Here is a 144,179-nt window from a genome sequence, read left to right as displayed (position 1 = left end):
AATTTGAAATAAAGACAATATAATTTTTCATTGTATCATTAAGAGCCCTGCACACTTCATGAACAATCAGAACAATCACTGAGATGCATTGCTTGGATATGTTGAAGCAATGAATTAAACTTACAAAATGAGTCAAAAAAACACAGTCTTATTGCCATTCTTTCTTTGGAACATACTGCATCTCTATAATTAGTGTCTTGTTTCTTTATTACTGATTCAAACATGGTTGTTTGCAGAAATGTATCTGGGTGGGGATGGGGGGTTGGGGGACCAAGGTGCATGAGAACTTTGTAATGATTAAAATCCCAGTACACCAGATTTCAGGAGGAGGCAAGTGTCCCCTCTCCCTCTTGTAGATGCCTATGGGACCAATCATACTTAATCAAACTAACCATATTTGTATATAATAGAGGGAAACATTCCACGTGGGAAAAATATATCTAAAAACAAAGATGATGTGACTAACAAATGAAAGTGCTGGCAGGTTGATAGACACACAAACAAACACAAACATACACACAAAATTCAAGCTTTCACAACCAACAGTTGCTTCATCAGGAAAGAGGGAAGGAGAGGGAAGGACAAAAGGATGTGGGTTTTAAGGGAGAGGGTAAGGAGTCATTCCAATCCTGGGAGCGGAAGGACTTACCTTAGGGGGAAAAAAGGACAGGTATACACTCGCACACACACACATATCCATCCACACATACACAGACACAAGTAGACATTTGAAAAGGCCAAATGTCTGCTTGTGTCAGTGTATGTGTGGATGGATGTGTGTGTGTGTGTGTGTGTGTGTGTGTGTGTGTGTGTGTGTGTGTGTGCGTGCGAGTGTATACCTGCCCTTTTTTCCCCCTAAGGTAAGTCTTTCCACTCCCGGGATTGGAATGACTCCTTACCCTCTCCCTTAAAACCCACATCCTTTTGTCTTTCCCTCTCCTTCCCTCTTTCCTGATGAAGCAACCCTTGGTTGCGAAAGCTTGAATTTTGTATGTATGTTTATGTTTGTTTGTGTGTCTATCAACCTGCCAGTGCTAACCATATTTGTAAACTGACAGAAGAGACTCTAGCAGACTTAAAGTTGTGTGTGTGGTTTATGACTTGGGCTTGCATAGCTCTGTCAGTAGAGCACTTGCCTGTGGAAGGTAAAGGTGCCAGGTTTGAGTTCCACTCCAGCTGTACCAAGTGGGGTAGCACAGTTGTTAGCACACTGGACTCCCATTTGGGGGACAATGGTTCAAACCTGCATCTGGCCATTGTGCTTTAGGTTTTCTGTGATTTCCCTAAATTGCTTGAGGCAAATGCCATGATGGTTCCTTCAAAAGGGCATGGCTGCTTGCTTCTCAGTCTTTTCCTCATCTGAGCTTGTGCTCTGTGTCTAATGACCTCATTGTCAACAGGACATTAAACACTAATCTCCTCCTCCACTCAAGCTCACAATTTCCATCTGTCAATAAGTTTCAAATTGACCAAGTGTTGCAAGTCTTCCAATGACATGTGATAAAAATGTTCAAAATTCCATCAGTTTTTTGTGAGCATCTGACTTCCAACTGGTTTGATGTGCCTCACCAGGAATTCCCCTCTTGTGCCAACCTCTTCATCTCAAGGTAACACTCCCACCCAACGTCCTCAATTATTTGTTAGGTATATCCCAATCGACCTTCCCCTACAGTTTTTACCCTCTACAGTTCCCTATAGTATAATGGAATTTATTCCCTCATCTCTTAACACATGTCCCAACACCCCTTTTTCATGTAAATGTTTTCCATCCATTTCTCTCATCACCAAGTCTGCTGAAAACCTTCTCATTTCTTCATCAGTCGACATAATTTTTAGTTTCCTTCTATAGCTTCATATTTCTCTTCTTTTCCAATTTTCCCATACTCCTTGACTTAATTCCATATAAAGCTGTGCTCCAAGCATACATCCTCAGAAATTTCTTCCTCGATTTAAGGCCTATTTCTGATGCCAGTAGACTTCTTTTAGTCAGGAATACCTTCTTGGTCTTTGTTTGCTTTTTATGTCCTCCTTGCTTTGTCTGTCATATTTTTTCTTTTTACAAGATGACAGAATTCCTTCACTTCTTCTACTTCATGGTCTCTAATTCTGATGGTGAAATTCTCACTAATCTCATTTATGCTGTTCTTCATTACTTTTGTCTTTCTAAGGTTTACTATCTATCCATACTTTGTGATCAGTAGACTGTTTATTCCATTCATTACATTTTGTAAGTCTTCCTCTCTTCCATTGAGGGTAGCAATTTTATCAGCACATCTTAATATTGATATCCTACTGATATGTAAATTACCTCAGAGATTATTTCTGCCATATATCTTTTGACTTTTCAGTACTGGTGTTACCCCACTGACAATATTTCCTGCTTATTTACTCTCTTCAGCTCATGACAAAAACTATGAAAGTAACACATGGGATTTTCAGAGTTTTGTCTTCCATTTTTACTGACGCAAGTGTACACAAGCTCTGTAACTATGCTACACATCTATGAACACACTGCTCTATTCTGTATAGTTCTGTGCCAGTCTGCACTGCTGTACACCATGCATTTATGCGCAGTGCTCCACACCACACTGATGTAGATGCAATTCTAGAACAGTATCAACAAGTACTACAATACAATAACCAAGGTTCTAACACTGTACAATTCCTAATTATGTACATAAGATAGAGCAACTCATAAAACTCTGATGTGCTCTAGAATATTTTTTTGACTAGCATATCCCATGAATTTTGCTGTCCACTAGTATCACTAAAAATGTCTGTGAAATCTAAGCAAGAGATCTTAATGTTGTCATTTATTCAGACAAGTTGAGTAGACTTCCAGTGATTTTAGTTGTTTAACTTTTTTTGCATTTTCCAATGATTTTATCTATGGTGAGATTGGAGAGGAATGGCAACAGTGAACAAGGGTTTTAATTTCAAAGGGCTCTGATATTACTTCATAAATTTTGCTTTGCACTTTGTATCCATGAGTGTCTGCTTGATGAGGATTACTGTTCTTGAGTTTAGTCTCTGCCCTTCTAGAACTGAGAGTCAGCCAAGTCATATGCTTTCCTCAAATTGGTAGAATCTCAGATGATTAGACTGTTTCTTGTTGCTTTATATTTCAGTATTGGTTTTGGGTTAAAGATTGTTCTATACATGAGGGCTCTAGTGGAAATTGTGCTTGGTATTTGCCAATTCTATGCTCAAGCTGTGCTTGTTTTATTTGAAGTAAATATTCTGAGAATACTTTGTATGTGACTTGAAGAAGAAAGACGTCTCTGTAGTTATTGATGTATGTCCTGCCATTTTTCATATGGAGTGGACCGATGAGTGTAGAGGTCCAGTCTTCTGGCTGCTTTTTTCGGTGCCAAATACCTATGATGATTTGTGAAGGTTCCTTGAGTGCGTCTATCTCTATGTCCTTTGATAATTCCCATGATGTCTTGTTGCTTTTGAGCCTAAGATTATGTTTGTAGGTTTCGTCTTTGGTATGTGGGTTGAGATTCTGATTGTCTGTATAGGAGTCACCCTGGGAATTCTTGAAGATGGTTCTGGCCATTGAATAGATCAGAGAAGTATTGAGCTATCTCCCTACACTTGTATTATTTCTCAGAGCCAGTTTAGGTTTTTTGTTTTGTATCTACTGATCTTTCCTGTGAATGTTCTGTAAAAGTCATGGGTTGTGTGGTGTTTTCGGTAGAGTTCATTTGTTCTTTCATGTGTATCCTCTTTGTATGTCTAATTAATTTTGTTGCCTGCTTTCTGATCTCAAAAAGTGTCTTTTAATCTCATGTAATTTTTGTTGTTGTTGTGGTGACACACCAAATCAAACATTGAAACACTCATTGAGGAGTTGAATATCTTTTGTTCTGTTGTGTCTGCCTCTCCACCTTTTTTGGGTTGTGGCATGCTTTTTACATAGTGTACTGTTCTATGTTTCACATATTCAAAAGTGAGTTATAATAAAGTGTGTAATCTCACTTTTAGTGAGTACATACTGAACGTATTGTGGGTTAACATTTACCACAAGTGGTGACCCAATGTGATTTGAACACACAACACGGCTCGCTCCTCTTTGTTCATACTTTGATCCATAATTAGTGTGGTGTCACTGCCAGACACCACACTTGCTAGGTGGTAGCTTTTAAATCGGCCGCGGTCCATTAGTATACGTGGGACCCGCGTGTCACCACTATCAGTGATTGCAGACCAAGCACCGCCACACGGCAGGTCTAGAGACACTTCCTAGCACTCGCCCCAGATGTACAGCCGACTTTGCTAGCGATGGTTCACTGACAAAATACACTCTCATTTGCCGAGACGATAGTTAGCATAGCCTTCAGCTACGTCATTTGCTACGACCTAGCAAGGCGCCATTACCAGTTACTATTGATGCTGTAAAACATGTACTGTCAAGAGCGATGTTCGCCATTTATGGATTAAAGTTAAGTATTCCACAGCTACGTCCTTTTTTGCTAGTCTAATTTCCTTGACCTGTTCCAGACCTCACGCCAGCCTGCGTGAGCTAAAACGCGTGCCTTTCGGCTTCCTCTCATAGTGGGTTGGCTCTCTTGCCACAACAATTAGCACTTCCAGGGTTCCAGACTTCAATACCCAGTTATTAATCATAGCTTGCACTGCTGGCAACTTTGATACCAAACTATTGACCATAGCCTGCACTACTGGAATGGCAGTCATTGCAAGAAATGATATGTCTAGGTACAGCTCTGGCAGCTGACATGTACAAAAGCATCCTGTCTGATCACCTGCTTCCATTCATATCCATTATGCATTCTGACAGACTTGGGTAATTTCAGAATTCCTACAGAGAGGTTCCAGGAACACTCTTCTGAGTTTAAACACTTCCATTGGCTACCAAACTCCCTAGACACAGGCATTACTGAACATATCTGGGATGCCTTGCAATGTACTGTCAGAAGAGATCTCCACCTCCATGTATTCTTACAGATTTATGGACAGCCCTGCAGGATTCATAGTGTCAATTTCCTCCAGCACTAATTCAGACATTAGTCAAGTCCATGTCACATCATGCTACAACACTTCTGCATGCTCATGGGGACCTACATAATATTAGGCAGGTTATTTTTAAGTTCGCAAGACAGTGTTGCCACTCAGGCAATAAAGTTTAATTGCACAACAGAGTGTGAAGGTGCTTTTAAGCAGCTGAAGTATTTGTTGACAATGGGCCCCATGTTTGCATTTCTGGACTTCCAGAAATAATTTATTCTGTCTTTCAGTTCATTTAATCACACATTAGGCTGCATATTAAGCAATGAGGCTGAACATCATGTGATGTATGCCTTGTGTCAGTTGAACAAAATAGAGGAAAATTACACCAACACATAAAGATATTCAGCCTTATTTACAGGATAATTTGTTTTGCTGCTATTGATATGGAGGGAGTTTTAAGGTCACAGTGGAATATGCCTGTGTTCAAGGTGTTAGTGTGTCTGGAAGGCCCATGGTGGGCACTTAAGATCAGCAAGTGGGTAAGATGTACAGTAATATGGATGCCTATAATCTAAATTGTATGCAGAAGAGCATATAGGTGTTCTGTCATCAGAACGGAGAAGGGTGCAAGCTGATGGGGAGTGCCAACAGATTGCATCATAATTGTAATCTGTTATTGACAATGATCTGTTATATAAGCAGTCTAGGCGTGAGCTGCAAATAGTTGTATCAACTGTTTTGCATGGTGCAGTAGTCAGTCAGTCATGCTGATGATTTTGTGTTGGCAAGTCATGGAGTACATAAGGACTCAAAGCAATAGGCTGCTGAAAATAACTGGTGGCAATAATATGGATCAGTACCTAAAGAACCATATCTCACACACTCAATGAAATTAGCTGAGCCACAAGTGAATACAACTGTACAAGTTTTCTGAGCTAAGAGTCAATTTCAAATGATTGAAGTGGACATTCTTGATCCTTTTGGGCAACTACCAACAGATAATTAACACATTTTGACAATTATACACTGAAGAGCCCTGGAAAGATTACAATTCTACCTCTGTACATGGTGCTGGGAAATTCTTTACAGCCTTCACCCTGCTGTCTGTCCACACACCTTTTCGGCTGATCAAATTTCCCAAATACAGTGCTCTTATAATATAAAATGACATTTCTTAAGACTCAGCATAAGATATGCTGAATACTTCCTGTACCCATGCTATCTGTTCCTGTAGGTCTTTCAAAAACATGATTATCTTGTCCAAATAAACCATGCACATTGTTTTGTTTTCCTCACAATAATCCATCTATGAAACACTAAAATGTGCCTAATATATTCTTTAACCCAAATGGCATATCCTGATATGGTAGTTACCTGATGCAACAGTAGATTCTGTTTTTAGATCATGTTCAGGTACTATTTCCACCAAATGATAGACATTCTGTAGATCCATTATCAATAAGTACCTGTGTAATCCCAAGTTTATCAAATGTTTATTCAGTGCTTGGGATAACTGTCCATTTATAAAGGTACCTGTAATTACATCACTGGTTGATAACCTCCTCCACCAGAGGTTAGACATGATGGGGCACCTGATAAGGTTTGTGATATACAGGCAACTCATTCAGAGCAGAGATTTTGTGCTGTGTTACTGGAGTTACCAGTTAAGCATCAGGTTAGTATACAAATCATCATATTTTATCAGAAATTTTTCCATATTTTTTTCTGCTCCCTCTAAATGAGGTACTTTTCCCCACAATGGGGAGAAATACAAGGCTTGCTTCGGCCTGGGGTCCAAATGTCCCCTGCCAATTTTTCTTTCTGTAAAACCTCTAAATTTGTGACCAACAATCCTTCAGATAACCTCACACCCATGGTTCCAAAATTAACTACTTTGATGGACAGTACCCAATTCCCATAAAACTCTTGCACACACTCTGGCACATGAAATGCTGCATCTCATCAAATTCATCACTTTTCTCTAGAGGCTGTGTTACACAGACTACCTTTCTGTGTGTCTGGATGTACACTATGCACATATCAACCTCCAGTGGCTGTACTCACAGTTCAAATGGCTCCCTTTAGCCTCTAGGTAAACCATATGGTGGCCCAGTACGTATGGCAGTTGTCCACCAAGTTGAACAAGTTTCTATTGAGCTCCACTATAGGCGAATCAAGGTCAATTTTGGCGTGGTGCTTAAGCAGGAAGTCTAGTCCCAGTATCACAATGTAGCTGTTACCTACATGAGGCAAGCCCAGAAGTGCCTCTCTGCTACCCAAATTTTCAAACTCATGTGTACATTATCCTTACCTACCCCTCTCAACCTGCAATGTGGTGGATTCAATTTTGTAGCTTCCCTAATGCCCACCCTAACCATGGACATCTGTAATCACATGTCTAATAAAAATTTATGCTTTCTTTCCTTGACCAGTCCAATTAAGTTAATTTCCACCATTGTTGTCACACTTTGTTTAATCATACTAATGTTTAAAAGGAGTGCCATGCAATGGCTGCAGAGCTCCCATTGCTGCTTGTTGGCAGTGTCATTACCATCTCATAGCCATAGCCACCTACTTCATCCTCTCATAGATCCTTTCCTTGGTGATTCGTTCCAAAAACTCTATCCTGCCACATTTCTCGTGCTGTGGTTCTCTGCATTGGCTCTGACCACTGTGGGACTTAACTTCTGAGGTCATCAGTTGGTTCCCTGCATTACCACTGTATATGGCACAGTCAACTACCCCAATTGCAAATGGTTTTCATGTGAAAAACCCTTCTAGTCCCTTGGCTGAGTTGTTGTATCTGATGAAAATGCAGTTGTCATCAGAACAATTATGAGTTCTTTACTTGTTCTGAGAGGAGAATGGGTGGAAACTAGGACACGTAAAATACTAGTTCACTTCATTAAAGAATGATAAAATAAATTAGTTTGCTTTATACAATCCATTGTTGCAGGAAAGAGCCAAATATTAAAGCATCACTTAATGCACATCTTTACAAAACACTTCCCTTGAAGTACAAAGTTCATAGTGATAGTTTAATCTAAAACATGAGTAACACATGTGTCCTAACTAGATGATGTCGTCTGCTTGGTTGGAAGTCAGGAGCTAAGCTGCGGCTTCATCTGCTCGTCCACACATCGACCTCTGTGTGGTGGTATTGTGGAGCTAGGAGAGAGGATGTGGCTTTGTCATGTCTCCCACTCCTTGTTGCAGTATGCAGTGAGACATCGCTATCTTCTGTGGTATTAATGTAAGTTGCTGATTTTGTTACTGCACTATGATATCACAGTTACCACATCAAGTTTTTTCTAATGCCACTATGGTTGCTATAGCTTCAGATATTATCTTTGGAAACTCATTTCTTACTTTCCTGGATGCTGTAATTGGCAATCCCTGTGGAACGACTTTAATGCCCTTTGCTGTACCTAATGTAAGAGGTCCTTATTACCACAATCATTGTCCATGAGCTCATCAGTGTTAACACTGAACTTCCTATTTCTGTCAACATAAGTCTCTATAACACTCATATGTTCACTACAGTATCTACAAGTATTATTTTTGCAGTAACATTCCAATATACCTTTGCTTAGGTTCTCAAATATCTTGTCATTCCTCAGCTTTTTGTGATACATAAGATAATCCGTAGCATCAACTGTAACCTTACATGGGAAATCTGGAGTGTTTTCTTCTCAAAACAGACCCATCTTTGTGGCTGTGCAGGCTGTCTCAAATACCAGAATGTCCTCTCCCAACTTACCAGAAAAAGAAGCCACTAGGGTTGTAGTTCTGGCATCCAGGATGGGCAAAGAAACAGTGGGTGTGGATTGCTCTGATCTTTCTTCCTTTAACACACTTAATTGCTTGTCTAACTCAATATTACTTGCATGCATCTGAACCATTTGATCTATCAAATACTGGATCGACATCTACGTGGTGGTGTCCAGCAATTGCATTCACTGAGTTGGCAGTGACTAGTAGGACACTGATTTGATCCTCAGTCTGACTGAATCTGACTGATGTTGATGGCAGCAACAGCAGACAGTCATTGAGTGACGATGCTTTTCTGCATGCCATGGTAGTAGCCTGCTCAACACTGGTGTTACAGAAATTATGAAAAGTGATTGAAAGATTGTGTAACCACAAGTTGTCGGCAAGGTATTGAATGCCCATGTGTCATCTCGGAATGTGGAAGTCAGAGGCTGACCCACTCTACGACATAGGATAGGCAATGTTCTGTGGCACATTTGATCATAAAAGTACAATAATCATGTAGCCACAAGCACTTCAGAGCACACTATTCATCACACAATGGTGACCACGAGGCTCCACAGTACCCCCATGTGTTCGCAAGTTGACCCAATTACATCACTATGTTAGGCATCACCAAGGTGATCAATGGAAGTATGTTGTCTGGTAAGATGACATATTTCATGCTACATCGGGTCAATGGTTATGTCCACATACACTGTCAGCCAGATGACTGGTTGCTGGAAATACGTACAACATCACAGATGCAAGCCATTGAGGACAGTATTATGGTATGGGTGACAGTCATCTGGGCTTCCATGGGACCTGTGGTAGTAACTGAAGGCATCATGACAGCTATGGACTGTGTTAACATTACTGTGAAGAACTTGCATCCCTCCATGCTTGATGTCTCTCCTGACCATGATGGTCACTGGTTTGATCCTCAGTCTGACTGAATCTGACTGATGTTGATGGCAGCAACAGCAGACAGTCATTGAGTGACGATGCTTTTCTGCATGCCATGTTAGTAGCCTGGATAAATGGTTGTGTCACAAACCCAGAATCATGCTGCAGTCATTTGAGGAGCATATTAGTCAACCTGTGCTGGTGTCTTTGCCATCAAATTTGACTAATCTGAACCCTGTGGAACTCACCTGGGATACTCTACACTGTCAAACCACTGGCCCATAATTTTCAGAAATTGTATGATGTCTGTGCAGACTACCACATACCTCTGGAAACCTACCAAGGAGTTGTTGAAGCCAGATCACACGAAATTGCTGCTGTATTGTATTTTGAAGGTGGACCAACACACTATTAAGCAGGTGATCATAATGTTTTGACTCATCAGTATATGTCTCCAATTATTGTTATTGATATGAATTCATTGTGTTGATTTTCTAGTACTACGCTGTACTACTTGGTCACTAATGTGGTTTTGTCTAGCAGTGTGCTGTTTTATGCATTTTTATTACATGTAGCTTATTTACATTAATATGTCAATAACATGGATGTCTTGTCATGCAAATGTGCATTGACATTAGTGTGCATATCATGACGGTATCTCTTACTGTGTACAAATATGGATGCCATCAATAACAAGCACAATAATGACAATGGGTAAATAAACAAAAATAACCAGAGTGTAAATGCCAGGCCATCTTCAGGTAATGTTCATAGTCAGTAATTATTATTATTCTACTTTTAAATTTCACCTTCAATTGTACTGAAAAGACAGTCAAAAGCATCCACCAAAATATGTGGAAAGCTTTAGAATAAAAAAGAAAGTCTGGGGCAACAATTTAGTATTATACCTGCATACAAATTCAGACTTCTACAATGTCCTCCTTTTCCTATGACAGTTTGCATGCTCTGTCAGAAATAGTATTCTCACCATGTCAAATAATCTTCTCTGAATATAGTAGCTTCAAATCACGGTTATAACTAGTATTTATCAAGTGAAACCTGAGTAGTGCCCAAAAAATAATAATGCAGCACATTATGCTTGTTCTTTCCTGTTCGCTTCCAATCTCTCCAGTGTAAAAGCTTGTTTACAGTTACAAGCCATCAGTAGTGAACACTGGAGAATTGTCTGTGAATGCTCATCCACTTCCATTTGCCCCTTAGTAAACAAGGCTTGACGTGCAAGCCACTACAGGTGATGAATCTGTAGTCCTCTGTTTTTGGGCATGCACAGTCTGTGTCACACTATGGATTTTAGAACTTTGCAATCAATTGATCATTGATGTCACTGACCCCCTTATGACATGGCTGGTAGCTGATGTACAAGCAGGCACATGATGCACACCCATCACAACTAGTCAATTTTGACCAGAAGGTTCATCGTGAAAGTGAGCAGAAATGACCTATCTTATTTGCTAATAATAATTCCTGATTGCTATTCAAATCCAAAAGTTTATCTTCACAATATTTAGGTACCAGTACCCAGTTTTGGCTATCTACAGTAAAGTTTGAGGCTAAACTTGTAAACTATAATTTTTTTGTCTAGGGTGTTCTATGTCATTGATTGAAGAGGTTCCCAAAATAGTTCATATCTTTCAAAAACATACTTGTAAACATGATAGATATTTCTAACAATAATTTTGAACTGATTCAGTCTCACAATTCACTCACTTTCCAATTTTTATAATTGCTGTTTTAGTGTAGTTGTTAAAAGTTTTTCGTATTTTCTGGCTTCTGATTTGTTCAGTGGTAATAAATGACTTTAGTTGCAGTTGCACTCACTTCTTCTATACTGAGAATGTTGGTGAAGACACTATCTAAGTGAATAATAAGAAGCTGGAGGATGATGAAGAACAGAGACAATTTTTTAAAAATCTTCAGACTGAGAGAGCATTCATGAAGGGACTGAAAATAAGAATCTGAAGCTTGAAAATCAGCAATGATTCTTTCAATTGCTGGTAAAAGATATAACAACTTGGTTTTACTATGATATAGTTATCTATCACACTCTTGTTTCATAAATTCACAAAATGATTTCAGTTTCTCAACACAGGCAGCATAAATATGGAAATTTCAGTAGATTTTGTGAATTATCAGTTGAATAACAATGGATAATCAGTTTTCAGGTTTCTGGACAAAGCTGTGCAGGAAGAGTAATGTATAGGGAAATTGGCCTTGGAGTAAAGGTTAGCTGAAACTGATGGAAACAACACTGATCATAACACCGAATGATATCCAATAAATTTTGTACTCAAGCTAGTATACATGACAACTACATTTGCAGATATGTCATCAGAGATGAGAATTTAATGATATTGCAGCAAACTGTGTTGCATGCAGTGTGGTGTGATGGTTAGTGGCATGAGATAGTGCGAACGCATCACCAGTTCAAACCCGATCAACAGCAATTATTTAGTATTTATCATTTATGCATATTTTGGAATATTTGTTGTTTGTATAAATAGCTGCATTCCCTTCCAGGAGGTCAGTTATGTGCGTGCCGTACATAAGTGTTCATAATAAATGCTTTCACTGTGCTAAGTGCTGTATTTCATTGATGACCTTGCTTTCAGGTTTGGACTTCCATGTTATTGTAATGTGACATTGTTTGATGGAGATGCCACTTACCTTCACTAGGGATACAATCAGATAACACAAAAACTGTTACATCCATAAACATGGTGACATGTTTAGTAAATGTATCCTTTACTAGGCTTGCACAACCCAGCAGTGGTTCGAGAGTGAAGAAGAGAAGCTCAATAGCTGGGATAAATTCCATACCAAATGGTAGAAACCATTTGGTGACAATCAACAGCAAATGTGCTTAACAGAGAATAATTGAAGAACAGAGACCACCATTATGAGGCCAGAACTGTCTTACTGAGTAAGTGAAATATAGCATCCCATCACATCAGAAGGTAAAAGAGAATGATGAAGAACAGGTGTATCAACCTTTAGCACCAATCTCTGCCATCAGGTTAATGTGTCAGGAAGAATGGGCTTGGCCAACTTCGACATAGAGTGCAACTGTCAAATCACAACCCAGCACTCAACCAATGCAGATACAACCAACTCCTATGCTAAGTATAATGTCTCGTAGAAGAAGAGGAAAACATGGTGGTGTTTTTCCATTGCAGATACCCATGACACATTGTCACAAATGGGAAATATGTCCAGCTGATAAGAACATTTACTGCAACAATGGCAGAACATAGCCCTTCAAATTTATCACTTTCGCAGAAGATGAGGTCATTTTATTCTCAGGTGGGACTTCTAGCAGGGATCATAATCAATAATAGACTGTGGAAGATCAGAACTCCAGATTGATGAAGCTATTCCAACAAGCACACATAATAAAGATTATTTTGGCAGGCTGTTTTCCACTGAAGACATCACCAGTGAGACAAGTTCCAGTCATCAATCAGGATACTCAGTAAAAATTGTGAACCTTTGGTAGATTGCAAAAAGCTATTCAGGCTCACAAAAGAAATCTACATGCCAGTGATGATCATAAACCTTATATGTGGTCAAGGAGAAATCTGGATCACTAACGGTCACCAGCAGCAACAACTCATCCCTAAATATGTGTGTGCAGGGAAGCTGAATCAGTCCAGGAAGGGCAGCTTAGTGTCATCAACAAGCAACTGCACTCCATTAACACAACAGACGACACAGGAGAGAAACCTGTTATCAAACAGCCAATAGGATCCGGCTTGACTAAGGAAAAGTTTTTAGATTCTTTTAAAACTGGAATGGAGAAAGACAGACCAATAATGGGTATCACCCATCAATTAGCCAAAATCATTTAGAGTTTCATTGGATGAACAACAAGTAATCTAAGAAGAAGTGGAAAAGATGCTGCAAAATGATGTCATTGAACGTTCAAAAATCCTTTGTTCTCTCCTGTGGCCCTTGTGAGGTAAAGCATGGCACATGGCAAGTCTGCATTGACTACTGGCAGCATAACAAACCCATGAAGTAAAATATCTATCCATTGTGACACACTGATGATACTATAGACTTCTTAAAAGGAGCAAAGTATTTCTCAACAGTTGACAAGCAGACAAGCTACGGGCAAATCACAGTTGATGAAGCTGATGGGGGACACACTCCTATATAACTCATGGCAGATTTTGTGGATTTAAAGTTATGCCATTTGGACCATGGAATGGTCCAGCCATCTTTGAATGCATGATAGATAACCTGCTTCAAGATCTTATGGGGACACTATGTCTTTGTTTCCTGAAACTGCCTGGAAACTGTGTTGAAGTGTATTCAGATTACAGACCTCTGCCTGAATCTGAAAAAGTGCCTCTTCACAGCCACAGAAATAAAAATCTTGGGGCATTTAGTGAATGGCAATAGAGTCCATCCTGAACCAGAGAAAATAAGAGCAGTCACAGATTTTCTGACTCCTCAGCTTGTTCTTGATGTGAAAAATTTTCTTCAAATGTGCTCATTCTACTGGCATTAAAGACTTCTGTACCAAGACATTTCCTTTGCAAGAACTACTGCAAAAAGATGTCAAATTTTTCTGGAAAGAAATGGAAGAAAGATTTCTCTTTAATTTTAAGGAGAGAGTAACATCTTGTATCCGGGTCTAGTAGTGTATGATGAGAAAGCTGAGACAGAACTTTAAATTGACACTAGCATTTATGGGAGAGGTATAGTTCTAGTTACCCATAACTTCCAGAGTACTCTAGAAGTCCAAGACAAATTACTCTACAACCGAGAAAGAATGCCTCACAATTGTTTGGGACTTCAGGAAGTTATGGCCATATGTACTTAGTAACCATTCGACATTGTGATGGACCATCATTTTCTTTGATGGGTGATTTGCATGAAGGATCTGTTGAGTTGACTAGTGAGATGGGGGCTGAGGCTTCAGGAGTGCAACATCACAGTGGAATACAAAATTGGGCGCAAACATGAGGATGCTGACTGCCTCGCAAGGAATCCTTTGGTGGAAACCAGCAGTGTAGATGAAATCTAAGTAATTCCTGCATTAGATGACATTGTTGCTTAACAGAGGGAAGATCCAACATTGCTGAAAATCACAGAAGACTTGAAGATGGAGAAACTGGCCAAATATGGATTCCAGTTAATAAATAGAATGTTTTTTAAGAGGAACTATGATCTATTGGGATGGAAATGGTCACTTGGCATCCCAGATAATCTACAACCAACTGCCTGAAGTGTGAATGCATGGTTTCATGGTGATATGAATTAATAAAATTTTCTCGGGCTTCTAGCTGTGTCAGGTCGTTAAAATCCCATGAGCTTTCGACCGAGCTCTCCACGGTCATTGTCAAGTGGTAAGACTGGCTGCTGTGTCGCCGTGGCCACGTCGTTATATAGCCACACTGCTGGCTGTGACATCACTGGTGCTCTCTTCCTCGCCATATATGGTAATGTTTACATTACGCATCCGTAGCGCCCATTTCAACATCGCGATAGCCAGATCCCAGGCTGTGCTGAACTGCAAACTGCTGTCCTTGTTGATGGTGTTTTCAGAGGTTTTTATTTCAATAGCTTCTTTTATGACACTATTCCAAAATCCCTTCTTCTTCATAATAACAGATGTTTCGTCGAATAGAATTCGGTGTCCATTTTCTAAGTCGTGTTCTGCCATGGCTGATTTTTCTGGATAGCGTAGACATAAGCACCTATTGTGTTCCATCCGCCATTGCTCCACAGTGCGTACTGTTTGGCCGACATAGTAACAGCCACACTGACATGGTATCTTATACACTCCATGCATTCTAAGCCCTAGATCGTCCTTCACAGGTCTCATGAGCTGACAATTATTTGCTGGGGGCCTGAACACCGATGAAATGTTATATCTCTTCAGGAGTCAGCTAACCTGTCCCGACACTGTACCACAGAAAGGCAAAAACACAAGTTTCTTGCTTTCTTCTTTGGTGGTGTTCTCTACTCTGTTGGTGTTTTTCTTGCATGTCACACCAGATATAGCCTGTGACACGTGTCCATGGCTGTACCTGTTTTACTGGAAGACTTTTTGGAGGTGGCTTAGTTCTAGTGGCCGACTTTCTGCGTGTAGGACGACTTTAGCATGATCGACAAGGGTATTCAGAAGGCCACGTTTTTGTGTCAGATGGTGGTGACTGAGAGTGTGCAGATAGCGATCTGTGTGTGTCGGTTTCCTGTAGACACTGTGGCTGAGGTGCCCATTGATTTTCCGTCAAACGAGGACGTCAGGGAGTGTTCACTCTGTCTGCTTGCCCGGGGGCCTCATCCGAGATGTGGAGGAGGCCCTACCGGCGGCGATAGAGAGCACTGGGTGCACCCGACTGCAAATTGTTGCTCATGTCGGCACCAATGACTCCTGCCGTCTGGGTTCAGAGGTCATCCTCAGTTCGTACAGGCGGTTGGCGGAATTGGTGAAGGCGGAAAGCCTCGCTCGCGGGGTGGAATCAGAGCTAACAATTTGTAGTATCGTTCCCAGAACCGATCGCGGTCCTCTGGTTTGGAGCCGAGTGGAAGGCTTAAACCAGAGGCTCAGACGATTCTGTGGAGATCTGGGGTGCAAATTTCTCGACCTCCGCTATCGGGTAGAGAAATGTAGGGTCCCCCTGAATAGGTCAGGCGTGCACTACACGCCGGAAGCGGCTACAAGGGTAGCGGAGTACGTGTGGAGTGCACATGGGGGTTTTTTAGGTTAGAGAATTCCCTCCCTAGGCCCGACAAGACGCCTCCTGAGACGCGGCAAGGTAGGAGTAGGCAAAATGCAACAGGGAATAACGATATTAATGTGCTAATAGTAAACTGCAGGAGCGTCTATAGGAAGGTCCCAGAACTGCTCTCATTAATAAACGGTCACAATTCCCATATAGTACTAGGGACAGAAAGTTGGCTGAAACCAGACGTAAACAGTAATGAAATCCTAAACTCAGATTGGAATGTATACCGTAGAGACAGGCTGAACAGTGAAGGGGGAGGCGTGTTTATAGCGATAAGAAGTGCAATAGTATCGAAGGAAATTGACGGAGATCCGAAATGTGAAATGATTTGGGTGAAGGTCACGGTTAAAGCAGGCTCAGACATGGTAATTGGATGTCTCTATAGGCCCCCTGGCTCAACAGCTGTTGTGGCTGAGCACCTGAAGGATAATTTGGAAAATATTTCGAGTAGATTTCCCCACCATGTTATAGTTCTGGGTGGAGATTTTAATTTGCCAGATATAGACTGGGAGACTCAAATGTTCATAACGGGTGGCAGGGACAAAGAATCCTGTGAAATTTTTTTAAGTGCTTTATCTGAAAACTTCCTTGAGCAGTTAAACAGAGAACCGACTCGTGGGGATAACATATTAGACCTTCTGGTGACAAACAGACCCGAACTATTTGAAAAAGTTAACGCAGAACAGGGAATCAGCGATCATAAAGCGGTTACGGCATCGATGATTTCAGCCGTAAATAGGAATATTAAAAAGGGTAGGAAGATTTTTCTGTTTAGAAAAAGTGACAAAAAGCAGATTTCAGAGTACCTGTTGGCTCAACACAAAAGTTTTGTCTCAAGTACAGATAGTGTTGAGGATCAGTGGACAAAGTTCAAAACCGTCGTACATTATGCGTTAGATGAGTATGTGCCAAGCAACATCGTAAGAGATGGAAAAGAGCCACAGTGGTACAACAACCGAGTTAGAAAACTGCTGCGGAAGCAAAGGGAACTTCACAGCAAACATAAACATAGCCAAAGCCTTGCAGACAAACAAAAATTACGCGAAGCGAAATGTAGTATGAGGAGGGCTATGCGAGAGGCGTTCAATGAATTCGAAAGTAAAGTTCTATGTACTGACTTGGCAGAAAATCCTAAGAAATTTTGGTCTTATGTCAAAGCGGTAGGTGGATCAAAACAAAATGTCCAGACACTCTGTGACCAAATGGGGCTGAAACAGAGGATGACAGACTAAAGGCCAAAATACTAAATGTCTTTTTCCAAAGTTGTTTCACAGAGGAAGATTGCACTGTAGTTCCTTCTCTAGATTGTCGCACAGATGACAAAATGGTAGATATCGAAATAGACGACAGAGGGATAGAGAAACAATTAAAATCGCTCAAAAGAGGAAAGGCCTCTGGACCTGATGGGATACCAGTTCAATTTTACACAGAGTACGCGAAGGAACTTGCCCCCCTTGTTGCAGTGGTGTACCGTAGGTCTCTAGAAGAGCGTAGCGTTCCAAAGGATTGGAAAAGGGCACAGGTCATCCCCGTTTTCAAGAAGGGACGTCGAACAGATGTGCAGAACTATAGACCTATATCTCTAACGTCGATCAGTTGCAGAATTTTGGAACACGTATTATGTTCGAGTATAATGACTTTTCTGGAGACTAGAAATCTACTCTGTAGGAATCAGCATGGGTTTCGAAAAAGACGGTCATGTGAAACCCAGCTCGCGCTATTTGTCCACGAGACTCAGAGGGCCATAGACACGGGTTCACAGGTAGATGCCGTGTTTCTTGACTTCCGCAAGGCGTTCGATACAGTTCCCCACAGTCGTTTAATGAACAAAGTAAGAGCATATGGACTATCAGACCAATTGTGTGATTGGATTGAGGAGTTCCTAGATAACAGGACGCAGCATGTTATTCTCAATGGAGAGAGGTCTTCCGAAGTAAGAGTGATTTCAGGTGTGCCGCAGGGGAGTGTCATAGGACCGTTGCTATTCACAATATACATAAATGACCTGGTGGATGACATCGGAAGTTCACTGAGGCTTTTTGCAGATGATGCTGTGGTGTACCGAGAGGTTGTAACAATGGAAAATTGTACTGAAATGCAGGAGGATCTGCAGCGAATTGACGCATGGTGCAAGGAATGGCAATTGAATCTCAATGTAGACAAGTGTAATGTGCTGCGAATATACAGAAAGACAGATCCTTTATCATTTAGCTACAAAATAGCAGGTCAGCAACTGGAAGCAGTTAATACCATAAATTATCTGGCAGTACGCATTAGGAGTGATTTAAAATGGAATGATCATATAATGTTGATCGTCGGTAAAGCAGATGCCAGACTGAGATTCATTGGAAGAATCCTAAGGAAATGCAATCCGAAAACAAAGGAAGTAGGTTACAGTACGCTTGTTCGCCCACTGCTTGAATATTGCTCAGCAATGTGGGATCCGTACCAGATAGGGTTGATAGAAGAGATAGAGAAGATCCAACGGAGAGCAGCGCGCTTCGTTACAGGATCATTTAGTAATCGCGAAAGCGTTACGGAGATGATAGATAAACTCCAGTGGAAGACTCTGCAGGAGAGACGCTCAGTAGCTCGGTACGGGCTTTTATTGAAGTTTTGAGAACATACCTTCACCGAAGAGTCAAGCAGTATATTGCTCCCTCCTACGTATATCTCGCGAAGAGACCATGAGGATAAAATCAGAGAGATTAGAGCCCACACAGAGGCATACCGACAATCCTTCTTTCCACGAACAATACGAGACTGGAATAGAAGGGAGAACCGATAGAGGTACGGAAGGTACCCTCCGCCACACACCGTCAGGTGGCTTGCGGAGTATGGATGTAGATGTAGATGTAGGGAAGAGCAATATACCATCTGTTTCGACTTCCATCATAAACTTGATGTCGCCATGAATGCTGTTCAGGTGTTCTAAAAATTCTCCAAGTTTTTCACGACCATGGGGCCAGATGATAAAAGTGTCATCGACATAATGATAAAAGCAACTTGGCTTAGCTGGAGCCGTGTCCAAGGCAATGTCTTCAAATTTTTCCATGAAAAGGTTGGCTATGGATGGAGCTAATGGGCTTCCCATAGCCACGCCATCCAACTGGTTGAAATACTGGCCGCCATGTAGGAAGTACAACGATGTCAATGTGTGTTTAAACAGTCCCACAGTTGTGCTATCAAGTAACTGGGAGAGGAGATCTATACAGTCTTAGACTGGAACATGCATAAACAGGGAGACCACATCAAAACTAACCATTATATCTCCTTGACTAATATGCAGTTGTTTAATTCTGTTGATAAAGTCATCGGTGTTCTTGATGTGATGCACACAACGACCCACATGTGATGCAAAGAGGCTGGCCAGGTGTTTTGCCAATCTGTAAGTGGTGACGCAATGGTGTTCACAATGGGATGGAGAGGAGAATCCGGTTTGTGGATTTTTGGTAGCCCATAAAGCGTAGGTGTTCTCGGTGCCTAGGGAGGAGATTCTTAATAATTCCCTCTTCCAGTGTTGACTGTTTTAGAAGCTCTGATGTCTTCCTTATTATTCTTGATGTCGGGTCCCGTGGCAGTTCCTGGTATGTATGCTCTTCAAGAATCAACTGAATTTTGGCGTAGTCAGCTTTATTCAGAATGACTGCTGCATTGCCCTTGTCAGCTGACTGAACCACGATGAGGGGATCATTGCTGAGTGCGTGAAGACCATTGTGTTCAGCCTTAGTCAAGTTAGACCTCGATGGTTTAGATTTTGAAATGATGTGACACGTTTGGCGATGAATTTTGTCAGCAGTGTCACTAGGCATCTTACGGATTGCTTGTTCACCCCCACATAATATCACAAATAGGGATGCTCCAAGGCACTGGTGCGAAGTTAAGACCTTTCTTAAGTGCCAAAATGGCATCCACATTAATCTCTTTTTCCGTCATGTTGATTTCCGTTCTGCACCGTGCTGTTGTTGATACAGCTGCGTGAACTTCCCTTTCTGTTTCTTTGTGGTCTTCTTTTGTGATGATGCCTGTTGTGCTGTGGTGGCTGCATCAATCCACTCCCAATCTACTTGCGAGAGTACCTGTGTTAATTGCAGGTGGAGAGCCAGCAGCTCGCAACCGTTTAAATGCAGCTGCCTCCTAGTGAAGTGTATCCTTTCCTGCAACAGTGCAGAGCTGCACGACGGTAGATTCTTCTGGCTGCCGAGGTTTTGATGTGATGGCTCACCATGGCAAATCGAGGAATCGTGTTCTCATCTCGACAGTGTAGCAGGAAGGATAGAGAGTTCAACAGGTTAGCCTTCTTAACACGTACCTCTATCGGGAGGAAACGTGGTGCAGCATTAAATGCCTAGGGAACCTGCATGTTAAGAAGGCTAACCTGTTAAGCTCTCTATATTTCCTGCTATGCTGTCGAGATGAGAACACGATTCCTCGATTTGCCATGGTGAGCCATCACATCAACACCTCGGCAGCCAGCAGAATCTACCGTCATGCCAGCTCTGCCCTGTTGCGGGAGAGGATACACTTCACTAGGAGGCAGCTGGATTTAAACGGTCGCGAGCTGCTGGCTCTCCACCTGCAATTGACAGAGGTACTCTTAGAAGTGGATTGGAAGTGGATTGATGCGGCCACCACAACACAACAGGTGTCATCACAAAATAAGACCACAGAGAAACAGAAAGAGAAGTTCACGCAGCTGTATCAACAACAGCATGGTGCAGAATGGAAATCAACACAACAAACTGTCATCAACATGACGGAAAAAGAGATCGATGTGGGTGCCATTTCGGACCTTAAGAAAGGTCTTAAATTCACACCAGCACTTTGGAGCATCCCTATCTGTGATATTATGTGGGGTTGAACAAGCAATCCGTAAGATGCCTAGTGAGAGTGCTAACGAAATTCATCATGAAACGTGTCACATCATTTCAAAATCCAAACCATCGAGGTCTAACCTGACTAGGGCTGAACACAATGGTCTTCATGCACTCCACAATGACCCCATCATTGTGGTTCTGCCAGCTGACAAGGGCAATGCAGCCGTATTTCTGAATAAAGCTGACTACGAAGCCAAAGTTCAGTTGATTCTTGAAGAGGATACATACCAGAAACTGCCACGGGACCTGACGACAAGAATAATAAGGAAGACATGAGAGCTTCTAAAACAGTCAACACTGGAAGAGGGCGTTATTAAGAATCTCCTCCCTCAGGCGCCGAGACGCTTTATGGACTACCAAAAGTCCACAAACTGGATTCTCCTCTTTGTCCCATTGTGAACACCATTGCTTCACCCACTTATAGATTGGCAAAACACCTAACCAGCCTCCTTGCACCACATGTGGATCATTGTGTGCATCACATCAAGAACACTGACACCTTTATCAACAGAATTAAACAACTGCGTCTTAGTCAAGGAGATATAATGGTTAGTTTTGATGTGGTCTCCCTGTTTACACATGTTCTCGTCAAAGACTGTATAGATCTCCTCTCCCAGTTATTTGATAGCCCAATTGTGGGACTGTGTAAGCACACGTTGACATTGTTGTACTTCCTACATGGCGGCCAGTATTTCGACCAGTTGGATGGCGTGGCTATGGGAAGCCCACTAGCTCCATCCATAGCCAACCTTTTTATGGAAAAATTTGAAGACATTGCCTTGGACACGGCTCCAGCTAAGCCAAGTTGCTTTTATCGTTATGTCGATGACACATTTATCACCTGGCCCCACGGTCGTCAAAAACTTGGAGAATTTTTAGAACATCTGAACAGCATTCATGGCCACATCAAATTTATGATGAAAGTCGAGACAGATGGTGCATTGCCCTTCCTTGATGTCCTCGTTTGATGGAAAACCAATGGGCACTTCAGCCACAGTGTCTACAGGAAACCGAAACACGCAGATCAGTATCTGCACGCTCTCAGGCACCACCATCTGGCACAAAAACGTGGCCTTCTGAATACCCTCATCCATCATGCTAAAGTTGTCCTACACGCAGAAAGTCGGCCACTAGAACTAAGCCACCTCCGAAAAGTCTTCCAGTAAAACGGGTACACCCATGGACACGTGTCACAGGCTATATCTGGTGTGACACGCAAGAAAAACACCAACAGAGTAGAGAACACCACCAAAGAATCTTTGTTGAAGGCTTTTACCCAATGTACCACTGTTCTGTATGGCAATGCCGATTCACCGCATGCCTCTTGAAGACCTTGATGACACTGTCATGCTGTATGACCTCTGGCACATTCAATCTTGATCCAACTGTGTTGTTCCTGTTTCAAAATCGTAGTGACACCGTTACATTAGACCGCTCACTCACAACTGACTGTGTTTCCCTTGACTGTGCACACGCTGGTGACTTGGGATGGGCAAGTCCAGTTGCTTAGAGGTAAGGTAGGTATGTCAAAAACGTGTGCTATCAATGACAATAGTAGATTGGGGACCAATTTTATACAGTAATTACTCACTACTCGGAATACAACAGTGTTCTATAATTGTTATACTTTATTAAATTTTACACTGAAATAAGTAACAGGCATCAAATGACAGTATAACAAATGTAATATAAAACATAAGACACATTCACAGTTACTGTACAATAACAATGCACCAAAATATTAAACGTTAATAAAAACATTTGCTAGACAACTATAGATAACTTTTACAAATTCAGTTGCTCATGCCCGCATATTTCTCTGATGAATGAATTTTATTTAACAAATGTTTGCTTTCTTTTAAGTTAAGAAACTCACAGAATTCTTAACAACTTCACTTCACATTAATTTTAACCGTCAGAATTGATTTTCATTTGAGTTTTCTCAGATGCTCCATATCTTATTCATCAAAGAAAAGACACACTCAACTGCTGCATCTATACTTGGAAGAAGCAATGCAAATTCCACAATCCTTAAAATATTCTCATAAGGAATTAGTTTTGATGTGAAGTGCTGAAACAATTGTACCCAACACTTATTAGTGTCAATTTTTTCTACGTTACATTTGTCTATCTTCTGAGGGGTAACTGCTGCATATTAAGATACTCTTGAAATAACTCATTGTCATTGATGTTACACTTTGGCAATGTGTTTATGAGAGATTTGTGGCATTTTTGGACGTTAGCCCATGTAGGTGCATCATTTAAAAGAACCCATCTGAAGTTCAGAAAGACATTAAAATAATTGTCGACTGCTTAATGTATTGTGCACTGCTATCATAAAATTTAAAGATGGTTGTGGTAAATTTATAATGTTTATGTCCCCTTCAGATTCAAATTTGCTTAAAGCACTTCTTATAATGTGTGACATGAATATGGTTTTTTGTTTTTCTGTCATATCCACTTTTAAATCATGAAGTGCTTCTCCGACCTCTGCATATGTAACATGCTGGCCTTCTATCTTCAATACTGCTACATGAAAAGTTGACGCTTCATTGTGTAAAAAACATAAGGAGGACTTCAGAGCATAGGTTTTCAAAAAATTTCCTTAGTATTGTTGGGCATTTTTCTTCACTCAAAAAATATGATTTTAGTGGTCCACAGAGCTGTAAAACTCTCTCAATGGCTGGCATCAAGGCCAGCCATCTGGTACTGCTGTATCCAAGTAATTGTTTGTACTCTGTATCTAAAAATGTACAACATATTTTTAGGCTTTCTAAACGCTCAGAATATATGTTGAAGTAATAATGACTCTTGTGAATGACACACTCTAGATCAGGGCTTCACAACATACGTGCTCGCAGAGCAAGCTGTGAGCAGCAAGGCACGAGCACGGAGCAGCGCGAGCACGCTACCCCCACTACCGGACCAGAGCGGAGAGTGGGGAGAGTCACGTGGGGCACACAACAGCTGCCGCCAGTCAATGAAAATCGGCGGCTACCTGCAGGGATATCACTCACGAATTATTACTGTTAGCTTAGTGTATGCCTCTACATTCGTATTAATTTGTGAACTGTTACACAATAAAAGGTGTCACTGAAGTGTGGGATTCTCTGTTATCTTGTACTTTTGGCCCTTTACAATTGCATCTATGTTCGGAGTAATTGTTCTTGTGCATCATAGGTGCAACGTGCAGTTTAAATTTCGATCAGACAATGCGTTTCTCTGGTGCGTCTTGTTACATTTCATTGCAGAGAACGGTTATTCACAAACATACATGGAACCGAACACTGATATTATTGTAGCCGCCAGTTTGTGCAAATGAGGAAATCTATCCTGAGGGAAGTGTCTGTAAAATTCCAAAATGTTTTTCTTATTCTGAAATTTGTCTCTGTATTCTCTGCCACACTGCAGGTCAATAATTTCTAGTTGCAGCTCAGGACGAATCTCTTCAATATTCGCTGAATATGGAGAGGAGAACAGATCAGAATCAATGTCTAGTGCTGTTAGATCTTGAAAGCGTTGATCAAATTCTTCCTTAAGGGCAACTAAACTATGTGAATAACATTCACAGTCTTTGTGAACATCTTGCATGGATGATAATTTAGGAAAATGAGCTAGATTTAGCTGGCCAGAGTGACCGTGCGGTTCTAGGCGCTACAGTCTGCAACCGCATGACTGCTACAGTCGCAGGTTCGAATCCTGCCTCGGGCATGGATGTGTGTGATGTCCTTAGGTTAGTTAGGTTTAAGTATTTCTAAGTTCTAGGGGACTGATGACCACAGCTGTTAAGTCCCATAGTGCTCAGAGCCATTTGAACCATTTTTGAGCTAGATTTCCTGTTTTCAGCTGACTCACCCAAAGTGTCAATTTCATTTTAAAAGCTCGTATTCGATCTATGAAATGAGTAATTAGCAGATCTTTACCTTGTAGTGAAATGTTCAAAGCATTCAGATGGCTAGTTAAATCTGCTAAGAACGCGAGATCACATTTCCATGAAGGCTCTTTCAATTCAGGAACACACGTTATTTATTTCCATGAACATATTTATCTCATCTAATAGGCAAAAATTCGATTTAATAATTCACCACGACTAAGCCAGCGGACCTCGCTGTAATAAGGCAGGCTACCATACTGGCTTTCTACATCCTCAAGAAAGCTTTTAAATTGTCTGTGTTGTAGCCCATGCTTCCTTATATAATTGGTTGTATGAACAACAACACTCATCACATTTTTTAGAGTGATACTCTTTGCACATAAGTTTTCCTGGTGGATCACACAGTGAACGCCCCTTATTTCATTCGGCACGGTCAGATTTTGCTTTTTCTCCTTCAACAGCACAACGAAACCTAATTTTTTCCCTGTCATCACTGGTGCACCGTCTGTAGACACTGAAACTAAAGAATTCCACGACAATCCTATATTTTTAACACTTTCTTCAACACTACTTAAAATATCACCTCCGGTTGTAGTGTTCTTCATGGCTACTACATCGAGGAGCTCCTTCCTTACGTGAAGATCTCTATTAACACCTCTAACAAATATGGAAAGCTGCGCTGTTCCAGTGATATCAACACTTTCGTCCAGAGCTAGAGAATACGCCATAAAATCTTTATAGATATTTGCAAGCTGGCTCTGGACGTCATCTGCCATGTCCTGTATGCGACGCATAATGGTCATGTCAGATAATGGCACAATCCGAAACTGTTCAACCTGAGATGGACACAAATGTTCCGCTGCAACTACCAAACATCTTTTATTAAATTGCCATCAGTGAAGGGGCACAGGGATTTTGCTAAAAACAAAGCAATTTTATAGCTCACTCTGAGAGCTGCCTCAGTTGATTTTTCTTCGTCATCCAGATCTTCTTCAGATAGCTCTGGTCCATCACATTTTCCACTTCCGTAGTCTTTCACGTGGTACGACATATAATGTCATTGCAAATTAAATTTCCTAAAAGAATTCAGCGTTTTGTGACATACTAAACATTTTGCAACACCATCTTTTTCTGTAAACAGTTACAATTCCTCCCAATGGGGGTTGAACAGCAAAAGCAGGGTTGGGGTTACACAACGGTGACTTGACATGATTCTTAACCAGCGAAGTGATTGTTAGAGCTGATCATAGTACTTTTAACGTTACACAGTCGGCGCGAATTCAATAGGCACGCTGCGGTCCTATTCATACGTGTGTGTGCATTTCCGCTCCCTCCCCTCCCTCCCTACTCCGCGACCTTGCACCTGCTCGCGAGCACGTGCCTGAGCAGACGCGAGTACTCGCGCTCATAACCGGCCAGTTGTTAAGCCCTGCTCTAGATTGACTGGTAAACAACCTGCAGATGTCTTTATAGTATTATCCTCTATGTATGCTGCACATCCTACACTGAAGATGTCACGACAAAGCTAACCCTTTAACCTGTGGAAAATACTGTTTGTCCCTCTTCGAGACCATCCATTGAAGTTTATGTTGGCATTGTCCTTGCAGAATGCTACAACCTTATCATTCAAATCTTATCACATAGATAGTTTCCAACAATACTTGCTGTTTCGCCATGGTGCTCTTTAAACTGGAGAATTTTCACATATATGCCTTCAAGAGGCAAGAAGTATCAAACAAGTACAGGGAAGAACTTTGTGATTCCATGATTAAATGCTTCAGAAAGAATAGTAACACAGTTTGCTTTGCACATTTCTCGCTGCAACTCATCACAACAATGTAGAGCAAGCATGTTAATAACAATGGCTTTGCATTTTGTATGGCCCCAAGTATACTTAGACTCGAAGCACTTCTGGATGAGTTGACACACACAATCACTTGAACGAAAGCTATGGTTCTCTTGTACTACGAAGTGCATTCAAGTTCTGAGGCCTCCGATTTTTTTTCTAATTAACTACTCACCCGAAATTGATGAAACTGGCGTTACTTCTCGACGTAATTGCCCTGCAGACGTACACATTTTTCACAACGCTGACGCCATGATTCCATGGCAGCGGCAAAGGCTTGTTTAGGAGTCTGTTTTGACCACTGGAAAATCGCTGAAGCAATAGCAGTATGGCTGGTGAATGTGCGGCCATGGAGAGTGTCTTTCATTGTTGTAAAAAGCCAAAAGTCACTAGGAGCCAGGTCAGGTGAGTAGGGAGCATGAGGAATCACTTCAAAGTTGTTATCATGAAGAAACTTGCATAGCGTTAGCTCGATGTGCGGGTGCGTTGTCTTGGTGAAACAGCACACGCGCAGCCCTTCCCGGACGTTTTTGTTGCAGTGCAGGAAGGAATTTGTTCTTCAAAAAATTTTCGTAGCATGCACCTGTTACCGTAGTGCCCTTTGGAATGCAATGGGTAAGGATTACACCCTCACTGTCCCAGAACATGGACACCATCATTTTTTCAGCACTGGCGGTTACCCAAAATTTTTTTGGTGGCGGTGAATCTGTGTGCTTCCATTGAGCTGACTGGCGCTTTGTTTCTGGATTGAAAAATGGCATCCACGTCTCATCCATTGTCACAACCGATGAAAAGAAAGTTCCATTCATGCTGTTGTTGCACATCAACATTGCTTGGCAACATGACACACAGGCAGCCATGTGGTCGTCCGTCAGCATTCGTGGCACCCACCTGGATGACACTTTTCGCATTTTCAGGTCGTCATGCAGGATTGTGTGCACAGAACCCACAGAAATGCCAACTCTGGAGGCGATCTGTTCAACAGTCATTCGGCGATCCCCCAATACAATTCTCTCCACTTTCTTGATCATGTCGTCAGACCGGCTTGTGCGAGCCCGAGGTTGTTTCGGTTTGTTGTCACACGATGTTCTGCCTTCATTAAACTGTCGCACCCATGAACGCACTTTCGACACATCCATAACTCCATCACCACATGTCTCCTTCAACTGTCGATGAATTTCAATTGGTTACACACCACGCAAATTCAGAAAACGAATGATTGCACGCTGTTCAAGTAAGGAAAACATCGCCATTTTAAGTATTTAAAACAGTTCTCATTCTCGCCGTTGGCGGTAAAATTCCATCTGCCGTACGGTGCTGCCATCTCTGGGACGTATTGACAATGAAAGCGGCCTCATTTTAAAACAATGCGCATGTTTCTCTCTCTTTCCAGCCCGGAGAAAAAAAATCGGAGGCCTTAGAACTTGAATGCACCTCGTACATAAAAGGCCCATGTGCCTTCCACTGCAACTAGTTTAAGTTCATGGTCACTTGGAACAACTTGCCGAAAGAAGTCTGTTAAACTTCTTGAAGATGCGGCACTGGTATTTGATGACTTGTGTTTGGACATTTTCAAGTGACACTCCACATCAGACTTCCCTCCATGAGAAACAGAAAACTCTCCTCCACATTTTGTGCAATGGATATCATGGTCTGTTCTCCCTCTTTTTATTATGAATGGATACTTGGGTTAAAAGTAAATAAATGGCAGTGTATGAGGGTTTGTTGGCTTAAATTTGATTTAACCCATCTACTATCTATGGACGTCTGCAGGAACACAATTACTACATAGGGGTCTAACAGACTTCATTTTTATTTATTTATTTTTTTAGGTAAAACAATTTTTCTGGTGAATATACATGTTTATGATTTCCTGTTTTTTTTTCTGCATTGTAAGTGCTGAAACAGGCAACTTCAAATGATAGAAATTATCCTCATTGGTCAGGCGTATAAGAAAGACATACATTCTCAAAGACTTTAATTTAGATCTTTTTAACACGTTGACAGCCATGGCCAAAATGAGTGAACTGCTCCCAGAATCCATATTAAACTGTTCATAAAGTTTGATTCATCATCTCAGTTGTAGTCCATCTGTCCCCAAAATTTTTTAAAAAGAATTATTGATGAGAAAATGAATTATCTCATAGAGAAAATGAATTATCTCATAGTTGGTGTAAAGAGTGGAAAGTTCAGCTTAGATGTGCGATAATATCATCTTACACCTTAAAGAAATGGAGCAGAAGGAGAAAATACATTATCTAGATGAGCTGTATATGTCTGTGTACTTATTAAATGTCCTACATGAAAATAAAATTACCAGGTCGCACTAAAATCTCCTTGTCATATTCGACAGTTTACAATTACATATGTTATCAAATAACTGCAGTTTAGTAATAGTAGGTCAGTTTAAAAAATTATTTTCTGAAGGGAATCACATGAAAGTTTTACGTTACACAGAAGTTGTACTCATTCTAGTAAATAATGAAATTCCGTGTCATCAAGATACTGCTTCAGTGATGAATCATCCTGCATTTGGCCTAACACTGAGGCTCACAAAGCTAAGAGAATTTCAAAGAGAGTACAACATAGGTTTATTCCTGCATGATACATTAACTCCTATCAAGGAGCATTTGCTGGGACTGGACAGTGGACACTAATCTGAAATAATATTTTACTTCAATCAACAGTAACCGGACATGGATAAGGAACCTATTTTCAGTCAATTTGGAACCCTGTAATTTGTCAGATTCAAATGCTGACTCATTAACTGTGCTGTCATGTGACAGATTTTTGGATATCTTGTAGTCAAGAGATCCCGCTGGATTCGATACACCAGGATTTTCAACACTGGTGTCCCTGACAAAATAAATAGACTTATATAAGAAGACTGGAAGTTGAACCAGTCCTAAGAATACAGATAGTGTCTTTTGAACCTAATTTGGAGTTCATAGTTAAAAATAAAGAGCTAGATGCTTCTCACCAATAGAGGACAGCTAACGTAAACTGTGGAACTGTAATTATCATTTTATTGTTAAAAGTTGATGCTTGCAATACATTGTATACTGTGTAGACTTTAGAAAGCATTTTAATTTGGTTCACTATCAGCCGCACGAGAATTTGAGCTTTTTTCCTCCAGAAGTGCTGCTGGGGTCTGGGTGGCATAATTAGAAATGTTAATCATGTCAGCTGTGCTCATTTTCTCATTGTTGCCAACATGATTAGATCTAACAATTTTTGCAATACAGCTGCGTGGCAAAGTGTTGTTACAATAACAGGTTGAATTTAATTTCATATTCTTTGCTTGTTACTGGTACTGTATATGAAAATAACAGTCTCTGAAATGCTAAATCACTTTTTTTAAAAGTTCATCTGCACAGGCTGTGAGGGAGAAGGGGCAATGCAGTAGGGCCGACAACATTTACTCATGCAAAGCTCACGCACTTCAGTAATGTATCTGCTCTGTGACAAAGATTGTACTCTCACAAGTGTTGGCATCAGTGTAGAAAGGCAGGAGAAGAACTAGCAGTGGGGGCAGTAGCTCTTTCAAATGTTCTGCTGTATAGTAAAAAAAAAAAATTCATTGGTTCAGAAATGGAAGGCAAAAAAAAGGGCCATACCAAAAAAATTGGGAACCTATGCTTTAATACATATTAACAATTTATTCCAAGTGTGAAAATAAAAATTCTGTTTCACCACATCCAGATGACTTACTATACCTGTTCCTGTTGCCCAAAATCTGTAACCCACACATATTTGCTATTAATGTTTTCGTATCTGGCTTTATGTAGAAACTTGTTTCCTATGAGTTAACTCGCAGTTGGCGCCTGTGGCCAGTTTGTTCATATGAGATAACTCATAGTTGGTAGGCAACATGTTAAGCTCTACAATCTGGCACTACTTGATGTAGTTCTTATGAATCATATTATATAGTGTATTGTCGGGGGAGCTAGCAAAAAACTTTTTTACTTGAAATTTACCTTGTGAAATTTGAACTGCTGTACAAACTTTCATGGAGCATAGCTAAGATCCATTTTAATTAAACCAGATGTCAAATAAAAAACTGCATTAAAATTAGACCTTTTGTTTGGAAGTTATGATGTCACTGACATACACAGGCAAGCACACTTTAAACATTTAACACCTCTCTGTTCGTGTCGCCAGTTAAGAAGGAAAAAAGTGCTGTAATAGTCTAAAGTTCTAACATCCATGCATCACATCCAATAGGAAGAGCCTACTTCCATTTGTGTGGGTGTGTCCTATATCCCAATAGAAAAATTTTTTTTGCATTCTGAGAGGTGATCCATAGTAGTTAATTCATAGTCATTAAAAGTAGAGTTACCACACTGTTTATGACACTGAATTATTAATATGTTACTTACCTCTTGTGAAGTTCGAAACTGAAAATGCAGAGTTGATTGGGCATTGCGAAGCTGGTTACAATCTGTACATGCTACAATACTCATGCCAACAAAACAATCACGAAAGGGCTACCACTAGGGAAATCCAGCTCAGTAATACCAACTTCATTGCAAGTGTTATTGAAGGTCTTGAACTTGAACGCGTCAGCAGACAGGTCGCATAAACACATTCTATAATGTGGTATGTTAGGTTCCGGATATGATATGGAAATAAAGTGTAAAACACTTTTACAATGCTAAAAATGTGAGAAGTTACATGTTGAAACATCCCATGACTGAGACTTGGACTTGATTTCTAAAAACTGGAACATTTAGGCAACCCAGCTGAACCCAGTCGGGACAGGGGGACAGAACTCCAAAAACCGGAACTGTCCCGGCCAAATCGGGATGTCTGGTCACTTTAAAGTTATTTTAGCCATGGTAAGGAATGCCAACAACAGAAGCACATGCTATGATTATCTAAGGGGCACCTAGTACCAATTCTGCTTGCAACAGCACTGTTCCACTGAATTGAAATTGACCACTTGAGGAGGTTCCCAAAGTTAATAAACTGAATCAATGGATAATAATCTGCACTGACTACCTCACACACTATGCTGTCACTAAAGCTATACTAACTGCTGAAGCTCTGGAAACAGTATGTTCCCTTGTAGAAGAAGTCATTTTGAAGCATGGAGCATCCTGTGTGATGATCTATGATTGTGGAAAAGTTTTTCAGATGCAACTAGTATCAGAGATAATTTCACACTGACTTTACCCACAGGATGACAACTGTCTACCATCCACAGACATTGACAGATATGTTCTTGTGTACACTGATGTCAAACAGAGAAATTGGGATACAGTACTGCCCATTGTGACATTTTCATACAACACAGCAAAGCAGAACACTACAAGCTCCACACTGTTCTTTCTGCTCCACAGTCATGAGCCCAGTATGGCAATGGATGCTCTGTTCCCATTTTAAGCAGATGATATTCAGAATGACTGTGAAACACTTCATCACCAGCACTAAAGAAGTAAGGCTGGCTCACATATGGACCCTGGACACCCAAGAGAAAGACTGAGAGCACTATAATGCAAGGCAGTGGCGAGTGAGATACACCTGGGAGACTTGCTATGAATTTTTATATCTGTGCAGAGAGCGGGACTATAGGAAAAGTTATTAAGGTGCTATTTTGGGCTGTATCACAGTCTTTGTTAATTGTCAGTGTGGTATCACATATTTATACCACCCCACAGGCATGATAGCAATGGAATTGCAAGTTTCCATGACACGCTGACAGCAGTTGCCCGGGATCTGACAGACCCAATGGTGCATGCCTACTGCGCCACACCAACAGTGGCTCTGTACTTCGAGCACCCTCTGCCACCTCAATATAGCGCAGCCGGTGGCAGCAACATGGCCCACACATGCTTGGAGCTGCTTTGCAGCATGGTGTTATGCAAACACTGCCTGGTTGCAGTTCTGTCTTTATCATTCGTGCTTTAGCACAGAAAGACTTTTCCTTGTGGACATTGTGATAGCTGGACTCTATTTCCTGTTGCATAAATTGTAATGAGTCTTTGTAAATTTGGAGAAATACAAGTTAAGCAAATCTTCTGTTTATTATGTTAACTTGTTCGCTATTCATTTTGGCTTCTGTCCAAATTTCCTATGATGACAGTTGTCATACTACTCTGTAGCCCACCTCTCCTTACCATTGTGTACAAAGCTGTACACAACAGTCATACTTCACATATGAAAATGAGGATTATACCCCTTCATCAAGAAGACAAAAGTGCAGAGACATTGTCCATGTCCTCTGTATAAAGCTCTAATACAATTCAGAATCACTGATTACTGATGAGATGTTCAAGGAAACTGAAGATCCATTCAATGATTGTGAAGCATCAACAGGAGAGCCTACCTTCATGTAGTTAATTATAGTGAAGAGGATGTAACAACATAAACAGAATGGTAGGATGCGCCAGCACTGCCATACATAGGACCATTGACAAGATCCATTCCAACATGCTGAAACACTAAAACAACAGGTTGTTGTTTCTCATGGAGAGGGGGCAACGCTGCAACTTGTGGTTCGTACATTGTGGAAAAGGGAGAGAAGGAAACTTAGTAGGTGAATATGGATTGGGGCTAAGAAATGAAAGAGGAAGCTGATGACCTGTAGATTAAAACTGAAGAAACTGCAAAAAGGTGGGAATTTAAGGAGATGGGACCTGGATAAACTGAAAGAACCAGAGGTTGTAGAGAGTTTCAGGGAGAGCATAAGGGAACAATTGACAGGAATGGGGGAAAGAAATACAGTAGAAGAAGAATGGGTAGCTTTGAGGGATGAAGTAGTGAAGGCAGCAGAGGATCAAGTAGGTAAAAAGAAGAGGGCTAGTAGAAATCCTTGGGTAACAGAAGAAATATTGAATTTAATTGCTGAAACACTAAAACAACAGGTTGTTGTTTCTCATGGAGAGGGGGCAACGCTGCAACTTGTGGTTCGTACATTGTGGAAAAGGGAGAGAAGGAAACGTAGTAGTTGAATATGAATTGGGGCTAAGAAATGAAAGAGGAAGCCGCCTGGTAGAATTTTGCACAGAGCACAACTTAATAATAGCTAACACTTGGTTTAAGAATCATGATAGAAGGTTGTATACATGGAAGAACCCTGGAGATACTAAAAGGTATCAGATAGATTATATAATGGTAAGACAGAGATTTAGGAACCAGGTTTTAAGTTGTAAGACATTTCCAGGGGCAGATGTGGACTCTGACCACAATTTATTGGTTATGACCTGTAGATTAAAACTGAAGAAACTGCAAAAAGGTGGGAATTTAAGGAGATGGGACCTGGATAAACTGAAAGAACCAGAGGTTGTAGAGAGTTTCAGGGAGAGCATAAGGGAACAATTGACAGTAATGGGGGAAAGAAATACAGTAGAAGAAGAATGGGTAGCTTTGAGGGATGAAGTAGTGAAGGCAGCAGAGGATCAAGTAGGTAAAAAGAAGAGGGCTAGTAGAAATCCTTGTGTAACAGAAGAAATATTGAATTTAATTGATGAAAGGAGAAAATATAAAAATGCAGTAAGTGAAGCAGGCAAAAAGGAATACAAACGTCTCAAAAATGAGATCGACAGGAAGTGCAAAATGGCTAAGCAGGCATGGCTAGAGGACAAATGTAATGATGTGGAGGCTTATCTCACTAGGGGTAAGATAGATACTGCCTACAGGAAAATTAAAGAGACCTTTGGAGATAAGAGAACCACTTGTATGAACATCAAGAGCTCAGATGGAAACCCAGTTCTAAGCAAAGAAGGGAAAGCAAAAAGGTGGAAGGAGTATATAGAGGGTCTATACAAGGGCGATGCACTTGAGGACAATATTATGGAAATGGAAGAGGATGTAGATGAAGATGAAATGGGAGATACGATACTGCGTGAAGAGTTTGACAGAGCACTGAAAGACCTGAGTCGAAACAAGGCCCCCGGAGTAGACAACATTCCATTGGAACTACTGACGGCCTTGGGAGAGCCAGTCCTGACAAAACTCTACCATCTGGTGAGCAAGATGTATGAAACAGGTGAAATACCCTCAGACTTCAAGAAGAATATAATAATTCCAATCCCAAAGAAAGCAGGTGTGGACAGATGTGAAAATTACCGAACAATCAGTTTAATAAGCCACAGCTGCAAAATACTAACATGAATTCTTTACAGACGAATGGAAAAACTAGTAGAAGCCGACCTCGGGGAAGACCAGTTTGGATTCCGTAGAAATACTGGAACACGTGAAGCAATACTGACCTTACGACTTATCTTAGAAGAAAGATTAAGGAAAGGCAAACCTACGTTCCTAGCATTTGTAGACTTAGAGAAAGCTTTTGACAATGTTGACTGGAATACTCTCTTTCAAATTCTAAAGGTGGTAGGGGTAAAATACAGGGAGCGAAAGGCTATTTAGAATTTGTACAGAAACCAGATGGCAGAGTTGAGGGGCATGAAAGAGAAGCAGTGGTTGGGAAGGGAGTGAGACAGGGTTGTAGCCTATCCCTGATGTTATTCAATCTGCATATTGAGCAAGCAGTAAAGGAAACAAAAGAAAAATTCGGAGTAGGTATTAAAATCCATGGAGAAGAAATAAAAATGTTGAGGTTCGCCAATGACATTGTAATTCTGTCAGAGACAGCAAAGGACTTGGAAGAGCAGTTGAATGGAATGGATAGTGTCTTGAAGGAGGGTTTTAGATGAACATCAACAAAAGCAAAACGAGGATAATGGAATGTAGTCGAATTAAGTCGGGTGATGTTGAGGGTATTAGATTAGGAAATGAGACACTTAAAGTAGTAAAGGAGTTTTGCTATTTGGGGAGCAAAATAACTGATGATGGTCGAAGTAGAGAGGATATAAAATGTAGACTGGCAATGGCAAGGAAAGCGTTTCTGAAGAAGAGAAATTTGTTAACATCGAGTATAGATTTAAGTGTCAGGAAGTCATTTCTGAAAGTATTTGTATGGAGTGTAGCCCTGTATGGAAGTGAAACATGGACGGTAAATGGTTTGGACAAGAAGAGAATAGAAGCTTTCGAAATGTGGTGCTACAGAAGAATGCTGAAGATTAGATGGGTAGATCACATAACTAATGAGGAAGTATTGAATAGGATTGGGGAGAAGAGAAGTTTGTGGCACAACTTGACCAGAAGAAGGGATCGGTTGGTAGGACATGTTCTGAGGCATCAAGGGATCACCAATTTAGTATTGGAGGGCAGCGTGGAGGGTAAAAATCGTAGGGGGAGACCAAGAGATGAATACACTAAGCAGATTCAGAAAGATGTAGGTAGCAGTAGGTACTGGGAGATGAAGAAGCTTGCACAGGATAGAGTAGCATGGAGAGCTGCATCAAACCAGTCTCAGGACTGAAGACCACCACAACAACAACAACAACAACAACATTGTGGCATAGTGGTCAGTGTCGGTGGCTGACATACTGTGGGTTGTCATTTCAAACCCAACCATCAGCGATTATTTGTTATTTAGTATTTATCATTTATCTAAGGTTCTTGAAATGAGTTGGTGCACAAAGCTTAAGGACAGAGTAACTTTCATATGATGTGTCATTACCAAGTAAAATAGCTTGATGAAACTTGGAACATACATAGAAAGAACTCTGATAGTATAGTACAAAAGGTAACTGAAAGAAATGCCAGTATGTCATGTGACAAACAAGAATGGCACTTTTGTTGAAAGACAATTATTACTCTTAAATCAACATGATTTAGTATGGTCCCCTGTATATTGCAAATGGAGGGATATGGTTCTTAACAGTATATATGATCAACGCAAACAGCACTGCATGCTCTGCAACATGTTCCCATGCTGGCCCCAAGTTTGGCGAGGAGTTTGTGCGGTAGGGAGTCCCATTCCTCCACCAGTGCAGTTGACAGCTGTTGGATGGTCATGGTGTGTGTGGATGTGTTGCAGTATGTCTCACCAATGCATCCCACATGTGCTCAATGGGATTTAAGTCAGTGGAATGGGCTGGCCAGTCCATTCACTGAATATCCTCTCATTCCAGTGAATCTTTCACCTGCATTCTTTGATGCATTCATGCATTATCATCTAGGAAAATGAAGTCAGGACTGAAATCATCCAGAAAATATCCACATGGGGAAGAAGTAAAGTGTCACAATAACATTGACCAGTGAATGTAATGTGTGCAACATTATACCTCCCAACATCATATCACATGTACCACCAAAACCATCACATTCGGCAGTGTTCCTGATAGCACTGTGTGTTCCCACCTCTCACCATGTGAGGGTATATTGAGACTCACCACTAAACCTGAATCTGGTTTCATCTGGGAAGAGCATGTGATACTACTTCTTGCTGGTCCAATCCCTCTGCTCTTGATGCCATTGCAACTGGTTGCTGCAGGTATCAATGGAACACAACATATGGTCACCACTGTGCTACTGTGGAGTGTGAGATTACATGTCGTGCAGTCCTGTTAAAAGTGTTTTGCAATTGCAGCTGCTCTTTGACGTGGGTCTCATTTGACCTCCTGCACAATGTAACGCTCATCTACTGCTGTAGTTGACCACGAATGACCACCTCCTCTCCTTCAGTCAGCAGTGCCTGTGGTTTTAAATGTTCCCCATTGACCTAGAACAATGCTATGAGCAAAGCAACATCAAACTCCAGGGCTACAGTTATGACACTTTGTCCTTCTTCCAGTTTCCCCATGATTCTTCCCCATGTGCAGGCATCCAAATGTTGTCTCCGGACCATATTATAAAGAAGAACATCACAGTGTGCCATAACTGCTTGCTGACTGACATACACTGTCTACATCTACATCTACATCTACATCTACATCTGTACTCCACCAGTCACCTTATGGTGGGTGGCAGAGGGTACTTTGTACACCGCTATACTTCCCACTCTTCCTGTTTCAGTCCTGTATGATTCATGGGAATCTATTAATTTTATAAAATACATTTTTACATATTTAAGTTGATATTGGGTATGTCTAAAAATTCTTCTAATGAATATAAAAGGTTAGTTAACAAGAAGTTGTGTAACTTTCCCTTAAATAATCTGACTGGCATGTTGAGGCATGTTTAGACAATTTGTTATGTATTTTAATCACTGTGTCTTATGACTATTGTTAGGTCTTGCTAATTTATTTTGTGGCAAGAACAGAAAAGTACAGATTCTTGTATTGTAGTCATGCTATTGATTCGTTACACCTAAATTGGAAGTTCAGCAAGTATATAGTTAACAGTATCAATAATATATAGATTAATAACTGTTAATATTCTATATTTAATGAGCAATGGTTTACAATGTGTGCTACTGTCTGCTTTTTGCCGTTATTCTGATTGCTTTCTTCTGAGTCACCAGAATTTCACTTATTTTTTTGCTGTTTTCCGAGAATGTTAAACCATACCTTAAAACAGACTGAAAAAAGCAAAGTACACTGTCCTAACATATACAAATGTCACACAGTACATCAGTCTCTTTGTCAGATATACAAGGTGAGTCAGGAGGAAAGGTACATGCTTTGAGGGGTGATAGTATTAGTGATTCTGAACAAAAATCTTCATATGGACGTATGCCATACCCCAAATCAATTCTGAAATAGAACACATTTAATACCACTTTTGTATACTTTTCTTGAATAACTCAAAAACTGCACCCTTCAGCAAAAACGTGTTGCAGTACAAAATTAAACTATATTATATCCTACAAAAAAGGTCCTATTCACATTTTTCTCTAGAACTAATGGTTTGTGTGAAAAGAGTGTGAGGATGTTGAAAAGCTCACTCGACATGCATGCATTGTAGCTTACATAGTTTTTGTAGGCAAATTTGAGTTAGCAAGTTGAGACGAACAGTTTGATATGGGACACTTGTGGTCTATCAAGTCGGGAAACTACCTCAAATTGGCCTACAAAAATTATGTAAGCTACAGCGTAGAGCAAGTTTTTCAATATTCTCATGCTCTCTGCGCACAAATAATTAATTCTAGAGAAAAAATGAATAGGAGCTTTTTTGTAGGAAATTTAATATAGTTTAATTTTGTACTGCAAGGGGCCACTCCCCTTCCCCAAACATCCAGTAGGCAAGCTCATTTTACATGTGTTAGTGTGGTGTGGTGGCTGCACTGGCTATTGGGTGACTTAACAAGTCACCAGCCAATATGAGTTGACTTGCCGAAAATGGGCAACATTCCCTCGATTATGAGTGAGCATATTCTTCAAGACTCAGTGTCTGAATTTAAAAGGTTGATTATTGATATTGTTGTTGAATACAGTACATCGGAAATACATGCAACAAGATAAGATTGAGTTATAAGGGACACAAGAAAAGGTTGTGACTGGGCCCTTTCATCATGTATTGGCTCGGTCTGGAACACTTAATGTCGTCTGTCTTGTTTTTCCATTATCACTGCAACCTAGCAGTAGTTGTATCATAACTGCATGGTGAAGCTAAAAAGCTAAATGTTGCAAGTTGTGCTGGCAACACCGATCATGGATTGTGTAAGCATTTCCTCTCTCACATTTCCTTTCCCCACAATGGCTAAAATATTCCCTTAGCTTCACCACCACTCATGGTGGCTTCACCATCACTCATGGTGCAAACCATCTGCCTTTTGTGGCACTTATAATTTGTTCAGTAACATTAGATTTCCATAGGAAGAAAATGGGATGTCGAATAAGGACTTAGAATCAAGGTAAACTTTACTAGGAAGAAATGTAAAATCAGGGAATTTTTAGCATTGATCTGATGAGTTTTTTACAGGGGCTATGAATTTATGGTGTAGAATCTCAAAAAATGTAAAATCAGAGAGCATAAAATCGAAGTTCCACTGTAGTATTGAAGAATACAGAAAAGAGGTGAGATACTGGAATTAATAAATAAATAACAAAAATGTGAGTACATTTAAACTGAATAGAACAATAAAGGCAAATCAGAAACAACATGAAAAGTAGAAAAGCAAAACAGTGAATGAAAGATAGATGTCATGGATGCATTTAATTTGGAAAGACTTCTCAAGATGCTGCACATAGACTATTTATTTATTTATTCATTCATTCATTCCTTCATCCAGGGATAATTTCAGTCCAATACATGATTTGTCATTATAATACATTGAAAATAAACAGGTCCAATGAACATATCCACAGAACATATAAGTCTAATTTCTGACCCACTTACACACTGTGTTCTGTAAATCTCATCATGAAGGAGGGCGTTATGTGATGTGGTACCTTAAAACGAAGGAAAAGTCACACCAAGCTTCTTCTACAAAGTATAACAACCATAAATTATGACTAGTTCTATTCCACTCATACTGATAATTATCGCAGCTCTGGTTTACTTTATATGTATAAATAGCCATCAGTTCCTCTCTTATATGACTTAGTTGCTGTTTCTATCTAATACTTCAAACAAAGCATTTACTATACACAGACCACTATCAGCTGCCCTTAAACTAACACTTTCTGTTCAATACAAGCATTAGAGTTATGTGAAATTTACATCCCTGAGTCCAAACATTCTGAAAAATTGGGGAAGGAGTGCCTAATGAGTTATTATTTTGTTTTTGATTATTGGGGAATTTCCTGCCAAATGTCTACTGGCATTTGGAGGCAGTTTATACACATAGAAGATGCTATAGGACCTGTGGCATCATGAGTCCCACACCAGACAGCCTATTTTTTCCCAGTAAAATTAAGTGTTAGTCACTTTGAACGCTACTTAGAATTATGTGTACTTGGCTGTTCAGTATTTTTAAACCACTGTAAATAATAGTTTAACAAAAACATATAAAAAAAAGATTTGAGGTAAGTACACTCCTGGAAATTGAAATAAGAACACCGTGAATTCATTGTCCCAGGAAGGGGAAACTTTATTGACACATTCCTGGGGTCAGATACATCACATGATCACACTGACAGAACCACAGGCACATAGACACAGGCAACAGAGCATGCACAATGTCGGCACTAGTACAGTCTATATCCACCTTTCGCAGCAATGCAGGCTGCTATTCTCCCATGGAGACGATCGTAGAGATGCTGGATGTAGTCCTGTGGAACGGTTTGCCATGCCATTTCCACCTGGCGCCTCAGTTGGACCAGCGTTCGTGCTGGACGTGCAGACCGCGTGAGACGACGCTTCATCCAGTCCCAAACATGCTCAATGGGGGACAGATCCGGAGATCTTGCTGGCCAGGGTAGTTGACTTACACCTTCTAGAGCACGTTGGGTGGCACGGGATACATGTTGACGTGCATTGTCCTGTTGGAACAGCAAGTTCCCTTGCCGGTCTAGGAATGGTAGAACGATGGGTTCGATGACGGTTTGGATGTACCGTGCACTATTCAGTGTCCCCTCGACGATCACCAGTGGTGTACGGCCAGTGTAGGAGATCGCTCCCCACACCATGATGCCGGGTGTTGGCCCTGTGTGCCTCGGTCGTATGCAGTCCTGATTGTGGCGCTCACCTGCACGGCGCCAAACACGCATACGACCATCATTGGCACCAAGGCAGAAGCGACTCTCATCGCTGAAGACGACACATCTCCATTCGTCCCTCCATTCACGCCTGTCGCGACACCACTGGAGGCGGGCTGCACGATGTTGGGGCGTGAGCGGAAGACGGCCTAACGGTGTGCGGGACCGTAGCCCAGCTTCATGGAGACGGTTGCGAATGGTCCTCGCCGATACCCCAGGAGCAACAGTGTCCCTAATTTGCTGGGAAGTGGCGGTGCGGTCCCCTACGGCACTGCGTAGGATCCTACGGTCTTGGCGTGCATCCGTGCGTCGCTGCGGTCCGGTCCCAGGTCGACGGGCACGTGCACCTTCCGCCGACCACTGGCGACAACATCGATGTACTGTGGAGACCTCATGCCCCACGTGTTGAGCAATTCGGCGGTACGTCCACCCGGCCTCCCGCATGCCCACTACACGCCCTCGCTCAAAGTCCGTCAACTGCACATACGGTTCACGTCCACGCTGTCGCGGCATGCTACCAGTGTTAAAGACTGCGATGGAGCTCCGTACGCCACGGCAAACTGGCTGACACTGACGGCGGCGGTGCACAAATGCTGCGCAGCTAGCGCCATTCGACGGCCAACACCGCGGTTCCTGGTGTGTCCGCTGTGCCGTGCGTGTGATCATTGCTTGTAGAGCCCTCTCGCAGTGTCCGGAGCAAGTATGGTGGGTCTGACTCACCGGTGTCAATGTGTTTCTTTTTTCCATTTCCAGGAGTGTATATTTTATTAAACTATTGTATATATATGGAATTTTAAATAGGCCATGAGTAGATTCACGTATCAGAATGCACAAATAAATTTTCTATTTGTACTTCCTCATAATGTTTATGCTTAATAATTAAAGCAAATAGTTATCTTTATTATAGTGAAACATCTTTACAATATTGCCTGTTCAGCAGAAATATGAACCTTAGCATGTCCATGCTCTAAGTTCAATACTTTTGGAATATACTGCATCACTTAAAATAAGGTTGTGTTACTTTATTCAAACAATGGAAAGCCCATGTTGGAATATCAGAAATATTACGAAAAGGATAGATTGCTACTCGTTGTAGAGATAACTCATTGAGTTACAGACAGGCACAATAAAAAGACTGTTAGATTGAGCTTTTGGCCAAAGCCTTCTACTGACAGGAGAACACCCATACGAGCAAGCACTCCTCATGCACACATGTCCACTACCTCTGACCAGAAAGCAAATGTGTGGAATCAGCAGAAGCAGCAATCCAGAGTGGGGCTGGGAAGTGGTAGGGATAAAAGGGTACAGCTGGCGGGAGAGAAGCCAGAGCAGCCTAGTGGAGCATACAGGGCTAAGGGACTAGATTGTCGCAAGATGAGGTTACCGAGCACATTATCAGGAGGGGAATGAGGAGTGGCAAAGGAGAGGAGTAGAGAAGGGGAAAAGGTTGGTGGGTGTATTGGCAGAAAGTGGCACACAATGAGGGTGGGGGAATGTGAATTGGGAGGAGTTAATGGGACAGAGGGGTGGGGACAGTAGACCATAAGTTGGGGCCAGGATGATTTTGGGAGCAGAGAATGTGTTGTAAGGATAATTCCCAACTGTGCAGTTCAGAAAAGCTGGTGATAGAGGGAAGGATCCATATGGCCTGGGGATGTGAAGCAGCCGCTGAAACCAAGGATGTTATGTTCAACTGCTTCTTGTGCCACAGGGTGGTCCACTCTGCTCTTGACCACAGTTTGGCAGTCATACCAGTATAAAGAGCTGTGTAGTGATTGCAGCAGAGCTAGTACATGACATGACTGCTTTCACAGGTAGCATGGCCTCTAATGTGGTAGGATAAGCATGTGATGGGAAAAAATGGGAAATACTGGGTGGGTGGATTGTACAGATCTCATATCTGGGTGTCTCACAGGGATATGATCCCTGTGTCAAGGGATGGGATTGGAAGTGGCATAAGCACTGACTACAACATTGTGGAGATTCAGTGGGCAACAGATCACCACTTTAGGTGGAGTGGGAAGGATCTTGGGTAGGATATACCACATTTCAGACCATCAGGCCATGATGACAGATAATCAAAGCCCTGACTTCCCTCCGCCCCCACCCCCCTTCTCGCTCGTACGCTGTCATCCCTCCCCCTTCCCAGCCCCACTCTGGATTACTGATTATGTTGATGCCACACACACAGTTGCATTCCGGCTGGAGACAGCAGTCATGCATGCATGAGGTGTGCTTGTTTGTGTGAATGTGTATGCATGTGTTCTCCTTTTAGAAGAAATCTTTGGCTGCAAGCTCAATATGTAACAGTATTTTCATTGTGCCTGTCTGAAATTCAACATGTCACCTTTACAGTGAGTAACAGTCTACCCTTTTTCATAACATTGTTCTGGTACATTATTGTAATAAGTGATTTTATGGAATTTCTGGTAGCTAGAATGAGATTCCTATCACAAGGTTTAAGAATACTTTGCTACTTTGCAAAGCATTTATTTAGTTAGTTGAGGACAAAGTCCATTTTTGCACATATGCTTGCTATTCATGTACACAAACAATTGAAGACATATGCTGTTCAGTGCATGAAAGCAGAACCATCTAGTGGTAGTTGCTGAAGCTTTTGAATTGTGTGAAAAAGGCTTTCAACTTCTCTGATTGTCAGCCCAAATGGTATGACAGTGAGCCAGAAGGGTGTTTCCACAGGCCAGTTGATTGGCTGAGTAGTGCTGAGTGGGCAGGAGGAGAGGGGGTGGGGGGGTGGGGGGGAGGATGCATATGGCATGTGCAAGTTTCCACTACTGCCTGTGGAAACAGGTCTTTACATTAGTAACAAAGCTCTCTTAAAATTATTCGCTGATATACACATGCACTAAACAATATAGACCATGCAGCAAAACAATACAACCAGAATAATCCTCAAGTCTTACACGTACTCATTTTAATTAATAGTAGTGATAATCTAGTTAACATAGTGCTGTTTCTCTGGATGTGTTTCGTGTTCCTATCACTATTTTTTAGCTCAGACCCAGTGCCTTTATATTTGCCCATGGCATTTTAACAAATTTTTGTAACTTCACATAGATGCTTTAATGTTTAACACCACTGCTCTCATTCTTCATGCCAACCACATTTGGCTCCAACACACCATTGGTGCAAAAAAAAGAATGTTCCAGAATTTTTTTTGAACAGACCTCATATAGTCTTCCCCTCCAGCTCCTTTGCAACCGCTCTGGTGATCCAAGTCAACCTATAATCGATCCTATAGTAGTAGCAGGACATGGACCACATCCAGCAAGGGAGTGCATCTTACAACATTCTCATTTTTTTAAAATAATTTTTTGTTTTGTCTTCTAGAATTACACTATTTAGCCTCCATTACTTTAAAAAATGACAATTATAGAAAGGTAATATTTAATCTTGATTAGAAATACATTCAAAGACAAGGAAACACCATGAAGGAATTATCCAAATGGGATGGAAATTGGTAGACGAGATGTACATGTGCAGACAAACACATGATTACAGTTTCAGAAAAATAGGATGATTTATTCAAGAGAAAGAGCTTCACAAATTGAGCAGTTTAATTACATGTTGGTCCACCATGAATGACAGAGGTAGCACCATGACACCAAAGCGACACCGAACAGTGAGACAACTGTGCTTTGCCAGCTGCAGCCATGAATTCAAGACCAGGCTGTACCTGCCACCTACACTAAGTCTTTCAAGCGAATTGGTGTCTCAGCCCAGCTGATCTCCTGTCCATGCCTGCTGACTCCAACTCTGAGCTCCTAGTGAAACTTGACAACACAACGCCAGCTACCAGCTGATTACAGCCCGAAGGCAATGAGATGTACCTCATGCACAGCCTCCTTTAAGTTCCGTGATGGAGATGCAATGGGTGGTGGGGCAGCCAGGCATACACAACACTGAGGGAAGTAGCACATGGCAGACTCCACATGCTGCCCCATGGCCATGTCCAGAGCTGAGGGGCCATATCTAAGTCAGGTGTCATTGCAGCATCACATGACACATCAATGTCTAGGGCCTGCAGAGGCTAATGGCTTCAGCAGCCTGTGTCAGCCCAGCAACACCAGGCAGAAGCTGCTGCCCTTCCATCAGCCAGAGTCAGCAAGGAGAACCATGCCTGCCTCTCTATATCATGTGCCAAGTTAAATACAGTTCTTTGTAGTTGTTAACAGCATCCTGTCATCATCAATCACCCATCCCCCAGTGTTCCCAGCACACTATTGTGTGGTGTCACTCTTCAGTGGTCTCAGGACGGCTGACATTGTCTTAATTAGCAGTGGAGGGGGACAGTGCATCAACCAAGCTACGGCCCCCAGTGTCGTCATTAGGATGAGAGAGATTACTTTTGCTGTTGTGTGGTGATAGTAATGGGATCAAAGTTAATGGGACATAATGATATGAGGATTAACTTTACAAGTTTTGAGGAGCAGGCTGACAGATAACAGTTTACAGGAAATTCCAGAGTTAGTCAGCTGATTGATAGAGTTGTTGTATGTCCTCCTGGAGGATATGATGGCAATTCTGTCCAATTGGTGTATTAGATTTTCACCATCCTGAGATGGTTGGAGGGCTCTGCACATAATGCTCCTAACATTCTCAGTTGGGGAGATATCAAGCAATCTTGCTGGCCAAGGTAGGATTTGGCAAGCATGAAGACAAGCAGTAGAAACTCTCTCTATGTGTGGCCAGGTGTTATATTGTGGAAATAAGCCCAGAATGGCTTGCCATGAAGAGCAACAAAATGGGCCGTAGAATATCATTGACATACTGCTGTGGTGTAAAGGTGCCGCAGATGAGAACCAAATGGGTCCTCCTATGAAAAGAACTGGCACACCAGACCATCACTCTCGGTAGCTGGGCCGTGTAGTGTGTGACAGCCAAGTTGGTGTCCCACTGCTGTGAAGGGCATCTCAAGAGATATCTTTGCTGGTCATCAGGGCATAATTCAAATCGGGACTCATCACTGAAGACAGTTCTACTCCGATCAATGTGATTCCAGGCCAAAGACATGTCTGGAGACTCCCCAGACAGTGGCGAGATACACACCTGACTGTCAAATGCCATACAGTCCAACAATCAGGCTTTTTATAGTAGGACCCCTTTGGTTGTCATTTTTGGCACCCTTAGAGCACAGTGGTATGTGGACAATATTCTATGCACCTTTTGTTACCCTTCATGGCAAGCCATCCTGGGATTACATTCCAGCAAGAAAATGCCTGCCCACACATGGCGAGAGTTTCTACTGCTGTCTTCTTACTTGCCAAACCCTACCTTGGCCAGCTAGATCACTGGATCTCCCCCCAACTGAGAACATTTGGAGCATTATGGGCAGGGCCTCCAGCCAGCTTGAGACTTTTTGATCTAATGTGGCAGTTACACAGAAATTGGCACAGCATCCTTCAGGGGGACACCCAAAAACTCTATCAATCAATGATGAACTGAATAACTGATTGCATAAGAACCAGAGGTGAACCAATGCATTATTGACTTGTTCAATCTGTGAAGTTCTTTCTCTTGCATAAATCATCCAGTTTTTCTGAAACTGTAATCATTTGTTTGTTTGTACATGGACATCACCTCTACCAATTTCCATAATGGTGACATGTAGTCAATGAGAGTACTAGATACAGTTGACAGCAAACCACCTTTTTGCATGGAAGCAGGGAATTCAGTTTTTGTAGTAAGACCAACAGTCATCATTCCTTTTAGATTTGTTTATCTTCTTGAGCTATAAACTGAGCTACAGCATCACATGTCATTCTGGTTGTATAGTCAAGAACTTGGGATGTTCAGAGGAGTTGGCAGTGAGTAAGTCTCATAACCTCCTGTAAAAATTTGCCACTGTCAGTTTAATAATACTTGCACTGAAACAGAACATGACTGATATCACAAATTGTGACATCACCTCATGGACAGTAGGTTGTCTCTGATATGCCGATTTGATGTATGTCGGCAGGAAAAGATCCATGATTGAGGCGCATTCACACAAACAAACAATATTATTTTTCTTGAGTATTTGGACTGCACAGACCACAGCTGTCTTGGTATGATGGACTGTATACCTGCATAGTTTTTACCCCTTATTTTATGACTGTTAATCCATTCTTGGTGCCACAAAAGCATGCAAAAGGTAGCCTGTGTATGGGAGTCTTATGTCCACAGACCTTCCGCTACTACTGTAATCACTTCTCTCACTAGTTGATCTGCTTTGTCATTTTATCCAAACTAATTATATAACGTGACCAGACTTTTTCGTTTCAGAATAGTGATCTACTCGGTTGAGGATGTATTTACAAGTTCCTTTGTTCTGATTCTGGTAGCTAATAGATTTCAGAATGCTTTGTGAGTCAGTGATTATTACTGCTTTGGAAATTTAGAGAGAGCTTAGGCTTCGTACCACCTGCAGAACAGCGAATGTTTCAGTGAGGAATATGGAATCATCATCTGGTAGCTGAAACTTTCATTCTTCCACAGCTTGTGGGCAAAAGAAAATGCATCCCTTATCCATTTTTGAGTCATCAGTATAAATTTCATTATAACATGCCTACTTCTCTGGAAGGTACGACATAGGTGAAAACTGGCCATATCCTTTTCTGTTGCTGGAACATTTAGCATATGTTACAGGAATGAAATGAGAAGAGCCAAGATAGTCATTTAGGAACATTGGAAAGACACTAGTTCAATGAATTTTAGGTTGCAGGTATTTCCAGTGTTCGTACCACTCATAGAGAAGAAACTATGCTTTCCATGGATGCCTATTATTCCCAGTGTGAAAGAGTATTTCACACTTTGTGATCAATGGATAAGAAGTATCTGCCATTCTTTGTAAAACATAGTGATCACACAGCATTGTCCTGCTGCTTACAGAAGCAGGGCATTATTAAGGACGGAAAGTATAGCTCCAAGACAGGTGCATAAGCTTTTGTCCTACAGTTTGTCCAGTAGTGCTAAATGCTATTTAGCAACATTGTGATAGACCATGCATCTGTGATCTATATGGGCACATATCAACCTGTGGTATAAATTCAGCAGAATATTGGGTTGAGCACCTCACCATACTCTCATCAACAACCTGGTAAGATTCAATGCAATTTAACATGTAGCCTAATGACAATGGTATAGATATGAGGTCCCCAACTCATTCTAAAATCAAAGAGAATGCCAAGAAATCTAGACTGGGATTTTATAAGTAATTTATGAACAGAGAGGTGGGTACTGTCCAAACAGCATGGTGTAGTATGTGAAAGGGACAATTAATGGTTTCTCTGGAGATATTTGCAATCCTCAGCTGTGGAAAGCTTGATTCAATATGCCCGTCACCTTTGACAATCCACACACTGTCTGATCCACACTGTTGGTTGACACATACATACAAATGCCTCTGCACAATGGAGAATTTTTACAGGAGGGAAAATGCTCTCCAGCATGGTAGTATAGAGTTAAAATACTATGGGACTGAGGATTGCTCCTTGTGGAAGAACTGTTGTAAGAAGATGCGCTTCAGTTAACATATTCCGGTAGTCAACCCACATGCATCTTTCAGCAATAAAAGTGTTTATTCCATAGACAACATTCTCTTTCCTTTTGGCTATAGACATCAGAGATTAAAATATTTAAATTATCAATTGCTTAAACCCCTACTGGCTCAATAGCAGAATCTGGTTTGATTCTGACCATCATTCCAAGTGACTTTTAATGTGGTGCTCTAAAGAGTTGCTGGTGCATGAAAAAAGACAAATCAATCAATATGACATGGCCTTCCCCTCATCTTTACAGTTTCAGAATAGTTATCACCATTACTATCACTGTGACAGTTTTCTGAGTGCTACCTCTGAGAGATTTTTTATCATCTTATAGTGGATGCTATTGTTGCCAGGTGAGGAATTTGCCACCTTTTTAATGCTGTTCATCAGTCCTTCATACAAAAATGGTGCCATGAGAGGATGATTGTGGTCCCTGTGTTCTGGGGATGAAACGGATGCTTGGCTGCAGAAGCTGGTGATATTGTGTTCACAAAGTCATCAAGACTGACATCATTTAATGGCTGATGATGAGTTGTGTTCTTGGTCTTAAAAAAGTTTTATTTTTCCCATAGATCAGCAAGACTAATATTATTATTTACAGATTTGCAACAGTTTTTCCACCTGTTATTTTTACAGTATTTTAACTGTCTTCCAAGTCTCTAAGCTATTTTCTGATATGCAATGAAGTTTTTGGCTGTCTGTTGTTTCCAAAAGATACTGTATATAATTTTTCACTCTGCTATTGCTCTAGAGTACTCCAGTGTCCAACAGACAGGGAGCCATTGCTTCTAAATGATGATTTCCTTGTTGCAGCTTCTTCAGTAACTGAGATGAGCTGTTGATAAGCAGCTTCCAGATCTAACAGATTGTTAAAGGAATGAAACTACTCCTGGACTGAAGCAGTGTACTGTGGCCAGAACTTGCTTGATATGCCAGCAACTGTTTGGATACATAAAATTGACTGGATTTAATTGGGGAATGTATCACACATTCTAGAGGGAGATGATCCAAGTCAAGAGAGTTAGGACTGACTATCCATTCTTTTACTCAGTGATAGCAGAGTAGTGTGTCAAACCAGGAGCTGAAAGTTGTCTGTTATGTGATACATCATAGCAGGGGAGCCATAGTTTAGAAGTACTAAATTGAGATTTTCAAGAAGTGTAAGCAAATCTCTACTGTGGTGCTGCAAACCCAGTCTTTGGTAGGAAAATTATTAGTCTTTAGCAAAAGCAAGGAAAAGCAGCACATGAAGTGCCACGGAGCATTGCATTATGTGGGTCAGTAGCTGCAAGTGTGATGACATGTTGTTACAATAACAGACATGTTAGGGGACTGCACAGTGAGCATATCTGAGCTCAGTGGTAAACAGCACTGCAGCAAGTGGGTTGGTGTCACCACACCAGTGCAAATCTTGTTTTGGTACTGAGCTTTAGTGAAACAAATGGGCACTGGAGGTGTTAATGTCTGGTTTTTAAGGCAGGGAGCACTTGTCATCACCGGAAGCCAGTGGCAGCAGCACGACAGCAGATCAACACTGGGCAGCGAGACAACTGTGCTCCACCAGTGGCAACCACGAATTTGAGAGCACACTGGACCTGCCACCCTTCACGGTACTCGGTGTCTCAGCCCAGCCAATCTGCCGTCCGTGCCTGCCGACTCCGACACCGAGTTCACAGTGGGACTCGACAACACGGCACCAGCCACCAGCCGATACTGACCGAGGGCAGCGAGATTTACCCCGTCTTTGAGTTCCGTCACGGTGATGTGAGGGGGGGTCAAGGGCAGCCGGGTATACACAATGCTGAGGGGAAGTAGCACAGAGCAGACTCCACATGCTGCCACCAAGGCTATGTGCAGAGCCGAGGGGCACCTCTAAGTCTGGTGTCGTACCACAGGCCAGTGTCATCAGTGCCCCTAGCCGACAGAGGCTGATGGCTTCAGCAGCACGAGGTGCCAGCCCAGCGGTACAGAGCATAAGCTGCCACCTCTCCGTCAGCCCCAGCCAGAGTCAGTGAGGAGAAGCATGCCTGCCTCTCTACTTCATGGCCCAGCTAATAAAGTTCTTTGTATTTGTTAACAGCGTTTGCCCTGTGCTCCACAACCTGTCACCACCGCTCGCCCACCCTGAGTGTGCCAAGCACACAACTGAGTGGTTTTATTCTTCAGTGGTCAGGAGGGCAGACATTGCTGCAGTCAACAGCGGAGGGATGGCGCCCCTGCAGTGCATCATTTGAGCTATGGCCCCCAGTATCATCATTAGGGGGGGGTGGGGAGAGGGGGAGGGAGAGAGAGAGAGAGAGAGAGAGAGAGAGAGAGAGAGAGAGAGAGAGAGTTGAATCGGTATCAGTAAATTGTGTAATGGAAATAAAAAAAGCTAAAAATTCCAGGAACTTAAAAATAGAGGTCTTGTGTGGAATGTGTTTGTAGGGGCCCTCACCAATGACAAGTTCCATCAAAATATCTAAATAGTTGCGTGGCAAGGAAGGGTTTTTCCTTCTCACAATATTGTTACATTCCTGGATTTTCCATTGTCTGATAAAGATTGTTCTTATAGAGAACCTAGTAGTTAATTTCTGTGTCTGAAGTACAATACTTTATACAAAAAAAAAAAAAAAAAAAAAAAAAAGTCAATAAAACTTGAAAAAATGGGTGTCAATGTTTATTTTCCTTCCCTTTTAATTTTTTTTGGCTTGTTTCCAAACAAGTTCTTTTCAAGCCATTCACTCACACTGAACATATAAAAAAAGTGTTGTGACTCACCGATCACTCAAAGCTCACAAACCAACAAGTAAAGTTGCATAAATTTTATTGAGAAATCTTTTATAAAAATCAAACTAAATAAAAAAATTAATAAACTTTGCAAAACTACTATGAACATTGATCATTTTAGTGTAACAAAGTTGGACATCCTGCTTTTTAATCACACTGAAATGGCAATTACAACATCCCTTAAGAAACAACAGGTGGCACTTTCAGCTTTTCCCATAGAATATCAAGTTATGTGTATATATGTATGTAAAAAACTATACTTTTTTAACATTGCACTATATAATGTACTGCTAACACTTTTTCAGAATTTTAAAATTTATAGTTACAGTTCAAATCAATTTTTCTTTATGTGCTGAAATTTTTTTTTTTTTTTCCTGGCACTTTCAACATTTCAGTTTCCAGTAAGCAACTGCGTTGCACATAATCATTTTGGGCACAAAAATTGACAGTGGGGAGTCCATGTAGACAGAAGAAGCACGCTGATAGAATACTCTGTGACTACCTCTTCTGTTTACATTAGTTTTGTTATTTCTCTGTATTTGTCTGAGTAACAAAAATAAGTATGGTAGAGGCAGAGGCCAAGTCAAAGACATAAAGAAGGTGTTGCCAGTTAGGAGGCTTTGCAATCATTAGTGAATAAGGTAGCTCAGTTGAGATCAGGTAATGTGGTTGTAAATAATGTATTGTCAGCGATGGATCATAAAATAGAATTGTTGAGGTCTCACGTTCTAAGAATGGATCTGGCTATTGCTAACCTTGTTCCCCCCTTCTGGCAGGGTGTCAGAGGATGTGATAGGATTTGTGGAAGATCTCAAGTCATCGTCTAACTTTTGGGGTAAATTGGATAAGCAGTTATTGCAGACTGCGAGGTTATGGTGGTGATGGGGAGTGAGGTTGTTCATGAGGTGCACAGAAGCAGTGTGTGATGCAGGGACTTTTGATCAACTGAGAAAAGGGTTGGAACAATGGTACAGGAAGCAGAATAGTGTGCAGTTGGTTTTTTTTTTCCTAAACAAAAAATTAAATTAAAAAACAGCTGTTGGGTACTGTGTACAGAAGGGATAACGAGCCAATGGATGATTTCATGGACAGGCTTAGGAAGTTAAGTGTCACACCCACGAGGTATTTTACAATGATGAAGTGAACAAAGTGATGCTGCAGGATGCTGAACAGTGAATACCCAATGCTTTTCTGAGGGATTTGGTACCAGAGATGTCTTGGAGGGTACATATGGGAGCACCTAAAGAGCTTCATGCTGAGGTTAGCTTAGTGCTGGAATAAAAGGAAACTGATAGATCGAAAGGGGGTGAGGAATCAACGACATCCATTTGCATTGAATGTAAACTGTTTTAGTTGGGGACGAACAGGTCATATGCAGAGAGACAATGCTAACAATAATCAAGGAGAGATGAGTCTAATAGAGGTGGCCAACAGTACCATGGGAATGGTAGTAGGGGAGGTGTATGTCATGAAAAAGAATATGGTGGTGGGAATACAGCTGGTCCAGATAGAAAAAAAGTTAAACTTAGGATGGAACCCTATGGCCACTGGCAGGAGTTCAAAATGGTTCAAATGGCTCTGAGCACTATGGGACTTAACTTCTGAGGTCATCAGTCCCCTAGAACTTAGAACTACTTAAACTTAACTAACCTAAGGACATCACACACATCCATGCCCAGAGCAAGATTCGAACCTGCAACTTTAGCGGATCCAGACTGTAGTGCCTAAAACCGCTTGGCCACTGGCAGGAGTTCCCAGTAAAAATAAACGCAGTGAAAACAAATGCAGAGGCGAAATGCGCCACATGGGTGTGATACAAACAAACACCATCTGAACAGGCCTTGAAGTCCCAACAGTACTGACCAGCCACCACATCATCCTCAACCCTTAGGCATCACTGGATGCAGATATGTAGGCACATATGGTCAGCACACCGCTTGCCCGGTCGTTGTCAGCTTTCGTAACCCGTGTCACAGCTCCTCAATTGGTCTCACAAGGGCCAAGTGCACCCTGCTTGCCAACAGCACTTGGCAGACCCAGAGGATGACCTATTCCAAGAGAGCTGCTGGTAAGAAGGTGCTGGGACCCCCACATTATAATTTATGTGGGGTAGCAGATAGTGATATACTACCATTGAAGTTTTAAGCAATTTGTAGAAGTCGTGTCTCTTGTAAGTGAGAGCTACAGCATGATCCTGGGGTTGGAGTTTCTGCATCAGTATCATGCCATAATTAACCTTCAACAATGTGTAGTAGAACTTAGCGGAAAGATATTCCGACTAGGAGAAACTGTTGTCAGTGTTGATCTGCCACAAGGAATGTCTAAGGTACAAAAGAATCCAGTTAAACTGTGAGCAATGACATTAACACTCGATTTGTATGATTGTGTGTCAGAAGGCATCAGGAAGTCACTATAGTTGAATGTGGAGTGTGGATTATCAGTTGATATGTTATGTGTAATAGAACCACTAGAGGGTAATGAAATATTGGATTCAGCATGTTGTTCGGTGAGAGGTATTATTGTGCATGTACAAGAGAGGGGCAGAGGCAAAGTAGTACCAGTCAATGTGGATAATTTTGGTGGCAAATAAGTTAAGTTGTTAAAGAGAATATTACTGGGTACATTAGAGATTCCAGATGTGGGACCAAGGAAGGCGGCGCGATGGTTAGCATATTGGACTTGCATTTGGGGGAACAACAGTTCAAATCCACATCTGGCCATCCTGATTTAGGTTTTCCATGGTTTCCCTAAAGCACTTCAGGAAAATGCTGGGATGGTTCCGTTGAAAGGGCACGGCTGACTTCCTTCCCCAACTTGACAGGACCAATGACCTCGCTGTTTGGTCCCTTCCCCCAAATCAACCATCCAGTCAGATGTGGATGATTGCCAAGCAGGGGGCATTGAGGCACAGGATGCTGCTAGGATTGCATTTCAAGAGAAATTGACACATTTAAGGGAAAAGGATAGGACACAGATGGATGACCTGTTGCTAGAATTTCAAGATTTGTTTTTCCCACAAGGGAAACACAACACAGGATTCTGACAGGAACTGAAGTACAACTGTAATTGGAAGCCCTACAGAATCCCATGATCACTGCAAGCAGTTTTGGAGGAATTGTGGAAGAGACCCTGGGGGGCAGGAGTTGTGATGGTGCTACAGATACCTCAAATAAATCTCAGTTTTGTTGCAATTACAGCTGTTTGAGTAGTATGACTATGACAGATGCTTACCCATTTTCAAACATTACAGATATGATAAATAACCTAATGCCAAGTCAGTACTTCTTGACAATGGACTTAAGGGGTGGTTATCATCAGTTGGAAGTTGCTGCTGGAGACCGGACTGAAAACGGCATTTTCAGCATCAAAGTATGTGGATGCCTTATGGGATGAAGAATGCACAGTTGCTGGACAGACTCCTGAAGGGATTGAAATCGTGTCAATGTCTCACACATTTTGATGATATGATCATCTTTTCAAGGGATATGCAAGAGCACAGACAATGTCTGAGGGAAGTGTTTCAGAAGATTACGAACAGCCCACCTGACACTCAGCACAGAAAGATGTAACTTTGTGCTGGACGAGGTTAACTATATGGGCCATATCATTAGTAGGGACAGTGTAAGGACTGATCTCAGGTTAACAAAGGTGGTACAAGAGTTTCTAATACCACAAACAACCAGGGAATTAAAATCTTTTATCGGTCTCTCAAATTATTATAGAAAATTCATGAAGGGCTTTGCTGATATTCCCAGACTGCTTATACAGTTTCTAAAGAAGGGGAAGTATTTGTCGAGTTGAAGAGAGTATTTGGGAGGGGGGGGGGGGGGGTTGCCCCAGGGATCAATGTTGGGGCCACTCCTGTTCCTTATTTATATAGACGATATGTCCTCTTAGTATTATGGATAACTCTAAAACATTTGTTTGCTCATGACACTACGTTGGTAGTAAAGGATGTTGTGTGCAACAATGGCTCGGTTTCAAATAGTGCAGCTCTAGACCTAGTTCATAGCTTGTAGAAAATAAAATAACGCTAAATCACAGTAAGACTCAGTTTTTACAGTTTCTAACACACATTTCAATAAAACTTGATGTTTTAATTTCACTATTTAAGAAAGACAATAGGCATAATCCACAAAATTACAGGCTCATGTCATTAATGTTGATATGGAACATGATTTTGGAACATATATTGTGTTCAAACATTATGAACTACCTCAAAGAGAATGGTCCATTGACACATAGTCAACACAGATTTAGAAAACACTGTTCTTGTGAAACAAAACTATCTCTTTACTCACATGAAGTGTTCAGGGCTATTGACAAGAGATTTCAAATTGGCTTGATACTTCTAGATTTCCAGAACGCTGTTGACACCATACCTCACAAGCAGCTTGAAATCAAATTGGGTGCTTATGTAATATCATCTCAGTTATGCGCCTAGATTCATGATTTCCTGTCAGAGAGGTCACAGTTCATAGTAATTGATAGAAAGTCATCAAGTAAAACAGAAGTGATTTCTGGAGTTCCCCAAGGCAGTATTATAGGCTGTCTGCTGTTCCTTTTCTATATGATTTAGGAGAAAATCTTAGCAGCTGTCTTAAGCTGTTTGCAGATGATACTGTCATTTATTGTCTACTAATATCAACAGAAGATCAAAACCAATTGCAAAACTGGCAACTGACCCTAAATAATGAAAAGTGTGAGGTCATCCACATGAGTGCTAAAAATAATTACACAATAAATACGTCAAATCTAAAGGCCACAAATTCAGCTAAATACATAGGGTTACAATTACAAACAACTTAAATTGGAAAGAACACAAAAAAAAAAAAAAATATTGTAGGGGAAGATGAACCAAAGATCGTGTTTTATTGGCAGAACACTTACAAGATGCTGCAGATCTAGTGAAGAAATTGCCTACATACACTTGCCCATCCTCTTTTGGAGTACTGCTGCACAGCGTGGGATACTTACCATGGAGGATTAACAGAGTACACTGAGAAAGTTCAAAGGACAGCACGTTTTGTATTATTGAGAAATAGGAGAGTGAGTGTAACAGGCATGATACAGGATTTGGGGTGGAAATCATTAAAACAAAAGCGTTTTTCATTTCAGCGGGATCTCACGAAATTTCAGTCAGCAACTGTCTCCTCCAAATGTGAAAATGTTTTGTTAATGCTGACCTGCGCAGAGAGAAATGATCATCACAATAAAATAAGGAAAATCAGAGCACACACGGAAAGACACAAGTGTGTGTCATTTCTGTGCACTGTTAGAGAGTGGAATAATAAAGAATTATTGTGAAAGTGGTTCAATGAACCCTCTGGCAGGCACTTACGTGTGATTTGCAGAGTAGCCATGTAGATGTAGATGTAGAAGTACTTCCAGAGTTACCCATATGGAAGGAATTCAAAGTAGTGACAGACCATGCCACCGTGATGTAGTCACTTGTCTGGAGGACCCATCCAGTGGATTGACAAGGTGGGCATTAAAACTCAGTCAATTTGAGTGCAAAGTAATCCACAAACCAGAAAATAAACAGATGTGCTAAGCACAAAAACAGCTGTTATACAGGCACAAGGTCACAACCTTGGGGAATGGTTGGTTGGAGAAGGGACCAAACTACGCAGTCATCAGTCCCTCTGATCTTAGATTAACTAAAACCAATAACATCCCACATTAAAAAGAGGGAACTACAATACCCATAAAATGATAAACTATTGACAGGAAAGGAAGGAAAAGGACAGAAGAAGAGGTGAGGGAAAGAAAGTGACTAATGACAGGGGCGTGAAGGAAGAATCACAGGAGACAAGAGAGATGCTCAAGACATAACAGACCCCAATAAGGAAAGGAGTGGGAAGGCAGAGGGTCGGGGTGAACCACCAAGCCCAGTTGATGCCAATTCAGTCGTGGCGAAGGGGGGGAGCAAGAGCAAGAGCAAGAGGCCCTCCACTCACCGATAAGGTGGAAGGTCCCTCCTTTAAATAAAGCGATAGAAACCTCCATCACGAATAAAACATAAACAAAATCTGCCGTTGAGGCATTGTCAGCCAACACCAGGGGTAGCGAGTCTGGAAAGCTAAAAGTCCATCACAGGATGGCTAAGATGGTGCAGTCCAATAAGATGTGAGACACAGTCAACATCGATCCACAATGAGAGAGAGTGGGGTCCTCACGACGGAGGAGATAACTGTGAGCCAGCCAAGTATGGCCGATGCAGAGTCAGCATAGGACAACAGAGGCCTTAAGAGAGGCACATGAGGAGGACCACCACAGAGTTGTAGAATCCTTAATCACCCTGAGCTTTATCGGCAAAGAAAGAATGTGCCATTCTGCACCCCAAAGGCCCAAAACCTGACGACGTAATGCCGAGCAAAGGTCTATTTCTGGAATGCCAGTAGCAAGAGATGGCCTGGTAGTAGCTAACTTAGCCAGTCGATCAGCAAGTTAATTGCTAGGAATCCCAACATGGCCTGGGGTCCAAATGAAAACCAAAAAGGATCCATGATGAGCAAGGAGAGAAAGGGAGTCCTGAATAGCAATGACCAATGGGTGGTGAGGGAAGCACTGGCTGATAGCGTGCAAACTGCTCAATGAGTCATTACAAATAGTGAAGGATGGTCCTGAGCAGGAGCGGATATTATCCAGTGCACACAAGATGGCTACCAATTCTGCAGTAAAAACACTACAGCCATCTGGCAAGGAACGAAGTTCTGTGCATCATGCATAAGTGTAAGCAAAACCAGTGTGTCCAGAAACCATGGAGTCATCTATATAAATCACTTCTGAAACCTGGAATGTACTGAGGAGACAGTAGAATTGGTGTCGAAGAGCCATCGGAGGGACAAAATCCTTTGAATCAATTGAGAGATCAAGACAGAGCTATGGCCAAGAGACACACCAAGGAGGGGTATGTGCATGTACAGAGAAGAGAGGCGGTAAAGGGAATTGCTGGAGTGCAGAAAAGAGCGACTGAATGCGGACAGCCATGGTAAGCCCACATAGTGGCCGCTGCTACGGCAGGGTGATCTCCATGTCTGGATAAAGGAGACCTTAATTAGGGTGCTTTGGGGTGCAGTGAATGCGGAGCACATAAGATATCAGCTGTTAATGGTGCAAAACACGCAGTGGTGGAATCCCTGACTCTGCGAGAAGGCTAAGTACGGGGCTAGTCTGGAAGGTACCAGTCGCAAGTCAGACCCCACAGTGGTGGATGGGGTCTAGGGCGCTGGCAAATTCCCACTCGCAGAATGGAGCATTATATGGCTCCGAGCAGCAAGAAATGAAAGACAAAGGCAGTCGTTCTGAGTGCTCTTTCAGGAGGAGGAACGTGGGTGGATACTGAGCCGATGCCAAAGCTTGAGCAAAGTGTTGAGCGAAATTTTCTGTTACAAAGTCCAGATTGGTAAGTACAACACTATGCACAGAAATTCCTGCAACCCTGGTGGGAGGACGGTGACCAAAAATTCGCCTGAGTTTCATCCAGACTTGTGAAGAGGAGGTGTGTGGTTCTATGGCAGATGCATATTCCCAGTAAATCCGTTTCTGAAATTTGATTAGGTAGTGGGCCCGGGCGCGGAGTCGCTTAAAGACCACAAGAACAGCAGTAGAAAGGTGCCACTTGAAGTGTTGAAGAGCACGGCGGAGGTCTTTTATGGATGCAACAATTTCCGGAGTCCACCAAGGGACCATCTTCTGGCAAGGGGAACCTGAGGAAGAAGGGATTGCTAAAACAGCTGCTGAAAGGATGGCAGCAGTCGAAGTCTGAGTAGATTCATCAACACTGTCATGTGGCAATACAAGGGGGGATGGGAGCAGAGGAGAAGGCACCCCAATCAGCCTTAGATGTGGCCCACCTGGGTGGGGATGGAGTGAGAGAAACTGAAGGAAGGTCAAAACAATCAGATAATGGTCGTTGTCACATAAGTCATCATGGACTCCCACTGAATGGAGGGAGGAAGGCCAGGACTGGAGATGGTGAGGTCAATGGTAGAGAACGTGCCGTGCACCACACTGAAATGTGTGGGAGTGCCTGTGTTTAGTAAACAGAGGTCAAGCCCTGCCAGAACAACTTCAACTGTCCTGCCCAGGCCAGTAGTCATATGACTACCCCAAAGAGTGCTGTGGGCATTAAAGTCCCCCAATAACAGGAAAGGAGAAGGGAGTTGTTGAAGAAGGGTGGTGAGGACATGGGATGTGGGCGGCCTGTCAGGTGGGAGGTAGAGATTACAGATTGTGAGTGGAGTGGCCAGATGGACCCTGACAGCAATGGCTTCCAGAGTGGTATGGAGGGGAACCCCTTTACTAACAATGTCCTTGCAGGTCAAGGTGCAAATACCACCAGAAGCCCGCAAAGGGCCAATTCAGTTCTGACAGAAAGCGTGGAACGCACAAAGGGCAGGTGTGTAAGAATTGACAAAATGGGTCTCCTGGAGCGCAATACAAGCGACCGAGTAGAAGGAAAGAAGGGGCTGCAACTCCAGGAGGTGACGCAAATACCCATTACAACTCCACTGGAGGATTCTCAAGCTGGAGTCCAAAGGGGAAGCGAAGGGACCAGAGTTGGTCACGCTGCCGAGTTGCCATCCATCACCAATAAGGATGGGGTAATATCCATATAGGAGGTGTCAGACTCTGTTGGTTCATTGACTGGAGGAGGGGAAGGCTGCACCTCAGGGGGTACCAGAGGGGCCTCACCCTTGTTCTTGTGTTTCTGCTTCTTCTCTTGGGAAGGAACAGAAGGGCAGATTTCAGCCAGGGTGGGCACGGAATTACACCAGGCAATCTTGGCACCAGCTGGCCACAGATCGTGCTGCCAATGTGGAGCCGTAGATTGCCTTTCAGGGGGGGATGCCGGGAAGAGGAATCCCCAGAGGGAGCTCCAGTACCGGCGGCCACCGAAGGAGTGGAGCACTTCTCCAGCGGGGGAGGGGGAGCAGCACCCGAAGGGGTGGGTATGGGTACTGACAGGGAGGGGGAATGGGAGAGGGAGGAGGAGGATAAAGGCATGGGGTGGGGCTGGGAAGAGGAGAGGGTAGGGGGGGGGGGGGGATGGACGTAACAGAAGCAAAAGTAGAAGACACAGACACAGCATGGAGCAGGTCATACTTTTGTCGAGCCTCAGTGCAGGTGAGGCGATCTAAGGTTTTGCACTCTTGAATCCAGTGTGTGGACAATGCTGTCCATGACAATTTACACACACTGGTTGGGGAGCACAGGCACACCCCTCATGGCGGGGGCGCCCACAATCGCCGCAGAGGGCATCAGTGCTGCTACGGGAAGACGTGTCCAAACCGTAAGCATTTAAAGCATCTCATTGGTGGTGGACTATAAGGTTTCACATCACACCTATACACCATTACCTTGACCTTCGCTCAGAGGACATCCTCCTCGAAGGCCAGGACAAAGGCGCCCATAGCAGTGCGATTGTTTGGAAGGCCTCGTTGCACACAGCGGATAAAAAGAACCCCTCGCCGCTTGAGGTTAGCATGGAGTTCCTCGTCAGTTTGGAGAAGACTATCTTGGTGGAAAATAATGCCCTGTACTGAGTTCAAACATTGGTGGGGTGTGACAGAGACTGGGACGTCACCGAGACGGTCACAAGCACACAGGTTGTCAGATTGGGCAGCAGAATATGTCTTTATGAGCAAAGCAGCAGACCACGTTTTACTCATTGATTCCACTTCGCCATACTTATCTTCAATCGTCTCCACAAAAAACAAAGGCTTGGTCGCGCAAAACTTCCGTCATCCGTTCTGGTACAAACCAGGTACCGAGGGAAAGGTTTCAAACCAAGCCAGAAAGCTTGACCCTCCTCCCAGAGGGTGGCCAGGGAGGGGAAGGCCGAAGGATCAGAAGAAGGAGTGTCACGTCTGCTACCACTCTTAGAGACGGCCACAGAATGGCCAGGATGGTGAAGCTTTTGTCGCTTCATGCACAAGGCGTCCACCCTAGTACCACCCACTCCAATCAGAGGCTCACCCCGTGGGCGCCACCCAGCCACAGCAAGGACCGTCTGGCATGGCGGCCATTGCCGGGAGTTCTGGTGCCCCAAAGTGATGAGCATCGGCTCCTGGGCATACACGAGGCATTAACAGCTCATGTACTAGCAGTGTGACCCCTGTGGTTTCTGGTGGCTCAGCCAAGTGGGTACTTAACAGCCCCACCACATGGACTGGCTACTGTGCTGGTGACCTAGCAGGAGGGGGGCCAGGGTGCAAAGGTAAACGGGAGGGGGGGGGGGGGGGGTAGAGGAACCTGCACCATGGAAGCTAGGTAGGGAGTTCATCCCCAAATGGCTCACACTGAACAGAAAATTTTGGGAATGGAGGTCAAACCCCGGGTTCAAAAATGCTGAAAAGGAGATGGGAACAACAATCTAAACAATAGCACAGACCAAAAAAAGCCAGTACGATAGCCAGGCCAACATAATGAAGTCCACTAAGAGGGAAATGAGGGGGCAGGGACAAAGGAGTACGGATAGGGAGGGAGAGGAACAGGGGTGGTAATGCAGCCTGGAAAGGAAAGGAGACTGCAATAGCTCGTGACCCCGTGCGCGCCACACACGTACCCACGAAAGGATTGTGGCTCCCCTGGGGCGCCTTGTGGAATGGCAAGTGGCACTAAGTGCAGACGAAGAATGTAAGCAGTATGGTAAGCAACAGTGGTTTAGCATGAACTTTCGGCTTATTATGTAGAGACGAAACTGGGACCACAAGTGGTGGTGGTGGCCAAGCTAGAAATGGAGTGTAAGATGCATGGTCACATTTTATCGGGCCATGGAGATGCAGGGCGATGAACTGAGAAAATATTGGTGGAAGGGAAGGAAAGACGAGTTTGACTGACATTTCAGGAATTGCGTGGACTGTGCACAGTGAGCAGATTTGAATCTCAAGCAGGTAGTGTTACAGAGGCTGCCAGAAGCAATGAAACCATTCAGTTTAATTCAACCAAACACCAGCAGTTAATTGTTTTGAGCTGACCATCCAGACCATTTTTCTTGTTACACTGAGGTGATGTTGATACTGGATCAACAGGCAGTCACAGTGCACAAGCGTTGGTAAATACGTGGCTATTGAAGTTCAGGATGCTGGAGATGATAATTACAGACCAGGGGCAAACTTCTTGTCAGACCTGATGTAAGAGATGTGTCAGTTACTAAAGGTGAAAAATCTGAGAAACAGTCCACTTCACCCACAAGCTAATGGGAGAACTGAAAGAGTTCACTGAACAGTTGGAAAGATGCTTAGTTATTATGTGAACACTCACCATTTGGACTGAGATATGCATCTATTCCACTTGATGAGTGCGTACAACTCCGAAGTACACACTAGTACAGGGTTGTCAACATTTGAAGTGATTTACAGGAAGAAGGTGGCAGGAAAGGAGAGGCAGTATGCGAGTTTGCTGCAACGGTAAAGGAAGTATGGAGATAAGTCCACTGAGCAAATAGTGAGGCATTGGAGAAAGAGGAAGAGTCAGTGAAATGGGTGGAAACATCACTTCAATATAAAGTTGTCGAGCCTATATACCCTGAAGGGAAAGATGAAGAAATTTGTAACCTGGTACAAGGGCCCATACCAAGAAATTGAATCTACATCACCAGTAAATGTGAAGCTGCAGCTGCCAACAAGGACAACAATTGTGCATGTTGGGTGCCTATGACCATTCAAATGTGCATGGTAGGCAATTTCACGAGAGGTATTGATGAAGGCGAGGAGAGAAATCAAAAAGCAGCAGCACAAGGGTGAGTGACAGGAGAGAGGGATCCAGAAACATCAGGCTCATTTGCCTTAAGGCCAAAAAATTAACTGATATGGGGTGTGACTTTTGCAATTACTGAACATTTTTCTTTAGTATAGCTAGGGTATTACTGTTGTTTCGTATAACATTATATGTTTGTGAACAGTCGGTTTTATCATAAGTGTAATGAGACTTGCTGTTCAGAGACATCAGGCTTCTGGGTGAGCAGAGATGATACTGGGCCCTGTCCGCAGTTTGCCGTACAGGAGAGAGAGTGAAGGACAAGGATGCTAGCTACATTTTCCAGGTAACCAGACACAGTGTTATACAGCCACAGCAGTCATTAGGTTTTGTGTTTAATGTGTGGTAGTTGCAGAATGAAATTTAGAGGTTGAAAGAAGGGTTTAGTGGTCAGCAGTGGGAGGCTGTGAGAGGTCTCGAAGGAGCAAGGGAATTTGAGACATTTGGATGATAAAAGGTGCAGGTGGTGATAGGAGTGGTTCTGCACAAATCCAGCAGAGTAAAAGTGGGACAGATAGATGCTGGGAATAGAATATTAAAGACCATCTTCAGGATGGCAGATGCAAGTGACATAAGCAAGTTGAGCAAAACGGCAGAGACCGCAAGGAGATTAGCAGAGGCAAATAAAGCAACTGTGGAGTGGCACTCTATGCATATCACAAACTCAAGCGAGTTGCATGCTTAACAACACACACACATTCTGCCATAAACTAAGGAAGTTGTGGACCGTGCCAGGGCCTCAAATATCACTCTTAACCCAGATCTGGAAGCAGTACAAGCTTGACTGTGGGTACTGGATGCAAGACTAACATTAATAGGACTACTGCAATCCCTGGGGGTAGTGTCAGGGACACCAGGGTGGAGTTAATGAGTCTGCGTGAAATAATCCATCAAGTGACCAGTTAAGTCCTGTTTTGCAGTCACCTGAATAGTATTTGAGAGGATTGAGGAAGGTGTATGGAGAATTGCCACTGAACTTATGGCTAGTGGTAGAGCTGGGCAGCCAGAATTTTCCATTTTACCACCATAGTGCAATTGCCCTTATTGGTGAAGGTACTGGTAGCATGCTGGCACACGGTATTCACAGGTTACACAGTGCACACTTATCCAATGAAGTCAGTGGAATGTGGGAAATTCATGCAAGTAAGAGAGGAAGGGGATCAACACATGGTAATGATTGAGGGGAACTCCAGCAATGCCAGAGCAGGGTAGTCACCATATGCCTGATGTGTGAAATTGTGACAAGCAGGAGTACAGGTATCATTCAACTCTTCAGGGGTAAAACAGAGGAATGTCCTTGCCTTAAAGGTGTGATTAAAATGAAACCATATTTTCGGAAACAGGTTTGCATTGGAGTACTTGGTTTACGACGACATAGTGACAGTTGTTATGAACAAGGGAAATTAATGGGAATGAGACATGTGGAATTATGAGGCACTGGATTACTGATCAACAGCACTATGTTTGATGTTTCAGGACTCAGGGTTTCATTTGCCAGCCACTATGATAGGGATTACTCTACTAAATGTGACACATTTAGCTGTACTGGCTACACAAACCCTTAGAGATGCTGTGCAAACAAAACCTTACCTTCCTTAACAACACCTAGGAACCTAGTCTAGACCATTCACTAAGCAGCCCACGAGGAGCAGATCACTGCGGAGCAATTGTTGCAGCATGTGCAACAGTATGGGAATGGTAGGTGTCGAGAAACTGTGACTTTGAGTGTTGAAATTCCAAGGGCTGTGGCGACTCTGAATTTATTCTGTCCAGCTCTCATGTATTTGAAACAAAGAACCATGCAGAAGACCAACACAGGTTTCTGTAAACTGGATACCACAAGCGGGAGAGGAAAGGTAGATTTATGGGGTCAGGAATGAACACACTAATTTGCATAGTAGTTAAGAATAGCTTGTTTAGCATTAGGTACTTGTTTTAGAGATTAAAGAGTAGAAGTACTTAAAATTGAGTTCTGGGCCAGGGTAAGACCAGAGGGACTGGGTCTCCACAGCAGAGGACAGTGTAGTGTTGCGACTCAATATTTGGTTGCAAATTTAATTCTCTTTAACAAAAATAAGGAAAAGTAGCATGGAACTGCCACAGAATGTTGCTTTAACAGCTGCAGATCAGTAGCCGCTTGTGTGATAACATGTGAGTTACAACAACAGACATGCCAGTGGATTGCGCAATGAGGATAGCTGAGCTCAATGGTAAACAGTGTTGTACAGCTCTAACTGGGTAGCAAGAGGGATTGTGTCACCACACTGGGACAAGTCTCGTTTTAGCAATGTGACTGGATACCAGACTTAACTGAAACATGCAGGTACCAGAGGCACAGAAACAAGTCTGGATTTAAGGTAGGGATCACTTGTCATTGCCAAAAGCCAGCAACACCACCACAATGCCATGCAGTGAGACGACTGGGCTCCGCCATCTGCAGCCACGACTGGGCTGTGCCCGTTGTCTGCACTCACTGGACTTGATATGTCAACCCTGCTGATCTACCGGCTCTGACACTGAGTTCCTAGTGGGACTCAGTGCCACAACACCGGCTGACTACTGCCCCCGAGGACTGAGAGTTGTACCCCACACACAAGTGTCTTCGCGTTTCATTGCGACAACCCAAGTGGGATGAGGAGCTGCCGGCCCTACATGATACTGAGAGAAGTAGCACAGAGCAGATTCCACATGCTGCCATCATGGCCACATGTGGAGCCATCTCCTGAGTGTGGCACCGTCACAGCACCAGAAAACATGACACTGATGTTAGCACCCATAGCCTACAGAGGCTGCTGGCCTCTGCACCATGAGGTGCCAGTTCAGCATGGGTTGACCAGGTTTCAAAGAGTAAAACCTGGGAAACTTGTGTTTATACTTTATACCTAACTACATTACTACACTTTCACTTACCTTTCTTGACAATTATTCTGATACTTTTGAGATCAATAACAGGCCTATGACAATGCAGCAGCTGAAAATGACACAGCAATAATGTAACTTCATTTTGTGAACTGGAAAGGTACATGTAGGAACATACAAACAAATAAAACTATTTTCTCCATACATAAAAAGACTATTATATACCTCTTTTACTCTAATAGCCTGGATTATTTTCTACAATGTTTAGTTACTTACTAGGTACTTGGCTAAAATTTGTTAATCCTAAAATCTTTGTAATATTACTGATCAGATATAAATTATAAATTTCACACTAAAATTTAATATTTTGTTTGGTTGCATACTGTTAGGGCAAGTGTGCATACATGCTAAATAATATTTTACGAGCACTGCCAACACACATCGCACTGCTCATATTCTTCACACAGTTAACTTCCATATGGTTGCAGTCCTATTAGAAGAAATAGTCTAAGTGATGTTCCTTTAGAAGCTATGGTTTTGATTTCACTTGTCTCGAGGGCCATAAAGTGGAAAGTTGGCAAACTGTAGGCTGGGATACAGCTCTAACTCTTTCTTAAGGCACAAGACAAGTTAGACCAAATGCGGTAGACATTATTTTCTCGGGACAGCTGGATATTTATGTGAAAACTGGGACTGTCCTGGCAAAACTGGGACATCTGGTCACTCCAGCTCACCAGCACCAGGTGGAAGCTGCTGCCCATCCATCCTAGGGTCAGCGAGGGAGCTTGCCTATCTCACTATTATATGTACCAAGATCAATAAGGTTCTTTGTAACTGTTAACAGTGTTTTCCCTGGACCTGTCACCATCTCAGTCATCCTCAGTGAGCCCAGCACATTAAAATAATGGTGTACTCCTCACTGTCATCTAGGTTGTCTGTCTCACAACCCTATACAGAGTGGTATGCATTGAAGTCTGCACAAAGGAGAAATAAAGTTTCAAGCTGGCCAATAATCTGATCCAGAGCAATGTTTCTGAATTTTCACTAATGAGGTTTGTAAATGGTGATAATGGTAAATTACAGTGGCCACTGCTTGGCAGTCTGTTGTCCTAAGGTTGATGTCATATTTTTTAAAGTGAACTGTGCCCCTAATTAAAATGGCTACACTTCCTTTTCCACCCTCTCAGTCACATCTTAGCAGTGCATAACCTTTGAATTATATTCAATGGGATGGCTTAAATCAAGTTCCACAAATACAAGATATGGATATGCGGTTGCTGCTAAGTTCCCTATAAAAACTTTCTCAGTCTGAGATAGCCAATTGTACATTAAAGTGGAGGACTTTAAAAGCCCCTGTCAGATTTGCAGAAGTGTTCAACAGCATTATGTTTACGGGCCTGTGATGCTACCATATCCGTTTCGTTTTTTAATGAAAAAGATCTGCAGCATTAAAAGCACAAAAGCTGTTAATAACAGCTTCTCGGTCTGGCTGAAATTTGGCCAGAGGGATGGGAAGATATGGATAGTTTCGTATGGGACTCAGTGTACCCTGGAATTCATCTAACATGTCAGAACAGCCATGCTGGTATGGAATATGAGTGATGTTTATATTTGTAAGACATGGAAGCTGGAATTGACATAACTGCTTGCTTACACCCCTGCAGTAGCCTTTTTTCCATCATATTCACACCACCTGGTTTCTCACATACTGAAGGCCAGTCACTAGGGAGAGCATTCGAGTTGTGGAAACATTGGCAGTAACCTGCACAAATGATGGACACTGGGATGGAACATCAAATGAGTAAGAAGTGCTGTAAAATTCACTGTACATGGCTTCCATGTGCTGCTAATACATAGGGAAAGAGGGGTTGGTGGGAGTAGGGTTTCACTGCAATGCAAACACCTGACTGCTCTATTACACGAGCACTCAAGTTTCATAGGCTCCTGTGCACTTGGCAAAGTGGGCACCACTATGACATTGTATACTAAAATGGAAATATGTAAGGCCATTATGGCATTGCTAAACTGATTGAACATATAGTGCAACTGGACAGCGTATATTGCGCGCGCGTGCACGCGCACACACACATATTTATTGGGAAAGTGGTTGAAATTTCAATGTTACAATGTGTTTAGGTGTGAAAACGTATTTCATCTATCTGTCTTCAAATCACTTTCTTTGGGAATCTTCTCACTTTGGTACCTAAAAATTCACACTTTATTTTGGCAAGAATGTCCCATTATCAACATCTCAAATAACACCCCACCTCTATATGAGAAAATTAGCAATGCAAGCCTTCACACTCATCTGCACAAAGGTATCACACAACTGCAACTTGTTTGCCGAGTGCCCAGTTTTAGTTTCAATATTGTACCTGCTTCTGTCAACAGCTTAGATATTAAGAATTTCATGTTGTAAATTGATACTTTCTTTAAACAACATTCTTCCCAGGGATATAACTTTTCCACTTTATAACTTTCTCCCTCTACAAATACAACATATGGACCCACGTCTTAACTGCTGTGTATTATTCCTGCTAGCATATTTCCTGTTGCTAAGGAACACGTTACTTCCCTTAAGAGCTGCTTACGATCCAGCTGTTGAAATATGCTGGCCACTAGGTGTTGTGTTATCACCACCACCAACACCAACACCAACACCAACATGCGAATTGCCCAACGTGGCGCCGAGTGAAAGACTTGAAACTTGGCGGCTGAACTTTGCCAGGTGAGGACTTCCGGCTATCAATGCCACACAATCATCATCATCATCATCAACTTGTTGTGATGACTGTGATCTGCGTCTCGAGTTTTGTTGCTGGTGGTTGTGTATTGGAGATCATACAATGGTATGCGATGAACGACATTCTACTTCCTCTGACAATTCTATGGACAGTGATCTTCAAAGCACATTTCAACAGTATCACCTTACACTGGGCTGTAATTTGCACTGTTGATGAAAATCTTAGTCACAACTGGCTTGATAGTATGGCCATGATGCAATGCCACAGATGACCCCTAGTTTCCATCTCAACTACAGTCACTGAGAACAATCTCCCAGCAACTTAAACACTTGTTATGAGCAATTTGTTAGCTGCAAGTAAGAACAAGAAACAAACAAACAGATGAACCTAAATACACTATTGATACAACAGTAAAAGTGTACTGCCACGTCTTAAGCTTGCTGGGATGTTAACTCTTGTGTGTCTCAGCAATGAATGGGATTCTCATGTGTATAGTCAGATGTCAACACTACAAACAAGAACATTATAAGCAGATGTTCCTCTGGTCAAGTGCTTTATCGGTCCCTACTTCTTTTGGAAGTTTTCAAATAGTCACTGTACTAATAAATCCAAATTCAGGACACATTTTGCAACCAGCATGCAATGCTGCCATTTCTCCTGTCTGCCGGAATGCAATCTGACAGATTTTCTGAAGCACTTCTTTGCTTGTAGAAGCTTCCAAATTTCCTACAAAGATTTGTCAGACCTCTTGGTGATTTATTTCTCATCCTGATGACATGAAACCCCTGGAGTTTAAAAATTTCCCTCCCTCAGTTATTCTCTACACTCTAGTTTCCTTCTACAATGCTTGTTTACACACACACACACACACACACACACACACACACACACACACACACACACACACACACACACACACACATATTTTTGTGGAATAGAAACACTCTCCTTCAACTTAATAGAAATTCCACTTTCTCCGAACATATATACACACTCAACTTGAAGTTTTCTTGGCAAAATTCTGAAATATATTATTTCCCTTCTGCAGAAATTTCAAAAACATTAGAACCCAAGTGACAGAACATAAATCTAGAGCATGAAGCTCAATTGAGGATGCATGAATTAGAGCAACAGCTTCATTACTAACAACATTTGTTAGTTTAGATAGAACTAATGTAGTCTATAAAAATGTTTCTTAATTATTCAAATTGGAATAAAACATTCAGCTTTTTCTAATAATTATCTTTGACAAAGCAACAATACCAAGAATATTCTTGAAATGTCATCTTCCATACCGTGGTACTTGGACCAATCTTCTACATTGACACGAATGGCATTCCAAAATGCAGCAGCACTCATTCTGCAGATGATTCAACTATGTATTCCAGTAATCCTAATCTTCATAATACTGCTAATCTCTGAACAACCTGGCAATATTAGTGGAATAATAAAATTAGAAATTTGACATTCAGTGACTGAAAAGTGTCACTTGAGGATTTTCCAGACTAGTATCTTCAGATATGAAGAGCTAGGTTTTTTGATGTCTACTACTTACCTTCCAGTAGGTCTTCATTGTCTTTTCTTATATCTTTGTGTCCAGCAAATAATTCCGTTGCTATCAGTTGCTTGAAATTCCCACCTTTTTAACACACTGACTGCCACAAGCCCGCAGTGAAGCCTCATGCCGTATCCCCACTGCTGGCCACATCAGAGCTCATTTATACCCGACACAGTGTGCCCACCAGGGAAAAAAGCAATCACTAAGCGTGCAGCAGCTAATATCTTAACAGCTGTTTCGTTCTTTTTTCGGTTGGTTGATTTGCAGGAGGGGATCAAACAAATCTTCACACTGCCAATTTCTGCCTCCTTCCGATCAGCACTCGGAACTCACTGCAAATTCTTCGAATGGGCAGCAGTGAGTTGAATACATATTACGAGCAACAAAAAGACAACTATCACATCATCAGGCTGTGATGTAAGACAATTTGATATAACCTAATATTTTTCCCTGTCATTGTTTTAAAACAACTGCAAAGTTAAAAAGAAACGTAAATCCAGTATACAGTAAAAGCCTCATAATCCAGCATCACTTCATATCTATTGAATAGTTCAGATGCATTTGACAGAACACATTCATGCTTGGCAGTAGTCAACAATTTTGTGACTTGTAGTGCCAACAGTTGTTTCAGTCACCTGTCAGACAGCTTCTATAATGCATCAGTTGTCTAATGATTAAAAAATGATGTTTTCCAGTGGAAGAACGATTAGTGCTGTTCCATATTACAATTACAATGGTGCTGTGTATTGTGGGAGAGTCTTCTCAACCAAGCACTTCTCAAAAGAAAGGGAAAGTCAAATGCACACACATTACACTCACAATATGACAAAAGCCTGACATCAGTTACTCGGTGAGAATAGATATAAGATTATGAAACAATATGAAGTTGGTTCTTCAACAATCTATGACATTAAAAAGAAATAAATGCTAACTTCAAAAGTCTGCCTCACAATCACATTAAAAGACACTGAATCATGAGAAACTTTGAAAAAGCCCAAACTAGAACAGTTGCATATAATTTTGTTCAAGCAGTTCTGTCCAAAAGTTCTGAAGGAAAATCTTCAACTGGGCCTATGATAATGGAAAAATGTAAATAGTTCCATGATTATTTGGGCTTATCAGAAACTAAAAGTGTGTTTTTCTTGCAGTCGGCTCTGCAGATTCAAAACTCTTCGTGGAATTCGGAAGCTTGGTGTACATGGGGAGTTTAATCATCAGATAAAAATGCAGCTGAAAAATACAAAAACTTTTTGCAATTTAGTTAAAATACCATACCTAGTCAGATCTACAATGCCGGAGAAATGGGTCATGGGTCTACTTTATTGTTTGCATAGTTCTACTTTGGCAAAGAAAGGGGGGGGGGGAGGAGGAGAGGTGTGTTGGTTGACAGTTTTATTGTTCCAGTGCTTCAGGTTATCACATGTTATTGGCAAGTACAAAAACCCAAGAACGTTTAAAGGCATTTTAAATTTTCCTGCAATTTATGGAGCTATTTCAAATGCAGGTATGGCATCAGAATAGTGTAAGGGCTGATTTTTCTGTAACTTTGCATCTGTAGGAGACACTATAAACGAACATAGGATACATAATCAAATGCCTGTGCCCTTTGTTTACCTTGCATTTCACACTCTATTGTGCTCGACTTAATGCTACTTGTGTGAAGCAGGGGTGGGTAACTTGTGTGTGTGTGTGTGTGTGTGTGTGTGTGTGTGTGTGTGTGTGTGTGTGTGTGTGTGTGTGTGTATTTTTTGCCATCACACTCAGCATGGTGCGAGATAGAAACAACAAATGCCACAGGGTGGTGTGCGGTTTTGGATCAGTACTCATTTTTCAGACTGCCAACCAACCATAGCCCAGCAGACAGTGCAATTGCACTAGCATTGTTGTGGCAATTGTGCTTAGTTTACTTCAATTGTGATTCTCACTTTTTGTATACATAATCAGATTGCCAATCTCAGTGCCACCTGCTAATAAAATTGGACTAGTTTCATAATGAAGGAAAGCTGGTTAAATACCTTTGAACTTTATTGCATGAGCTAGCACCAATCGCCCACAGTGGCCCGTGTCTTCAAGGAGTGAACAAATAGTTTATGTACTCACAGCTCTGAATGAAGATTGGTATGAAAGCTAACAATGTTCTTAGTCTTTTTCATGTTCATACTGATGACTTGGTACCTGAATTATTTGGTGAATTGTTACCTTTATTCCTTCCTTTCTCTGAAAGTGGGCAATGTTTCGCACACGTGTAATATGGACAGACTAAGTCTTCTTCCTTTCTATAGTTACTGGCATGAATTTGCTGGGAATCAAGTGCTACTTGTTTTATTTAATTGTAGAACACTTTGTAAACAACAGCCTACATAAATTTTGGTTTTTAACTTCAAATTAATCTCCATAATACCATCCAATAGAGCTTCCACATATACCAAACTATGGTTTTTTAAATCTGCCTTGAATCATCAGTATCTGCTTTCACATAACAGCGTAACTGGGAAACATCTTTTTTTGATGTTGCAGGTACAGCCGAAAGATTTTTTCGAATTATAACTGATTTTGTCTCAGCATCTTCAAAGTGGATGTAGTGTCGTCTTTCCAGTGGAGGAATAAAAATCAAGGGTAGGGTGGGAGGGTTGGGGTGCTGGAGGTGGTGGTGATGGTAACAACATGTATATCAGCACTATTTATGAGTGTTTTATAACATCAGGAATCTTTTGTGGCTACTAGCATTTTACGATAGTACCACTTTGTTCCCAACACAGTAACATCAAAAGAGAATTTTCACCACCGCTTCTGTTAACTGTCAATGCAATTCATTTCTTCAACAAATATTACCACAAAAAATTGTCATTCGAATGAAATCCCAGTATACCACAAATAGCATTCAAAAAATGAACAAGTATTTGATGCAAAGTGATTTTTTCATAGTTAACTTACTTTGACTCTTCACAACAGCATTTCAAAGATCAAATGACTGTTCACAAATTAAAACAAGATCACGATACATGGCATGAACACAAATAATTACAAAATTGGCAAAAGAAACGTGCAGTATACTGAGTAACTGGAAGCCTGTTTCACAAACACACTTTATTTCATCCACCACATGTTTCTCTAACACTTGCCAGAAAGTACGGAACTAAAACAAATAATTTAAGATGAAAAACGCTTGCAGTATTTTATAAACACAGCCACAGTGTCAAGAATGACATCAAATAAATGGCAAAGGGGAGTACAAAAGCTGATAATGTTCCTAGCAATCACAATGCATGTGTTCTCACTTAACCAAGGCTGGGAAAAGGACAAATTTAATGAAGAAAAATATTAAAAGCAAGAAATTATATCAAATACAAGTAATTTCATCAGAGAGGGAAAGTAAACATAGCCTATTAAAGAACAATACGACAAGTTTTTAACTAAAACTGATTTCATGAATTTAACACTTTATTCTGAATTACTTAAAAAGTTCCAGTCTACAGACAGACAATACCCTGCTAGAAAAGTAAAAAAAAGTACTGAAAACACAAAGGCTAATGGTTCCAGTTGGCTAAGTTCTATACCACAGTGACATTGTTTATTCATTCTCCAAACTTACAGGATACTCTTAATTAAAAGTATGCAATTAATTTTAAAATACGAAAACTGGGAAAAATCACAGAAATAATAAATTATTTTAGTGTTTCCATCACATATTTACAACAACCACCAGTCATTGTACTGTCATGATGAAAAACACTTGACATTCAAAATACTAGTTTACAAAAGGACAATTACAGCCACAAAGCAAAATCAGTAGTATCAATATTTTGCATGAATTTCGAAAATAGTGCATTACATTAACATCTGCTTCTTCATTAACCACTAATGCAATATAAGATGTTTGATAGTGTCAAACCAAGTTCAGAGAATGCTGCAAGAATAAATGTGAAACCTATTGTTGTTCTGCATTTAATTTTATCATTCACATTAGGCACAATTCGCATTTCCATACACAGAATCTCTTACACATACACACAGTTTTAAAACCATGAGTTTATGGAAGCAACCACAATGATCTCAAGCAATGTACACAAATGCAAACATTTCCAGATATCACACGTTTTTCACAGTATGCTGTGAAAACTGGCCTTATTACTGAACAATCAGACATTGTGTATCGATTTTTCTTCACAATTATAACTGAACTTCATTGCTTTTATTCAGTCTTCATTTAACTGTTACAGGTCATCATCACCATCTTCTTGGAAAGTTCCTGGCTGGCTTCCACTATTCCCTCCTTGTGATGGATTACCTGGGTTAGAACTCGGGAATCTGAAAAACGAAATGGCTTTTCAAAACAGTTCACAGAGGTATCTCTATCTTTAGAATCATTTCATTTACCAAATCACTAAGTCAGCCCAACACTTCAAACATCTTGTGTAAAACCCTCTCCCCTGTAAATGGCCCGACCACTGCAATTCCACATAAAAATTACGCAACAATACAATTAAAGTGCTTCCTATTTAACATGCTTGTTACTCATATGACAGTAGCACGTTTTCAAAAAGATTTGACAGACACACAAAACCTAGTTATAACAGGTAACAACTTAATAGGTAACACCACATAAAGACACTATTGGCTATTGTTAATAACCAAACAAAGGAAAACACCTATTTAGAACTGAACACTAATACTGCCACAAACCCAATGTAATGCAAAAACTAACTCCAACACAGATTGTCTGGCAGTAGCATACTTCACGTCCCATTGGTAATTTTATCTTTCTCTGCCGATTACCTACCATGCATATATTAATAATACCTACAACTAAACACACAAACACGCAAATAAGTTCTTATCTCTGGTGCGTGTTCAATTCGAATAACTATGGAGAAAGGAGCTTAAGAGGGCAGCAATAAGGATGAGCTGGAGCTTGGTGGAAAAATAATAATAGTATTTCAACTGCAATATAATCCCAGACAGCAACACTAAACCTTTAACATTAAATTAAGCTATTACAGCTACCCCCCCCCCCCCCTTCAATACCAAACATTCCCTTCTCTGCACCCTAGACTACTACTGCTCCCATTTACAAAAAATTCAAATTCAGAAGCATCCCTCGCCACCCAGCCACAAATGTGTCAATACTTTTGCTAACTTCTTGAATTAGCAGCCAGAACTTCAAGTTGTCACACTATTTCAAACATTCCACCTGGCTGTCATCCTCAATACTTTGCTCTGCCAAAGCTATGAATTTCTCTAGTGAAGCACTAAAGATTCTCTCTACTGATATCTTCCCCCACACCACCTATGCAGCCTTTCATTGCCCTCCTGACCACTATTACAGCCTCATAAATACCATGACATTCCCCACTGGCCAGCCATTCTCTCTCTCTGATCTTGTTAAGCATTGTGACATCTCACTTCAACATAGACCTAAAGGACAGAACACAGCCACAGGAAACCTAAATAAGGATAGCCAGCATGACAGTCTAATGCCTGAACTACTCAATATGTATGGTGAGGTCTGTGCAAGAAATCAGTCTCATATTCCAGATTTCATCCAATCCTTTTTTCCTTGCGTTCAACAAACAGTTTTGTTCCTAAAAACACAAATACATTTATTTCACTTATGGTTGACAGTGTTTGAAGCTTTTGTGTGGTACATAACTCATTGCCATCCTTTTGTACTGATACTTTTCAGTATCTTTTTTGTACCCTTTACGATGACGGCAATTTTTTAATATTAAAAATACATCATAAAACAGGTTGAGGACAAATTAGCAATATTTATACAAGGTGTACAACTTTGCTTCTGCCGTTTTTCCCCCCCAACATTTGAGGCTTTAATGAAACAAATTGGTCACACATGTATCATTCAAAGTATTTTCCATCACTGGCCACTACTTTCTCCCCTCTTTTGGGCAGTGTACGAATTCCGCGCCGAAAAAATTGTTCATCTTTTAAAGCGATCCACAAATCGATCCAATTTGTGATTTCTTCATGAGATCGGAAGTGTTGGCCAGCCAGGCCATGCGCCATTGATCTAAACAGGTGATAGAAGGAGCAATGTCTGGAGAATACGGCGGGTGGGGTAGGGCTTCCCATTTTAATGTTTCCAAATACGTTTTGACCTCTTTTGGATTGTGGGGTTGAGCATTGTCGTGCTGGAAAATCACTATCATGCCTCTCACTGTATTGCAGCCATTTGTCTTTTAATGCTCTGCTCAAATGCATTAATTGTGTCTGGTAATGAACACCTGTGATTGTTTCACTTGGTTTTAACACCTCATAGTACTTTACACCGAGCTGGTCACACCAAATGCAGAGCATGATCTCTGAGCCGTGAATATTCGGTTTGGCCGTCGACGTGGAAGCATGACTGGGATATCCCCATGATTTTTTGCGTTTAGGGTTATCGTGAAGAACCCATTTTTCATCCGCGGTCACAATGTGATGCAGAAATCCCTTCTGTTTTTGCCTCTGAAGCTACTGATCACAAACACACAAACACTGTTCAATGTGTCTTGGTTTCAGCTCACATGGGACTAAGTTCCTTCTTTCTGAATCATGCCCATAGCCTTGAGATATTTTGAAATGGCTTGCTGTGTAGCTCCCATTAATCGTGCCAATTCTTCTTGAGTTTGATGCAAGTCTTCACTCAGCAATCTCTGCTATTCTGCATCTTCGAAAACATTCTCTCTTCCACCACTATGCTGGTCTATGACGTTAAAATCACCGTTCCTGAAGCACTGAAACCACTCACGACACGTTTCTTTACTAATAGCGTCTTTACCATACGCACTTGTGAGCATTTGATGAGACGCAGCTGCTGTTTTCTTCATATTGAAACAAAACAGTAACACCTCCCGTAAATGACGAGAATTAGGGTCATAAACTGACATTTTCAACCTAGAACAACTTTATGATGCAGACACAAATAGACTAATGTTTTGATGAGGTTATGTTGACCGATGTCCAACTAACTGCCCGACATCTGTGATCTGTTTCTTTTGACTGCTACTTACCGTTGTTGCCACCTATCAGCAAATGGCGGAAGCCAAGTTGTACACCTTGTAAGTGTAAAAATCTCTTCATTCTAGTGCCTGTTCCCATGTGTTTGCAATAAAATGTACACCCGTGAGAGGATTTACATCATCTGCTAATAAAATGCTTTTTCTTGTTTAGTTTTTCACGTTTTCACATACAATGACAACACATGTATATGTTCTGACACCAATGTAGTAACATACTGAAGCTGAATTGGCACTAACGACTGAAGAGTGTGTTATATGCTGCATTCCACAATCTCTGCTATTAAAATGTGTCAAAGTCTTGTTTTGTTTAAGGCATGGGAGAATAGTGATGAAAAGTTATGTTAATTAAACTAAAGGAAAGATTATAGTTTAATACAAGTAGCTTAAGTTATATACCATCTTTTGAATATGTAATGAAAGTCTTATTTAGACCTAAGTACGACTTTTCTTACAATTGCACAAGCTGTGTACAGCCTATATTACTTGTATAACTGTGAATGCAGAAACAAAATATATGGCACATTTAATGTCCCCTCAATGAGTTCATCAGAGACAGAACACACACAAGAATTTTGGGGTGGGTTGAAAGGGACTTAACATTTGAATCATGATCCTTTTTGTCCATTTAATAATCAAAGACTTACATATTTTCAGGAGAAGATAAATGATGGACTGCCAAATTTATCTTTGTGGCATCATCTGAGACAGAGAAATAGGAAAAAAACAGAGATAAGGAAAAAACCTCTAAAGGTAATGAAATGTTACAAGGTAGAAGAGGTATGCTAGTCTGAAGCAATCTGAGTCCATCTCCTCTCGAGTCTAGACTGCGAAGGGTGGTCAGTTTCTACACCGGACTAGCAGTCAGTATAGAAAACAGGCTTGATGTTTCAGCCACAGTAGGTGAAAAAGGTAACATACTGGGGTAGGGAGAGCAGGGGGGGGGGGGGGGGGGTAAAAGCACTGAACGATTGAAAATACCATGGTGATGAACTTCAAATAAAAATATACGAACCACTCTCTGCTTCAGTGTTTACCACAAATAAGTGAAGTTGGGACACCAAAAGGATGTAGGCCACTAACAGAGCTATCCTGATGACAGCAGAGCATTCCTTTCACCTGAAGATACGACCATACCAAACATGTATGGTTGATACATAGATGGCAAAGGATATTAGATTCCCTTAGAGGAAGGCTAAGGGAAGATCACCATGCAGTCCTGGACACCTTTATTGTAAGTAGGACAATAATGGAAATTCCTGGATGGAATAATATGTAATATATAGGAAAAGCAATCCCTCAGCTTTAGCAGACTGATACATGGCATACAGACATGTAATGTAAGACAGTACTAACTGGCTTTCGAGCTCCAGATCATCTGTCAGGAGTTTACACATTCACAAAGGATGGGGAAGCAAGATAGTGTGAAGCACATGTTGCAAAGAGAGATTTAAGACAAGAGGGAGGTGTGTGTGTGTGTGGAGAGAGAGAGAGAGAGAGAGAGAGAGAGAGAGAGAGAGAGGTGTGGGGGAAGTAGGAAGGAAGGGACAGACTGAGTGAAACAGACAAAACTATGAGATAACTTATCCCTTGATCCTTTGTGTGTGAATACAGAACTAGCCCCCAGAGAGGAAGGACAAAAAAAATCCCAATGGATTCTATTGTTTCTAAGAATCAGGAAAACAAAGAGACAGGAGAGGTAGACATGAGAGAGGGGTAAATGGTAAAGGAAGGAGAACTGCCCCATCCACAAAGCAGCTGGAGGCACCCAGGACACGTTATGCAATCAGATACACCACAAGGGGGGGCAAAAAAAAAGAAGGGAAAAAAAAGGGGGGGGGGGATGAGAACAATGGCAACGTGTCTGCCGGCCAATGACAGATGTAAAAGAATAAGAAGAATTAAAATCTGAGAAGGAAGAGAGTTGTGATACGGCAGTAGACAATCTGTTCAGGGCAAGAGGCAGTGGGAAATAGGTTAGCAGAGGTTTAGGGCAGAGGGTTTGCAAATGTACAGTACATGCTGGGGACTCAATTCACCCTTGGTGTAGTTCAGAGACACTTGTACTAGAAGGGAGTATCCAAATGACATTCATACTAAAGCAGCTGTTGAAGTAATTTGTGGCATGGTGTGCTGCATTTTTAACAAGTTCAAATGGCTCTGAGCACTATGGGACTTAACATTTGAGGTCATCAGTCCCCTAGAACTTAGAACTACTTAAACCTAACTAACCTAAGGACATCACACACCTCCATGCCCGAGGCAGGATGCGAACCTGCGACCGTAGCGGTCGCGCGGTTCCAGACTGAAGCACCTAGAACCGCTCGGCTTCTAACAAGTGGACAGCACACTCTGCAGTTGCAAATAGAAAGTTTGGTACTTAGTCATGCTCACGTATGATACTGCACAGTAATTGCGGCTGACTGTATGTAGGTGGTTCATATTGGCCACAGTGAGCCATTCCTTGTTCCAAGCCTCCAGAAGCTGAAACTGTAGGGTTGACCGTAAGTAGGAACCTGGTATACTTATCTTCTGAGTTTCCATCAACATAGCTTCCTTTACTTACTGGTCTACAAGATCATACCCAAGAATCGCTACATGACCTATGTCGAAAGGTATCCAATTAAAATCCCATTATCATGGGGACGAGAAACAAGGAGTGTGTATGGTCAAAATCTAATTCTGTGGAGAGCATCGGCTTCAAACTGGCTGCTTAGAGTATCATTCCAGATTTGAAACTGTTCAGGAATGCAAGTGCAAGTATAATGAAGGCCTAATAGCAACTAATTCTGCTGAAAAATTAACTACAACCAGAGTGTATCGTCTGATTAAATTACTTGACAACTGACACTTCATGTGTTGGAGATGTCTTCCTCCAAACAGAGCACTCAATGCTGTGCCCGAACTGTTTGCCATTGCCAAACTGTCACAACAAACTGTCAGCTCACTTACAATTCCTTGTCTGGCATTTTTTTCTTCTTGGGCTTGAATTCCAAATACTGGATCCAGCTCTTATTTGGCATTTCATCACACATGATAAACACACTCGGAACACCACACACAAAACAATGGCAACTAAATCACACACATTTCGTACACAACACTAAACAAAGACTACTGGATTCTTTTGTACAAGATGTGATTCAACTCGACATATTCAAATATTATCATCACAGAGATTGGCTTGCAGAAGGTAAACTTGGATAGGACAAGTGCTTCTAAGAGAGGGTCAGATGTTTTCTGCATTACTGGAGAAATGACTGAGGAAGCAGAATGCATTCAGTTTCAACTGGTAATTCTTTTTAATATGGCAAATATGTGGTAACCATGTCAACTAAGCATCAAATGAAAGTAAAAAAGAAAAATAATCAGACTCTTACCAAAATGAGCCATCCATTACAAAGGTGAAATTCAGGATGTAGATGAACAGGTGTGTGTAAATAGTAGATGCACAGTTGTGTGTAAACGGAAGTGCATACCACATCTTTGTAGTGGAAAACTGAAACCGATGACAGCCCAGGACTGTGCTTTCCTGATGGCACTTTGCAGCTGGCTTTCAACAACATCCATGGATGAAGAATTGTAGTAAATACAAAAGTTGTCTACATATTGGGACAGTGAGACCATAGGCCCCACAGCCTCTACAAGCCATTAATTACAATCAGAAAAAGGGCCACACTCAGTATGGACTCAGTGGGTCTCCATTCTCCTGTATATGGAGAGTGCTAAAGATCATTACAACACTGGCTTTAACCACGCAGAGAGATAGAAAACTCAAAAAATAATCTGGAGGGGAGGGGACTTATAAATTCCACTCACACAGTGAGGTAAAGCCACATAATTTCACAGTACTTCCTTAAGTCAAGAAAACAGTAAGTGAGGTGTTGGCAACATGCAAAGGCTGTCCTTACAGCAGACTCCAGTCAACTTTTTAAGTCAGTTGGCCCCTCTAAATCTACACTGAATGTTGTACAAAGAACCCCTAATCTCAAGAGTCACACATAACTATCAGTGCACCACACAGTCGAGCAACTTACACAGAACATTAATGAGGTTGCTGGGTCTATGGCCATCCATTTCACAAACACAGTTTCAAAACTGGGACAATCGTACTTTTCCTCCACTAGGATGGGAACACACCCATACATCAGATATGACTGAAGTCCCAAGTATGTGGTGTCAGTAATCCACAGATTCCACCAGGATAAAACACCCCATTGTAACCAAGGACCAAAGCACTGAGGAGCTCCCATTCACTGAAAGTAACATTATATGGTTCCAGACATTGAGCAGTGAAAGACAGGTTCTTATCTTCTACCCTAGATAGAAAGCTGAGTAGTAGTCATTGGATGCAGATGCTTGAGCAATGTACACCACAAAGCTTTCTGTGGTAATAGTACATTCAGAATCAATATTGCTAAATTCGAGGATACCCCAGAAATACTGATTACTAGTCAGTGACAACAGATAAAATGAAACTTGGCCAATAATTGTGAACGAGAGGTATGGGTTCCTACAGTAGCAACACATTTCCCTATGTTCGTTCTTCTGGTGTTTTGTAAAGTAGTGTGGGCAGGTTGAGAGCCTTTTACAGGCAATGAGGTTTTCCACTAAAGAGGCAAAGTTTATATTGTTGGAGCATCCACAGGCTATCTTTAATTGTCTTAGTGATTTCCTATGTCCAAAACGAGCCTGGTTTCTGACAATATGTCGCTGAAGAAAGGGGACTTGCCAATACTGCTGCTTTTAGTATTGAAGTAGTTGTCTCTCATGTGTTGAAAGAATGCTAATTGGCTCCATCGTCGGGAGTGCTCAGTTGGGTAACTGTGGGTGGGTCATGACAATCGGGGAATCACTGCTCTCTGAGAGCAGTCATGTACCGTCCACTGGAATTATGGGAGAAAGCTGGGACTACAATCGAGGGATTGATGGCTGTATACTTTTCAAGTGCCACTCTAAAATGAGTTTTTGTGATTACTTGTTTCGTCAGAGTACCTATGTTAGTTGTTCTAACACCACCACAATGCACTGTGCATTTTGAAATCGCCCAAGAAATAGGGAACGGTAGCTGATGGATCAAGTCGGATATCTTCTGATATGTCAGCACTCTGTCTGGACAGAGAGCAGCATTACACTGAATAAAACCCACAGATGCCACACCCAAACAGCCATATATTAGCATACACTAGCTAATGCCATTGCAGAGCAACCCTTATTTTTGAAACAGGCATGGCAATTACTAAGGTTAGAGGTATATGTTCTTGCACAGTTTTAACTCTGGTTGGGGACTATCTGGTCGTGTATCAAGAAGCTATCCTGCAGCCTGTAACTCTTGCCTCCAATGAGCCCATGTCGAGCCAAGAGGCAACATTGATCTGTTGAGAAGGTTCAGAGGAAGGTAACCCTCTGCTGGGCATGGATGCCAGATGAGCAAGACTTTCTACATGTTGGCGTAGTGGGAACAGAGGTACTGGGAGTCCTCGACCACCTCACACGCACGTCCATCTGGGTCTTACATTGAGGAAAAAGCAGATGACTTCTCCTTTATCATAGATGGAGGATTAGTAACCATGTTTGCGAAGTTTGTGGTCATTTGAATTGGATGGAGGCATACATATTCTTTCTTCAACTCAGAACAGGAACAAGGTCCGCCACATATAGAGGTACTGGTGTTGTGTGCTGATGTGCCAAAAAACATTTGAAACACTGCTTGGGTGGTGGAAAGTGAGGCTTTAAATCACAAAGTAGACCATTACTTTGATCTTTTCAGATAATCCATCCCTTTGAAAGCCTAAGTGAAGGCTGCAGTGCCCACTTTTATTCTTTTGCTCCCACTAGACATAGCAAACGAACCATTTTGTTTTTCATCTGCATATGTGAAATCTCAATGAAAAATATATCCTTGATCATGTTGGGGCTGTTTGGTTGGTGACGGTGACAGATGTCACCGAGCTTCTTGCAGGAGAGCAATATCTGCAACTGAGCAGGTACCGCTGTTATAATAGGAACTCAGTCATTGAGTATTTTGCTAATGAGCGCTACTTCCCAGAATTTTTCTTAAATATGTTCAACAACGAACAATCTTTTTACTCAAAAAGGCTCACCACCAACTCGGGTGCCAGCTAGGTGTTGATAGAAGTATTTCTTGACATTTCTATTACATTTACTTTCTTCCCATTGCGTGGTAAGTGGAGGGAAAGCTACTGGAGTGCACCTTTCTGCACTGAACTGACTTGTTTTGCCTGGTGAGGCTGCTGGGCCTTGTGATTACCAGCACACCGAAATCTGGTGTACCATGGTGCCAACTCACTCTGACCAAACTCATCTTGTCGCAACAATGGCTGCCTGGCACACGATACTGTTGCTCAGAACTGATGTGTCCCAGACACAAGACGCACATATGTCTTGGCATGTATGGTGAGTTTGCAGCTCTAGTACCAACAGTGTATTTCTTACACTGTTGACCACAAGCAAAAAGTGGAAAAGGCAGCAGAAAGCTCATGTACTCTTCTACATGATCACACTGGACCAAAAATTCTTACCCAGGATACATCACACTAGTATTTTGTAACTCTGCCTATAAGACTCAATTTGATACAGAAGAAATTCCATAACTTTCTTCAGGTAGAGTGAAACCTCACTTTTACAATTTTCAAGGTACTTAAAAAAAATTGTGTAAAATGGGGGAAATGTAAAATGTGGTAAATAACGTTTTAAGCCGTAGAAGTTTTGTATAGGATTCCCCCCTTGCATTTTTGCACTGTAAGTGCACAATAGGCATCAAAATACTTGTAAAGGACTTTATTATCGGATAAAAGTTTATTATCTAATGAAAACTGCTGATGTAACGGGAGCTGATAACTGTCTGGGAAATAGAAATGTCTGACTAAATTTCGCAAGTCATAATCGATGTTTTTGGCAAGCTGGCAGCTGCCATTTATTCATTAAATAATGAAACACTGCACGAGGTATGTATTTTTTCACACTAAGCACAATGTGGTTCGAGAATTTTTCCTCCTTGTTAAATGGAAATATTTACGTTAAGTATTTTTGTGGCATTTGCATGTATGTTGTTCTGCGTCTCTTGCACTGTATTCGTCTTTTTGAGGTTATCACGTACTGTGCCTCCTCAGTTATGCAGATAAATCTCTCTCTCTCTCACACACACACACACACACACACACACACACACACACACACACACAAACACACACACACACACACACACAAAAATCACGTACATTGTTTAAGTAACATCACAAAAAATACGTATGTAAATACTGCATCTGACAACAAGAATAATTTCTCGAAACACGTTTTGTCCTGCATGAAAAAGTACACAATTTGGTGCTGTGTTTAAACCAGACAGGTGTAAACTTGTGCTACAAGTGGCTAATCAACTAAACACGCTAAATATGATTCAATAAAGGTGTAGCAATGATCACCACAGTTACGAATTTGCATATGTGGAGTAGAGAGGGTTTGGAAATGGTTGCGATTGGTCAGGATATATTTATTCCAATGAATCTTTACCACCCAGAAGTGGTATTGGGAACTCTGAAATCCGATTTTGGGAGCACCACGTAAACGGTGAGCTAGTTACTCTCAGCCACTACGCCAAGTGGAGCTTGGCAGCGGCAAGAGATACTGCACGAATTGCTCCAACTTTTACACATTCTCCACTCCAAGTCAGAGCAGCGGAGCACCCTGGTGTAAAGAAACTTAACCACGTAATGTTTGTAAGCACCACTTGACGGCCGACTTCATGCCAACGTCATTTTACGTCAAGTTTTTTCTCCATGAACATTTTTTCATAAAGCATAAACTGCAGGAAAATTATAAATATGTTACCGCAAATTTAGGTACGAGTTAAGATTGTGGACATGAGAAATTTGATGGGAGCGATAAAAAATGTCGTAAATTGTGGGAAAACGTTAATTCCAGGAATGTGAAAGGGGGGTTATACTGTATGTCTACCCAGCTGAAGCCACTCATTGATGATTCCATTACAAAGATCTAGAAGTTGCAGCCATGTTGACTGATATGTTTCATCAGCTGTTTCAAATAGTCACTTTCTATGGGATTAAGATGGGCGATTAAGTGAGCCTGTCCGGTTGCGACAAGGTACCAGTATGTTCATAAAATGAGCATTTGTGCATACCTGTGAACACAGATATTGTCTACAAGTATCAGAATGTCCACAGCATACCCACCATGAAGATGTAGAGAAAGGGCAACCCTGTCACTGAGAATATTCACACAAATATCCCAGTTACGTTCATGGTAACCTCACTGCAGAGCCCAAAGACACCACACAAAAAACACCTCTGAACATCACTGACCCACCTTCAGCATGAATGACACTGCACTATGGGTTAACACCACACTGGGACATCAGTGCATGCCTTGTATCATTTGGAAAATGGCAAAAATCACAAATCATCATCTCCAGAGAGCAGCTGTCCAGTTTCTGTAAATTTTGGTCTACTGAAGGTGTGTAGCTTTATGTGGTGCTGAGAGCAATGGCCTATTGCAAGGTACCCGACTGAAATATTCACAGTACGCAGTGTCCTTTACAATGTTCATTTGGAATTTGAGGACAAGGACCTGCATGCACTGACAGCAGAAATTCCTGTCAGGTTTGAGACAGATTGTCATCAATGAGAAATGAAACAACTGTCCGTCTCTGCTCCCTGTTGATTAGGATCTTTTTGTCCTCTGTTATTAATATGTATGTAACACAGCCTACCGGTCCTTTTCGAAAGGAACCATTTGACAATAATTGTCTTAAATGATTTATGAAAACCCTAGAAAGCTAAGTCTGGACAGATGGACAGAGATTTGAACTAAACAGATGTAAATTCACTAATACTATTTTCACTAGAAAATGTTCATCTTTATGAATTTCCCCTTGATGGAAGGAGAAACTACACACAAATTTAGTATCCTTTTACCAATGATAAGATTTTGCTAGAGATCGAACAACTTTTGCAAACAATGCAAAATTTGGACAGACAGTAAGTTCAGTCTTCCTAAGTTCCAATAACAAAGAAGATTTCAGGAGACACACAGACAAATTTCAAATTTCACTTGCTTACAAATATTTTGGTTAGTTTATCGTTTTCTCCAGAACTTTAATTATCCCACGTAGATCCAAAGTACTAATGATTGTGTATATTGTTACACAAGTATGAGCAGCTCAGGAAATATTTTACGTACCTGAAATTCGTTCCAAATCCTCTGGACTGTTGCAAGGTCTGTGCAAACATTTCATACTTGCGGATATCATTGTCCGATACAGATCTTCTTGCAAATCTCATGGCTTCTTCAAAATGAGCACGTGTAATTTCAGGAACTGGATCTTCTTCATCCATCTGCAGTAACAAACATTTGCATAACATGAACGTAATATGAGAAATGACTGGATAGCTTTGGCAATAAATTGCTCAGTTATGTATACAATTATGTACAGATTGTTTTGCTCTCTTCATTTCAGTTCAGCCTGCATCTTCTTGCTAATATATTTCTATTTAAAGTTGTAAATACCACAAGTCAATTATATATGTAACATTCTATTTAACAAGTAAAACATAAGACATTTAAAGAATAAGATACAGAGCAATTTCAAAGTTAATACAATTACACAACAAATGTACTAAATAAACTTTAGTGCAAGACTACTGAATCAGTCCAATATAAAATATACTCACATACGCAATTTTTGATTAATTTCTGAATTTCTCTGGCAGGAATAATTCTTTTCCTCTCAAACATTTTAAACTACCTTTCTAAAGAATTTTTTGGGTGAAGCAATCACATTAGAATTAGAATACCATCACTTTCACAAGAGTATCCATAAACAATGGAGACTGTTTAACACACTGGCAGTGAACGAGGTACTAGAAGTGTGGGTTACATTTTAACATTGAACCCTAAGAACAAGTGACATGTGCTTATTGACAGTCTGTAGTAATTACAATGTTCAAAGGTTGGGAAAACAGCAAATTTTTATTCAAAGCATTTGTTTCACACCCAGGTTGAAGTGTCTCTGACGAAGTTTGTTAAATCATATAAACAGTACAATTCATGCAGTGTGGTTCACAGAAATCAATTATCAAATTTTTTAAAATGATGAAATTTTTGAATAATAGTTTGGAACTAGATCACCTTTCGGGGGTGGTGGGTAGGGAGGAACGAATTTTCAGAACTTGGTTACACAAATGTGAGTTGGAAGGTGGAAACTAAGTTGCAGCTAAAGAAGGCGGAAATGATCATCAAGAACATAATTTTACAAGTTTCAAATGTTGAGGTTTATCTTTCAATTCAGTAACCTGTCCTTTGTAACAGTTATTTCAATACACACACTGAGTACTTTGATGAAACCAATGGAATTCAGGATCCTGTTAATAGATTATTCTCTCTCCAAGCTTTTTGATCCAAGAACTTCCTTAAAAATAAAATCAGAAAAACAGATGTGCTATGACACTATTCCAGAACTTAAGCAGAAAAAAAAAAAAAATCAAACCTAATTCATTACAGAAATAAAGGAGGGGATTGAGAACACTCCTGCACTTGCATCATTATTTGCTTTTCACTTGACACATTGAGAGATTTGTCACATTCAGGATGCTGCATGTAACCATAACCACCTCATGGGTACTTCAACAACCAGCAGGCTATGATGTGGAACAAACAGGAACAACTCTTACTCAAAAACAACAGGGCCACTTTTGTGTCATTCATTTTAATGCACTGCCAACATGCAAATATGTTCGACAAGGAAATGGCTTTTGGGGAAGAGTTAAAGTTATTTCTCGTTGAGAAGTAATCCTAAAACAGGGTGTATACGGGGACAAGGAAAAAAAATTCCCGGATTATTCCCGGATTTCTCCCGGATATCCCATTTAAAAAATATGCTCTTTCCCGGGCGAAAATACACTTTCTCTGTGCTAAGTGACAGTAGGTTTTCCGTAGATTTTCCCTCGGAACTGTAAAACTTATCAATCCATTGAATGGTTAACGTTTTATATAATCGCGTAGAACTTCGCGGAAAAAAAAAGACGGAGCAGAGAAGTTTTGGAGAGACTTTTAATTAAAAAAAAGGAGAGAAGTTTTGGAAAGACCTTTGATTTGCAGCAACATATACGCTGCATAATTTCGTATTACAAAAGTATTAATTCGAATTGCACCAAACACAGCGCGTTAGTTTCCGGAGCGTTGCAACCGAGGTTGCGATGTCCTTTTGTAAGCGAGTCATATCTCAAGCCACGAGATCTCGCCAGCCGATGACAGCAGCTATTCAGAGCATAGGACACGTGTTATAGTCAGTCAATAGCAAGATTACTGGTTACATAGCGCGAACACACAAGAGGAAAAGTTAACGGTTTACATTAATGTACACAGTACCGTATATCTACAAGAAAAGCTAAGCTTTCACATATAATATTGATCTCTAAGATTAACACGCTACAATAGAAGCTACGCTTTCACATGTATTATTGATATTTTTTTGCGTGTGTTATACTTTAAGATACATCACACAAATGTGCCAGTAAATTTAAAATTATGACATAAATGCCTCGGCTCGAAATTCTTGTAAGTGCCTGGTCCTCAAACTATTCAGTTTCGAACGATCTGTGATTTAGATATCCATTCCACTTTCTCACACGTAACATAATTCATCTTGCGTAAAAAGAAATTTGCTTTGAAAGTAACGCTTTTCTAACGACCGTTCGCAATATTGTTAGAAATAGGTTCGATTTACCAGTTGCCAGAGAGCGCCAGAAAACGCATTATTGTGCGTGTGCAACTGCAGTGGTGTAGGAAGCCCGCATGTTCGTGTGTATAAAGCACTAAGAGAGCTCACATTACACCAAAAAAGAAACAGGGCATCAGAGGATACTCCAAAGAGCATCGAAATTTCCTAAACCGTACTAAAATGCATAATTCGGCTTGAAGTGCAAATTGGCTTTTTCCAGATTCACAATGAAGTAGGTTCCATCTGATATTAAGCTTTTCAGTGTGGTTTTTGGGATGTAAATTTTCTTGGAGTACCAGTACTCTACGATCCCATGTTTGGTTCTTTATCGTGGCATAATGCCATACATGGCAGATGATGATAACGTGCACTTGAAATTCACACAATACTGTAGAATGAAACACTTCGTTTCAAATAAAATGATTGCCTCAGCGGAATTCCTTTAGCAAACTTGCAAAAATAATTTCATTCTTCTACAAGGCAATTAATATGCTTGACTGCTACTAACTCTGAAAAAAATCAGAAAACTGAAATTAATAATATATTTTTGCCCTCCGTAATTATGTGAATGTATTTTAATTCACTTGACAGCTCCCGGCCATAGATATCCGTTTTGTTTTCATTTGACGTGGGAGCTGTACACGAAGAGAAGCAGCGAAATCACGTAAACACGGGTCACGTGGAGGCTAACCCCCTCCCCACTACAACTCAGACAACTCTGTGCAAGCGCGAATCTCGCATCTATGGCGCGCGGGAAAAATTTTTCTCGTTTGCATCTGGCTGCTTGCAGCTACTACCGATACAGCTAACAGCCAAACTACAAGTAGCGCCGTAGCGAGAAGCGGGAGAAGGTACTGCTTATACGCGAGTCAAACGGGCATGCGCAACAGACCGCTAGCAACTGGTCAAACGAACCTAATGTGAAAAGTTGTGGGAAAAAAAAAATGGTTCAAATGGCTCTGAGCACTATGGAACTTAACAGCTGTGGTCATCAGTCCCCTAGAACTTAGAACTACTTAAACCTAACTAACCTAAGGGCATCACACACATCCACGCCCGAGGCAGGATTCGAACTTGCGACCGTAGCAGTCGTGCGGTTCCGGACTGCGCGCCTAGAACCACGAGACCACCGCGGCCGGCAACAGTTGTGACGCCATGCTCATAGCAAGCAGTTTATTGTTACGAAGAATTAAGAATTATAGTCTGCGCCCTACGGCCTTTGCCATACTTTTGCTATCTGCAGACGCTTGTGCGTGCACGGTGTTTTGTTGTAAATTGCACATTTCCTTTGCCACTAAAGTTTTATTTTTTCCCTCTCATTTATATTTTATTGCTGCAGTATCCTTCTCCAGTAGCACGATACAATAACATTCTTTGCTAGAGAATCAATTCTGCAGTCAAAATTACAAAAATTTAACTGAAAGCTAAAACAATGAAAAATTCCCGGAATTCCGAAAAATTCCCGGGTTTTTCCCGGTTTTCTCCCGGATGAAAAAATTCCCGGGTTTTTCCCGGATTTCCCGGTTGTCCCGGGTCGTATACACCCTGTAAAATGTAAGTGAATATGTTAGCATATAGAGTTACCAGTCCCCCATTTATTGCTGAGTACTTGCTAATTTGCTAACTGATGTACAATCTATGCAGTGTTTGCCTCTGCAAAATAATGTTTTTGCTGTTAGTTTTCTGTTTTCTCTGTTCGGGATGCAGTGCAATATACCTCTCTAGCCATCCTGACTGGAGTTTTCCTAAGTTGTTAAGGTGAATGCTAAGATAGTTCCTATGATTAGGCCATGGTCACCTTCCTGCCTTATCTTTGCCTAATCCTGTCCTACTTTATGTTTTGACCTAGTGAATCAGTAACTAATGAAAAGAGAAATGTCATTTTTGCAAAAAGGACACGTTCTCTGTCTGAAAAGCAAAGCCAGGAGTGATATACATGTGATAATGTGGCTTAATGTAACTGTCTCATATGCTAGTATGAAATCCAGGCACAGATGTAATGAAACAGTAAACCCAGATGATGTAATAGACAGTGTAGACTGAAACAGGTGCTGACACACGAGCCAGTTAACAATGTAATATTTGGGACACGAAAAAAAAATTATGTTATTTTATGACTGATTTTTGTATTATTTTCTGCTCCAAAAGCTGTTTCCTTCTCTAACATATTTCTGTAAGTTGGCAGTGCGCTATAAATAATGACACAAAATTGGTGCATTCATTTATGATTAAGAGTGTTTCTATTTGTTGTTTTATGTCAACAATAAAAATTTGTCTCTCAATTATATTGTATTTATTGGACATTACACCTCACATATATTTGGTACACTTGCTCAAGGATAATAAGTTTCTAAACCATCTGAATATACAGAACATTCAGCTATAACTTCAAACAACATTTGTGTATCTGTATATTTTGTAACATCACTATTTAAACTACTAGTACTTAAAGCATATGTAGGATTTATGCCTACATGAAGACTTAGCTGAAAATTTGTATCATCGAGTCTAATACTGTACCCAGCAGAAGCAATATCAGCCTTTTCTATTAAATTATTATATCCAGATGAATCTCCATTGGTTACAGGAGTAACAGCTGCTGTTAATTGTTCCTGAATTTGGAAATAAAAAGAAACCCTTATGCCAATTAATTAAATCCACTCAATTAGAGAAAATAAACTGCACACTAATAAGTAAAAAAAGCTATTGCTATAATTTGCGAGTTTTTCTCCACACTTCACTGTAGTGCGAGAATAGCCACTCTGAACCTATACTGGACCAGAGAAGCCAAACTGCTTCAGCATGACATCAGCAAACTGTGGATGCTAATGTTTCAGTGCCTGTGAGCATCTGATAATGTCTACGTTTCCTTCGGGCATGAAAGTTTCTTTTTCACTAATTCAAGGGGGATCTGCAACCCTTAATAATACACTGCCTGGCAAAAAAAGCAAAACATCCAGATGGGGAAGATGGCACAAAATAAAACTTCACAATTTGAGAGAGTATGTAATGTTACTGCAATGATTACCAAGTCAAGTCAAATTTACAAAGAATTTGGCAGTATGAGCCCATTTATCACTATGACATTACCAACCCCCCTAACCCTTGCCTGGATGCATCCACTGGTTCAGTTGGGAAGGATATCAAAGGTGTGTATCCTCTACTGAGGCAACCTCCCAAAACTGTTGCAAATGGACCTTGATATCCAAATATCCTAGGTACTGGTACCAGGAAAAGAGTATATACGAGTTGGTCCGTTACATGTTCTATGGGTGACAGATCCGGGGGCTCTCACTGTTAGCGGGAATGCAACATGACACACAGTTCATGGACAAAACTGCCATGTGTAGACAAGAACTGTCCTGTTGAAATATGGTAGCAGTCATGGCACCACTCTCAAGTGCAGCCATCTGTGTTATGTTAATGGCAGCCTATGCACGTGACAGTAATCCCTTAGTCCAGCTGCTGTTAAGTCTCTGATCAAAGGTGTGGGACAACAGAACACTGCAGGGAGTCTAACTTTTTCTTAGGTGGCAGAAACAGATGTGACAGGGTTACAGTGATCTGGCGCACAATACAGCAGTCGTCCCTTTTGGTGCTCAGACATGTCCAACTAGAACCTGGAAGACAAGTATGCTTGCCCTAACATTATCACGCAGTCCAACATCGAGCCACTGTAATGTCCGAATGCCCCACGAATCTGGATTGTCACAGTTAACTGCAACTACCAATCATCTATGTATCTGCCAATTGTTTGTACGAAGATACACTGACATCCTACCATGTCTTCTGTGTACTTTACTTTTTTCAGTCAGGCAATGCATTTATAATGCTGAGGCCTGCATTTCAAGATACACATGACAGAACTTCTGCAATCTCAGGATTGATGACATCATCACCATCATCCTACAGCTGAAACAAGAACCTAGGACTTAACACTGCCAGATTTTCATGGATCTTTGTTATAACAGTTGTCAGTCTCGTTGGAAGCTATAGCTCACTTTCAATTAATTCACATATCTACTATCGATATCTTAGTTTGTGGAGTGGAATGTTTGCTTTCAAAATTGAAAAATTCAAGAATGAAATTCACCATTTTTCTTTTTCTTTACCACTTCAAGAGCACTATTAATCACAGACTGATGTTTCATTGCCACATTAGCATGCTTCCATGTATTTCCCTTCAGCTCGTCACTCTGCACATGTATGTTTCCATCCCAAAAACTCTGCTGTTTCATTATCCCAACATACCACTGATTTATCCATGAGCATATAATAATCAACTGATAATTCTCATGCCCTGTAGTTGGCAGCAACTGCACACTTCAAAATTTTCACATCTGAATGTACTACCACTGAGTGAATCAAAGAGTGATAGTTTGACTAGAGGTGCATGCTTCCCACGAGAACTGGATGAAGAGAAGGATACGCACTGTCATGTACTATTTCACGAGAACTGGATGAAGAGAAGGATACGCACTGTCATGTACTATTTAATCTCATGTATTACAGATATTGCACAGGCACCATTCGTGGTCAACCAACACAGCACAACCTGCAGGCTTGACTAGCGTCTGCATTTATATTCAAAGGGTATTAACATTTGTCCACCTCCAAAGTGACAAAATGTATGTCAGTTCCTCATTACCATCACAATTAGATAAGAGTTTTTCACAGTAGTATGATCTTTCTATTTAGGGACAAAGTCCAACCAACCCCTCCCACTGATCTTGTGTCACATCTAGGATAACAGTTCTTCACATGGAAAATGAACAATCATCCCCAGACTTGAGGGAAAATCTAGCCATATTTTCAACAATAGGTAAGTATGAATTAACAATATTAGTAAGCTGCTACCATCAGATTTACAATGTTTATACATGGGAACTGTGGAAAGCCATATTTTAAATGTTATTTTAAAAACTTACGTAATTTTTGTTTCACTTGCTGTTATCCCTTCCACTGAAAGACTTAATATGGGACAACAACCATTATCTGCCAAATGACTGTTGAAAATTAAATTCAATAAACTCTTTTGAAGATTTTATATTTGTATCTTAGCAATGCAAATGGTTGAAAACATAGTGGTAATGAATGAAGGCATTTCCAGCTTTTGGCACTGCTAATGCAGTGCTCAGCATACCATTTTCTAGAAAAACTGCAACCAACAGAGAAGACGATGAACCCTGCTTGAAGATCCTAGAACTGTTGGAAACAAGGGAAAACTGGCAGAAAGGCAGCAACAACAGAATCAAGGTACTACTCTGGGCCATGTAACAATTGCATTACTGACTGCTTCAAAAACTTTCACATCAGAATGACTTATTTCGAAGAGAGAAACAAACACATAGTAAAAACATTATTCATAAGTGGAATGTTTAGTAGTGTGTGGTAAGTGATCCCAATCATACAGCTTAACTTTGATAGTGAATTATGAAAATTTTCATTTAAGAGAAAGATAATGTTGAAAATCCCCACCCCCCTCATGAACCATGGACTTTGCCGTTGGTGGGGAGGCTTGTGTGCCTCAGCGATACAGATAGCAGTACCGTAAGTGCAACTACAACGGAGGGGTATCTGTTGAGAGGCCAGACAAACACATGGTTCCTGAAGAGGGGCAGCAGCCTTTTCAGTAGTTGCAGGGGCAACAGTCTGGATGATTGACTGATCTGGCCTTGTAACAATAACCAAAACAGCCTTGCTGTGCTACTACTGTGAACGGTTGAAAGCAAGGGGAAACTACAGCCGTAATTTTTCCTGAGGGCATGCAGCTTTACTGTATGGTTAATGATGATGGCGTCCTCTTGGGTAAAATATTCCGGAGGTAAAATAGTCCCCCATTTGGATCTCCAGGCGGGGACTACTGAAGAGGACATAGTTATCAGGAGAAACAAAACTGGCGTTCTAAGGATCGGAGCGTGGAATGTCAGATCCCTTAATCGGGCAGGTAGGTCAGAAAATTTAAAAAGGCAAATGGATAAGTTAGATACAGTGGGAATTAATGAAGTTCGGTGGCAGGAGGAACAAGACTTTTTGGTCAGGTGAATACAGGGTTATAAATACAAAATCAAATAGGGGTAATGCAGGAGTAGGTTTAATAATGAATAAAAAAAAAATAGGAATGTGGGTAAGCTACTACAAACAGCATAGTGAACGCATTATTGTGGCCAAGATAGACACGAAGCTCATGCCTACTACAGTAGTACAAGTTTATATGCCAATTAGCTCTGCAGATGACAAAGAAATTGAAGATGTGCGATGAGATAAAAGAAATTATTCAGGTAGTGAAAGGAGAAGAAAATTTAATAGTCATGGGTGACTGGAATTCGGTAGTAGGAAAAGGGAGAGAAGCAAACGTAGTAGGATTGGGGCTAAGAAACGAAAGAGGCAGCCGCCTGGTAGAATTTTGCACAGAGCATAACTTAATCATAGCTAACACTTGGTTCAAGAATCATAAAAGAAGGTTGTATACATGGAAGAAGCCTGGAGATACTGACATATCAGATAGGATGAAGTAGTGAAGGCAGCAGAGGATCAAGTAGGTAAAAAGACGAAGGCTAGTAGAAATCCTTGGGTAACAGAAGAAATATTGAATTTAATTGATGACAGGTGAAAATATAAAAATGCAGTAAATGAAGCAGGCAAAAAGGAATACAAACGTCTCAAAAATGAGATCGACAGGAAGTGCAAAATGGCTAAGCAGGGATGGCTAGAGGATAAATGTAAGGACGTAGAGGCTTATCTCACTAGGGGTAAGATAGATACTGCCTACAGGAAAATTAAAGAGACCTTTGGAGAAAAGAGAACCACTTGTATGAATATCAAGAGCTCAGATGGAAACCCAGTTCTAAGCAAAGAAGGGAAAGCAGAAAGATGGAAGGAGTATATAGAGGGTCTATACAAGGGCGATGTACTTGAGGACAATATTATGGAAATGGAAGAGGATGTAGATGAAGATGAAATGGGAGATATGATACTGCGTGAAGAGTTTGAGAGAGCACTGAAAGACCTAAGTTGAAACAAGGCCCCAGGAGTAGACAACATTCCATTAGAACTACTGACGGCCTTGGGAGAGCCACTCCTGACAAAACTCTACCATCTAGTGAGCAAGATGTATGAGACAGGCGAAATTAACCTCAGACTTCAAGAAGAATATAATAATTCCAATCCCAAAGAAAGCAGGTGTTGACAGATGTGAAAATTACCAAACTATCAGTTTAATACGTCACGACTGCAAAATACTAATGCGAATTCTTTACAGACGAATGGAAAATCTAGAAGAAGACGACCTTGGGGAAGATCAGTTAGGATTCCGTATAAATATTAGAACACATGAGGCCATACTGACCCTACGGCTTATCTTAGAAGCTAGATTAAGGAAAGGCAAACCTACATGTCTAGCATTTGTAGACTTGGAGAAAGTTTTTGACAATGTTGACTGGAACACTCTTTCAAATTCTGTAGGTGGCAGGGGTCTTTCAAATTCTGTAGGTGGCAGGGGTAAAATACAAGGAGCGAAAGGCTATTTACAATTTGCATAGAAATCAAATGGCAGTTATAAGAGTTGAGGGGCATGAAAGGGAAGCAGTGGTTGGGAAGGGAGTGAGACAGGGTTGTAGCCTCTACCCGATGTTATTCAATCTGTATATCGAGCAAGCAGTGAAGGAAACAAAAGAAAAATTTGGAGTAGGTATTAAAATCTATGGAGAAGAAATAAAAACTTTGAGGTTCGCCGATGACATTGCAATTCTGTCAGAGACAGCAAAGGACTTGGAAGAGCAGTTGAACGGAATGGTTAGTTTCTTGAAGGGAGGATGTAAGATGAACATCAACAAAAGCAAAACGAGGATAATAGAATGTAGTCGAATTAAGTTGGGTGATATTGAGGGTATTAGATTAGGAAATGAGACACTTAAAGTAGTGAAGGAGTTCTGCTATTTGGGGAGCAAAATAACTGCTGATGGTCAAAGTAGAGAGGATATAAAATGTAGACTGGCAATGGCAAGGAAAGCGTTTCTGAAGAAGAGAAATTTGTTAACATCGAGTATAGATTTAAGTGTCAGGAAGTCGTTTCTGAAAGTATTTGTATGGAGTGTAGCCATGTATGGAAGTGAAACATGAACGATAAATTGTTTGGACAAGAAGAGAACAGAAGCTTTTGAAATGTGGTGCTACAGAAGAAAGCTAAAGATTAGATGGGTAGATCACATAACTAATGAGGAGGTGTGGAATATGATTGGGGAGAGGAGAAGTTTATGGCACAACTTGACTAGAAGAAGGGATCGGTTGGTAGGACATGTGTTGAGGCATCAAGGGATCACCAGTTTACTATTGGAGGGCAGCGTGGAGGGTAAAAATCGTAGAGGGAGACCAAGAGATGAATACACCAAGCAGAGTCAGAAGGACGTAGGTTGCAGTAGGTACTGGGAGATGATGAAGCTTGCGCAGGATAGAGTAGCATGGAGAGCTGCATCAAACCAGTCTCAGGACTGAAGACAACAACAACAACAATGTTGAAAATGGTAATCCACAAATACCTTCCCCATTGTTGATGTGGTAAAGATACATAGAAAAGTTAATACATAAGAATTTGCTAACAAGGGAACCTCCCCATCACACCCCCCTCAGATTTAGTTATAAGTTGGCACAGTGGGTAGGCCTTGAAAAACTGAACAAAGATCAATCGAGAAAACAGGAAGAAGTTGTGTGAGACTACGAAAAAAATAAGCAAAATATAAAAACTCAGTAGTTCATGTGCAAGATATGCAACATCAAGGACAGTGTGAGCTCAGGAGCACCGTGGTCTCGTGGTTAGCATGAGCAGCTGCGGAACAACAGGTCCTTGGTTCAAGTCTTCCCTCGAGTGAAAAAGTTTAATTTTTTATTTTCAGACAATTATTATCTGTCCGTCTGTCTGTCCGTCCGATGCGAGGTAACTGCGCCATAGTATGGGGACGCTACACCTAAACACTTCTTTGGGAGTGACTATCACATCATCATCATAATCATCATCATCGTCATCGTCATTTAAGACTGATTATGCCTTTCAGCGTTCAGTCTGGAGCATAGCCCCCCTTATACAGTTCCTCCATGATCCCCTATTCAGTGCTAACATTGGTGCCTCTTCTGATGTTAAACCTATTACTTCAAAATCATTCTTAACCGAATCCAGGTACCTTCTCCTCGGTCTGCCCCGACTCCTACCCTCTACTGCTGAATCCATGAGTCTCTTGGGTAACCTTGTTTCTCCCATGCGTGTAACATGACCCCACCATCTAAGCCTGTTCGCCCTGCCTGCTACATCTATAGGTTTCATTCCCAGTTTTTCTTTGATTTCCTCATTGTGGACACCCTCCTGCCATTGTTCCCATCTACTAGTACCAGCAATCATCCTAGCTACTTTCATATCTGTAACCTCAACCTTGTTGATAAGGTAACCTGAATCCACCCAGCTTTCGCTCCCATACAACAAAATTGGTCAAAAGATTGAACGGTGCACAGATAACTTAGTCTTGGTACTGACTTCCTTCTTGCAGAAGAGAGTAGATCGTAGCTGAGCACTCACTGCATTAGCTTTGCTACACCTCGCTTCCAGTTCTTTCACTATGTTGCCATCCTGTGAGAAAATGCATCCTAAGTACTTGAAACTGTCCACCTGTTCTAACTTTGTTCCTCCTATTTGACACTCAATCCGTTTATATTTCTTTCCCACTGACATTACTTTCGTTTTGGAGATGCTAATCTTCATACCATAGTCCTTACATTTCTGATCTAGCTCTGAAATATTACTTTGCAAACTTTCAATCGAATCTGCCATTACAACTAAGTCATCCGCATATGCAAGAATGCTTATTTTGTGTTCACATATCTTAATCTCACCCAGCCAGTCTATTGTTTTCAACATATGATCCATGAATAATATGAACAACAGTGGAGACAGGTTGCAGCCTTGTCTTACCCCTGAAACTACTCTGAACCATGAACTCAATTTACCGTCAACTAACTGCTGCCCGACTATCCATGTAAAGACCTTTAATTGCTTGCAAAAGTTTGCCTCCTATTCCATAATCTTGTAGAACAGACAATAACTTCCTCCTAGGAACCCGGTCATATGCCTTTTCTAGATCTATAAAGCATAGATACAATTCCCTGTTCCACTCACAACACTTCTCCATTATTTGCCGTAAGCTAAAGATCTGGTCCTGACAACCTCTAAGAGGCCTAAACCCACACTGATTTTCATCCAATTGGTCCTCAACTAATACTCGCACTTTCCTTTCAACAATACCTGAGAAGATTTTACCCACAACGATGATTAGAGAGATACCTCTGTAGTTGTTACAATCTTTTCTGTTTCCATATTTAAAGATTGGTGTGATTACTGCTTTTGTCCAGTCTGATGGAACCTGTCCCGACTCCCAGGCCATTTCAATTATCCTGTGTAGCCATTTAAGACCTGACATTCCACTGTATTTGATGAGTTCCAACTAATTTCATCCACCCCAGCCGCTTTATTGCACTGCAATCTATTGACCATTTTTTCCACTTCCTCAAATGTGATCCTATTTACATCATCATTCCTATCCCATTCTACCTCGAAATCTGAAACATTACTGATCGCATTTTCACCTACATTGAGCAACTCTTCAAAATATTCCCTCCATCTGCCCAAGGCATCCACAGGATTCACCAGCAGTTTTCCTGACCTGTCCAAAATACTTGTCATTTCCTTCTTACCTCCCTTTCGAAGACTGTTAATTACACTCCAGAATGGTTTTCCAGCAGCTTGACCCATAGTCTCCAACCTGTTTCCAAAGTCTTCCCACAATTTCTTCTTGGATGCTGCAATTATCTGTTTGGCTTTGTTTCTTTCTTCAACATAACTTTCTCTGTCTACCTGGGTTCTGGTATGTAGCCATTTTTGATACGCCTTCTTTTTCCTTTTACAGGCTGCCTTGACTGTATCATTCCACCAAGCTGTTTGCTTCTTCCTACTTTTACACACTACTGTTCCAAGACATTGTTTAGCCACTTCTAGTACTGTGTCCCTGTACCTTGTCCATTCCTTTTCCAATGACTGTAATTGGCTACATTCAACTAACTGGTACCTTTCTGAGATCGCTGTTATGTACTTGTGCCTGATTTCCTTATCCTGAAGTTTCTCCACTCTTATCCTCCTACATATGAACTTGACCTCCTGCACTTTCAGCCTCACAATCCCAATTTCACTGCAGATTAAATAATTATCAGTGTCATCAAAGAATCCCCTGAATACACGTGTGTCCCTCACAGCCTTCCTGAATTCCTGATCTGTTATTATATAGTCAATGACAGATCTGGTTCCCTGCCTTCCCAAGTATACCGGTGAATTTTCTTATGTTTAAAAAAGGAGTTTGTGATTACTAAGCCCATACTGGCACAGAAATCCAAGAGTTGTTTCCCGTTCCCGTTGGCCTCCATATCCTCTCCAAATTTACTCATAACCTTTTCATACCCTTCTGTTCGATTTCCAATCCTGGCGTTAAAATCACCCGTGAGCAGAACACTGTCCTTGTCCTTTACTCTAACAACTACATCACTGAGTGCCTCATAAAAACTATCCATCTTATCTTGACCTGTCCCTTCACAATGCGAATATACTGACAATCCTAATTTTCTTGCTAGACACTGTCAAATCTATCCACATCAGTCGTTCATTTACATACCTTATTGCAACTACGCTGGGTTCCATTTCTTTCCTGATGTAAAGCCCTACACCCCATTGTGCTATTCCTGCTTTGAGTCCTGACAGGTAGACCTTGTATTCTCCCACTTCCTCTTCTTTCTCACCCCTTACCCGAATGTCACTAACAGCTAAAACGTCCAGCCCCATCTTACTTGCAGCCTCTGCCAGCTCTACCTTCTTCCCAGCGTAGCCCCCATTGATATTAATAGCTCCCCATCTCATTACCATTTGTTTGCCAAGTCGTATCTTAGGAGTCCCTGGTTTGTCAGTTAGAGGTGCGACTCCATCACCTCCAAAGGTCCGAGGCATTTTGCTCTGATTGTTGCCAGAATCATAATTAAAGTACCAGGGAAGCAGGTTGCTCGCCTTACTTGCCCCGAGTCCCATTGGGTTTTACCCCTAACGGCTGAGGGACTAACCGGTGGATTTGGTAGTCTTTGCCGTATCAGCACAAAGGTGACCACGACTCAGAATATGTCCGAGATGCCCAGCCTTATTCCAAAGTAACTGGTATCCCGACTGTCGGTATCACTTACTTGGCCACTCATACGTTGCCCCGTGGTTCATGAACTAGGACATGACTACAGGAACCCACACCATGAACCACACACCATGTGACTATCACATCCACACAAAAACCTAAATCAGGCAAGGTAGAAGAATCTTTTTACCCATTCGCCAAGTGTACAAGTTAGGTGGGTCGACAACATATTCCTGTTGTGTGACACACATGCCATCACCAGTGTCGTATAGAATATATCAAACGTGTTTTCCTGTGGAGGAATCGGTCGACCTATGACCTTGCGATCAAATGTTTTCGGTTCCCATTGGAGAGGCACGTCCTTTCGTCTACTAATCGCAAGGTTTTGCGGTGCGGTTGCAAAACACAGACACTAGACTTATTACAGTGAACAGAGACTTCAATGAACGACCAGACAGATAATAAATTTGCGAAAATAAAGAAAGTAAACTTTTCACTCCACGGAAGACTTGAACCAAGGACCTGTCATTCTGCAGCTGCTCACGCTAACCACGGGACCACGGCGCTCCTGAGTTCACACTGCCCTTGATGTTGCCTATCTTGCGCATGGATTACTCAGTTTGTATATTTTGCTTATTTTTTCATAGTTCCACACAACTTCTTCCTGTTTTCTCAATTGATCTGTGTTCAGTTTTTGAAGGCCTATCCTCTGTGCCAACTTATAACTTAATCTGGGGGGGGAGGGGGGGGGGAGGTTCCTTGTTAGGATCCTGACATTTATTAGACAGCCAATTTGCCAGGCTCCATTGTATGAACTTTTGTGTAACCTTAAAAAATGCACGCCTTTTCAGTCATAATTTTGTAGTGTGACTGATGTACATTTCTGCTCACAAAACAGAGTTCTATCCTGATTGTACTGACAACAGTTTGTGTACATGCATACAAAAGTCACAAATGTAAAGGAGAGTCTTTGTATGCACACCGAAGAATATACCAAAATTAAGTACTTACATCCATTGCAAGATTTGGATTGTTAGCTCGCTCCCTTTCTCTTCGCACTTCAGCTTCGATACTTTGTCGAATTGCCAATTTACAGGCTCGCTGACATATCTCAGTTAAGTCTGCACCTGAATAGCCGTGAGTGACCTTAGCTATGTACGTCAGATCGACATCCTAAAACAAAATTATTCACACTGTATAGCTACACTACGATATTTACACCGAAAAATTTTACAAGCCTGTTCACTTCTATAATACATACCTTTGCAACAGGCGACTTGCGTAAGTTGGCTCTGAAAATAGCTTCCCTCGATTTCTCATCTGGCAAAGGAATGTAAATGAGCTGGTCAAGCCTACCAGGCCTTAGTATAGCAGGATCAATTATGTCAGGACGATTTGTGGCACCAATTATAAATACATTTTTCTTTGCACCCATTCCATCCATTTCAGTCAAGATCTGATTTATTACTCTATCAGCAGCTCCACCAGCATCACCGACATTACCACCTCTGGATTTTGCAATTGAATCAAGTTCATCAAAAAATAACACACATGGTGCTGCAGCTCTTGCCTATACAACGAGACAAAAATCAGCAGTTAGCAATCACAATAAGACCCAATAAGCACATATTTTACTAACTGTCAGAATACATACCTTATCAAAGACATCTCTAACATTGGCTTCAGACTCTCCAAACCACATTGTTAGCAATTCAGGTCCCTTCACAGAAATAAAATTAGCTTGACATTCATTCGCTATGGCTTTTGCAAGTAGTGTCTTTCCACAACCTGGTGGCCCATAGAAAAGCACCCCTCTTGATGGTTGCATACCAAATTTCAAGAACTTGTCTGGGTGTTCTACAGGATACTACACGAGAGAAAACAAACTTCAATTTTCAATGTAACCGCTATCACCAAGCTGCATTCAGTAATTTTATTATTATAATAAAAATAAAAATGTTTTGTCTTCAAAAACTAACCTGTACAAGCTCTTGCAGCTCTCTCTTCACGTTTTCCAAACCACCTATGTCTTCCCAAGTGACATTCGGCACCTCAACAACTGTTTCCCTTAGAGCACTTGGGCTACTCTTACTCATGGCATACTGGAATACGACAAGTAAAAGATATGCATATTAAAATATTTAAGGTATCTTAAAATTCATTACATATGCAAATGTAAGAAATATTAACACATGAGAAGACTGTAGTAACAAAGTACCAACTACAAAAAAGTAACATATTTACCCTGAAATCCTCCATAGTAACTGCCAGAGAGCTCAGCACTTCAGCATCTATCTGATCATCCTCTAGATCGATAAGATCCATTTTCTCCCTAATCTGCTGCAAAGCTGCCTCTGAACACAGAGAAGCTAAATCAGCACCAACATGACCGTGTGTTTCTGCTGCAATCTGGAAATAAAAAATATGAGTCAAGCAGTATGTTTATAAAAGGAAGGAAAAAGAGGACCAAGAATCTGACTTACCTGTTCCAAATCTACATCATCTGCAAGCTTCATATTCTTTGTATGAATACGTAATATTTCAAGACGACCAGTTGCATCAGGAATACCAATATCTATTTCCCGATCAAAACGACCAAAGCGCCTCAGGGCACCATCTATGGAATTTGGTCGGTTTGTAGCAGCCATTACAATAACATGTGAACTCTGTTTTAAGCCATCCATGAGGGTCAGGAGCTGTGAAACTATGCGGCGCTCAACTTCTCCATGTGTCTAAGGAAAACAAGAAGGGTTTAATTATGTACTCTTTACATACAACGACTTAGTACCTAATTTTCAGAGGCTTGTTTTTAAATGTGTGTGCCTGCCCTGATCCAAGTTTCCATTTCTGGAGCTTTTACAACTGGGCTTTTTATTTTGTTGCAAATATTGTTAACATTTATTATTTATATTTTCAATAATTTTTTTCATAAAACACTTTTGAAGAGAAGAAGAAGAAGAAGAAGAAGAAGAAAGGGGAGCAGACATAATATGGAGTACATGCAGCCGAAAGGAAATGCAGTAATGTTCAACAGAAGTGACAATGTCTGAGGCATGTGAGATTGCAGGGAAGGGAGGATGCTACATTAAAAGTAAAGCATTAAGTAACACTGATATTAACTTACAAGAAACCATCAGCTCCTACAAATGAAAGAGGGGGGGGGGGGGGGGGGGGTGGAGGAGGAGGAAGAGTTGTGTGTCACAGAGCTGCATTATGGTCCCTCCCAATTGTCAATATGCAGAACAGAAGTAAAGATCAACCAAAGATATCTTCATACCCAAGACACATTTTAAATTGTGATTGGTTTCAACTATGCCTTGTCTTCAGAATCAACACATAGGGGGCATATGTAAATCAACATATCTACGACAAGCATTGTCACATGGTCAAATCCAGTCACAATTTACAATGTGCTCTGTGATAATGTATGGAGTAGGTAAAAATGTGCAATATACCCATCAAATCACTTTTTTCCATAGAGTGTCTTTTTTCCAAAGATATATCTTTTTTATGACTGACATTGTTTTTCCCTTAACAGTTCCACTCGTAGAAGAAGGTAAAAGGAATTCAGACACACAACATTATAAGCAACCACAAAAGCATGTGCTGATTCTAACACACCTTTTCTCTTTTTGGAGCAATTGCATCAAGTTCATCAATAAAGATAATCGCAGGAGCATTCTTGTCAGCTTCTTCAAAAGCCTTTCGCAGGTTGCTTTCAGATTCCCCAGCAAGTTTGCTCATAATCTCAGGCCCTGTAAACAGTTTCATGGTACAGTAATCCATTTCACATTAAATGGAACAAAAATTTTGCTGAAAATATATTCAACAGCTTATGACAGGCTTATTTCTATTTCTGTATAAATTTTGAATATAATAGAAGGAAACATTCCACGTGGGTAAAAATATATCTAAAAACAAAGATTATTTGACTTACCAAACGAAAGCGCTGGCACGTCGATAGACACACAAACAAACACAAACATACACACAAAATTCAAGCTTTCGCAACCAATGGTTGCCTCGTCAGGAAAGAGGGAAGGAGAGGGAAAGACGAAAGGATTTGGGTTTTAAGGGAGAGGGTAAGGAGTCATTCCAATCCCGGGAGCGGAAAGACTTACCTTACCTAAGAGGGAAAAAAGGACGGGTATACACTCGCACACACACACATATCCATCCACACATATACAGACACAAGCAGACATATAGAGAGGCAAAGAGTTTTGGCATTTTCATTGACTTATGTTTCTGTAGCTACCACCACCACAAAGTATTTTAGTTTCCATATTTCTCTTCAGTTTTTCAAACTTATATTCATACTAGTAATGTCCTGATTCTGTAAATAATATAATTACCACTTATAAAATAGCATCAGACATCTGATTACTTCACAAATAAGTTATGTGATAAATATCTGATGTTAAGCATGTAAATAAGAAAAAGTTATGTTTGAAATTATGCTTAAAGTTTTGCTGTAAGTTGCTACGTGCTCTCATTACGAGACATTGACTCTATATAGTCCACCCAATTTGCGTTCCACTTTCAGTGAAATTATGGTTTTCGTGTACCTCAATGTTTAAGGTATCATATTTTCAGTGAAATTATGGTTTTTCATGTACCTCAATGTTTATGGTATCATATATTCTGAACTACGTGTCACACAATGACATAATTCTGCAGGTACATTCAGTGATATATGTAAAGAGACTGTCTGCAAGCATGTTGTGAATACTTAGTAGTATAGAAATAAATTAAAATGCCATGCCCTGATACTCAAGTTTTACTGCGTGCCTTTTAAGCAGAAGTTTATTATTCACAAATCTAAATCTTTGATATTATATCTCCTGAACTGTGTGTTGTATGATATTCTTTTTGCATTTACATACACCTTGCAAACCATGGTGAGAGTAGAGTTGGTAGTAAAGAAATAATATATTAAAATAATCATATCTGATGCTGAAGTTTTCTGCACAAACAAAGTCACAAGCAATAAACTATTCTCTTTCTATCATTTTGTGGGCATGTCCACAAGAAAAAGTTTCATAAAGGTCTGAAAGTATATGTAAAATTTGCTGCAGGTCACCAAGTGCTCTCATTCCAAATACAGGATGAAAAAGTCTAGTTATACTATGCGATCAAAAGTATCCGGACACCGCCAAAACATACATTGTTCATATTAGGTGCAGTGTGCTGCCACCTACTGCCAGGTACTCCATATTAGCGACCACAGTAAACATCATGAGAGCAGAGTGGGGCACTCCGCAGAACTTAACAGTCTTCGAACGCGGTCAGGTGACTGGGTGCCACTTGTGTCATACGTCTGTACACTAGATTTCCACACTCCTAAACATCCCTAGGTCCACTGTTTCCGATGTGATAGTGAAGTGAAAACGTGAAGGGACATGTACAGCACAAAAGTGTACAGGCCAACCTTGTCTGTTGACTGACAGACCGCCAACAGTTGAAGAGGGTCATAATGCATCAGGATCCACTGCAAGTACTATGACAGATAGGCAGGAGGTGAGAAAATTTTTCATGGTCATGTGGCTGCTCATAAGCCACACATCACACCGGTAAATGCCAAACGACACCTTGCCTGGTGTAAGGAGCATAAACGTTGGGAAAACGTTATGTGGAGTGATGAATCACAGTACACAATGTGGCGATCCAATGGCAGGGTGTAGGTACGGCAAATGCCCGGTGAACGTCATCTACCAGCGTGTGTAGTACCAACAGTAAAATTCGGAGGCGGTGGTGTTATGGTGCGCTCGTGTTTTTCACGGAGGGGGATTGCATCCCCTGTTTTGCATGGCACTATCACAGCACAGGCCTACATTGATGTTTTAAGAACCACACTGCTTCCCACCGTTGAAGATCAATTCGGGAATGGCAACTGCACCTTTCAACACGATCCAACACCTGTTCATAATGCATGGTTTGTGGCGGAGTGGTTACACAACTATAACATCCCTGTAATGGATTGGCCTGCACAGAGTCCTGACCTGAATCCTCTAGAATACCTGTGGGATGTTTTAGAATGTCGACTTCGTGCCAGGCCTCACCGAAAAACATCCATACCTCTCTTCAGTTCAGCACTCTGTGAATAATGGGCTGCCATTCCCCAAGAAACCCTGCAGCATCTGATTGAATGTATGGCTGTGAGAGTAGAAGCTGTCATCAAGGCTAAGGGTGGACCAACACCACACTAAATACCAGCATTACCAATGGAGGGCACCACAAACTTTTAAGTTATTTTCAGCCAAGTGTCCAGATACTTTTGATAACATAGTGTACCTCACGTGGAGATTGACAGCATTTTAAATTCAGTCAATAATTATATGAAATATTGAAAATCAAATTTTTGTTGCCTCTGAAAGCAGTCAGATAGGCAACCTGGAACTGGGTTCTGGGGTAGATGCTTAGTAATATAGATTCCTGCTGGTCTTGCTAGCATTCAGTTTTTCACCTTTCACAGCTTCTTGTATAGTTTTAATTTTTTCTGTCAAGTTTTTTCCCAATTTCAACAAGTTCTGTCATAAAATCACATAGGGAGGTAGAGGAAAAGGAATACTGGAGATTGCTAGCACATGGTTGTGGAACTAATGGTTATATTTTAAGAACTATTCAGATATACAAAATACAAAGAAATTAGAATATGGAGGGGATTAAAAAGACCCTTTGGACATAAGCCATAATGCAACTCTTTATCAAAATCTCCCAAACAGAATTTTCTACAACTGGGCTTGCCAAAAACCACAGTATGACAAAGTCCATTCAGACAGATGAGTTGGTAGTTATACCACCATATGGCACGACTGGTTCCTTCATATGTGGCTGTGTCCATGCAAAAATATGCGCTCACGACATGACTAAAACAAAGGTGATTGGAGCACACTTGACATTATCTTGCACCTAGGGCTTTTACTTACTACTAGAGTACAGGTTTGGCATCAGGAGTTGTAAAACAACAAATATTCTTTAAAGGTAGTACCAGTAACAAAACAATTTCCAATATATAAGTTGTGAGATAGGACACAGCAAAACATTTTCAAGTCCTAAGTCCAGGTGTGGCTGTATGTTTCAGAAGCATTGTTAGCCTCATCTATAATCTGCACCTACCACAAGCACTGGCACACAGAAACAGGTAACTTCCATTTACTAGTGACAAAGTGGTACAATGCAAATCCATGACACTCAGGATTAAAAGGGTTAGAAGAACTAGGAACACAGGCAAATCCATGACACTCAGCATTAAAAGGGTTAGAAGAACTAGGAACACAGAAGTCATCAGAGGGAAGTATGCTTGTTAGCCAGCTATGGACTACTGTGTCAATCCAAATGCCTTAGCAAAAGGTTAATCTCATTAGAAAATGAACTGCGTATCACAGCAGACCCAACAAATGTGACAAGGTTGTAGCCGAGATGCTTATGTTTAATTCTGCAGCTGATATGGCTATATCACTTGTCATATGCAGTCTCCTTTTTCGTTATTTTTGAACAAATGCCTGTAGTCAAAAGAGGACGTCTAACAGAGTGCATTCCATATACAGTATTACATAACTAGTCTGGGCATAAATAAGCAAACTGATCATCATTGTCACATTTAGTACAATAATCAACCAAGAGGTCAGCACTTTCCTAAGTAGGCATGGTCCTATTGGAATTATTTGTCCTTGCCTTCCTCAGACCTTTGAACAGATTTCCCCAGTCAGTTCTGGAGGGGGATAGCATAGGGGCAGCAATGGTTAAGGTTTAATACGAACTGGAAACCATGATGAAGCACTGACATACGTAAGTCATTGCCAGAGATGAAAGAAGCAATAAGTAACTTGGGATTGAATCCCAAAACTCCTGCTACCGTATCTGAAATAATTATGGAAGAAATTTACAGCAATCCTCTGACAAATCCTTAATGCCACATTGGCCACTTCAACCACATACAACTGTAAATGTCATAGCAAGACATTTTTTAATTTCAAAAAGATAATTCTGATAACTGATTCAGCAATAAATTACTGCAGCCAAGGATTTTATTCATTGGCAAGCTTAATTCATATATCAGTTTGCAACAGTTATTATTGCGTAGGCTTCTCCAAAGTAGAACCCAAGGCAAATTCATAACTTTTCTTTTCATACTAAAGTCACTCAGAACCAATTTCCTCAGAAATTAAAATCTGATCCCTAAGTATCAGGGGTACAACTATTATGACCAAATTAGAGAGAAAAAAAGTCACTCATTCCCAGGAGACGTCACACTGTTTGTACTGTGCAGCACCACTACCATACCAATAACGACCTCATTCATAATTTGACAAGAAAAAGAGAGCTGCTTCAATTGTGTCATATCCAACAGAAACAGCTCACTGATGATTAGACCCTCCACAGAGCTACATCATATGTCCATCATTATATTTCACCTGCTGTGCCAAATAGCACCAGACGATTTCTATGGAATTAAGATTGGATGAATTAGTGAGTCTGGTGAGGTGCTACAGAATGCCTGAGTGTTTGTCCAACCAGAAACACATGGGCTGCACTTTTAACATGCTGTTATCTTTGAAGACAGGAGTGTACAAATACCATACTCGTCACGAATATACCTTTTTTCGTAACACTGTGAAAGAACTGTGGAATCAATTGACCTCGTCTATATTCACGGTAACTGGAATGAGTTGGTCGAAGTCTTAGAACAGGAAAAAAAAAAAAAAAAACACAAAAAAAAAAACACAAAAAAAAACAACAACAACACACAAAACCACCTTCAGTCTGAGCTGCATCCTCCATGCACTGAGGGTTAAGTGCTTCATCTTGCTGTCTGTACACTCAACAACTGTATCATTTGAAGAGAGGAAACATCACAACTCCTCAGAGCTGGATGACACAACAGACGTACACCACCACATTAGGCAACTTTGTAAGTCAGTGTTACACAACATATCTAAAGTGAACAAGCCATGTTTAGACAGCCTTCCACCTAATGGCAGAAAAGGTGAAGCTATGATTTTAACAAACTGTTTATCTGCCTTGGAGAAATAGGAGCCTTTCTATCTGTCATGGATCCACACATGCGCAGTAGAGGAGATGCATACACGCACATGCGGCATATCAGGCAGGCTTTCTGATTGTTACCATTTTCATCTGTGGCCAGCAGACAAGATACTCTACACATTTTTCAGCGAGTAATTTTTTTTATAAATACAGTAATAAAACAAATGAAAATTCTCTTTTTTGTATTGTCGTTGAGAAAAGCTGTATATCTAATGATAGCTTTTTATTGTAGAAAAGGACACTAACAAAGAAAGTGTAAGCTTGACTATTGAAGCACACAACAAGGAAAGGTGTCAGATTCCTTAAGATATAATGTATCATAGTATGGTATGGCAACAAATGTTTAATGTTGACTTTATATATTTACACAAATGTGCATATAATTTTACATTCCACGTGTGGACATATCACAAGATGTGTGGGTTCTTATTGCATGTTTTGCGTTATTTGAGTATGCCAGGAAGCAAAATGTTGTGAGGATAGCCACAAGAGTTGGAGCGGTTGTGCTGACCACAAATATCGAGGACTGTAAAAGCCCTTTTCCATCCTTGAGGTCACACTACTGTGCCAAGCTGAAGAGTGACAGGTGTGCGCGCACACACACGCACACACGATAAAATTACAGAAACAGAGTATGTGATGGTTCCCTCATTACTGTGTCAGTTGCAGGAACCCCTCATGTAAATCAATACCAGCTTGTCAAACCAAGACAAATCCATTCTGACAAAGTTCCTAAATTTCTGTGGATCTTTCATTAAGAGGGAGTATACGTCTCTGCCTTCACCACACTTCCCAGCCAACCTAATTGCTACTCCTGGCATTAAGCTGTCATTCTACCCTTCTAATGACTACAGCAGCCACTGTCACATAAGTGCTGCATGGATAATTGTGTCCTCCACAAACAAATGCTGTGAAATGTAGACAATCATTTGCTTGTACTTGAACGGCATCAACTAACACTTTAGTTCATAATTCTGTATAACAGTAATGTAATTTCTTTCTAACTGCACAAGACAACAGTAATTGCTTAATAAATATGAACATACACCACACAGAAAATTTCACTATTTAGTAAATAGTAGCTTCATAAAAATATTAAATTACATGTTCAACTATATAAACAAGCCTGCAGGTACGACTGTGTATCCCTGGGGTGCTGGGTGCAGACTTACAAGTTAGGTATATTGTGTACTAGAGCTACCAAAAAGAAGCTGGCAGTTCTAGACTTGTGTGCTTGGGGTGTTGATGCAGACTTTTATATGACAGGTGGATCACGTAATATTGGCTTTACTCATGGTTTGGTCAAGGGCATAGCCAAAGACGATAACTCCTTTCTGCCATTTTGTCACATCATCATGCCAATGTGCCTTACTGCACTGCACTGAATCCATATAGCCAATTAGTAGGTATGCACCAAAATGACTTCACTTACATAAGCTGTGGAAAATCACATTACCAGTTCTACACTATCTACTGTGCTGCTTATCTTATTTAAAGGTAAGTTACCCCACAAAATTATTCTATATGACATTAAATGAAAATATGTCAACTTACTCATTCCCAAAATTTGCAATGATCCTAAATGCAAATGTGGCTGAACTAAGCTGCTTTACGAGTTCCAAAATGTTTTTTTTTTCCAATTTAAATTCTCATAAATATGGACACCTACAAATTTTGAAGTTGCCACCTTATTTATTATTTCCTTGCCATGTGTTACACTGATAATACTACTAAATGTGCAGAATTGAATATGTTGCTCTTTTTTTATTTTATTTTTTTTTTAAACCAAGGGCGAGACCATTCCAAGAAAACTAGTCAACGACACATGAATTTTGTTTGCCCCTTCTGTTTCTGTATATATGCTTGGATTGACTGAAGTACTCTAGAGTCATCTAAAAAAAATCCGCTAACTGTACAGTAGACAGAAGATTGTTTACACTGAAGAATAAAAGAGGTACTAGACTGAGCTTTGGGGACCTCACATGTGATTTCTTTGTGCTCAGCATTGTCTCCCCAGATACACTCCTTGAATTACTAAGTACAACTTTCTGCAATATTTTGGTTAGATATAACATTGGTTGGCTATACCAACAATTCCATAAAACTTCAATTTATCTCTGAGAATACTGTGATTCACATAAAAAACCTTAGATAGGTCACAGAAAATACCAACTGACACTATTTTATTATCCAACACTCTTAATATCTGATGAATAAATATGTAAATGACATTCTTAGTAAATGAAATACAAACTGACTTGCTGAGGATATTACTGTAAATAATAATGACAGTCTTTTTGTTGTGCCTATCTGCGACTCAGCATCTCAGTTGTATGGTGAGTGGCATCGTTCGTTTTCATAATATTATTAATAAGATGAGATATTCTATAATACACTCCTGGAAATTGAAATAAGAACACCGTGAATTCATTGTCCCAGGAAGGGGAAACTTTATTGACACATTCCTGGGGTCAGATACATCACATGATCACACTGACAGAACCACAGGCACATAGACACAGGCAACAGAGCATGCACAATGTCGGCATTAGTACAGTGTATATCCACCTTTCGCAGAAATGCAGGCTGCTATTCTCCCATGGAGATGATCGTACAGATGCTGGATGTAGTCCTGTGGAACGGCTTGCCATGCCATTTCCACCTGGCGCCTCAGTTGGACCAGCGTTCGTGCTGGACGTGCAGACCGCGTGAGACGATGCTTCATCCAGTCCCAAACATGCTCAATGGGGGACAGATCCGGAGATCTTGCTGGCCAGGGTAGTTGACTTACACCTTCTAGAGCACGTTGGGTGGCACGGGATACATGCGGACGTGCACTGTCCTGTTGGAACAGCAAGTTCCCTTGCCGGTCTAGGAATGGTAGAACGATGGGTTCGATGACGGTTTGGATGTACCGTGCACTATTCAGTGTCCCCTCGATGACCACCAGTGGTGTACGGCCAGTGTAGGAGATCGCTCCCCACACCATGATGCCGGGTGTTGGCCCTGTGTGCCTCGGTCGTATGCAGTCCTGATTGTGGCGCTCACCTGCACGGCGCCAAACACGCATACGACCATCATTGGCACCAAGGCAGAAGCAACTCTCATCGCTGAAGACGACACGTCTCCATTCGTCCCTCCATTCACGCCTGTCGCGACACCACTGGAGGCGGGCTGCACGATGTTGGGGCGTGAGTGGAAGACGGCCTAACGGTGTGCGGGACCATAGCCCAGCTTCATGGAGACGGCTGCGAATGGTCCTCGCCGATACCCCAGGAGCAACAGTGTCCCTAATTTGCTGGGAAGTGGCGGTGCGGTCCCCTACGGCACTGCGTAGGTTCCTACGGTCTTGGCGTGCATCCGTGCGTCGCTGCGGTCCGGTCCCAGGTCGACGGGCACGTGCACCTTCCGCCGACCACTGACGACAACATCGATGTACTGTGGAAACCTCACGCCCCACGTGTTGAGCGATTCGGCGGTACATCCACCCGGCCTCCCGCATGCCCACTATACGCCCTCGTTCAAAGTCCGTCAACTGCACATACGGTTCACGTCCACGCTGTCGCGGCATGCTACCAGTGTTAAAGACTGCGATGGAGCTCCGTATGCCACGGAAAACTGGCTGACACTGACGGCGGCGGTGCACAAATGCTGCGCAGCTAGCGCCATTCAACGGCCAACACCACGGTTCCTGGTGTGTCCGCTGTGCCGTGCGTGTGATCATTGCTTGTACAGCCATCTCGCAGTGTCCGGAGCAAGTATGGTGGGTCTGACACACCGGTGTCAATGTGTTCTTTTTTCCATTTCCAGGAGTGTACATCATCTCAAAAATTTTGAAAAGTGGTGTCAGCAGTGAAACAGGTCACTAGTTATATTTTTAGAGGGATTTAAGAATGGCAGTACCTCTGGAAAAATGCTTTGAGTTAGTGATGCTTTATGTTTTTCAGATTAGAAAAGACTTATTATATGGGAATAAATCTTTAGTACTCTTGTTAGAAACACCATCAAATCCAGATGAGCTTTTATTTTTCAGATACCATACAATTTTCCTAATTTCAGAAGACTAAGAAGAAGTTGGTTATACATTCATTTGATTGGATTTTATGAGAATTTTTTCAACACACATGATTTTTCTGTAACTGTTTGTCCCTACACTTTCTATTATATTTAAGAACTGGTTATTAAATACATTTGCTACCCATCACTCATTATTTATAACCCTTCTATTCAGTTCAATAGTGATGTCTTTATGAGGCTGGTTGTCCTTCCTCTGTTTCACTACATTACATATAGGCGTAAGTCTATTATTGAAATTACTAATTTCTCACATTATGTGCATGTTCCTTGATTTTTAACAACTCTCTTTAGCAATTTTGAGTACTTTTTGTAGTGTGCAACTACTGCAGGATCCCTACTTCTTATAGCCAAAAGACATTTCCCTTCTCCTTTCACAAGATACTTTAATCCCTCTAGTGACCCACAGTTTTTTTAACATTGCTGTTTAGTATCCTTTCTGATAAGCTTATGTGGAGAGCTATTTTAAAATAATGACAATTTTGTCATGGAACAGATTAAATTTTATGTTGTCATTTGGTTCGATACAAATTTCACCCTAGGTCATCTCCTGTAAACTATTCTTAAAAACATTTGTCATGGAGTCAATCATTTAAACTGATTTCCACTAAGGAGTATTCGTGTTGTAAGGCAATATCTTATTCATCATAACTAACTGTGCATCATAATTAGAGAAAGCATTTGTTACTTGGTAAACAGTTATTTCCTCGCTTTGAGCTTCACCAAAGGAAACATTATCAATCAGTGTCTTACTGTCTTTATCCACCCGTGTTGGAAAGTTAATTACTGAGATCAAATTGTAGGATCCAAATAGTTAGACCAAACATTAAGAGACCCCCACACAATTTGTGATCCAAGCAACCTGCCCTTCTTTCCAACCTTTCCTAATCTATCGTTCTTCTCTTCCCCAAGGAAAAAACTAACAATTAAGAAAGCTGGGACAGGTTTTTTTCAAAATGTGTGTATCAGTAGTAGTTACAATTTCACTTTATACAAAAAAAAAAAAAACATGAAACAGTGGTGTACCAGAAAAACTTTACAGTTGATATCCGCAAAACAGAAATAAGTGTAAAATTTATATAGCAATTTTTATTAATGCAATAAGCTCAAAAGATGTCACCAACCATTTATGAGAAAGAAAAATGCCCCTGTTTCATTGGCTACTGCACGAGCAATTAGTGTCTTTCCTGTACCAGGAGGCCCATAAAGCAGTATGCCTCGAGGTGGTTTGACACCTATGGCTTTGAAGAGACTCGGGTGACGTAATGGCAATTCAACCATCTCTTTTATCTGTGCAAGCTGTTTCCTGCAACCACCTATATCATCATAGCCGACAGCATTCAATGCCTCCTCTTCTTCCTAAGCACACAAAAATTCTTTTATAAACATCTGCAATTGTTTGGATGTATAAATATGCAAAGAAAAGTATTGCTTATTAGGTGAAATTAAACAATAGTACAAATTTGATACCTCACGTTTTATAGGATCTCCCTCACAATGAATGACTGTGTCTGGAGCAACAATGCAATATGGCGAAGGATCAGTTTCAACTACTTTGAATTCCACAGCCCTCATGCCGCCTCGTACAATGAAAGTATCATCCTTGTGTATGGGTCGGTATGCTTCAAGGAAATATGGTTTGAGATATACCTCAAACAAATTCCTAAAAATACATATGAAAAACTAAATTACTGTATTTGAAAGGCACAAAGTTCATGCAATAGTATACACAAAAAAATAGACCCCTGAAAGCAAAAACATTATGAACCAAATCAGATTTCTGTGTATATTTCTTCAGAAGCTGACAAAATTTAGAAGATACAATGCCATTAAACATGAAAATCTTGAATTGTCATTTTCTTACCCAGTTAAGCCTTCAACTGTGTCATCAATTGGGAGAACATGTATCCTTTTGCCATATTTAACATCAGGACATGACTGGACTGAGACAATATCTGATAATCGGACTCTCAAATTATTCCTAACAACACGGTTCATCCGTATTTTTTCATCTGGGCAGCTGTCATCCGACAGAACAATGCATACAGTTTCTTTTCGCCGTTTTCCTTTCAGAAGAACAGAGTCTCCCCTGAACAGTTGCAGTTCATCCATTTTGGCCTGAAAGAACAAAGCACACCATAAACATTATCTGTCAATTTACAATATATCTTCTCCATATAATATCTGAATTATTACATATCTTAAAACAATTGCCAGAACTCCAATAGAGGACATCATCCAGTAATAACATTTTCAGGTTGACCAAGCAAAGTATGTTGATAATGGACATGGCTCACGTGTGTACAATCTATGACTCTAGCTTTAGCCATGGATGTACAGGCTATAGCATCACTTAATAATGTATGATACATGGAAATGGCAAAATTTTTCCACTCTGTCTTTAGCATACACAAGTTCACTCACACACAGGTTTTATTCACTCGAGTGGCTGACAATATGGCACAAGTTTCATACAAGTGGTTGAGTAGTGTGAAAGGCTTATATTGTTTTAAGCTGTCATTTATGAAAGAGGATAAAATCCAGTGCTGGAATGTAACTTAATACTTTTTAATAACATACTTCACATCCCCACCTGACAAACAGATCACCCAGTAACAATATCACATACTCTTACTCCAAGGTACTGGTTTCAAATTTACTACAGAACATTAGTACAAGGAATGGTGAACAGAAAATTTAGGCCACTACCTTTTCCCCCTTGCCAGTCACATCTTGATCATGGAATATCTTCCCCACTGTGATACAAAGCAGTGTATGCATTAGCTATCCTGATCAAGGCATTCAGTTTAAGTGATGGTGATGCTTTTTCAATGCATATATTAATCTTCTGACATACCGCACAAATGAAAACACACACACACACACACACACACACACACACACACACACACACACCACACACACACACACACACACACACACACACGAAAGCTTTCTTCTACTCTAATCTGGCACACTCAACAACAACAAATTCATACACACTTGGATGCAAGACACAGAAACAATGTTCCCAAACTAGATAAAGTGGTAAATATGCAATACTGAAATTTTATATAGCCTAAATTGTTTCAGATTATGCCTTCAAGGCACACATGTACTAACCTGTGACAATGCAACAACAGAGTTGTCATCACTCACAGCTTCTTCAACAATTAGCCTATTTGGACGATCCTTTTTGCGAAGAATTGCAGTGGCCAAGTCATCAGGACTGCAAACAAAATACTTTTATTGGGTTTTGAAACAATAAAACTGTAATTATCACTTACGGAGCATTTTCCATGTGATTTACATGTGACAAAGAAGAAACACATTAAATCACCCTAATTCTTTCACATCAGACAAAAATATATTTCTAAACATTTTATTTTGAACAATGAATGGCACTCACATGAGGATTAATGCTGACACCAGAAAATGAATCCCTATTCAGTTTTCTCCCATAGCCATATTACTTAATTTAGCATAGTTCAATGACACACAACTACAAGAGTAATTTTGCATATCAATACTTCACTGCATGCCTATTAAGAGATGGGATTTAATAAATAAAGAACATATACAAATGGCTTCATACATATTTATGACACATCATATTCCTCAATTACAATTTTGTTTCCTTTTTTATACAACATGTAAAAATATATATCTCAAACACACGTGCGGCTCATCAAGTACAAGAATTGGCTTCAAAATTATAATTGTGATTAATAAATAAAACTGAACTGACTGTGCACAGCACAATAATGCTAGTAAACCAACTATTATGCCTCCCCCACACACAGTTTTATCTTCCATGTGAGATGTCAAACCTCTCCCCTCCCCCCCAAGCAAAAAAACCTGTCGTAACATACATATCTCCCCCCCCCCTTCAAGTGTGTGCATATATTGAGAATCAATGTTTATAAAGGGAATTAGGCCTATCTACATAGAAGACTGACTCCAAATGCACAATTGCTAAAGGTCAATATCTGTGCTCTATTAGCTGTGATGCTGGGCAAGTCACAAACAAACCAGTAATCTCTTAAACGCATATGCGTCTGCAAGTAAAAGCTTCATCAACAGGTGCCCATCACTATTGAGAAGGTATGGAATACAAATGGGTCATTGTCCCACTGATACATTTTCTGTTAACCGTATTTCTTCCATGGTTTACAGACAAGACAAGGATGAAAAGAGAACCTCTTGAGAATACAATTTTTATGCACTGTAAGATCATTGTTTTCACTCACAAACATACTAAAACACAAAATAGCAATAACACAAGTAAGTAGTTATCAATGGTTATCATTAAATATTCCAATGTCCTCTACAAAGGATCCCTAGGTTAAATATGAAATACTATTAAATTTTATAACTCAGGATGTAATTGAGATATTTATTGGTAGTTTGCTTCCATAAGTACAGTAACTCAAAATGTTTTCAGTGCTTGCTTGCAGCAGTTAATACCTCATGTATTGAACTGCTTTATTCATGTAAATGAATGTCACATAGCCATAGGGACTCTGCAGCAGGTGTTCTGTTGTGTTTTTTCTCACAGAGATAAAGTCTGTTACACTGGTAGAACATTGTTTTTGGCACACACAGTACGATCTACCAGATCCAAGCCACCGCATTCGCACAATAGCGTATTATTACGCCTGCGAAACACTTCGAGAGAAGTGAAATACAGATTAGTTGTCTGCAAATCAATGTTAGGTGTGTATAAAAACATTTAGTTACTATATTTAAAAAGAAAGATGATGAGACTTACCCAACAAAAGCGCTGGCAGGTCGATAGACACACAAATAAACACAAACATACACACAAAACTCTAGCTTTCGCAACCAACGGTTGCCTCGTCAGGAAAGAGGGAAGGAGAAGGAAAGACAAAAGGATTGGGTTTTAAGGGAGAGGGTAAGGAGTCATTCCAATCCCGGGAGCGGAAAGACTTACCTTAGGGGGAAAAAAGGACAGGTTTACACTCGCACACACACACATATCCATCCACACATACACAGACACAAGCAGACATTTGTAAAGGCAAAGAGTTTGGGCAGAGATGTCAGTCGGGACGGAAATACAGAGGCAAAGATGATGTTGAAAGACAGGTGAGGTATGAGCGGCGGCAGATTGAAATTAGCGGAGATTGAGGCCTGGCGGATAGCGAGAAGAGAGGATATGCTGAAGGGCAAGTTCCCATCTCCGGAGTTCTGACAGGTTGGTGTTAGTGGGAAGTATCCAGATAACCCGGACGGTGTAACACTGTGCCAAGATGTGCTGGCCGTGCACCAAGGCATGTTTAGCCACAGGGTGATCCTCATTACCAACAAACACTGTCTGCCTGTGTCCATGAATGGACACAGGCAGACAGTGTTTGTTGGTAATGAGGATCACCCTGTGGCTAAACATGCCTTGGTGCACGGCCAGCACATCTTGGCACAGTGTTACACCGTCCGGGTTATCTGGATACTTCCCACTAACACCAACCTGTCAGAACTCCGGAGATGGGAACTTGCCCTTCAGCATATCCTCTCTTCTCGCTATCCGCCAGGCCTCAATCTCCGCTAATTTCAATCTGCCGCCGCTCATACCTCACCTGTCTTTCAACATCATCTTTGCCTCTGTATTTCCGTCCCGACTGACATCTCTGCCCAAACTCTTTGCCTTTACAAATGTCTGCTTGTGTCTGTGTATGTGTGGATGGATATGTGTGTGTGTGCGAGTGTAAACCTGTCCTTTTTTCCCCCTAAGGTAAGTCTTTCCGCTCCCGGGATTGGAATGACTCCTTACCCTCTCCCTTAAAACCCAATCCTTTTGTCTTTCCTTCTCCTTCCCTCTTTCCTGACGAGGCAACCGTTGGTTGCGAAAGCTAGAGTTTTGTGTGTATGTTTGTGTTTATTTGTGTGTCTATCGACCTGCCAGCGCTTTTGTTGGGTAAGTCTCATCATCTTTCTTTTTAAATATATTTTTCCCACGTGGAATGTTTCCCTCTATTATATTCATATCATTTAGTTACTATTGTGGACACATACCATCAATATCTCAATTAATCAAGTTATTACCTTTAATATGACTATATGTTTAACCCAGACACCCAGCTTTTACAGACATAGCTTAGCACCATTGCTTTACAAGTGGTCTAATCTCAGCTGAACACAGATTTCTTTGAAATTATGTATGTACATTCACACATGTTCCCAGTGAGCACAGATAAGATTGTAGTTTCGTCAATATAATACTTGCAGATACACAGTCATTTGTTTGACCCCAATGCACAGCATCAACAGTGCACCCATTTTCTTGAAAAATAAATACACAAATAAAAACAAAACTAGAACTTTTACAATTTTTTGTGTTCTCTTAAGCAAAATAATTAAAGAGATTCCTTCAGTAATTTTCATGTTGATAACTGGAAGCAAAATTGGATGAAAACAGATGACTGAGAAAAACTGAGGTTTAGCTTTTTATATGTCCCAAAGTAACTGCAGCATAAACCAGAAATGTTCCACATAACTTACCAATACAAGTTCTAAGAATATAAAATTTCATACTTTTACTGCTTTTCAACAGTTTACAAACTGAGTGCAAAGTTGACAATTTCTGTAAAAATGCCAAAAAAATGGGTATTCTTTGCCAATCAAAAACAAGTTTTCTTTATTCCAGCACCAACAGTGACACTGGCCACCCAATATAGTTTTCCTCATGGCAGTCTACAAAATATTAATGAAAGCTGCAAAAAAGTAGTTTCAAGTAAACATAAGGTTAGGATCCTAAGAGAACTTCTAGCTTTGGCCTCTGACAAAGAAGTGTATCATCATGTCTGGGATCTTATGTAAAGAAACCCACTGGAGGATGTTACTGCATGGCTATTGGGCATGGGTACTCTGGTGATTTCTTACTTGAAAAGAAACCAGATGTGGTCAAGTCAGCATGGACCATATCAACAAATTTACAGAATTTTTCATCAGTACACTATGGTCCACATTAACTGCAAACTAGGCAAACCAAATATCTTCTTCAGCACTACAGCCATTGGTGGGCCTTTGCCTCCTAAATCTTTCTCCATCTCTCTCTGTTCTCCACTTTTTTCTTCTATCCACGGATCCTCTCTTGGCAAGGTCAGCTAGAATATTGTCCATCCATCTAGCTCTTTGACCTCCTTTCTGGTGGAACACAGTCTAGCATTCATTATTCGAAAAACAATATATGTTACACTTTAAACCAGAATTAAATTAGCTTGTCAATTGTATTGTACAATGAAAGGGCATATTAAAATTCTCTTCAACAAATCCTTTCTAAAACAAAATACTAGGGCAGGCTGCTATGAACTTCACCAAAATTTATACAACGTGGCAATGGTGTAAAACTTAAGGCAATTTATTCAATGTGCAACTGTATGCAACAATTTTACTACCTCAATGTCCAGTGAAATTCGAAGATTGTAAACCGATTGATTCTGTAGTAGTTATAGCAGAAAACCAGGCTGAAACACCTTGAGAAGTCATGACAAATGACACCCCCTTTCCCGAATTTTTTTTAGTTCTGATTCAATCTCATTTGCTAGTTGTCATGACTTCTGATATTACCTTCTCTGGAGAGTTCTAAACAACTGTAGAACACAGTAAGATGTCACATTTAAATACCAGTGGAATATGTTCTCACACTGCAAAACTTAAAGTTTTTTAGGTGGCTTAGAATTTGGTCTTTCTCACGAAAACTGTTTAAGACTATGTAGAAGAATTTCATAAAAGTTGGATAAAAATCCCATTTACTGTCATTTTTATAAAAATTGTCAACTTTTCCCTCAATTTGTAAACAACTGGAAAGCACTAGCAGAACAAAATTTTATATTCTAATAGCTTGTGTTGGCAGGTTATTCCAGGCAAAGTTTCAAAGTTTCAGGTTTATCCCGCAATTACTTCCAGCAATATAAAAAGCTGAACTTAACATTTTTTTTCAAGTGTATTTTTTCAGCCAACTTTGCTTCAATTTTTATTCACAACTGCCTAGTTTTGTTTCTTTCAAGATAATATTGTTGGCAAAATTATGCCTCAAAGTTGTTGAACACTCATGGGTGCACTGTTGAAAGCTGTGCTGTGGAGTCAAACCAATGACTACATCTTTGGAAGTATTGACTAGGCAATTGCATTACTTTACCAATTTACTGGGAACATGTGCGAACACCCAAATAAAGTTTTATCAAAATCCAATGTGGTCATGCAGTAACCTCCAGACCTCTTGGATGGAATGACCCTTTACGAGAACAATTTGGAACATAACCCATTCATTTCTTTATATGACACACTGGAAATGAAAGTCTAACTCTTCCAATATTTCATCTTGATATGTCAGGGTTATATGTGCACATGTAGCAGAAAAAACTTTTAGCTCCTGAGGTCAATGTAGGCCTGAAATGCCTTCTTGTAAGCACCAAACAACAGATAAGAGGAGTGGTTTGCAAGATAAAATGTATGTGCAAGATATTTTGCACAGACACAGAAAAAAATACTATTGTGGAGATGGAAGCACTGTGTTTTACACTACACAGCAACCTTTCTCCCCACAGCAAATGGAAAATGTGGGTTATGTTTCACTTCTGGACATTATTACTGAGCACTTAAGAACTCAGACAATTAACATTGCTGACAATACGAGCTCAACCGCCCAAATCAACACTAGCCCCTAACTATAATCTATCATAGATCCCTCTAACAAAAAACCAAGCCCAGTTCTTGAAAAAAGGCACAGGTCACAACGATCTACAAGAAGGGTAGTAGAAGTGATCCACAAAACTACCATCCAACTTCCTTGACATCAATTTGTTGTAGAATCTTATAACATATTCTGAGCTCAAACATAATAAGGTATCTAACAGAACGAACTCCTCAACGCCACCCAGCATGGATTCTGAAAACTTCGATCACGTGAAACTCAACACTCACTTTCCTCACACGACATACTGAAATCTTTGGATGAAGGCGATCAGGTAGAAGTAGTATTTCTTGATTTACAAAAAGCATTTGAGTCAGCACCGCACCATTGCTCATTTTCAAAAGTATGATCATATGGGGCATCAAGTAAAATTTGCGACTGGATTGAGGACTATTTGGTAAGGAGCATACAGCATGTTATCTCGGATGGAGAGTTGTCATCAGATGAAATAATGTCAGATGTGCCCCAGGGAAGAGTGTTCAGACCCTTGCTGTTCAGGTTGTGTACTAATGACCTTGCAGTAACATCAGGCCTTTTGTAGATGATGCAGTCATCTATAATGAAGTACTGTCTAAAAGAAGCTGCATAAATATTCAGTCAGATCTTGACACGATTTCAAAGTGGTGCAAAGATTGGCAACTTGCTTTAAATTTTCATAAATGTAAAATTGTGCACTTCCCAAAATGAAAAAAATGTACCCTAAGACTATAATATCAATGGGGTCACTGTTGGAATCTACCACCTCGTTAAAAAACCTAGGGGGTAACACTTTGTAGGGACATGAAACGGAATGATAACTTAGGTTTAGTCGTGAGTAAAGCAGATAGTAGACTTCAGTTTATTGGGAGAATACTGGGGATGTGCAATCACTCATGTGACTGCTGTTAGAATATTGCTTAAGTGTGTGGGACCCATGACAAATAGGACTAGCAGGGGATATTAAATGTAAACAGAGAAGGGCAGCATCAATGGTCACAGGTTTGTTTAATCCACAGGAGAGTGTCACAGAGATACTGAAGGAACTGAACTGGAAGACTCTTGCAGATAGATGTAAACCATGCTTAGAAAGCCTATTAACATAGCTTCCAGAACCAGCTATAAATGATGATTCTAGGAATATACTACAATCTCCTACATATTGCTCACAAAGGGATTTTAAGGATAGGATTAGAATAGTTACTGCACACACATAAGCAATCAATCAATCATTCTTCCCGCACTCCATGCATCTGGAAGACTCTTGCAGGTAGATGTAAACCATGCTTAGAAAGCCTATTAACATAGCTTCAAGAACCAGCTATAATTGATAATTCTAGGAATATACTACAATCTCTTACATATTGCTCACAAAGGGATTTTAAGGATAGGATTAGAATAGTTACTGCACACACACATAAGCAATCAATCAATCAATCATTCTTCCCGCCCAATGCATGAATGGACTAAGAAGAAACACCAATATTTGGTACAATGGGACGTACCCTCTGTACTGCACCTCTCAGTGGTTTGCACAGTGTAGATGTAGTATTGTTCAACATGTAAACACATGGTACTTTTCACCTTGCTGGCCAGTCGGGGACTTGTAGCAAATAGGCTCAAAACAGAAAAAGAAACAGTCCTAAGAAGAACAACACATTTTGTCACAGATTCATTTAACTAAGCATGGAAGCATCATCACAGATGTGCATCCAACTCTAGTGGTAGATGCTGCAAAAGTAGTATTGTTCATGATGGTGTGGTTTACTGTTAAAATCCTGTATGTGTCCATACTTGATGACTGTGATTATGATGTTGTAGCTGTCGGATTTAGGGCATTCTCCATTATGGTCACTGACACTGCCTTACAGGATCTCAAAATATACATCTCTACGTTTGAATGCTTTACATTCTCAAAAGCAATGACACCCCAGTTAACACAGATAAGCACTGAGCTATGCCAACTCAAATATGTGGTTTGTCCGGCAAAGACTGCCTGTCATTTGTGTATAGCTGTCAGCTCAATAAAACAATAGGGGCCCAACCATCCGCTCAGAACTTACTGACACTTCTTCCCCAAAGCTGCAGGTATAAGACCCCACATTTACAAGATTTTATAATGTGTTACACTGTTGCCATTGTCAGTGGGGATGGTGGACAAGGCTTGTAGGGCCTGGAACACCCTGGATGATGTTTCAGAAGATGAACCAATGGCATAGTTGGTATCCTGGTGGAGGAGCCCACCAGCTGGGAAAAGGAACGTGGGGCATCTAGCGATGTATCAGAGAACAGAGGTGTGGGATACAACTGTTGGGGGGAGGGATGCTGCAGTGAGGTCTCAACCTACAAACCTGCATCCAAGGGAACCACTGATGGTACCCCGGGGCGCAAATTCTACCTGTGTGGTTGAGGGTTTGGCAAGGGTGGGTTCCCCAACTCCAAGTGATACACAGATGGTACTGGATGGTGTGTCAACATTCCAAACACCATAGAGTATCAACCGTCATAATGCACTGCTCATCTGTAACTGTTATCCACAAAGCTTTTGCTCAATATGAGTAGGCCCATACCACTGAACCTGGCGCAGGGGTATCGTCCAGTGTTTCAAATTTGGTGTTCTAAGGGCTGTGGTTTGAGAAGATGGAGGAGAGTATGTGGCTGCTGCCCACAGAAGAGCTCCGCTGTGCTACAGTCATGGACAGAGGTGGTTCTGTAACTGCTCAGGAACACTGAGTGCCACTGTGGTGGTGGATGAGCTCGCTGTTCTCAATACTTGTAGTGTAAATGTTCACACAATCCATTTCACTTCGGCATTGGAAGGTGGATGGGTGAAAAGGTGGGCTAGACAAATATTTGATGTCATTGGCATTGCAGAACTGTTCAGAAGGCCGCCACAGTGAACTGGGACCCACTGACTAACAAGAATGCAGGGAAACGCTTCATGGTGAGAATCTGGATGAATAAATTCAGCGTGGTGGCTGGAGTGGTGGACATCTTGGGAGCCACATATGTATTTTATTTTATTTTTTTTTTTTTTTTTTTTGGGGGGGGGGGGGAGGGGGAGGGGGAGGGTGTTTAGGGCACAAAACATCAGGGTCATAAGCGCCCAGTATGGGACCGTAGAATGCTGGGACCGTGAGGGTAAAAAACCATTTCGAGGTCCAATACAGAAAGGAAGAAAAAACAAATCTAAAACGTCAAGACGTTACGGAAGAGTATCTAAAAGACGATGACAAGACACCGGAGTCACCAGGTAAAAATCATATCTCTCGTCATATTACTGCTTTTTAAAAAGCTTAAAACGCGAGCCATAGCTCGCTTGTCATCCGCTAAAATGTCCGGTAAGGCAGGCGGCATCCCGACTCTTGAGACCTGTGGTTAAAATAGGGGCAGATGATCAGGAAATGCCTGACTGTTAATGGATGGCTACGGAAGGGACAGCTGGGTGCAGGGTCACCACTCAGCAAGTAGCAATGAATAAGCGGCAGTGCTCTACTCGCAACTGAGCCAACATTACTTCCTCACGGCGAGATGGTCAGGAGGAAGTTGACCAGGCTGTTGGGAGAGGTTCGACTTCTCTGAGTTTGTTCCCATGATGAGAGCACCAATGGTCATGCCAAAGAGACATAATATGCCGATAGAGAAAATTAAGAACGGAGTAAGAGGCGGGCCGCCCGCCGACTGAGATGGACTGCGGCCTTGGCTGCAGCATCAGCAGCATTCATTCCCAGACACACCAACATGGCCAGGAACCCACATGAACATCACTTGGGCTCCTCTATCCAGAAACAAAGGGAGGCAGTCCTGGACCCGTCGAACAATGGGATGGACTGGATCTGGATCATCCAGACTCTGAAGGGCAATGAGGGAGTGGGAGCAGATCACACAGCGAGTGAGCTGGTGCCTCCGAACACAGTTAACAGCCCGATAGAAGGCAAACATCTGTGTGGTAGAAACTGTACTGGTCGAGAAGCCGGTATTGAAATTTATCTTCCCCGACGTCAAAAGCACAGCCAACACCGTGGGCGAACTTGGAACCATCGGTGTACAAAAATATGCTATCAACAAGTTGTGAGCGAAATTCGAGAAATTTGCAGCGATAGGTCAGCTCGAGAGTTGAATCCTTCGCTAACAAGCTGAGGTCAAAATCAACACAAACCTGTGCCTGAAGCCAAGGTGGTGAAGGTGGCAGGAAGTGTGAACTGCAGCTGCTGAAGCAGGTGACAATATCAAATGCGGGAGGCCACAGAAGAAACGTACATCTCGTATTGACAGTCAAGAATGTCATCAAAAAAAGGGTCAAAGGTTGGGTGACCTGGCATGGAAGAAAGCCGACATGCATACCTACTGAGTGGGATGTAACGCCGCTATGACAGTGGTAGTTCACCAGCTTCTGTGTATAGACTCTCAACTGGGCTAGTACGGAAGGCACCAGTGGCGAGACAGATCCCCCAAATGGTGGCCTGTATTTAGATGGCGTAAGATAGATGGCCGTGAAGAGGAGTAGACAATGCATCCATAATCAAACTATGAGTGGACAAGAGATCGATAGAGGCAGAGGGGGACAGACTGGTCTGCTTCCCAAGAGGTACAACTCAATACACAAAGGACATTGAGGGAATGGGTGCACCACGCAGCCAGGTAGGACACGTGGGGAGACAAATTGAGTTTCCTATCGAGCGTACGCTCTAAGAACTTCGTTGCATCCACGAACAGGAGAGCATTTTGGCCCAGTTATAAAGACGGTGGAAGAAATGCCTTGTACTGCCAGAAGTTGACGCAAACTGATTTGGTAGCAGAAAAGAGGAAACCATTTGTGACGCTCAACAAATAGAGACAGTCCAGACAATGCTGAAGACAGCATTGCAGGAGATACGTCCGCTGGGAGCTGCAATAAATAGCAAAGTCGTCAACGAAAAGAGCCGGAAATGCCAGGTGGAAGGCAGTCCATAATTGGGTTGATGGCCATGGCGAAGAGGATGACACTCAGTACAGAGCCCTGAGGCACCCCGTTCTACTGTGAAAAGGTGTGGGATAAGGAGAAACCTGCACACCATGGTCTCCACGTATTTGCTCAGTCCTGGCCAGGAGACATGGCACCAAGCATGGGCTTTCATCCGTGACATACCGCAATGTCCACAATGGAGAAATTCCAAGACATGAGGGCATAAGGTATTCGGAATGACATCCACCTCGGCATCCAGCAGCAGAACACCATAGACGTGAGAAACAGTGAGCAAGATGAGCACGACCCTGAGTTCTGGATCAGCAGATTTTGAAAAGTAAGTTGGCCATGCAGCATATACTGTGTGATGTGCTGTAAGACAAGGGCACAGTGCGCGTCTGTAATAATGTGAGTACTAGTAATGGGAAACTCATCCAAGATATGATTTCATTCTGTGTCAACATGGAACCAGGATATCTCCTGTTTGTCAAATGGTGAGTCTGGTCCTGAGGACAGATGAGAGAGCACATCCACATTTGCATGTTGTTCAGTGGGCTTTTACTTAATGCCGTTATTGTAAGAATTAAGGAAAAGATTGAAATGCTGGAATCTTTGAGCTATCCACTTTGGAATCCAAGAGTGTGGCCCAAAAGGGTGCTACAAACTGATTATGGTCAGTAATGAATCTAGTCCCACTGAGATACACATGGTATTTCTTAATGGCAAAAATGATCGCCAAAGCCTCTTTCTCGATTTGTGACAAGCTTTTCACAACAGGTGTGGGTCTTTGATGCATAGGTGATGGTTCCTCAGTACCATCATTGTTACGGTGTGCCAGCACTTCACCAATGATGTAGGAGGAAGTTTCAGCAGCTAAAACAAGTGGACACAATGGAGAAAAGGGTGTAAGGCAGGGTGCCGAGCATAACATGTGCTTCAGTTGGGTGAAAGCAATCTCTCAGACAGCCAACCACCATAACTGGATGCTCTTCTTCTGCAAACTGTGAGTGGGTGCATAATGTGTGCTGCTTGTGGGAAGAACTTAATAATTCACTTTACCCCAAAAAGGCCTGCAGCTCGTGAAGGTTTTGGGGACATGGGGGAGAGTCAACAGGTGCAGCGCTGCGGTTAGTAGTATGAATCCCATCTTTGTTGGGAGTGTGTGCAAGGTATCCCACTTGCTCCTAAAATACCGGCATTTCTGTAGGCGGCACTTGAGCCCTGCATCAAGCAACATAGTAAAGAGGCTGCAGAGGTTGCACAGGCAGTCTCAACATGTAGCACACATAACTATCACATCATCTACGTGTGTCTGGACGATTCCTGGAGCAGAAGTGATCCCAAATGGCACAAGTTTGTAATTGTATATGCCAAATGGTGTATTTATGGCTTTAATATGTTGTGGTTCCTTACCCAGTGGTATCTGCAAATGAGCGTCTGCAATGTGTCTTAAAAAAATATTTCCTGTCAACATGCTTTTCGAGAAGGTCCTCTAGTCGTGGTATGGGGCAGATTTTCACTTGTGCCTGGGCACTGACTGTTGACCCAAAACCTCCAAGGACCCGGAGGGAGGCATTTGGTTTCCTAACCCTACCAGGGGTTTGACACATGCACTACTTTGAAACATTCAATTATTCCTGTGTTGTTAAAGCAATCAAGTTTGAGTTTAACCACCATCCGAAAGGAGACAGAAAGCAGATGTGTCCAAGAAACAAGTTACTGCTTCTGTACAGAGATATACGGTCTCAAAACTGATGGCGCACCCCAGGCCAGGTTCAAATAGAGAAGCAAAAGAGGCGCAAAAGTCATCAGAATGCATCCAGGCAAAAATGTTGCCAACCAAGTGACTATTGACGAACAGCATTATTGGCTATGCAATCTTCTTATGCTGTTGTGTGAATTAATCTCCTGCTGGAATTGTGCTGTCACCATATGCAACCAAATTGCAGGAAGGTGGGGGCCAATGTTGAGTAACCCAGACATGCATATGTAGGATGGTTCACCATAGAAACGATCACTCCAATGTCTACTGGGAAATGAACATCCTGTTGCATAATCATGAGATCAATAAAGAACAGTGTGGCAGGAGATTGCCCTGGGGGGGACAATGGCCTTGAGTTCATGCACTGTCCCTTGACACAAGAGTGGAATTGGTTTTGACTGTCCCAATGCTTGAAGGCGAGCAGTTTGGAGAGGCCCACCCTTTCCACAACAGATGCAATGTGCCCAGTGATCTGGACAGTCTTCATGTTGGTACATCGTGAAGTAGTCAGGACAAGATGGGGGTACATGCTGCTAACGATGGCGCACTGCGACAGGCTTAGAGGCCACTGACACACCCAGAAATTATGAAACTGAACCTGCAAGCATTCAGAAAAAAACTGAATTTCCTGACAAAACAAGTCAGTTTGCTCATGCAACTGCTGTTGGAACTGTTGTTGCAACCGCTGCTGCAGGAACAGCTGTTGCTGTCGCACAAGTTTCACATTCATAAGATACTGTTCACATTTTTCCTAATCGCCAATTATAGTAACCAGAATCAGATACAGCCAGAAGGCACTGGCCGACCAGCCAAGGACATCAACAGTGTGTCACTGCTAAACACAGAAAGAATACAGCAATGGATGGACAACGGAGATATAATGGCCAACTGACAAGTCCAGAAAACCTATAGGTTGACATGTGGAGTTTGACCTGCACCTAGCACAAAGGCAGCACTCACAAATATTAGGAGTGCCACCTAGCAGCTGTCATCCAGGTCCATGCATTCTGGTGGGTTTTCGAACTTAACACACCAGGGTACCAGAGTACTAAAAGGTGCATTAGACAAGCTTCACATACTGGTTGACCACACAACCATATGAGGAAATGGATAGTGCCCACTTTCTTAACCTGGCGAGCACACTTCCTTTAACTCATGTCACTGACGATAATTTGTCATTTAAAACCTCCTACAGATTTGTTCCTCTCATTCTGTGGTAACCTTCTCCTTGCTATCCCTCTGTCCTCCTCTAGGAAGAAACCAATAGTGCCAAATGCCAGGTCAATGTGAGGACTTTCAAATGTACTTAATGGCAATACTAAAGATTTCACATCCTGATGTAAGTACTGGCCGTTAATTCTGCCCTTTTTAAAGGCCCGTCATTTGTTTGTTAAAATACAAATCATGCACCTGTTATGCCAATGATCCTGAGGAAAAAAAATGGAAGAGAGAAATACACTATGGAGTAGGCCTACATATAACCAGTGTACATGATAACTGAAGGACAAAGAATGGGGAAAAGTAAGCAATGAAACAGACGGAAAGAAGGTCACGAATAACTGCCCTGTAGCAAACAGGAGCAGACAAACCAACAAGATTAGTGTTGATGACAAAGACTGGCGTGGAAGTGCAAATGATTTTAATTCCACAGCATACACAGGCCATCTTGACAAACAGTATAACTTACAAAATCTATGACTAAGGATGGAATTTTTCTAAGGCTAACTGCATGCAGTTTGTACTCCTCAACCTTCTTTCATGACCATCAAGTTTATTGTCAAGCACCCCCTTCCCACATCCAGCTGCCAAATCACCCCCACCTCTTCTTACACAAACTGCTGCGAGAACATAATTTAATTAACATTCAAACAACAAAAGCAAAATTAAAGAGTAATGTCTCATTGACATGAAGACTTAAGTTCAAAATGGTTCAAATGGCTTTGAGCTTTATGGGACTTAACAGCTGTGGTCATCAGTCCCCTAGAACTTAGAACTACTTAAACCTAACTAACCTAAGGACATCACACACATCCATGCCAGATTGTAGCGCCTAGAACCGCTCGGCCACCCCGGCCAGCCGAAGACTTAAGTGGTATAAACAAGTTTACAGAATTCAGAAAATCACTTCAGCTACCCGCATGTAATTTTTGTTGTTCTGTGTAAAGTAGTACACAGAAGTGATGGTGCATTATAAACCATTTTCTGATGAGCAGCAGTTCTGTTCAAGCAGAATACTTATATTATTGAAATACATAATTGCACTCTGTTGTATGTTGCATATAATAAATTTGAACAAATGTAAATTTCTAGATAAAGCAAGGTCCAATTCAGTAGGTCTTTATGCAGCAGGCCTGTATAGTTCCATGACATTGCAATTTAACATTAAAAGTGACACTTGCTCCGAATGTGAAGAACACCTAACAAACAGGCTCACTGAACACTTAATTTTTCAATACATGACTTATCCCTAATACTTCTGAAACAAAAGTGTGTGTATTCCACCATTCTAATCGCTTAGCTTCAGTAGCCAAGATCAGCCCACACTTTGGCCCTCTTGGTACATTCAAGCATGTCAATGAACCACAATACCCTGGTGTGATTAGACAGAATGCAGACATATGAGGAAAAGGATAGTGTAATGTTCTTAACTTTGTGAGCATACTTCTTTCAACTCATGTCATTGATCATAATTTGTCACTTACCACCTCCTACACACGAGTTCCACTCATTCTGTGGTAACCTTCCCCTAACCCATTCCACCACAGCTAAGAATGGACTAACACGACTAAACCTGGCAGAGAAGCTAGCAGGCAGTACATGGAGAACAAATAAATCAGTTCTCTGTGGAGCATTGCTTTCGTTGGTATACTCCAGGAGTGTGAGCTGCAGCACTCTTTGAGGAAGGGGGAGGGGGGGGCTGACAAATTTGAATGCAATTACGGGCACAGTCAGACCTACATGTACGATACATTGGCCACCAATACATCAAGTTTCTAAAAATGAATCAATTACTCTCCACAATAATTTACTCTTACCAGCTGGAAAAAACAACAAACCAGAAGACCTCCATACAAACGGGGTAAAAATGCTCTCCACTGGGTTCAACTGAGATGCTTACAGGAAATGAGTCAAGTTAGGAACACGTGGAACCTTAAAGTTTTGACAACCCACCAGTAAATGTTAGAATCATTTTAGGAAGTTGTGGGTGTAACTCAACAGATACCGCACTACAGAAGGGGTCCTCTTGAACTGACAGTACCTGTGACTTGTGATACTCATACAATAAGCCACATTGTGAGTGAGTACCCTAACCCCCTGTTAACATAATAGGTGTACACCTACGCAACAGTGCACCAAGCGTACATGTTAGGAACTGCCCAATTACATAAAGCACACGTGGTAGTCCTGGTGCAAGAAACTTGATGGGACTGATTTCTTGTGAAGCTGTTCATTCAAATTAAAAATTTCTGATATCTCAAGGTTTCTATTTATGGAGTAATTGTTTTTATTTCTGTTATTGTTATTTATTAATTAATATTCTCTTATACTACTACCACAAAATTATCTTATTACTGTTCTGAATTTTGGACTGAACTTTTGTTTTATATAATGAAACATGGTGGATAAAGAAGCTGTTGATCTAAAGATTTATACAGACGTTTGCACATTGAGGATGCAGTTGTTATTGGTGCTATTGCCCTGGCAGTGTCAGTAAATCTTAGGATTAGGACACGATGAAGATGACAAAATGTCAGATGTTGTTGGGTTCAAATCCTGTGTGGGAATAAGGGACAAAGGCAGCGGTACATATTCCCTACTACTAAAGGAATTTAAGCCCAAAGATCCACAGAAGTTTTGAAATTTCGTGAGACAACATGGGTCATTACAAGCTGCTGTTGATCACAAAGAATGGCATTCACTTAAGTGACAAAATAGTGTAGGAGGCAGTTTCACCTAGCCAGAAGTAAGAATTAAACTATTTGACTATTTTGTGATTGGACACACTGGCTGACTTCCTTCCTGGCAAGCTGAAATAAACCAAAATATGCACTCAAATCAAATGTGACCTTCCGTCAATTATTGCACATACAAATCTAAAGCAACACACCAAGTGGCATTACAGTAGAGTCCAATTCCATCCGTCTGCTTTGACCCATGATGTCATCAATACGGCAGAAATGGCTATTTCCAGCGTATACAAAACGACTATGTCGTCACAACATACACACGGCAACAAACGCGAAGAAAAATAAAAATGACAATAACGTCTCGCTCCAAAAATAAAATGAAACTAACAGGGCAACTGTGGAAAATAGGCGGGTTTAGGGTGGGACAAGCTAAATATACAATAATAAAAAAACCGCACCATCGCAAAACAAATAATATAAAAATATTAATCCCAACATTCCGCTATACCCATCACCACCGCAGATATTGATACCAAAAAACCAACTTATACAACTGAAAAGTGGAATTTGATATTTCTCTTGACCTTTATAGCCCAACTGAAACTATCTACACCACAAAACCAGAACCAACAACTCCAAAAAGTGGAACCAAAACCTCGACAACACAAAAACGCAAATATCCCATATACACTACATCAGTTAAAGCACAATAGACCTACCATAAAATACAACAAGCAAAGTATCACAATTACTATAGAATACAACCAAAACAAAAACCACTAACCAACAAATGCCTCCAACAATCCCACCTAGGTTGTCCACCCCCTCCCCCCCCCTCTCCACAAACAAGACGCACACACGCCACATATACATGTCCTCAGCCCGAGCTGCCAGAACGCTCATCAACCTCATGTTGTTGCCACAAATACTGCATCTATGCATCTACCATTCAGCAATAACACACAACATCTGCAGAAACTGTATGTCAGACATCATATAATCACCCTTCTTGGAACGTAATGATATACTTAACTTCACTGTCACATCCATACCTAACAAAAAGCAATAAAAAAATAGACATTTCCAAACAGTGAACACCAAACTAACCCTACCTAAAAAACACCAAACACACAAAAAAGGTTAATAACTCATGAAAATATTTCCAAAAGCCACATTACCACACCAACTACCTAAACTCAAAATCATGTTAGCACGATTACAACCAAAACTCAAACGAACCCAATACCACATGTTAAACTCAGCATGTCACATCCACCACCAGAGGGCACCCTTAAATATAACAATGCGCACCTCTACAAACATAACCAACACAAAACCTCCATGCCATGAATGTGAGTGCACACATGCCTACTCTTAATAGCTGCTGCATGATTTAGTGTGGTTTACAGTATGTTCAATTGCCAATGGAGTGTTATGTTTGGTTCTTCTGTTAGTGCAGCATACACTCTGTTAATGTTGTGAATATGTATATATCTGCTCTCCACAGCGACTTAACAGTTGAAATTTGCCAAACCCAAACATGCAGAAAATAACTGAAATAATTATTAAATAACGTCAATTATCCAAAGCAGCAAACAACCTTAAATCTCACAATTTGTCACACAATGTTTAATGGCTAAGGTCCTCTATGTCCTTTTCACTGTCAACGTCATTAATATGAGTAGATCACTTGATCACTTTCCAGTGGACAGTTGACAGGGAGGGGCGGGGGGGGGGGGGAGAACCCAAGAATGTATACCATCTCAGTCTGCACAAATGAAACCATTTTACAAACTAGCACCCTACTGTGATTTGTTCAACTAAAAACCCCTTCCCAGACTATGCAAAGCCAACATTAAAAAAGCTTAATAAATATAAGTAATTGCCAGAAAACACAAAGTATAATTATGCTGAATGCAGCAGGTCATTGGAGCTAACACCATGATTAATGCTGACTACATACTTCCCCATGACACCACTAGAATCACAACATTATCAAACCCTGTGAGAACTCCAAAATACATGAAGGTAACCAAAAAATGGGTACAGAGTCTCAGCGAAAACTATGTTCTCGCCATATTACACACAAACCAATCCCTATATTTTAATTTTCAATGAACAAGATTAAGGAGAAAAATGGAGCCTTTGCTAACAGTAAAAAACATTTACACGAGTCTCTAATTCGTTCTTTACTTATAACATATGTAATAAATAGAAGGCTACATAACACTGATTATCAAAGTATTATCAAAGGTCTTCTTCGAAGCAACCATGATTCATGCTGGGTTTTTTTTTCCATCACCCATGATTTTACTAGAGAATTTAAAAAACATATCTTGTTCAATTGTCACAACAGTACTATTTGTGGAAGTAAAAATTTAGTGCATTCTTCATCCACACGAAACTGGTGCTAACATGACGTCCGAATGATGTAGCAAATCAATACCCATTGTGAAATCTTCTCCGTATGCAAATACTAACTGTTATTGGCCTTTGAAAGAAAAATCTCCGGCGAAAATAATTATAAAAACCAGATAGTAGACTACATCAGCAGCGGACCCAATTATAAACGAAAATAGTAAAAGTGACTCTCATGGCTAAAGTGGACGTTACATCAACAGATTCCATTATACCGAATATTGACGTACTGAATTCAATTTCTACTACTGGATGATTATCAAAACTGATCAGTGCCCGTATTCAAACAATCTGCCGAGACAAATCAAGTAAATCTACAAATATTGTCGAAGTTTAGAAAACAAATGACTCACGACATGATGACAACGTAGTTTTGACTGTGAAACTTCCTCCAAACAGACAAACTAAAGGAAACAATCACAAAAACAATTAAGAAGTAAATCAAATATAGCTGCCACAATCAAAATATAACAATCTTACTTTCTGCCGTCAGCCATTTCGTGTCGGTTTCCTGTTACGACTTTACGAAACCTTTTCTTTCAGTACACCCGCAATCACCAATCCCCTCTTTCCACACAATGGATCAAAGATGACTGAGTTACATGAGCATTGCTGCCACAACGAAGTAAAGAACACAAAGATAACTCTATATAACCGCAACGTATCATAAAACACCAAGCTCGTTCTTCTGATTACTTCAGTAACTATAAATGACTTATATGTTCACTGATTACAGTAATCAGACTCGACACCGTACACAACTGGAAGCTGAGAGCCATACATTTATTTTTACCAAACAAAAACGGAAGCAATATCTTTGGCTAATCTCGAAGAAATGTAAAAAAAAAAAAATGATGTTCTTCCCCTTTTTATTTGACATGCAGCTAGTACATTCTGTGCTTTCCCCAGGCAATTAAAATAAAGACATCTATCGCCGGTTTAATATTTGTATCATTTGGCCGATACTGCTTCATAAAAATATGACTTCCATTTGTATTGATCTTAAAATTTCCATTTGGGATTAACTTGACGACGGCACACCACAGGGTACTTTCGTATTACTATTACGTCTGTCAGGTCAGTTCACACTAGACGTCAAGATATCGGAATGTAACGGCAGGCGATGTCACTGTCAAAGAATGTTGTGGTTTACAGCAGACGGAATGTCAACCCATTATGTTTCTTCATTTAATCCATTTCTGAACGATGTAAGTAAGATTATGAGCAGAGGCGTAGACAATTTTTCTTAGCCAAGTTCTGTTGAATTACAAGATGGCCATTGAGATTAGTATCCCAAAATATAAACAGCTGAACTTCATAAACTTTTTCAACATTTAGAGTTGGAACACAAGTTGTATTTATTAAAATTCTGATAGAACTGAACAGAAGTGAAAGCACTGTAACAGAAAAATTGCGAAGAATTTGATGATGTAAATCGCGAGCATTCAGCGCCTATAAACTACAGATTATGCAAGGCTCCACTTCAAATGCGTTCTTACCCACGATGGTTACCCATACATTGCTGAATATTGCAGATCCATCAGCATCGCTAAAGATACGTCTTCCAACAAACAAAGCAATGTCATTTTTTTACAGTTGGTGTTAGAAATGGAGAAACATTAATACAATCGTATCTATCTTCTCAACGGGCTACATCAGACTGAGAACATGAAGTGAAACTAGATACAGCTTCCTATATTCCTAACAAATCTTCACCACTTTCTTTCAGTCTTTATTGGATTACTCCAGTTTTCTACTTTACTTTCAAAAAAATATTTATTTGATGGCTGTGAAGGTCTTTTATGAGTTATTGGCTCCACGATAGTTCCTAAAAGGAGGCAATGCTCGCTGTTGAAATTTTGTGGCATTACAGGGCTAAAATAATCATAAATACCGTATATTTAAAATAGTGTAAGTAGTGTAAATAAGGTGAACTTCTAGAATATGGGTTTTCTAATGTATAATCTGAAAAATGAGAAATTAGATATAATGAAATATTTCAAAATTTCACCGACTGACTGTGGTAATAAACCAGAAGATAAAAAAAAACACATCACAATTTTTCATTCATTAAAATAACATAATTATTAACTTTTAAGATGTTAGTATAGCACTCAGTAGATTATTTTTTCGTTGCCTGTAGAGTGTAATTGGAGTGTGACGAGTTATATTTCTATGACTTACACCTCCATTTTGAAGTTTTTAGGTACAAAAAATTCTGATTGTTCACTACTGACCACATGTTGCTCGCTGTTTTTCTTTTCTTTCTTTCTTTTTTTTTTTAATCGAATTGCCTCTGTATCTAAGTGACAGTAGTGTAACATACCATTCCCTTCTCTTTCAGACTCCTGTAGCGGCGAACCAAGCAATGGGCCCACATCATACATGTATATTTGCGTCAAGTAACATTGCAGTTTCTTACATTGCACTCTAGGGGACACTGCATTTGCATAATGTTACCCTACTATATAGCTTGTCCAACTTTTCTTGAGGGAGTACCCTCTGGTACTGTTCAGAATTTGTCGATACAAGTCGAAAGTTTTCGTGACGGTTGGCACCGTGGTTGTCAGTCTACACAAGCTGACACTAAGGTGTACTATACTAGCATTTACATTGTGAACTGCTTGACCTTGAGCTGTGGCATTAATTTAATTTCATTTCACATTCATAGCTACAAATAAGTACCAGATGTGAACATGAATATAGTTGCAATGCACTTTCACGAAACCTTGTTACTTGCTTGTGTCATTTCCATCGACCTGAACTGCAAATGTTAGCACTGCAGGAGATTTCCCCCCTCCGTAACATTCCACTGAACGAGCTGCACTGTTATTGGCTTAAAGCAGATAAATTGGTCCATCATAGTGGATTTGTATGATTTCGCTGTATTCAACAATTCCAGTTTCTTTCAGTATGTTATAAATTTTAACTGTTTTATGGATGAATATAATGTGAAAATACTGTCAAAACTGTGTGTTTTGAGGCGTAATTAATAAGTGTGGCATATCAGGGAAGTGATTAGCTATCATTTGGAACTATTACCGAAATGAAACTTGAATCAAAAGCGCGATTATATATTTAGGTACCAGTGTACCAAACTATGGTATGATATATTTGTGGGCTTCACCTTCCCCCAACAGCAGGCCCCGTGACTGTGGTAATCACATACCTGTAAGTAAGTAAGTAATGAAACATTTTCTGTTCCTTTATGAACATTATTATTCTATGCATTACATTACGTATAAAGTCACATTTACGATCTTAAAGTGCTTTTTAACCAACTGCTCTGTATTCTGGAGCAGTACACTCATTTTTAATGCACATAAAAGGCCACCAGAAATATACCATTTCTGGTTTATGTAGGTGGTAACCCCCTAACCTTAATATTGAATTGATGATACGAAAGTTACATTTATTTTCATACAATAAATGTGTAAGTAGGCGGTTTATGTTTTCGTTATGTAAGTAGGCTGTTTATGTTTTCTTATTGGCAACGTTACGTAGCGCTCTATATGAAAATCACTGGCTGTGCTGTGTGCAGTCTGTGGCTAGTTTGCATTGTTGTCTGCCATTGTAGTGTTGGGCAGCGTTTTGAAATTTGTCATGAACTGCTATATATATTATGACTATTAAGTTAAATACATTGTTTGTTCTCTATTAATATCTTTCATTTGCTAACTATCCCTATCAGTAGTTAGTGCCTTCCGTAGTTTGAATCTTTTATTTAGCTGGCAGTAGTGGTGCTCGCTGTATTGCAGTAGTTCGAGTAATGAAGATTTTTGTGAGGTAACTGATTTCTGAAAGGTGTAGTTTAATGTTACTCAGGGCCATTCTTTTGTAGAGATTTTTGAAAGTCAGATTGCGTTGCGCTAAAAATATTGTGTGTCACTTTAGTGAATGTTTGAGTACGTTCAGTTTTGCTCAGCTGTTTGAAAAGCAAATAGTGTAAGAGGTTTATCAGCACAGTCGTGTATAAATTGTTGAAAGGGGACGTTTCAAATGACTAAATAAATATAATAATTTAACAACATTTCACTCTTCCAAAATATAAACAAAAGAACTTACCATGAAATGTCACCTTAGGTGAACTCAACAAGCAACAGAATCACAGGCAAGCTAAGTACCATAACTCTTTTCCTACTATCAGTGTGACGAACCGTTTTAAAGGTTTCACAGACTCTATTCATCATTCAGCCCTCAAGTAAACAAAGTCTTGGTGATTAGTCAGTGACCCTAAGAAACAGACAGTGGGCATTGTTACACAATGGTAAATACGACCAACATGAGCATACACAGAAATTTTTCCAGGAGGGGGAGGAAAGACTTTGGAATCTCGATTTTTCATGTAAATGAGATGGTCAGTTTCGAGACATGCCATTCTATAAGAACTGAATTGAACAGGTGATGCAAAAAACCTGCTAGTTATTCACTCAATATATGAATAAAAACTCTGTATTCCAGGTTCTATGAGAAAGTGAACCATATAGCCTCCCCTTACTCACGCCTATTGGAATGTTGTTGTAAATCACTATAAATTAAACTCTAAAAGACTATCTATCTTAACTTTGAGGCCTGCGCACATACAGAGCTGTTTCAATGTGAGCTGCAGTTTTTAGAGATTAATGATTAACATCAATAGAGAAAGATTATTTTAAAAATAACGTTATTGAACTATTTTATTACACAACAAGAAACTGGTTATATTTTTGATGCCATTTTTAGAGTGTTTACTTTTGCTGTGAGATGTTTGAAATCTGGATGATAATTTGTGAGTGCAGTTTACACAAGTTCACATATATGTTCACGAGAAGGAACAGATCCGTATTTAGCTCTGATAAACTTGAGTGTTGAGTACAGTGATTCATACTCAAAAATTGTCCCAAAAGTAGAATCAATCTGTTGACATACGTTTTTGTTAATGGATATTTATCTTTTGAAAACTTCTAAACAACTACTGCATTTCATGCCCTATAGTCCTTTGTCATCTTGAAGTTCCAGTAGCTCCATCTATACAGATGCTGAATCCTTAATAACTGGCAGTGAAGTGCGACTGCTATTTTCCATATAACATTTCATAACGTCCCCGACTGTTACACTAAATTTACCCAAAGTGGTGTAACTATGCCAGATATCTCTGTATAATATATCGATAATCATAGAAAGATCATAATGTGTAATTAGTATAAATAGTTGTGAATCAATGGTACCACTATTAGTAGGACATAGAGAGTATCAGCGGGTTTATTAGTGCAGGTTGCCTACATCAGAGGCAGTATGCCCTAAGGGACAAACCTATTGTTCTCTTTTGATTGACAGGTAATGACCCCCTGGGGATGATCCTTCCTTTTGATTGACAGGTCCTTAACCTATTGTTTCCCCACCGCTCCCCCTTCACCTCCTCCTCCCAACAACTCAGGAAACCTCTAATCCACCCCCTCCCTCTCACTGATACAGGTACTCTTAAAGGCCTGAGTTATTCAAATAGCCCCCTTTCACTCTCATCAGTTTGATTGACGACTTAACTAAATTGATCAACCCTCCCCCTCTGCTAAACCCAACCACCCCTCCCTTCTCCCCCTCCCCTCCCCTAGATGGAAACTGGCAGCTCTGTCCTGGAGAGAAAGAACCTCATGACCAGAAATTCAGTTACAAAGGAGAGTGTATACTGCTTATTTATAAGAAATGCGGTTAGCAGTGGTTGGATTTATCTTGCTGAACGTTTTCTGCTGTTAGGGAAGTTGCAGGCCTTGTAATTACATCAATCGCTTTTCTTTTTATTCTGATGTCTTTCAATCACAAAGCACACACCATCCTCTGTTCCCAATCCACTGGACCACACCCAATGCTGGCTCACACCACTGTATATGCAGCATACTGGGGTTTCTACAAAGTGTGTCCACGTCACACACCTGTCCAGGAGTGACTGCTCGGGCTCCGTGACTGACGGGCAGGATGTCACATTAATCCTCAAACCAAGTCATCAGAGAAATTCCTGTCAAAACACGTGCTCTTTCTCTGTTTCTCCCCGTGTCCCGCCAGGCCTGTATGTGCTATCGGTCATGATTGGACCCCACCACAAACAAAGCAGTGTTTACCCAGTAAACCCCCATAGAATACCGACACATGTTATACGCCTTCCTTGCTAGGCAAATTCCTGACAGAACGGATTCTGCCAAGGCTGTAATCTGTTGTCTGTGCTGGAGAGAAAGGATCTCATGACAAGAAATTCAATTATATAGCACAGGGTATACAGTTCATTTATAAAATTCAATTTGTATGGTCTGGATCTCACTTTTGTTTGGTGGGAAAAGCTCACATCCAGTGTCCTAATTACATAATTACACTGCGACAGAGTGAAGGTGTCGTCTTACTGGAAAATTTTCCGGTGTGCGCTCGCCTTGACATGCGGCCATCGACTGAGCTAATGTACAGTGACACCACCAGACGATGTTCCATCCCCTCTACCCTCGCCCCGTCCCTTTCCACACCTCCCAGAAAAAAATTGTAGGAAAACGACTCACTCTGTGCTGGAGAAGAGGAATCTCACGATGCGAAATTCAAATCAAAGTCAATAATATATTGATACATGTTCTTTATTTAATCACTTTGCAGGAGACAGGGTTCCCCCACTTGGGCAGACATCGTGACTGCATCCCCCACCCTTGATCCTCATGACATAATAAATGTAATTACTAGGGAATGGAATGCAGAGCGATATAGTAGTCACTATTTGGGCTCTCCCGCATGTGTATCTATGGTCGGGGCGCCACCACGGAAGTCAAAACAGCCTAATGTCCTAATTAGAGATCACGTTACTAAATATCACCGACCATGGACCAGATATCAGCCTCCTTTGATCTCATGGACCCCAAACAAAGCATCAAGTGGCAGCATTCTGTTGAGCGGCAAATTCCAGACTCACTTCCTATCTCAGTCGCTCCCAAGAAGTCACTCCATGCTTGTCTGTGTGAACCAACATCTCCAAACACGAAGATGGAGGTTTTCATCTCTCCCCAGAACACTGTGTTCCTATTAGTTAATGCTGGAGACAAAGGGAGAGCTGGCGCAATTTCGATATCAAAAATAGAGTGAAATAATCCATTTGCACTACCCTGTCAAATTAATTGTTCAACAATTCACACTAGTCAAACAGATCGCTTAAAACATTCACTTCTATCTTACAATGACCCTTCTTCATAATCAAACCAAATAATGAAAATTTCGTCACAAATAGATCGTAGTACTAAATATATTCGAGGTCTAGTACGTGCCCTCCTCCACCACAACATATCTCATGAAAAAAAGTCCTGACAACCACACAAACTTGTGATCACGAAGCACACACCACTTGGTGTCGGTCACTGCTCTTGTACTCTGCAGTCACCGCCCATGCCTACCTGCACCAAATGCATGCATGCACGCAATACAACTACCAGAAACAATAAATTGATAGGGAATTTAATGTCGTGATTGGGTGTTTAGAAGTACTGTTGACTTCCTAACCTGATTCTTCCCACTACATTCGGAAGCAGGGAGGGAGGTTCCACTGCATGATATCCAGTCTGTAGCAATAAGCTTTCAGGACTAGATATCAGAGAGAGCTGGAAACACTCACACATGCCCGCGTGCTCCTGTCCCAAGGTCCACATGGGGCGCCCCCTGTCCCGATGTACATTGTCACTGCTGATGTAAAGAGGTAAG

At 41.0% G+C, this 144,179-nt stretch overlaps 1 protein-coding gene across 1 annotated transcript; it reads right to left on the bottom strand.

Moving 5' to 3' along the window:
* Positions 1 to 73,729: 73,729 nt before the first annotated feature.
* On the bottom strand, positions 73,730 to 137,211 carry LOC126190631 (transitional endoplasmic reticulum ATPase TER94). Its single transcript, XM_049931049.1, has 14 exons — positions 136,959 to 137,211; positions 117,880 to 117,985; positions 116,621 to 116,874; positions 116,227 to 116,419; positions 115,881 to 116,115; positions 105,256 to 105,389; positions 104,118 to 104,366; positions 103,879 to 104,043; positions 103,614 to 103,736; positions 103,289 to 103,501; positions 102,896 to 103,204; positions 102,646 to 102,807; positions 86,890 to 87,044; positions 73,730 to 74,965 (listed from the first exon to the last, which is right to left on the bottom strand). The coding sequence occupies exons 1-14, from the start codon at positions 136,973 to 136,975 to the stop codon at positions 74,872 to 74,874; spliced, it is 2,409 nt and encodes an 802-aa protein (XP_049787006.1). The 5' UTR covers positions 136,976 to 137,211; the 3' UTR covers positions 73,730 to 74,871.
* Between the last annotated feature and the right edge of the window lie 6,968 nt (positions 137,212 to 144,179).

The sequence above is a fragment of the Schistocerca cancellata genome, chromosome 6 (genome assembly GCF_023864275.1).
Source record: "Schistocerca cancellata isolate TAMUIC-IGC-003103 chromosome 6, iqSchCanc2.1, whole genome shotgun sequence".
Taxonomy (NCBI): Eukaryota; Metazoa; Arthropoda; class Insecta; order Orthoptera; family Acrididae; genus Schistocerca; species Schistocerca cancellata.
This window is presented reverse-complemented; position numbering and strand designations above follow the sequence as displayed.

Coding starts and splice junctions, on each gene's coding strand:
- LOC126190631 (XM_049931049.1), bottom strand. Junction 116,875..117,879: donor CTGTTGTTGCATTGTCACAG/GTTAGTACATGT, acceptor TTGTTCTTTCAG/GCCAAAATGGATGAACTGCA. Junction 104,367..105,255: donor TTGCTCCAAAAAGAGAAAAG/GTGTGTTAGAAT, acceptor TGTTTTCCTTAG/ACACATGGAGAAGTTGAGCG.